The sequence below is a fragment of the Misgurnus anguillicaudatus genome, chromosome 21 (assembly GCF_027580225.2).
Source record: "Misgurnus anguillicaudatus chromosome 21, ASM2758022v2, whole genome shotgun sequence".
Taxonomy (NCBI): domain Eukaryota; kingdom Metazoa; phylum Chordata; class Actinopteri; order Cypriniformes; family Cobitidae; genus Misgurnus; species Misgurnus anguillicaudatus.
In genome coordinates, this window is record NC_073357.2 from 9539964 (window position 1) to 9684142 (window position 144179).

Sequence of the window (144179 nt, forward strand, 5' to 3'; positions counted from 1 at the left end):
ATGAGGGCCCTTGTGTCTACTACAAAGGACTTAAAATAAAAATCTTGTTTCGAAAAGTTCAGAATTATTGGACATTTCTGAAATACTGCTAAATGTTATGCGAATGCTGGAAAAAACAATGATTATCAAGACGACATATAATCTGCAAAAAAAGTATTACTTACTCCCCTTGTTGCCATAAAATGTGGAAATTGCAATTGTCGTTATTATAAAAAAGTTTTGGGGTTCTGTACAAATATATATCCACACAAATAATATGGTATTACTAGAAAGTCCAGGGTGTCCTCTACACAAGACAGTTGGATTCAAATAGGTTGAATAAATTGTGCTTGGCTTAGAGGTCTGAAACCCATGTCCACTACATAGGACAAAAATGAATTGCTGGGTCTCAGAGGGCTTTTTTGTTTTTGTTTTGTTCTTTTACAAGATACCTACATGAGAAAGTATACAGTATCAGGGGATTCTTCCCAAATCAATGTGAGTCCGCATAAACCTACTTTCCCAGCAGAATGTGACCTGAACTGATTTTATCTTGGCCCTGGGGATCAATGCCATAACATTTATTCAAAACCAAAAAGAGAATTAAAGAGACAAAGATGTAACCATTCTGTTGTTGGGCCTTTTCATGAAACAGAACAATACATGTCACACAACAACATGACAGGAACTTTAATAGCTAAGCTAATGGAAACAGGAGAGGATTTGGCAAAACAGTGCGAAATGGTCCGGCTCTTATTACTTATCCATTACTGAACAACAGGCGGTCGGTCTCCTCTGGTGCAAGCCATATCCGTATCACTTTCAGTTGGCCCTCTGCGCATTAGTAAGCGTATTACGAAACACTGCAATCAACAGATGTTCGGGTGACTTGCTCTGCGGTGACCTGACGACAGAGCTCAGTAACCAAAATTTCCACAGAGTCGAACCTCTTGCTTCAGGTAATGTTATGTAAAGATGTTGAAAAATGTAACCGTACTTTTTAACTGACACTGGCTCTTTAATAAGGGTATTGTAAGTCACATTTAGCATCATCCTCAAATTATAATATGCCTATACAAAATGATCTAATTTGAAATTCCATAGATTTTATCCATTTTATGTTAAAAGAACTAAACTCTTAAAGGTAGAAAATGTTTCACATATAACTTAAATGGGTCAAAACACAATATGAGTATCACAGACGGTACAGCAGAGGCATCATTTATAAAATCCTGCATAGTAAATGTCCTAAATTTTATCTTACGATAATTTCTCAAAAATGCGTACGTGTGATTCATAAAACGAACGCGTGCACAAAAACGCAGGTATAGATGCACTGCAAAAAATGATTTTTAAGAAAAGAAATTCTTGGTATTTCTGTCTTGTTTTCAGTAAAAATTTCTAAAAAAATTTAAATTGGGATGCTTTTTCTTGATAAGCAAAACAACCCAAGAAAATAAGTCTAGTTTCCAGACAAAAAATATCAAATTTAAGTTATTTTGTGCATAAAACATGCCAATGGGGTAAGCAAAGTGTTCTTTAATTTTCCTTGAATTTAGTGTTTAGGAAAAATATTCAAGATTTTTTCTTACCCCATTGGCAGATTTTTGTTGTTTTATGCACAAAATCACTTACATTTGATATTTTTGGTCTAGACAATAGACTTATTTTCTTGGGTCGTTTTGCTCATCAAGAAAAAGCATCTTAATTTAAAGGGATAGTTCACTTTAAAATGAAAATTCTGTCATCATTTACTCATCTTCTTTTGTGTTCATCAGAAAAAAAGAAATTCATACAGGTTTAGAACAACGTGAAGATATTTTAAGACATTATGGTAAACACACAGCAGTAAGTGGCCATAGACTTCCATAGTAGGAATAAAAAAATATGATGGAATTTAATGGGTACCGTCAACTGTGTGCGTATCAAAATATTTTCTTAGTCATTTATCACAATACTTCGAAAATATTTTTTTCCTACTATGGAAGTCAATTGTCACTTACTGCTGTGTGTTTACCATCATCCATCATTTCTCAAAATATCTTCTTTTGTGTTCATTAGAAAAAAGAAATTCATGCAGGTTTAGAACAACATGAGGATGAGTAAATGATGACAGAATTTTCATTTTAAAGTGAACTACCTCTTTAAGACAAACAAGACAAAAATACTCAGAAATGTTTTTCTTGAAAATAATTTTTTGCAGTGTGTAAAATCTATAACTCGCAAATGATCTTGAAATAAATAGTTTCAAATCTCTCAATCTAAACTGTGCCTAATTCATTAATGTCATTGACATAAAAAGCAGCTGTCAATATTATATCATTTTTGAGCATTACAAATTGATTATATTTTCAAAAACCTGTAGCAATCGGACAAGCAAAAGTGCTTACGTCTGCTCAGACCCTGACGTAAAGCAGTAGGGGACCCTGGCGCTAAGCACTTTTTCACGTCAAAGATAGTTTTTATATTATGGACTTTGCGTACGCACACTTTACGATCAAATCTGTGCGTACGCACACTTTATAAATGAGTCCCCATTACTATCTGAAAGTTAAACTTTTTTTATTTCTAAAGTTTTAATATGACAGTTTACTCCAATTGAGTGTTGCCAGATAAACATGTATCGTACCAGAACCTCAAAATTGTGGTACAGTATTTGGAAGAAAATTAATATAAGTCAAATGTGCAGAATACAGATATTATCTAGACAAACAACTTTCGATAGTCATTTATCTACTGGAACAATCTACAGGTGTACCTTAGTCGGAGAGTCAAAACAATTGGAAAAAGAAAAAGAGTCATTCTCAATGATGATTGGCCGAAAATACATAACGTAAGAAGAGATAGAGTTATGGTAAGAAGGGAAACAGCAACTGCCGAAACCACATGAAATCTCGCTGAATGAGCGCTGCTTCCTTTATGTAAAGCTACTGTATACTACAGGGCTGTTGAATGCTTTATTCTGATTGGCTGAGAAATGTTTCATGGGTGTTGATTATTTTCTGTAAAACGCACACCTAACTTCTCAAATGCCTTAAAAATAGACACCAGAGCAATGTTTTTGGTGACCGTGGTATAATCGGAATAATTAACTCTGGTCCTTTGAATTATTCAAAAATAATGCACACGTCAAATAATGTGTGCATTATTTTCTTATAATTCAACGGCCGTCCTCAATTATTCCTTACTTAAAAAACAATGCATCATTGATAAAAAGTGTTATATAAATGAATTTAAATCAAACTGAAATATGCAAGGATTATGCACAATCAGCCAGTTCTTTACAAACAAGGATGAATAAATTTTTTGTGTAAAGACACATTGAACAATAAATCAATGGCTTAGACATATCGTATGTTCACATTTAGGATGGTTATATGCATGTCATTATAATGAAGGCCCCAGACTTTTAACTACTTGGCAGCATCAGCTAAAAACAGCAGGGTCAATATGCTTTTGCTGAGCGTTATGAATGCACTTAGCCAAGAGGACCAGCCATGCATGTTCTCAGACAGCTACTTCTGCAACGTCTGCCAGCAAAAAGCCAGAAAAAATATGGCTGGTCATTAGATTTTTTTTGGTCTTTATGAAAGCCAGATGACAGTGCAGCACTATTTTACATAAAATCCAATTGAACAGTGCTCAACCATGACCATTATGAGAGCCAGCCTTTATTATGAATTTGTTTTTGTGCTAGTTTACCTCCCCTGGCTAGTCAAATATGGACCAAAACACATTGAATCAGAACAGTCTTTTTTTACTGGTCAGCAGATCAATACCGGAACAGATCCAGTGGCGTGTGGGGTTTTGAAATGAAGAGGTGGTGAAGTCCCCTGTTGGCGCTTGGATTTGAGTAATCCAATAAAAAAATTTACCGTCCTGTTCTTATCTCCTGTTTAGAGGAATGTGCTGGAATTCGAGGACGTGCTTTTCTATCTCCTAAATAAGATTGAAACAAAAGAAGTCTTTCGGTGCTGTTCTTCTGATTTGTGCTGTCCCCCAAGGTTAAATTCTTGCTCCAATTTTATTTTCTTTATGCGTGCTTCCTCCAGGTTCTGTGTTTTAAGAAATGTGGTCTGTCGTTTCACTGTCATGCAGACGACAATTTATCTGCTCCTGAGACTGAACAAGAGCAGCCAAGATTCACTGTTGGATTGTCTCTTAAAATGTGAAGGCTTGGACGTCCATTAATTTTTCTACATTTATGGCAGCAAAACTAAGATGATAATATTTGAAGCATATAAATCCACAACATAAACTTTGATCACTTTGTCCTTATTTAATGAAACCACATGTTTGAAACATCTGGTTGTTGTATTTGATAAAGCTGTTTAAGGGCACTGTTGTCACCTCCATGTTCTGGCCAAAAGAAAAATCTTTTCCCACTTATAATAAAATAAAATGCATCTGTCACCCTTTTAAAGCTTAGATAATCATGCTAGGCTTTTGACCGGTGTTTAAAAACGTGAGCACAACAGCACATTTCGATTCACTTGTTATGTATTTGCAATAGAATTTATTTTAAAGTCTTAGACCTTTACTAAAACCTTTAAAATGAATTGGAGTTCAGACCATATGTCAGAGAGATTGGCCAGTGAGATTTCTTGGGACCTCCAGTCAGAGACTGTGCACAGCCTAGGATGAAACAAAAAGGTGACCGAGCTTTGGCCAACACTGGACCTAGACTGCAAAACATAACTTTCAAGAAAAATTTTACTTAGAATTTTTGTCTTGTTTTCAATAGAAGACTAAAAATTCTTAAATTAAGATGCTTTTTCTTGATGAGCAAAACGATCCAGGAAAATAAGTCTAGTTTTTAGACCAAAAAAATCAAATGTAAGTGATTTTGTGCATAAAACAAGCAAATCTGCCAATTGTGTAAGAAAAAAAAACATTTTTCTTAAACACTAAAGTCTAAAAACTAGACTTACAATTTCTACAGTGTCCCAACTTTTTCTCATTTGGGGTTGTGAGAAAAAAAATAATGGAATAATTTACAAATCTCATAAACATATTTTATTCACAATAGAATATAGATAACATATCAAATGTAGAAAGTAAGACATTTTGAAATGTCATGCCAAATATTGTCTCATTTTGGATTTCATGAGAGCTACACATTCCAAAAGAAGTTGGGACAGGTAGCAATAAGAGGCCAGCAAATTTAAATTACTTCATTTTAAGATTTTGTACAAAAAGACTCCATATCTCCTAAAAAGTTTTATATTTATCTTTTACACTGCAAAAAAAGACTTTCTTACTTATTTTTCTAAAAACAAAAAAAATACTATCTAAAAATTCTTAAATTAAGATGTATTTTCTTGATGAGCAAAATTACCTAGGAAAATATGTCAAATTTTTTGACAAAAAAATATAAACTTTAAGTAAATTAGTGCTTAAAACAAGCAAAAAAATCTGCCAATAGAATAAGAAAAAAATCTTGAAATAAGTTACATTTTTTCATAAACATACACAACTAAAAAATATTTGTATTTTTGTCTTGTTTTCAGTAAAAATATCTAAAAACTCTTAAATTGAGATGTGTTTTCTTGATGAGCAAAATTACCTAGGAAAATAAGTCTAGTTTTTAGACCAAAAAAATCAAATGTAAGTGATTTTGTGCATAAAACAAGCAAATCTGCCAATTGTGTAAGAAAAAAAAACATTTTTCTTAAACACTAAAGTCTAAAAACTAGACTTACAATTTCTACAGTGTCCCAACTTTTTCTCATTTGGGGTTGTGAGAAAAAAAATAATGGAATAATTTACAAATCTCATAAACATATTTTATTCACAATAGAATATAGATAACATATCAAATGTAGAAAGTAAGACATTTTGAAATGTCATGCCAAATATTGTCTCATTTTGGATTTCATGAGAGCTACACATTCCAAAAGAAGTTGGGACAGGTAGCAATAAGAGGCCAGCAAATTTAAATTACTTCATTTTAAGATTTTGTACAAAAAGACTCCATATCTCCTAAAAAGTTTTATATTTATCTTTTACACTGCAAAAAAAGACTTTCTTACTTATTTTTCTAAAAACAAAAAAAATACTATCTAAAAATTCTTAAATTAAGATGTATTTTCTTGATGAGCAAAATTACCTAGGAAAATATGTCAAATTTTTTGACAAAAAAATATAAACTTTAAGTAAATTAGTGCTTAAAACAAGCAAAAAAATCTGCCAATAGAATAAGAAAAAAATCTTGAAATAAGTTACATTTTTTCATAAACATACACAACTAAAAAATATTTGTATTTTTGTCATGTTTTTAGTAAAAATATCTAAAAACTCTTAAATTGGGATGTGTTTTCTTGAGGAGCAAAATAACCTAGCAAAATAAGTCTAGTTTTTAGACCAAAAAAATCAAATGTAAGTGATTTTGTGCATAAAACAAGCAAATCTGCCAATTGTGTAAGAAAAAAAAACATTTTTCTTAAACACTAAAGTCTAAAAACTAGACTTACAATTTCTACAGTGTCCCAACTTTTTCTCATTTGGGGTTGTGAGAAAAAAAATAATGGAATAATTTACAAATCTCATAAACATATTTTATTCACAATAGAATATAGATAACATATCAAATGTAGAAAGTAAGACATTTTGAAATGTCATGCCAAATATTGTCTCATTTTGGATTTCATGAGAGCTACACATTCCAAAAGAAGTTGGGACAGGTAGCAATAAGAGGCCAGCAAATTTAAATTACTTCATTTTAAGATTTTGTACAAAAAGACTCCATATCTCCTAAAAAGTTTTATATTTATCTTTTACACTGCAAAAAAAGACTTTCTTACTTATTTTTCTAAAAACAAAAAAAATACTATCTAAAAATTCTTAAATTAAGATGTATTTTCTTGATGAGCAAAATTACCTAGGAAAATATGTCAAATTTTTTGACAAAAAAATATAAACTTTAAGTAAATTAGTGCTTAAAACAAGCAAAAAAATCTGCCAATAGAATAAGAAAAAAATCTTGAAATAAGTTACATTTTTTCATAAACATACACAACTAAAAAATATTTGTATTTTTGTCTTGTTTTCAGTAAAAATATCTAAAAACTCTTAAATTAAGATGCTTTTTCTTGATGAGCAAAATTACCTAGGAAAATGTGTCAAATTTTTTGACAAAAAAATATAAACTTTAAGTAAATTAGTGCTTAAAACAAGCAAAAAAATCTGCCAATAGAATAAGAAAAAAATCTTGAAATAAGTTACATTTTTTCATAAACATACACAACTAAAAAATATTTGTATTTTTGTCTTGTTTTCAGTAAAAATATCTAAAAACTCTTAAATTAAGATGCTTTTTCTTGATGAGCAAAACAAACCAAGAAAATACATCTAGTTTTTTGACCAAAAATATCAAATTTAAGTGATTTTGTGCATAAAACAAGCAAAAAAATCTGGCAATGGGGTAAGCAAAAAAAAAAACTCTTGAACATTTTTCTTAAACACTAAATTCAAGAAAAATTCAAGAAAAATTTTGCTTACCCCATTGGCAGATTTTTTTTGCTTGTTTTATGCACAAAATCACTTAAATTTGATATTTTTGGTCTAAAAACTTGACTTATCGTTTTGGGTCGTTTTGCTCATCAAGAAAAAGCATCTTAATTTAAGACAAGACAAAAATACTAAGAATTTTTTTCTTGAAAATCATTTTTTGCAGTGTAATTTAATCATTTTTACATATATTTAGAGAAAACAAGACAAAAATACTAAGTAAGAAAGTCATTTTTTACATAGTTTCCATTGACATGTGTCCAGTCTCCTTCATAACATTAAGCTTTGCCTTTGTTATCATTTTAAAAATGTGATCTCTTGTGGTATTATTCTACATATTGTGCCTTTAATTAATATATTGTTTAACTCTAGCTAAAATTCTGTTTCACGCTGTAACGCTTTTATATAGAGATTTTCTAATGCTTTTTAAACCTATACTGGAAAAAAATGCAGCATGAAGGTTTACAAGAAAAGTTGACATAAAGTAAAAAAAATCAACTTTAATTTAAGATTACTTAAAAACAAGTAACAGAGCATTTTTGTCAAATAAACATATATTTTTTATTATTTTTTACATCGTAACATTAAAAACTAAATGGTAACAAAACAGTACTTAGTCACTTAAAGTAATTAATACCATATGAATATTCCTCTTCATGAGACACTGTTAGTACTATTAATATGGTATTAATGTGTTAGGATAAGTCAAATGTCACAAATAAAAGTAAAAGTGGTACAGTTGACTCTGTTTGAAAACCACAGAAATTTCAAGTACAGACAAGAACTCCTGTCAGTTCTCTGACAAACTCTCTAAACCTGTTCGTTTCCTGCACACACCTTTAAAATAACATTCCCTGCGTGCGTAAGCAGGGCACCAGAGGAACAATATCAAGTGCGGTGGGTCAATTGAAATGAAACATTGCGAGATTATGTGCTGAATCACATGCAACTCTATAGAAATTACCCAATCACACAGAACCATTGCGTAAACATGACTCAGATTTCAGTAAAAGATTGAAAACCTCAAAGTAGATAAGAAACCATTCCCATAATACTTGAGAAAAAGGGTTGAGATACAGGGTTGTGTGCCAAAACCTGAGATGCCTAGTTGTCTGGATAGGCAACTGCCTTCTGAGGCAGCATATTGAAATAACCTTTTATAGTTAATAAGATGTGTAACGTCTTACGTGTATTTATATAAAACCCACATTTTTGGGTAATGCATTATACTATTGGTTAAAAATGTGATGTAAGCCATTATTTCTTTGGTATAGTACACGTATATTGTCCAGATATACCTGAAATGTCTCATGCCTACTGTAGGGTCTTTGATGAGGGAGGGCGTTTATTTATTTTTATTTTTTCACCTCGCTAAGATATCAAAATCTTCAAAATACTACCTCTAAAAGATATGTGTTCATTTTAAAATGTAGTTCTCAAGAGCCCCTTTGTTTTTACTAGGTTTTTTTTACCGTCCATTAAATTGTTTCATAATTCTAATGGTTTAGTAAACTTCCAAGTTGTTGCAAGGAATTAGTGTAGAGACGGGAAAAAATGGAGTACCGGCTAACATTCCAGAAAATTAAGGAAGGCCCCATAGCTGCAGCTGGCAACAAGCATTACCTTCATGAAGTCTTCTTAAATTTTCTCCATCAGCTGACACGTGTGGTTGTAAGGCTACGTGTGTAAACATTAGAAATTGGAGAACTCCCATGTAAAAGGTAAAGCCTTTTTCTTTGGCTGAGACCCATGCCTGTTGATTATTTCAAACAAATAAGCTGCCTTTTATTAGCCTAGATATCTAAGTTAATAAAGTTAACTGGGACATGCTGTGGATTACCTCTAAAAAGGATCTTGACTCACCTGTTAGGGCTGCTTGATTATGGACGAAACCAAAATTATGATTATTTTTGTAAAAATCATTATTGCAATTATTTAAAGGAACAGTATGTAGGATTGGGGCTAAAACTGGTACTGCAATCACACAACTGGTGACCAATACACAACATGACAACATAAACATCAGTTGAGGGCTGCAACTCAATTTTTAAAATGACAATATCCTGGCCAGGCCACTGTTGTCAATGATATAAGTATTTGAAATGAAAATGATTTCTTAATGTCTAGTAACATATCAGGGCCATTTTATGATTGATATAAATTTCTTACATACTTTTCCTTTAACACGATTACTTATTGACTTAAAAAACATGCATTTATTTAACATTTTAATTAACGCGGGATTAAATGTAACGCAGCTACTTGACATATTTATACAGGCCAAGCAATGTGTTTTTGGTCTTTTTCTCTTACTGTCAGAAGATGATGATCTGTGAATTCGTGAAAAGTTTTGATCCGTTTTGGTTAAGATATTGAGCATTGGAGAGGCATGGAAGTACATTTCTTCATCTTATGTTTTTTTTTCCGATTTCTTAGTTGGGTGTGTTATTGTAATCACTGTCTTGTTACCTAAAACATAACACCATTTTGAAACATGTCAGCAACTCCTAGTAACTGATAGCTGGGATTGAAATAACTTTTACACAGCGGGGTTAATTGTAACACAGTGTTACAACTAAGCCTCCATTGTATTATGATAATAAAAACAATGCAAATACTATTAATCAAAATGATAACTGTTAATACAATATCAGGGGAAATATACTAGTTTAAGTGGATCAAAAAGGTTTATCAAAGTTGTTTTAAGACAAGAACTTGTATTGGGTATTGGTTTTAAGACAATTTTTTGGAAAGGTTTTGATCCACTTCAAATGTTGACTAGTGTTATTCACAATTATGGATTTTTTTGTCTTTATTGTGCAGCCCTTTTCAAAAAAATCTATTTATATGCAATGATGCATAATACAATAATGGTTAGATGAAGGATCATAGATGGATGAATGTGTGGATATCTATCTATTATAGGCAGATATACAAACAATATCCAGCTTTAGTATATAGACAGAACTTTATTGAATTACTTATGTTAAAACTACATTTTCTAGCAGGCAATATATGAAACCTTCTGTTTGTTACAATTTACCCCACTTTTGGGGTAAGTTGTAACGTGTGCACTCCTTTCACTTTCGGTGTAATTGTACGATACTGGTAGGTCCCACAAACAAACTTTAAGTGTTAATTTGTAGCAGAGATGTGTGTTGATTGCGTAAAAAATATTAATCTGACCTAAATATTTTTTGAATGATAGAGCCAAAGTCAAAAAGCTACACGTGTCAAAGCAGTGGTGCCTTCGAAGTGCCTTATAAATTGCATACTGCTGGACCAAGGTGTGTGTGTATTTTAATTGCACAATAATTGTTATAGCTCTATTATCTTGTTTTTGTAATCGTTTGACTCAAAAATTGAAAATAAAAAACCGATAAATTGCACAGCCCTATCATCTATCAGTTTGTAAAAAGCAAAGTTTGCCTTTAGGGTGATGCACTTTCAATGGGAGTCTATACTATACATTGCACCATTAAAATGATGTAATATTTGAAGAGTTTCGTTACAAAACGAGATAACCACCGTTTTTTTAATTGTTCAGAAATCGTGTTTTTTGGTTGTGCATTCCAATTAATTTCAATGCAACTGCAGTTGGTTTGTTTTGATTTAAACCTTCATAACTTAAAAAATACTGCTAAGTAGCACCATAAAACAAAATAATAACATGATAACATAATATTAAACATGTTTTGACAAAAATGTGAAAAAATGGATTTATCTCGTTTTGCAACGAAACTCTTCATTTGTTAACATACGTTAACATGACAATTCTTTTGAACTAATCTGACTTAAGACTAATGTGATAGAACTGCAGAAGTCATAATAAAACATACCTTAAATGCACTGCTGTAAATAAAAGCAGCTAGATAAATAGGTAAAATATTTCAATGAAGCTAGAAAAATTGTCCCAGCACACATGTAACTGAAGAAATAATACAAGTGCTTTATCAAAAATACGATGTGCACATATTTATATTATAAATATATTATTTTGTAATCAGAAGCTTTTAGATTTCAAAAATAAAGCATAACACGTTTTCAAAACGTATGATCATTTTAAAGTGTTGGTTTCATGGCAGTTGGATATTAAATAAGCATCAAACAAACTAGAATAAAATCGAAATGTTTTAACTAAATGTAGTGGAATATAGCATCACACAACACATTTTGATAAACATTTTTTATTTTATTAAATATAAAACTTTTTCCCAGTTGTATTGAAGCTAACAGAGAACAGATGTATGAAAACGGCACAAAAACCCAAAACAAATAAAAAGTACTGTGGGAGATCGGTCTTTATATCAGAAGGTAAAGAAGCAGATTAGGCTGATCAACCTCATGGAGTGCATGGCTCAATCCCAGGTGAACGGCCTGTACGTATCCTTACAAAAATTCAATAACAAACAGGATCAAACGACTTTGATCAAATTACATGAGAAAATAATTGTCTTCATTTTGTCGTGGATTGTTGCTTATATACTTTAACAGAGCTTTGTAGTATAGAAATCTGATCATAGGTACCTCTATCCTACAGTAAAATGTATGTCCTGCTCGACCGCTTTAGGTTCAGACACACACACACAACATACAGTAAATCCATACACACGCACTTTCAAACAAATATCACCTACAGCAACTGTGCAAAAAGTCTTTGGTAATTAAAGTAACTTGAAATAGAAAGAGGAGACCAAACAGGAACAAAAACACTACCCTTGACTGAGATGGTTATACAATCTCTAATATACATAACCTCAGTCTGATATCGTACATGACTTAATGTTCAATAAATTAGACAGTGGGAATGAGTTGGAAAGATCTACATCCAGCAGTTTAATTCACAGAGATCAATAATAAAAACAAAAACTTGATGAAAACAAAACAGTGTTATCTTAAAAAAAAACTAACGAATAAAAAACAAAACAACGCAACCCCCAGAAAATCTACTGGAAATAAACTAAATAAACAAAAGATGAACATTTTGATCAATGGCCCTTAATTGTCACAATTAAGATTGTTACGTAGATCACCTTTCCAGAGTTCAAACCGCTTGTTCATAGCTTTCTGTAAACATTCACAAATAAACATTAACCATTTTGCCAGAGACCACATCCTCGCATCTTAATCGAAACTCTTGTGATGCATTGACAGGTGCGCTGATCAGCGAGGTACACAGCAGTCTTTACATGAGGTGCCATAAATATAATGCTCATTTTGGATTTGTAAAATAGATCTCTTCAAATGTTACGCCATACTTCGAAGTTCATTACTTTTACAATTTGCAACATTGCTAAAAAACGTCGAGTCTGAATTTTCAGGGTTTTTTTCTGCTCCTGTGTACTTTACAAAACGAGTTATTTCAAAATATATCCACAGTCTTTTCTGTAAAAAATAAATAAGGTAGTTAAAAAACATCATAAAGAGGAAGACAGACAGATCTGCACTTGTTGGGTCTATTCTGTCCTCGTTGATCCGTTATTAGAGTTCGAGATCCTTCGGAAACCGTGGTCGTTCTTCTCCAACCACAGTTCTGCCAGTTGCTGCGTCGAGCCATGCGAGGACGCTTTGGAACCTAGGCACATTTTGTACTGTTTGGGATCTAGGTTGGGGTCGCAAACAACGGGGTGATGGACGTGCACGATACCAGTGTCCGTGCTACGGAACAGCTTAATCCCAGACTGGACAAATTTGTTGAAGAGGTCCACATCCTCTAGTCCCCAACCTTGGATCGAGGTATCAAAGCCACCGGCTTTGATCAAGTCTCCTTTGTATACACAGACGATACCAAAACCATAGTGTCTCCACAAGCCTGTTTTGGATGTGAACACGTAGTGGTTGTCACTGGGAACCTTACCCGCGTAGACAACCTTTGGGTCATACTGGCTAAAGATGATGGGAAAGTATGTCTGTTCCCCAAGTATGGTGTTTCCACGACATCTGTTCAAGAAGTCAGGAGTAAACAGTAAGTCCACATCACAGTAGAAGAGTAAGGAATCATTGGTGAAGTGGGCCGAGCCGACCTCCAGGGCCAGAGCACGAGAGAAAGGGCCAGATACTGGCTTGATCTCCATATCGGTTTTTGGATACTTCATGTGATACTCCCTCATAAGCTCGATCTGCTTGATACGCTCCGTGTTGTTGTCCGTGCTAAAAAGCAGAATCAAAAGCTTGACGTTCTGGTTGGGGATGAGGCAGATCTTCTCGAAGTTGGCCATAAAGCGAACAAAGATCTCGTAGCGTCCCGCCAGCGGTACAAGAATGTTGATCTTCTTCTCTTTGGGTTCGTGCTGTTCTACACCTGGACCGCTAAGCTTGAATGGAACAAGCATCTTGAGAGAGTTTGACAGGAAAGAGAGCGAGTCCGAGTCCTGGTTGATCCTGGCAGCCAGCACTCTAGCGTCCATTTCCTCCTCCTCTAAAAACTGAATCTTGCTGAAGGTCTGCTGCAGATAGGCATGTCTCCTAACTGGCACAGTCATGGTCTTGCCCTTATGCTTTTTGTAAAGCAGAAGCAGATCAAGTACGTACTCTGCCCCGTACATTGGGTTCACTCTTCGATATCCGTACTGGATTTCTTTGAAGTCAATGACTCTACCTCGCGTCTTGGCATTGGCGTTAATCATCTCCATAACCTGCATGATGATGTCGTCCAGCGCCATCTTTTGCGAAGAGTCAATTCCACGACGTGGAGGTTGTCCGTCTGAGGACGAGAAAATGTACTTCCCTGTGAGGAACTCCCATTCTAGGACCTCCTCTCGTTGATGGGGATGGAAACGCATGAAAGAAGGAGGCATCCCCAGCTCAAGGTCTTCCTTGTGCACCTCCGTGTTGCTGTATCGACTCATCTGAACAATCTCACGATGGAGCTGGATGGTGCGGTGGCGTAGTTCAGCGATCTTGCGGCTCAACATGTAGCTATGTAGGCGATACTGGTATGGTGGGTTCTTGTTGGGATGAAGAGTTATGGCCCTGTGTATTTTACTGTTGTGGAGATCACGGATGTAACCCTTCTTGTTTGGCTCGTAGTTTTCATAAAACAGTTGCTGCATCTGGAAAAATAGAGGAGGACAAAAAGAGTATTAATTAGTACATTCTTTACTTTCTATGATAAATCAGCCAATAGATAACGAATCACACAATATTTGGCAATTTTGATAATGGCCACTTTATGAAAATATAGTTATTAATGTGTGTGCTTAATATTTTTAGCTTATTGTTTTATCAAAGTGCCAAACAGGATGCAAAAAGCAAGTCTGCCCTAAGACAAAGAAGGTTGGAAAGTGGCCACAAGGCCAATCATTGAATCAAATGTGATACAGTGATATGTGTAGAATTGCAGACCTGTCTGAGAACTTTGGAAGGTGATACACTCACTAACAAATAGTCACAGGACCTGACTAACCCATTTCTATGCTGATTTAGTGGTTCAAGCACACACAGGCGAAAGACCAAAAGCTATAACAAAGTTCACTTAAGAAGAAAAAGAACAGCAAGAAAGTCTCAATGATTTATTAAGTCCCTACAATGATTTATAACAGAATTAAAATGATTTATTCAACAGTTGCGTGTTTGGCATACCTATTGGTTGAACAATATGGATTGTTTGATTGCCAATGCCAGAAATTATAACAATAGTGGCTGATGCCCAATTACCGATACCAACACCTAAATATAGGTTATATGCTAATTCAATGTAATAATAGTAACAAAACTGTCAACAGATAAAAAAAACTATGCATAACAGAAAATGTTTTGAGTAACTTTTACAAAGCGTCAATAGTAGAACTTCAGCCTAAATGCTAGTATATAGCATTAACTAACATATAATGCTAACTCAGTCACAATTTTGTTTTTAGCATTGTAATATAACATTGTAATTAATTTAATGTGTAATTTAATGTTGGGGCGTACATCTTGACGGTAAAGTCACAGTCGGTATTATGCCTTTTTTCCATTGGTCATTGTATGCATGATGTTTACATAAGGAAGAAACAATAGTGTTTGAGGCTCAAGATCATGTCTTTACTATGTGCACAACTCCTTTTATTCATTTATTCCTAGGTAAATACGGGTTTACATTTTACCAAACCTTTAATGTCTTTCAGGGCTGCCTATTAATTGCTCAACCAAGTAATAACTTGTAATCACCGAAGGCACAAAAAAAATGTGTTTCCAATTCCAACCCATGCTCTATTAGCTTTAGTTGAAGACAATAGGGGTGTGTGGGACACACATTGCCAACGATCAAGGTTAGGCTGATCTGGGAAAGCCTCGCTCCAGCTGAGATCTCTGTAGTAGTCACTACATTATTAACAACCCCTAATTAACCAAACCCCAGGTCTCCTCTTTATTCTTAAGCCACTTTATGACTCATCATAAAAATTCCATCACAGCCATTGATGTGATCAGGCCATTCATTAAAATTGCAAGTTAAATGGCAAGTCATTAAATGGCTTTTAAACAGAGACAGAAGTAGTAGAGGTGTAGCCAAACAGAGAAGTCGATCTAAGAGCTTTGAAACGGGAGCTAATAGTTTCAACTCAAAATTGGGTTTCACATGCCATGACAAGTCGCATTACTGCTATTATCAGAATTACAGGAGCTTCTTCGTGCCCCAAAGCCACTACTTACAACCAGCATTTCAGCAGATGCTTTTATCAAATGTGACAATCTACAGTGTACATTGACTTCCACAGTAGGAAAACAAATACTATGGAAGTCTTTGGGTATCGTCAACTGTGTGCACACCATTATTTATTCAATATCTTCTTTTGTGTTCAACAGGAGGTTAAGAAACAACATGGGGGTGAGTAAATGGTGACAGAATTTTCATTTCTGTGTGAACGATCACTTTAAGTACTGTACCACATGAGTAGCTCTCAAAATACATTAAAACTGAAGACTTATGCATTTGGGGTCAAAACGTTGAACCCTTTCAACCAGTGCAGAATGACATATATGCCTTTGGGACAAGGCATTGCCAAACAAGGACAAGGTTCCCAGCAATTCGACTGCAGTCCTGAAGGACCATTTTCCCACAGTTTAGTTCCAACTCTAAACAAACACACCCCGTCTGTAAATTTCAAGTAATCCTGAACTTCAATTAGCTTTTTTTGACTAAGGATGGGCCTTATTTTACAGAACACTAGATCTCGAGATGTTGACTATACCCTGTAGCCAAAGAAGGTTGGAACCTACAAACCTACTGTTACCAACTCAGATATTTTCCCAACACAGCGAATCGCCTATTAGGCCATGAGATGGATTAACAGTCATACTTAATTTCTTTAGTATGCTATAGAATGACTTTCGCAACTAAAGCGCAGCATCCTGCAGTTGACACTAATGAAAACATTTAGACTACGCTGACATTCGGATACCAGACTTGTCTCTGTAATAAAGATGCCAAAGAAATGAACTCAAGCTGGCCATGAATTACCAGCGCGTCATGGAGCAAATGTGCTGCCGCTGTGATAGCAATGCCATCCGACAGCCCTGAGCTTAAACAAATGCATTACAACAAGACACAATCACTTTGTAACAGATAAGACAGTATAAATTCCCACGGGTGTGCGACAACATCGGTCTGCTTTTTGTCAGGGGAAGGCAGTTTTCCATTAGGGTTTCACTTCGGTAAGTTTAAAGTCAGAAAGTATGTATATATCGCGTTTATATCGTAATGGCTTATTTATTTTGTTAGTAATAATGTTAATGCTCGTGAAGTTGAAGATTAAAATGAGTTTATTAATCTGTGGCAAAATTTTCTCACCTGCAAATCCCTGAAGAATCAATTCGTTTTGTAATTTTTTTGCTATTTAAAAGCTGCACAAACTTTTTTATTTAAGGCTTAAAATATCAAAATCAAAAAGATTATATTAGTAAAACACTGTGGTAGTGTGTGGTTTTTGCACTTTTAAAAATAAACTTGTACATGTGAATACCCCAATTTGGTGCCTTATCTAGCTATAATAGGTGTAAAAATCGAATTGAGTAATATTTATGTTTTTAGTCGATTAATAAAAAATAATCACCCGATTAATCGATTATGAAAATAATTGTTATTGCAGCCCTAACGTCCATGCCTTCCTAAATCGCCTCATTCAAACACACCCCCATCTATATTCATCATGGTGTGTGAAGATTTGCAAAACACCACCCAAATGTATACACGGAGGTGGCAAGCATAACTTTTATTCTCGCTGTAGTATTGTTCCCAGCGTTGCCATGTTGTGGAGACACTATGCTTTGGGGTTTTTTTTTTGGTTCATGGTCACATATTTGAAATATAAGCTCCCAGTCATAAGTAGCGAGGGTATATTTGTAGCAATAGCCAACAATATATTGTATGGGTCAAAATTATACATTTTACTTTATGCCTTAAATCAATAGGATATTAAATAAAGATCATGTTCCAAAAGGATATTTTGTACATTTCCTACTGTAAATATAATAAACCTTTATTTATCATTAGTTATATGTTGCTAAGGAATTCATTTGGACAACTTCACAGTTCATTTCACTTTTCTTAATATTTACATTTTTTGCACCCACAGAGATTCCAGATTTTCAAATAGTTGTATCTCGGCCAATATTCTCTTATCTTAACAAACCATACACCAGTGGAAAGTTTTTAAATTTAGATGATGTATAAATGTACCCCTATGGTTTTGTGGTCCAGGGTCACATACGATGTGGGGTGTAACATTTCCGTCACATGCACTGGATAGCTAGCCAATCAGATCACAGCACGCTTTTCAGAATAAAGAGCTTTGAAAAATCAAATACGTTTCAGAAAGATAAGCATAGAGGAGCAACGATAATGTATGGTATATGGAAAATAATGTGTTTTTTGAGCCTTACAGGATATAAACACACTGCACAACACCAAATACACAAAATTATGTTTGTTTTAGCAACATCATATGACAGCGTGGTGGCGCTGGGAACGGTGCTGCGGCGAGAATCAAAGTTATGCGTGCCTTATGCTTGCGGTGTTGTGCAAATCTTACAACACCATGATGTATATAGATGGGGGCGTGTTTGAATGAAGAGATTTAGGAAGGCATGGACATTTGGGCTGCAACTAACAATTATTTTCATAATCGATTTATTAGGTGATTATTTTTTTATTAATCGACTAAAAACATAAATATTACTCAATTCGATTTTTCTTTTTAAGTCAGAACATTTTAAGTACAGACTGAAATTGAAACTGTTATTCAGTAAATATCATTTCATATCACAATATGGCTGATCAAACCTGGTCATACAAGTTTTGTTGATTTCAATGACAGAGAAAAAAATATTTGACATACAGTGCGTCATACAGTATACATTTACTTTATTCTGCATGGGTGTTCCTGGGTTCAAACCAATGACCTTTTGCGCTGCTTATGCAATGCTCTACCACTGGGCTATACAGTATTGTACTGTAATACTGTTTACTGTGGCAGCATTCATACATCAAAAGGGAGAGTCCTTGCCATGAGATGCATGTAATGCATTCATTTTTATGCATTAAAGTTTGTTGACATAAATAAATAAATATATCAGAAAAACTGTTGCGTTGTCAGATTAGGTCACGCTCTATTTTTGTGAACAATGTCGCGACAATGTCTGGCGGCAACATTCTCACCGAATCGGAGTTAATCAGCTCAGACGTGCTGTATCTAAAGGGGAAACATGTATTGCTTTTCCTGGGAAAGGCCGGTACACTCAGTTACCCTTTAAATCCGCACTGAGGGGATTTGCTCTGAATGGTAGCAGCATAAAAGAAACTATGCTAAAATCAATTCAAAGCAAGTCAAATTTATTTCTACAGCAAAAAACAGATCCTTTTCATCTACTTAATACATATTTAACCTCTTGTCTCCGACAACCTGTCTTCATTCTGCCACTGTACTACTACTGTACACAACACCCACTTTTCATTATTAATTAATTAGTGATGCATAAAAACAATTACTTTAAATTATTATCGTCTTTTCTAGTCTAGATTACGGAAGTGCAATGAGCAATAAATGGCCTTTCATGTAACATACAAAATTAACATGGCATTGATTGCTTTTGCGTGAAATTGATTCTCACTAGCCTGCCTTGCTAGGATGGTATCCAAAGGCTCCACAGGAACCATGGAAGATGTGTTATGACAGACCACCACTCGGCAATGTTGGGTAATTAGTGTGGGAATCAACGGCAAGTGAAATCTGACATGGAGAAGTACATCCTGCAACTCAGGCATGTGATGCAAGATTACACCTCTGATTCAATTCATCCGAACTGAGCTCAGATAACTGTAACCTGAGAGCGTTAAGGCCGACAGTAACAGTAGTTACTGGTTTTAACTTGCGGCAGATAAGATTCAATAATTCGTTAAAAATTGCTTTCTAAATAACTCTTTATATAGGTCTAAAAGCTACAATATACAAATACATTTATTTGAAAATACATACAACCACATTATTTTTTTCCCCGTTTTGTTTGTTTGTTTGAAAGCAGAGGGTCTGTTCTTTGATTTGATATATTTGTGTTTATATATTTATAGAAAAGGGCATTCCTGGAAGGCATTTTGTGAAACTTTTGTGAAAATTACAAAAAATTATGAAAGAAAAGGCTGGCGGGGAATGAGTTAATTTTGAATGGACTAGTGTTTGAAGTAAAGGACATTACATAAAATGAAATACAGTGATGTATTATCATCACTATACAGATATTTTCATAGAATTTTTCTTTTACATCTGAACACATGTTTGTGTCATGTTAGCTATAAACTGACTTTTAGGCTGCAGTGCTCCTGGCACGTATATACTATATACATATATACATACACAAAATATAATAACATTAAAAAATTACATACAAATAGTATCATCTACATTTATGTACTTAAAATAAGATCTGATTATGCGTTTATGTTTAAAAAGTAAACAAGCAAATCATATATGGTGATATTACAATGTTAATATTAATGTTTTTAATTAAAGGAAACATAAACAAGCACTTTTTATACTGAATGTCTACCACCATGTTGCATTATAATTATTTTAATGACATACAGTATATTATTTTAAATAAATACAGTATGTTGTCAACCATATCAGTGCCTTGAAGAATTAAAAGCATTAGTACTGATGAATACAGACAGAATGGTGTACATGATGATCAGAACCTCAAATTATAGCAATTCTTTTATAGATAGATAGATAGATGGGTTTAATTGTTCCTACACATATATACAAAATAGCACTAGGGCTAAAAAAAATTAACGATTCCACAAACTACATATTTGTTAAATTGTGCAGTTATTACTTTGATTTGTTTGGAGAACAGAATTTTTCCCTGAGCAACTCTTATACTATTATCCACTCCAGTTTTACATCAACTTGAAAGGTGAAAACACTTTAAGAGCAAACAATGAAGCATCATTCAATCAACTTTATTGAAACGTTCAGATTTAAACAACCCCTTCAGAATCATTATATTTAAAAAAGTGTTAATCGGTTTGTCTTTGTATTTCTCCTTGTGAATGTTAATAGAGTTTAACAAAGTCTGTCTTATCGCAAGTCAAATGCTGGGTGCTCATATTAATCACTGGTCTCGCAACAGTGCTGTAATGCAATTTATTAGCAAATGTGCGTTTGACTGGGTAGGGTCTTAAAAATGCCAGAGCAAATGAAACTACACAAGGATTTATCTGCTGATGAATAAGCAACATCACAGCACAGCCGTCTATGTATAATACAGAAGCAACAAAAGTCAAATATATTTCTGATAAAACAACATCCCTGACAGAGAATTCAAAACGTCCAAACAAGCAGGATCATTTGCAAAGGGTGTTAACTCAAAGGATTGTGTAGTGAACCAATAGTAAATATTTCCACTCTTTAACTGGAAGCCATTACTTCTGATGTTAAACATATGTCATAAATGATTTGATGACTTACAACTTTACACTTCTGATAAACAGATGTTTCTTTCAAATACCTGATGCATGATGACTAGGGTTGGGTATCGAGAACCGGTTCCAAAAAACAACAACCGATGAATCGATATGACGCACGCATTTCGATACTGTATATAGTACAATGCTTAGTTTTCTTAATTGGATCACAATAATATCGTTGCCAGCTATTCTGCGTCATCCTGTTTTTAGCTGTTCTGCCTGTCCTGTTTGTTAAATTTGGTTCGGTTTAATTTTTAGCTAGAGGCAACAGAAAGTATAAATGTCGACCTTTTTGAAAGTAAAATAATATTGTATTTTATAAACTGCTATAACAATTTTTTCTTTTTAATATTTTCACCTCAGACACTTCCGTAAAAAACTTTAAAGTGTCTTATTTAAAACAAGATCAAAATTAGACCAAAAAAATTTGAAAGGGTGCATTACCTTTTTACCCCTCCCTTAAAAAGGGCTGTGCCAGGTAAAAGTTTAAACATTTAAAATAATCTTTATTAGTATGTTTTTTGAGAGATGTACCGTACTATATGCTTAATATAATACAAAGTATTAAATCAATACTTAAAATAGCTATAAAGAGAGATAAAGTTCGGGACCTGATTGATGTTAAAATAGTTATTAAGAACGTTAAGACAAGAAAACGGTCTTCCTCACGCTGACTGACAGATCCAAAACTTCCACATGGACGAACGAGTAATAAAAGAAAGAAAAAAGTTGAAAAGATATATCTCCTAGTATTGTTTTTGACTGTGTGTGTGCTAAATCTATTCGTTTTACCAGTGATTATACGGTATGGGTGGGGTGACTTTGAACCCTCAAAAATCTTTAATCACTTTTTGTCAGATTCCAACAAATCATACATTGCTTTGAAGTTTTTTTTAATAGAGAATGTCAAATAACTCATTTTTGAAAATGTGCTCATTCTGACGGATTTTGCCAGCACGGGTCACAAATTCAAATGATCTCATAGCTCCTGTCATTGTGTGATCAATGACTTTGGTGGAGAATGTTTGACATGCTTTTTCTTGCGCTCTGAAACGTCTCGTGAAAACATGTCGGCGTGCCACATTCAAAGCCAACATTATGCAACATCTGTAATGATGCAAACATATTACACATAAATCAGCTTTCCCTGCAAAAAAGATTTGTTGATTGGAAACAAAACATGTCCTTCCTTATCCAAAACGAGCAAAAACGAGAGAAAGGTTTGTTTATATGGACAATTTTATTAAATGTTAAAATACTTACAAAAAACTAACTTGAATAGTCATTGTCTTTTTACTAATTTTGTGACTCTAACTCCATTTTAAAGCCATGTTGGGTAAATATTGGACAGAACACACTGTTGGGTTCAAATTGACCCAATGCTGGGTTGTTTTAACTCAACTGCTGGGTTATTATAACCCAACATTGGGTAATTTGTAACCCAGCATGTGCTCTGTCCATGAGATAAAAATAAGCCAGTCATTTTTAGAGTGCAAGTGGCACAGAAATAACACACTTAACCTTTACTGTCAAATGTCAGCAAAAATCCCTCTACGACCGGGTTACATAAAGAAAAACGCTTATGGACCACAAAACTTGAAATTCTTCTGTCAATGATCTCAAATGTCCCTCATGTGATGTTACTGTATCAACAACACAGATTGACTTTTAGCAAAAGCCAACAATTTGTCCATCAGTGCATATGGATTGGATCATTCCGGCCAATAATTGGCCATATATTGACAAGGTCTACGTCTCTTCACAAAGGACAGTCTCAGAACATAATGAATGGTGATGAAGAAATGCCCAGCAGAGGTGGACGAATCTGTCACTGCCCTCTTTATTGAATCAATTCATGGGCACTGTCAAAGATATGCTCGTCTGACAATTGATAGCCTCATCCAACACCTGTCAACTAAACGGCCCCATACGGTGAGGAAAGAGCAGTGGCGTGTGACGGTAATAGGTATAGATTCTTGGAGGGTAGATTGGCAGTCAAGGTCTTACCGTTAACATCTGCTATAGCACTCGGACACAAATCAAATGTGGCTACTGCCGAGATTTCATTTATGGGCGTATTGGTGTGACCTTCCTTGACTTGTGTGTTTAAGTGGGGATAAACTAGGGCAAAATAAATAAATACTGTAATCAAACTCCCGAGCTTTAGAAAAAAACCTGTTGTATATACAAGACTTCCTAAATCTTAGCAACAAAGTGATTACATAACACACGATGCAGTCCAATCCGTCAAACTGCAGCACCAATGTCATTAAAATGCGCAATCAAAGCAACGCAATATGGGAGTACGTGTGTGAATGCAATATGGGAATCATTCCTGAAACAATGATTTATAACCAGTGCAACATCTTGGTATCTGGTGGCTGCAAACCAGAAAACATGGATGCAAGAAATAGTTCAAAACTTCCTGACACAAATTAATGTATAGCAATTTTAATCTTTATTAATACAATTATTTTTATATGAATGGGGTTCCAGTTACAATACAAATCTAAATTGTGTAATAAGAGGAAAGCAAGAAGTACCACTTCTTTCCATTTTGCAATGTGATCAAAATTATTAATAAAGCACTTCTCCAAATTATGTGCATTGATCTAAGACGACATGCAAAACAGAGCAGTATTTTATCCATTTAAACAACACAAGCAACGTTTATTGGAAGTTTGCCTAATTGCTGATTTTCACTCTGCATTTCTGAGGTCATTTTCAACTCTCTTACAATCTGTTAAAATCTATACTAAAACTGAAGGTAAAGACCAGAACAAAAACAGCAGATGCCATACTAAACACAGACACAGAAGCTGTCTGTTGTACGCTACGGCCAGACGTGGGTTTGACAGATAGGAAAATAAATTAAATCCGACTTCTATCTTTAGAGATAGCTGGAGTATTTCACTCATTGTAAACTTTCGATAAGCTCAAAAGAACAAGATAAACAGCCAATGAGAAGAGGCACCTGGCTCCACTGAAGAGCTCTGGTCTTCAGATACTAATTTCCTTCATACTGCACACATACGCAGTTACGCACCATTCACGAACCACTTGGCCAAGTGCAGCCTATGGGATCTTCTAACCACTTGGCCCAAGTGTCCTGTTGGCTAACTGCACTGATAACCATGGGCACGACTGAACTCGTTCAGATAGGAAATCTAAACAGGGAACCATGACGTCCAAACAAAACACACAATCACAAAAGCCTGCTATTCTGAATTGTGAAGAGGGCCCAGCCATATCATTAGTGGTAGTGGTGGTCAGCCCATGCTTTAGACAAGGGCTATCTTGATATCCAGTAGTAACATATGACCAGTAGGGAAGAGAGCTACTGTGGTATGTGGCAAAAATGTATAAATTATGCCAATGTTTAAACCTCTGTAGATAAATCCAGTGGCAAATAAATCAGTGGGCAACTACACATTTATAGTCATGTGAAAGATAAAAATATGATGTTTAAAAAGTCCATAGCTCTCCCATCCCTTTTGAAACGCACAGAGAAGCTACGGTAGCTGTCATAGGACAAACACGTCATCATCTGAGACAATGTAGTGACAAAGCATGCTCTGTAGAGCAGTTTGTCCATTTAGGAACATGCGGCGCAAAATGTAAGACGACCCGCGTGAATGTAGATAAAATGGCTCATGCTGAGATCATAAAAACATAACATAACATAGTTCATTATAGACCACAGAAAAAAATAGTTGTGTATATATGAAGAGTTTGGTTCAAAAACACAATTAACGACATTCTTTTTAAACGAGTTACCGCCAAAATCAGTTTTTTAAGTAAATTCTTAATTTTACGCAAAATCCAATATTCGCCCCGCTGTATTATTATGTCAGCTTTTCTCCCTTATTTCCCCAAACGCAACAAATGCCAATCCTCCTTCTCTGCAGAATGCAATAAATCCACTCAACAAATCACAGCGCACCATTCCACACACTGTAAACAACAATGGTGGTGCGTTGAATATACACTGAATCTTAGTTTTCCTCATATACTTTGTACTTCGTGATCAACAAACAAACAAAAACAAAATAATACTTTGATGGCATTGCTAAACCTGTGGTGGTTTTCTGTGATGAAAGAAACGTAAGCCATCAAAATCTAATAATTTACGTAAGAGGCACTCGGAAGACGGAAAAATTACGGCTGTTGCTTGTTCTCCCGACAGCATCAAACTTCTGTCATGTTAACACATTGACCCCAGGGGATCTTATGAAAAACTTTCCATTATTTTACTCAAAGATAACCAAAATCGAGCAGGACCAAAATATTAATCACTGTCAAAAAAGTTCAGCTACGACGTCCCAAGGATGACAGCAGCCGTGAAAGTGTTCTTAATATAACAAAGTATTTTTTGTTTCATTTTTTATCAGTGTATACCACTAGTCAACTAACTGAAAATAACATGGCAAAGATGAATGCACATTTATATATTGATTCAATAGATTTATAGCATTTTGTGGAAAATCTTTACCGAAATTAGTCAAAATGGATTTATTGTATTTTGGAACCAAACTCTTCATATTACATTGCATTTCTGTCAAGAGATCCTCCTAAAAGTAACACATTGCACCTTTAAACTCAAGTCCTTTATTCAGTCACTCAGCTTTGTTTTATTTTACTCTGCATTACTCGGTATGATGAAAGCTTTTCATTTTCTGCTAAGTGATAGTGTATCTGCGCCACGTACCATTACAATCCAAAACAAAACTGTGTCATCTGAAAGAAGGTATATTCAACCTGGTTCTGCTTTTTGTTTTTGTCATGATAACCAAGTTGCAAACCTATTTAATTTGCAATGAGCATCTCTTTATTTGAAGGGGTATGATAAAATGCACCATCCCACCAAGGAACAAAGTCAGACTGTTATACCCCTGGCAGTCACAGCCTTTGCAGAAGTAACACTAAATCTAACAGACTGAGGGAGTAAAGTAAGAAGAGATTAAAAAACAATAAAAAGCACAACTTTGGAAAATCTGACTTTTGAAGAGAGAAGAGAGGAAATTCCATATCAACACAAGGCTGGGATCAAACCGCAAGAAGGCCAGGAAGTGAAAGAGCTACCTGCTTCGTGGTGACCGAAAGCGTCCAAAACAGTCAGGAGTCGGAAAGTGAATAAAGAAAATAAACTCGTGCCTGGTGTGGATTTCAAAGCACCAACCAAATTAATCATCTGAGCCATATCAAAACAAAGAAAAGCAGTACGTTTGAACAGCAGAGCTGCCAAGATCAGTGATTTATGATGACTGCAATGCGGAAAAAGGCACTTTGTTTAATCTGATGTATTTCCATAAAAGAGGAAAGTCATTTCAGAGATGGAATAAGTTCATACATTTGATCAAATATTATAAAGAATTACTTTTCTTTTATTTGGAACATGTACAGATAAACTGTGCAGAAAGTGGTCAATTTTGATCTCATAGTGACTTATAGACTGCAACTTGAATAATTTGATGCATGGCACATTTCAATGATGTCTTTATAGTCTATCTTGCTACAATGAAATGGCAAGGAACGTGCAAGTCTTGTGTGAAGCGCTCTCTGAAAATACCAGTTCACCTTAAAGCATGAAGCAGTACCTACACAAAAGAGTTAAAGCATCCAAATCCTCAAAGGACTTGAGAAAACAGCTTCTGCAGAGGTGCACCTGCTCAATCTTGGTGGACATGCATCAAAAGCTCTCATCTTTCATCTCTATTCAAAGTGACTTCCATCCAAAGTCAGTGATGTTAAAAAAACACATCCTAGCAACAGCTGTTGTACCAGCGAATCAGCATAAAACCAAGAAAAATCTAATATACGTGAAAATAATTGAAACCAATTGAAACGCTCAGATGCAAAACCTTCCAAGTGCGTCTGACATGTTTTCTTGTAAATGAGCTTTTTTAATAAGCCTCTTAATGGATTCTGCAAACAAAACAGTATTTGTAAATGTGATTAAGTGAATTTGAAGCAAAAGTATTTGATAAATGTATAATACATGCTGAAAGAATTCGGTCAATATCATCATCTTATTTTTTCCGAGGTGGCGTTTAATTGTTATTCTTTGTAACAGCAACTTGATGTTATAGCTGCTATCAGTATTTTGAAGAAATCAGTGATTTGACGAACATTTGGAACGAACCATTTTTTTAAAAGAATAAAAATTGAAACTAATATAATATAAATATACAAATAAACGTTCACCTTTCCGCTGCATCCAAATAAACGCCTTTGTTGCCATCTCGGTTTACTACATAAACAATTAGTATATAATTTAATAACACATTTTTCTAGTTCCTGTGATTTTTTCATGTAAAGCTGCTTTGAAACAATGTAACATTGTAAAAAAAAAACACTATATTATTACATTTAAATAAAATTGCTAAAATCTAATGCAAACCTGTGACCATACAAATGAACTTTGATTTTTTTAAATAAATAAAAATAAAGTCACATTATTTTTTATTAAATATCTGTTTTACTCAGAAATACAGTTATCTGGTAACTATGCACAGCATAATATTAATTAAATATAGGCTGAAGGGTTAGTTCACAGCTAAATTAAAATTTTATCATAAATCGTAATTGACATAGTTGCCAGCATACAGACACAGAATAGGCTGGCAAGAAATGTTTGCATTTATACGGGCTGTTTAAGTATCGTTTACAATGTCTGTGTAATGTCTTAATAAAAAAACAAATAAAACAAAACAAAAAACGTTGGCAACAGCGTCAGCAGGTCACGTCAGCGCCGTAGTCTGCTCGTGAACGAGGACTGAAGGACCAAGAAGAACAATTTTTTTAAAAATAAAATCGTTTGTTTCTTTGCGCACAAAAAAAGTGTTCTTGTTGCTTCATAATATCATTTTTTGACTACTGATGGAACATGGACATTTTCATTCTTTTCCTGTTGTTGATTGGGAAAATATGGGACAGTAACAAGCCTCACTGTTTGCATCAAAAATATCTAAAAATGTGTTCTGAAAACAATCGAAGGACTTTGTGGTTTAGAACGACACGGGTTAATGAAAAAATATATAATTTTGGGGTGAACTAACCCTTTAAGTGTTTGTTATAAATAATATTTGTTTACCAAATATTGGTGTATTTTATGATACTGTTGTTCCTGTTGAAAAAATAAGCAATAAACCACAGGAGAAGCTCCTAAAATTTTACCGCCTAACCCCCTAGCGGTGTTCAGACTACTGCAACTGTAGGCCTCGTGTAGCTTATTGCTTTAATAGATATCAATGCTTTATGTATGAGAACAAGTGCAGCATTAGGTTTATGTTTGGAGATAATATACCAGCTGCCAAGCTTAGTGCAATAAAAATTACAAGCAAAAACAATTGTACATGTTGTAAAACGTGGTTGATTGTCCACTGTCTTCTTTTATGTGTGCTGGTATCGTGACTGAAAATTTAACACCAAACTGCATTTGGTGTGACTGACAATGGCATAAAATCAGGAATGACAAGTAAAATCTCTAATTTTTTACTGAACGCACAAATGACATCTGAAAGACTTTTAAAATTTTGATAATTACATCTCACAAAAACATCACACATTAGCCTTTTTTATACGTTTTTATACTTTTATATATTTTATTAGTATAAATTCAATCCATCTTTGTATGAAACCGGAAGCTTGGATGGTGTAACATCTCTAACGTCTCTAAAATTTCTATTTCTGAATGAGCTATTCCTTAAAATCTAAAAGAAAACGGCTGTTCAGATAAAATCAAGACATCAGTTTGGGGAACAGAAAGAACACAAGCTTGTTAGTCACGGAGGTTTGGAATGCAAAGAGGCTTGTAACTCAAACATGTGAAATCTGACAGGAAATGATGTATGAATGAGTGTATCTGACCATGAGAAGAGAAAATAAGGATGAAAATTGCATGAAGCAAGCGACCCTTAAGCTATAAGAATGAAATAGCCTATCATTTATGATTCAGTGCAATATACACACATTAAACCACACAGAAAGCTGGCTTAGAAAATGAGATAACGGTGCACAATGGAAGATTACATTCTTCATTTCATGGTGGGGTGAAGCGATGCGCAATAAACACCACAGATCAAATAAAATGTATGGGACTGTTCGGTAACAACTTCCTCCCTTTTTTAAATCATACACATGAAGTTCCTGTAAAGCTGGATCTGTATTTTTCATTAAGCCTGAAGCGTGTTAATGTATGCAATGACGCGTCTGCTCCAAGATGAACAAATAAAAAAAACGTTCTGCACTGGCCCTCATGCAGGAGAGTCCTGAAGTTTCCCTTCATGAAGGCTTATAGGGCGTACACACCAGTCCACATTCAACACTTTGCGCGAGTAGATTACATACAAAGTCAATAGAAAAATGCGAACAGATGCAAACTCTAATCTTTCGCTAGCGTTAAATATTTTCAACATGCGAATAGGCGTAAACTTATGCGGGGCGAGTTTGCATCTATTCGCATCTTGAAAATATTTAACTCAAGTGAAAAATTTGCATGACACAAAGTTAAATTCCACTAAGCGAGGAACGCAATGCTTTGTGCTTGGTGTTTACTCATCACAAACAAGAAAAAAAATTATTTGCAAACCATGCGAGATGAGGAAGGGAAACGTTTATATTCAGAATTTAAGTGTATACAGGAACTCAAACTTTTGCTAATTCTAAAAATTCTTGTTAAAGATGCTGTCACCGAATACATCCGTCATTCACAAAACTGTACACATCACCACTCCTCATTTGTTCATTTTGAATCTAAGCTTGAACAAGATTTTTATTTCAAGCAAAAGAAAAATGAACAAAACATGTTGGACTGCAAATGAAACCATCACGGTTGCTGAAGAGCTCCCAAAGTCACCATTTTCTCTTAACTTGAGATCTGTTGTTCAGGGCTACTTCCTTCCTGAACTTGAATTACAATAAGCATTGCAATAAAACTAAACCACATTTGAGTCTTCAGAGGTATACGTTCTGAACTCCATTACAAGCTAGCGAATGCCTGCTTAAAATTTTTAAAACCCCTACGCCCGATGTACAAAGACAGGTTATTCAATAACTAGAAAATCCCTTTTGTCCTCTATAGATCTTAAATGCTTTAGACAAACCCATAAACCCACAGACCACACCTGAGTGTAATATATGATGCATTAACCTTTTGTTGTGGCTCCAATGAAATGTTTGAGCAAGATTTGTATTATCAATCGGAATCTCTGTGAGACCAATCGTACAGTGTTGGGTGAAGGATGCCACAAAAGCAATAAAGCAATATCAGGTTTTGTTTCTTTGGAAATAATTCACAAACTTTCCTACTATTAATAACTTACACGAGGCTCTGATCACTCAAAAATGAGGAAATAAGGTGCGATAGGTCTTGCTATGCTGAATGCGTGAGAATGTGAATACGTTACAATGTGAATCTAGACTGTGTAGTTTACTATCACTTTTCATTAGGAGTTGCCTCCAAATGGAGAATTTTAAAGGGACACTCCACTTTTTTGAAAATATGGTAACTCCCCTAGAGTTAAAGATTTGATTTTCACCGGTTTGAAATCCATTCAGCCAATCAGTCTACGGGTCTTGCGGTACCACTTTTAGCATATAGCTTAGCAAAATCAATTGAATCTGGTTAGACCATTAGCATCGCGCTAAAAATAACCAAAGAGTTTCAATATTCTTCCTATATATGATATTATGCAGTGCCGGAAAATAGTCCCCTTGGTAACTTTCATTAGCAGTGGACTATTTTCGGGCACTGCATAACATCATAGTGCCTCCTACAGCCATATTACACCAGCAAAGTCCTTGATTATTACGGCAGAATAAGAGTATAAATCCTAGCCATATCTGCCTAGATAATTGCAAACATCTGATTGTCCCTTTAAGGCTTCTAATATGTAGTCTAAAGATAGACAGTAAAAATCCTGTTATTACGTATTTTATTTAGGGCTCCAACAACTTATCAATGATTCGATAAAAATTGATGGAAATTGATGGAATTCGTTGTTCGAATTTCATTATCGATTAGTTGGTCTGTGACGTCACATGCTCACGCATCACCATTGGTACGCTTATAATTAAAGTCAGACGCTGTAAATAAGGCACCAGCCTTGTATTTTGCCTTTCGGCAGAGTTCTGAATTGGCCTGTTTTAAACGGTTTCTACTCTTAAACTAGTTAATGTTTTTCTGCAAGTTAGAGATTGAAGAATTTGGTTAATTAGTTGTTGGTATTTGGGCTGTAAATAGTCATTAAGATGCTTTTGGACTAATTTTTAAATGGCTATTGGGCTAGTTTTGTTACACGTATCTGGCGACCCTGACAGGACAATGAAGAAAGCAAAAGCGCAAACAAACGTTGGTTAAAAAAGGTTTAATTTCATCCTTTAATATAAGTGAGTTTGTATTTGTTTAATTGTTGTAGGGTTTTCATAAAATAGTATTGAACCACAAACTAAACATCTGTTTTAAACTACACATGAATACCTACATGTAATTTAGTGCCTTATTTAGCTATGATAAGTGAAAAATCGAATTGAGTAACATTTATGTTTTTATCGAATTAGTCGATTATAAAAATAATCGTTAGTTGCAGCCCTATAGTCACTAAAAACTGTCCGATTCTTGCCACACCTCCTCTTTGGTGACGTTTACATCTATTTTGTTGAAAATTCCAAATTTTTTAATTACGCAAATTCAGATTTCGTTACAATATATTAATTTTATTACAGAATTTTAAGATGCAATTTGTGTAGTCCATGCCACTAGAGGGCGCACAATCAAAACAATAACAATAAAGTAGATTAATGAAGCTCTAAAGCATTGTGGAAGATGGGATTTGTTTTCTTTAACTCAATCGATAATGGCCATTAATCAGACGGGAACGAAAAATAATGTATTGGATAAGGTAAAGTAGTGAAGTTTTATTAACATTGCTTTTGAGAACATAATTTTATTTCATTATGTAAGGTTTCATGTTACGTTCAAAATACAATTGTTATGGTGCATTCCCACCAGCAGCGGTAGAGGCGACAAAAACTCGCTATTTGTACATAGTTGGACGCTTGAACATTTGAGTTTACTCACTTCATTCGCGCATGAAAGCCGCACATGAAATTCTAGTCATTCGAGAAATTAACACGGAAATGTGCGTCATAGGACGGGCTTCTGTGACTCCGCGCCGCATCTTCTGCGTGTTCCGCGCCATTCACGCCGCGCTTACCGCGTCGCAGGATGCCTAATCGCATCTTTGCATTGACTTAACATGTAAATCACTCACGCTTGCTGCGTCTGGTGTAAACCCTGCATTAGTCATAGATGTTACAGTATTAGTCCAATACGATGGTCTGTTAACAAAGCACAGAATTTAGTGTTCAGATTAACAAACTTACCATAAACAAGTGAGTGGCCCGACACTGTTGTCATTTACAAGTAGTGAAAACATTAGATATATTGTTAGTAATCAGCTGGACAAGATATATAACTCTGGATTAGTGTTTTTTTGGACATTTTACTGCAAATATCTTACAACTTGTACCTTCAACATACATACTGTTGTGCACTGTTGTACAGACAAATCTGTTGTATTAAACAATCACCATTCAGGACTAAAACCTCAGAGTATGAGAAACCCAAAAAGTTTATATGTATATTTCGTCTGCTTTTATAGTTGGGGCGTTATAAAACCCAAATCAAACCTTGATTCAAAAAAGACCAGGATTTAAAAGCCGCCCTCAAACATCTAAATGTTCAAGTTAGCTGATACTGTCTGTCCTTTTTTACTAAAAGTAGTAATTACAGTCTATGGGAAAGCTGTGGTGAGCTGGTGGCACACTGGTGCTCTGTTTGGCTAAGTTTGAGAGGTGCCGCCCATGGGAAAGGAGGGGCAGGAGAGGGACAGAAACTGCTGCAGGGAGACCTAAAATGATTAAAGTGAAACAAAGAGGGAAATTAAGTTTAAAAAAGAGCCCCAATTGCATATAATCTCTTTAAGAGCGTCTTTGACATAAACTACTCCCGCAATCATGCAGCTTTATTTTTTCTTGGAAAGCCCTTAGCACTAAGTTTATAAAGTCTAAATGTAAACCAAGGGAGGACCACCACAAATGGAAACTTTTTGTAGCTGCAAGCAGAACAAAGCTGGATGATTACAGCTTTGTCACTTACAGACCTGCGTCTGTTCAAGCGTGAAAAAGTGGCAAAAACGTGGTTGTCAAAAATGCAGCCTTAATTTTAGCACCACCCTCGGGGGCTAAGTTTCATCAAGCTTGTGGTGTATGCTCCCTTCAACAAACTGTAAATCCTTTATTAAAAAGAAAATGGGAGTGCAAATGTAATTGTTTCTCTCGCAAACAGGTTTCATACTTTTCCTGGAAAATAACTGTTTTGGGAAAGCATACACAAAGGATGAATGCTGCGTTCTCACTATACATCATATCTTTGGCTGTATTGTATCTCACATCATGTGCATTGCATTTTAAAATTTAAGTTAGAAACAGTTCAGATTAAAGATGTTATAAATGGTTTATAATTTAAATTAAATTAATTAGTAATGGTTTGCCTATCAACTAGCTGTTTTGGAATGTTTTCCTCAAACAAAAAAAAATATTTCTTCTTGTCTGAACAAAGAAAGACATAAACATCTTGGATGACAAATTATCAGAATTTTTTAATAATAGTTAAGTCCTTTAAGCGACTAAACCAATAAATGGCACATTATGGGTAAACAAGTAACAACTACTGTCGTCTTCCATACAGCGCCCCATAGTGCACAACTATTCTGAGATTAAAAAAATGTCTGTAACAAAAGTTTATTTTATGCAAGCAACCCTCCGGCAAGATCAATAATAATAATACAAACTTTATATAAGAAGACCTTTATTATTCGACCCACATTCATAGGGGCACTAGGGATTATGCTCCAGCTTTTCGGTTTTAAATGACAAGAAAGATTAACATTCAATTCCATAAAGCCTGCATACATACTAGGTCTGTGGCTAATAAAAAAAGGTTTAATTGAAACCATGAATATGCGCTCGTGTAATTCAGCAAACAAACACAAATACCAGCAGATGTCACACATTCTGAAGAGTAAGGTCTGTATAACACATCCTGCATCTGCAAAGTGTACATAGGCCAAGTGTACATGCAGCAGGCTTGTGTTATGCTTTCACACGGGCAGCTTTTGTACTGCTTAACACAGCTGACACTCTATAAAGACAATCAGGTCATTACTGGGTTGCCACATTGAGTTTTTCCTTTGATAATAACCTATAAATTCATGAGAATTGGCTATTGGGAATTATTATAGACCTGGAGACCACATTTACCCCTAAATTGCAATTAATTGACTTAAACCCCAAAGCAGTGTTGTGGATTCAATCAGGCTTACTAAACAGAAAATGCTGCGTTTGCACTTGTTTCTCATTTAAGTCTGACAGATGGCTCTTCTCAAACAATGGCTGAGTAGTTTAACACATTATTTTGTTTTGTTTCTTAAAAGCCTAGACTTTATTGCAAAATATTATGTTTATGTATTTTTTGCTGAGTTCAGCATGCTATACGAAAACAATAGAGACTACTCAGAAGCCGAAACTTGCAATGTGAATGCAGTACACTACTAATACAGAAAAAAGTATGCACACTTCACAGTATGTGCCACAGATGTAGCATACGGCATGTAAAACAGGCCTAACTTTTCTCAACAAAGGAACAGTTTTCTTCAAAACCATCAGCCCGGCATATGTTGTACACTTAGGGCTGCAACTAATGATTAATGATAAATGGTAAATGGACTGCTTTATATAGCACTTTTATAGACAAATGGCCATCCAAAGCGCTTTACAATTTGCCTCGCATTCACCCATTCACTCACTCTTTCATACACCGACGCCGGTGTCAGCCATGCAAGGCGCCATCCAGCTTGTCAGAAGCAGCTGGGTTAGGTGTCTTGCTCAAGGACACCTCGACACTTGGTCAGGTGGAGCCGGGGATTGAACCACCAACCTTCCGGTTTGTAGACCACCTACATGAACCACTGAGCCACTGCCGCCCTTGATTTAAATCTCATAATCGATTAATATGCGTTTATTTTTTTGACTAAACGGATAAAAACATAAATATTACTTAATTCGGTTTTTCACTTATAGTTAAATTAAGGCACTAAATTTGTGTATTTACGTGTAGAAGTGTACAATTAAAAGGTCAAAAGCGACACACTACCGTACTTTCCGGACTATAAGCCGCACCAGAGAATAAGCACATCATTCAAAAATACGTCATTAAGACAAAATAACAAATAAGTCGCAGTGGACTATACGTTGCTTTTATTTACAAAATTATTTCACAAAATCCAAGCCGAAGAACAGACATTTAATTTGGAAAGGCAAGTTATTCAACTAAATAATAGCAGACAGAACAGCAGGCTGAATAGGTGTCTGTACGTTAAAGTAATATTATCAGTTATTTAAACGATAAACCATAGCATACACAACTTATCTGGAAGTTTAAATAGGCTAAAAAGCCAACTAGCGTGAAGTTCGCATAATCGTCATTCCACATTACTGAATCCATCCAATTACATAAATACAGATGCAGCATATAGCGGACTCTTGCGGCTGTAGACGGTAATGTTGTCTCTTGCCTTATAAATGTCAAAATTAATTCATACTGACTTACAAGGCGCACCTGACTATAAGACGCAGCACCAGCCAATATATGAAGAAAAACGTGGCTTATAGACCGAAAAATTCGGTACTATAGAGTTTTACAAATATAATCTTTTTAATATTTGAACCCTTAAATAAAAAATGTGTGTAGCTTTGAAATAGTAAAACATCTTTAACTGTCAAAACATAAACAAACTGAGTCTTCAGGGATGGGCTGGTGAGAAAAATTTGCCACAGGTTAATTAACTTATTTTAATCTTCAACTTTACACCTTGATGAGAATTAATATTATTTGATAAATAGGCCATTATGATATTAAAGTGATAAACATGAGTTGTTACAGTAATAAAACCCTGGATTGAGTTTGTGGTTCACTATTTTTTTCTCTCTAAAGGGAGAAATTATTTATTATAGCATTCGTTTGCGCTTTTGCTTCCGTCATTGCCCTGTCAGGGTTGCCAGATCCGCATAACAAAACCAGCCCAATGGCCAATCAAGATTAGTCCAAAAGCATCCAAATGACTATTCACAGCCCAAATACCAACAACAAAATCCTTTCATTTCCAACCCGCATCAACCTGCAGAAAATAGCCCAATTCAGAACTGGAAGAGGACCAGGCAACTCTGTGGTCCGGGCAACCCTGCCTTGCCTTTAAACAAGTTGGTTTGCGCAGTTGACAAATGAATTTCATTATTGATTATACCGATTAGTTATTGCAGCCCTAAGTACAACTAGCCTGGGTTTCCCCATGTTGCCTTGCGCGAAAATTTATTCCATCTGCAAGTCTAGCATGGAAACTATGGACCTATTTTGCCCCTGAAATAGGGAACCAATCACAGAATGGTAAGAGGAGAGCAAGACGATGACGAGCTACATACAGACGCATTTGATAGACATTTGTAGTACCCATTAAACAGCATAGGTAACCAATCACAGAACAGGGAGGGGGCAGCAAGACGATGACGACGTCTATGCGACACACCGATTGGTTATGAGTGTAGCAGATGCATTTGATAGACATTCGTAGCGCCCAATAAATGACTCTGACTCATTCGTAAACCACGCCTTAAATACGAGAAATTTGAACATGTGGTTCCCAGGCCACATCTCATTCTCTATGAGACTGATCTGGTGTTAGCAAGGCTATGTACAACTATGGAACCAGGATAATGCACAGGTGAGAGGGCAGTAAGATAAACCACCAACGAGAAAGGCAGGTGGCTGCTGGGATGTCAAAGGTTTTGCTTTTTAATCACTGGAGACACAGGACTGTTGGCAATGGAACAACCAACCCTGTTGTCATCCTCCCCGAGTCCCTGCGGCTGAAACAGGCCAGGCGGAAGAAAGGAAGGCAAACAGCTGCTGAATAGATAAACAGCTGTCCAGGTGTCACTGACATCTCTGTAAGAAGTGTTTGTTAGCCTCATCAGTCTGTTCCTCATTAATCAACATAAAAGATTCAGTAAAATGAAGACCAACAAAAAAGTTAGATGATTCAATGTAGATGTTGATTTCACGGAAAGAGAAAGACATTTTTGGGAAAGTCTACAGATGGTGGCAGCTGTTATAACTGGTGACGGTAATAGTGGTAGATGAGGACATGGAGAACTAGCCATCAGGGGTGGATTTATATGATGTTCCACACACAAATGGCATTCTGTCACTGTCTCACCAAAATGTTATAGTCAACGCAATATGCAAAACTGTGGCCAATATGCAAAACTACTGCATGCATGCAACTACTAGTAACAAACAGGCAGACTTTTCTCCACTGCTGCAGCAAAATATATTATTAAAATGACAAAATAAGCTGATTTCGTTCTGTATGATGGACTGAAACAGAAAGACAACAGGCTTTCACCACCGAATCACTACAAAGCTTGCAGCACCACAGTTTGGGCCCAATTCCAATGCCAAAAGATGCAAACCACCACTGTGTAATGAGCATGTTTGGAAAGCAATATTTGAAAGTCTGTTATTTTTAGATGCTAGAAAATACAGACATAAAAAGGTCTACATGGTTCCTGCAAAAGTAATAATTCCCATAGCAAACATGAATGCATTTATTTTAAAAGATGAAAAGGAACACGAACGACTGACGGTGCGCCACAGGTGCTTGTGGTGGAACAGCAAATCCTAATTAATCTCGTTTATCTGCGTTCACGTGAACCTCGGGCACAATGCGCCCCTGGCTGCGTCTGATGAACCAGCAGCAATGGTCTTGGCACAAGGTGCGATAAGCTGCTTTCCTCCCGCCTGCCTTTGTCTCACCTCCCGAGAAGGTTAATTGCAAATTTAATTCGTTGTAACAGAGGCCGGTAAATTTTAAGAGCTGATCACAGCGGCATAGTTGGACAGCGTAACACTGGAATTTTGGGGACAGCTGTGTGCTATCATCAGACACAGCCAGATGCAAGCGTTCTCATATTTTAAACAGTTCCCAAACCATTTCCAAAAGGGTTTCCAAAAAGGGTACTCCGAGTCCCAGACCACGAGAAAGGAAAGGAATCGTTAGCGAGTGGGAAGTCAGACATGCTTAAGTAACCAAGTGTAATGGAAACTGGGTTGAATTATCTTGAAGCGTCTGACAGACCAAATAAAGATGTGCCGTAGAAAATACTTTATTACGTACGGAAAGAAATTAGGGGCTGATATACTGACAGATTTATCCAACATACTGCAATCAAACCATATTTTTAGCTTCTCACAAAGCTGAATAAATATGCTGATAATTATGTATTATTATTTAATGCACAAAACTTTAATAGTATGCACAAAAAAAAGAGATCAATGGATTACGCATAACAGCAGGAAAATTGGTCACAGCAGGCAATCTGGAGGCCGACAGCAAGTCTAAAATTTATACCCAGAGCTTTCATGGCAATAGTGGGGATGTTTTGAAGAATAATTTAAAGACGTAACTTATCCTAGATAGTACTGTGCTGAAAATCGAAGGGCCGATAAGCATAATACACACTCAGCACGCATAATTCCTCCTTGAGAAGTTGCGTTGCTTAATTTATCAACTAAACAAGCAGATGGTTGGTGGACGTCCTTACCCATCCCTAACAGAAGGCAAACTTCGAGTGCCTGCTGCCCTTGGAAACCTCTTATACATACTTGTCTTATTTGGAGAGATGTCAACCTGGCGTGAATGAAAAAATAACAGTTATTAGGAGGTGGGCTGACCTTTAAATAAAAAATTCAGAACCTAGACGTAGGCGAATATCATCTTGTGCCAAAGCAGTTACTAGTTTTAATATGATATCAAGGCTCAAGTTAAAAACATCATAAACATCCTTCTCGTGTCCTCAGAGATACACTAGAGGAATCTACTTGGCTCACACTAATCTTAGTAAACGGTTTGCCAAAAAGCTCAAGCAATTCAAAACTGGTACTGGCTCACTAGAAGCATGCCATGAATTAGCCGAGGGACCCGCTGTACCTCTTTCAATCTGTCTGGGTTACCGCTCTCTAACTGAGCAAAAACCCATTTGGATGCAGCCCAGGAGAGGTGGATGAGCATCAGACATCCATCTTGCTGTCAGGACACAGACACCATGAGCAGGTGAAATCAAATAACGTGACTAGTCTCAAAAACAGAGGGGGGTACCTGTACTTACCTTTAACTTGTTATGCTGTACCATTATTTTATATTTCGGCTGCTGAAAGAACGGCCTTTTCTTCATACACGATCTTCAAATTCTAACATTGTGTACTGACACTTTAATCACATAATAACTTTCTCTTTAAAATTGCTCAGTCAGAGGATAGAAAGTGATGAAAACGGGAGGGAGTTAAGGAAATGTCACAAGCTGGATCCAAACTCAACAAATCAAAATGTCAAAGCACATGTGCTAACCAGTAGTCCAAGGGTAAAACAACCTGGACCACGGTTTTATCGCACAGTCTGTCATTGCCGCATTTTGACACTCCATGTGCTACTGATTCAACAGACAGTGCAAACCTAAACTCACAGCACAGATTCAAGATGAAATGTATGTATTGCTTTAAAAAAACATGTTACAGTAACAATTGTTGTATGCATGTTAAACTAGGGCTTTTAACAAATGGCACAATTCACTTTTAACAGTAAAACTAATTACTTCATATACTCTTTGGTGATCTTTCCCTGTCTGTATTTTCTCATCACAGCCCAGAACATTCCACACCATCTAAGTTTTATCCCAGAGCCTGAGATAAACCAAATCTGTTAGTCTAGAAAAAGATAAGGGTCTTTACACTGATAGCAAATTACACTTCCTTAAGCCACAAGAAACTATCTGTAAGCCTGCCTTTACACGACAACTATCTAGAAAAAAACAAAAAATGGTTTTCCTTTGAGTTCACGTACACATGACAGCCAAAAAACATCCACTTTTAGAAGGGCCCGCAAAACGACTAAACACTGTATTATATGGGCCAGGCCAGTAGATGGCGATGTAACTTGGCAAAGAAACACTACACATACGCATTCTTCTTTGGAGCAAAAAACAAACAAACAACCAAACGGCAAAAGCATCAAGCAGCTTTGTTTAGACAGTCGATGAAGAAGGATTTTATTACAAGTTACACTGGCCTATAAAGCGACAAAATGTGTTAACTTTGTTGGAGATGAATCAATAAATTCAGTACACTGAGCAGTACAAACACAGTCCTGTAGGCCACCATTGTTGTTTTGATTATACTTGAGTATGCCTATAGACTGAATTAACAAATGCACATTAGGGATGCAATGAAAGGAAAATTCTTGGACAAAGCCAAATAGGAATGGCACGAGTACTCGAATGCTTGGGTACTCGAACGTGGCATCGATGATCGATCACGAAAACAATTATCATGTGGGTTTATTTATTTATTTGTGGTTATGGCGGAATTTGGATGTCTGGTTAGCATTACAAGCGGCTGTGGTAGTAAAGACTGGGTGCGCGTGTTTGACGTTGTGTTGAGCTTCACAGACCGGCGTATGACATCACATCAGTAACGTGACCATGCATGATTCAAAAACAAACAGATAAAGTCCGCGCACCCTGCTGTGGAGCCGAACACACCTCACATCACTGAGGCACTATGGTTTAAGGATGCCGTGATTTTGGGATTTTTCAAACCTATGAATTAATCAAAATGAAAAAATTACACTCAGCCGAAGGTCGAATACCAAACATGTTTTCATTTTCCTATTTATTTTGCCAAATTTCTCACCATTGCACAAGTTACACTTTCAGAATGTCCTTTTTCCTATATTTATTTCACATTATTTAACAAAAAACATTTTTTAACATTCCAGCAGTCATCATAGGGCCCTTTTACACCCTGGTCACTTCTCAGATCAGATAGCTATCTGACATCTAAGACATGAGATAAAGTCTCGTGGTCTCCGTGCTTGTGAATTCAGCAGACAAATACCCAGGATCATCGCCGCTGCCGTGTCTTTCTCATATGCTGCATGGTGTTCAGGATGTCTTTATTTTAATTGATAAATGAAACTTGTAGTGCTGTATGTTTTCACGTCTTTCTCGGACACTTTAAAATGTTTTCACCATGCTGCATTTGCGTGCCTCTCACTCTGTGCTGGTTGCTATTCAATCATGTCAAAGACTTCATTGTTTGGTAAAATTTATTCTGTCATTTTTTTTTGCCATTTTCGGACACATTATTTTGGTTGCCGAACATTCTGTGCATCCCTAATGTGCATGACATCCCCTTTACTACAGAGACACTTTTACATAGTTTACACAGAGACAACAAGATGGCGTTTTCAAAAATGCGCACTTTGAACGCGTCTTTAAAAGTCTGCATTTATAGGACCCCAAAACACAGTTGTCCTGTAAAGGAACAGCAAAAAACGCTTACAATTTTACAGACTTTGGTTAAAAACATTGCTGTGTAAATTAACCTTTACTTAATCATAGAAAAACACAAAACTAGATGTAAAAAGATCTAAAAATATTGATAGAGTAGAGGTTTGAAAACATGACTAATCTAATACATACAAAATTAAGTATTCATACTGCTGCACATAATACGGATGACATTTATGAATAAAAACCCTGCCATTTCTTACATTTCAGAGGGCATTCACAGGGATTATGGTGATTCCCATATTCAAAACCTACAATATAAAATTGTAAATGTTACACGCTTAATTTTTTCTTTTTAGCAGAGGTGTGCACCCTATATTTTGTACTGCCACCTACTATTTGCATTAACAATCAACACTATAACAACTTACGACTAACATATATCAATTACAGTTATAAGCACTCAGTTTTAAGCTAGCACTACTTCTGCGCATCGTTCCCGTTCCCTGTGGAAACATGTATATAATTCAAGCCGGGTCGTCAGTAATGTAATTCATAACTCAAAGATATAAAGGGTTAAAGCAATTTATTGTGCTGCAGTCAAATTATTTTAAACTGTTTAATGTGGCACTCACACACTAGACATTAAAACACATGTGGTGAGAGAAGGCCAAAGATTTTGTAAATAGAAAAACAAAAATTTATAGTAGTAATAATAATAATAATAATAATAAAAAATAATAGCACAAGAACACATCCTTTATAAAAAGGTTTTTAGGTTGGAGCCAGCATGATTCATGTCACATCTTCCAAAACACAGTCTCAGACAGTGCTGGAATATACTTTGAATTTGCCAAATGCGTTAGATTTTTAAAATAAAGTCACAGAATGCATCATGAATAGTGCCGTGAATGGGTTAGCAGTCATTTTGCCCTACTTCTAGGCATTTTCAACAGTGATTCAAAAAGAGAAAAGAAAACCAATGTCTCCACAGTCCACATGACACATCATGTGTCAACCACAAACTGGACAATTAAGAAAAGGGTGGCTCGACATAAAATACAGGGGGGGGGGGTTGTGACTGCTATTCTATTTACTGATTTTACCTGAAAGCATAAAATTATATTCTGCTTAAAATAAAAAGCAAAGCATGAAGAAATAAATATTTAGAATGCATCATTATCAATCAATACTACTCTGTCAGTAAGCAGTTAAATTTAAAGTTCACTGAAAAAGACGTACAGATCACAACGTCTCCAAATCGCAAAATGTTAGACTATCAAAATGCCACAGTAAACAGATTCTGCTGGTGAACTTCAAGATTACAGGGAACCCAAAAAAGTTGCTGCTTTTGATGTCGAAGCAGATGCACATTACGATGCATATGGTTTTTTTAAATGCTTTGATAACCTTATAAAAAAGAAAGGAAAAACGTTCCTACATATAGGAGAGGAATGAATTTAGCATATGATGAGTCATGGATTTGTGGTGGTACCCGTTGAAAGGATGCAATCACTATAGCTTGTGATACAGTCATAAATACATACTTTCCATAGCATCTTATTTTTGTTCTTAAAAACAAAACCACATAAAATTTTGCCCAAACTTTAACCTTAAAGTATAATCAAAATAAAGCTGTACGTGCCCAAAAGTATAAATAGGTTTTAACTCTTACAGAACTTTACCAGTGGGTGGTACGTCTAGGCCTGGCATGACTCGGCTCGCTTTACTTTGGCTCAGTTCGCGTTTCCACTGCAGTTTTGTACAGCCTTAAAGTCCATAAATGCAACACAAACAAACGCACAACAAAGGAACACTGGACCATATCAATGGAATTGTGTACTTCATTCTGGGCATGTTTTTTGGTAACTCGTACAAAACAAAGCACAGATAACATCACTTGGTTTGCACGAGGGAAAGCTAATATTGCATGTAGCAATGATGCTGGTTGGGACGATTCTCTCCGAACCAATAAGTGATCTGCATTGTTTAAACGTCACTTTTTAGCCTGGAACCTCAACCGAGGTACTAAAAAGAACCAAGTACTGTACAGAGTGGAAAGGTGAGCCATACCATGCAGTGGAAAAGTATCTTAAGGGGCCAATCACAACAAATGCGTTTTAAATGCTTGGAAACAAAAGGCACTTTAGAAAAGAGCAGTGCGGCACGGCTTTTTATATTGCTAGGCAACCACCAGGGCAGCTGTTCTGTCAATCAAATATTGAAGCGTGAGCACTCTTTTTGCTGTTAACTGACATATAAGCAGAAACTTTAATAAGAGGATGTTTGCTCTTGACCTTTACAGAGTGAGTAAATGGAGTCCGGTTGTTCCAAGCAACTGTAAACTTGCGTCACCACAACAGAAAGCCCGCCATTTCCCTCATTCGATAGGACAACGGACGCTTTTCGGCTCTCAGGGCTTCTTCAAAAACGCGTGCCGCGGCAGGTGGTAAAAAACGCAAGCGGTTTATGCGCGCATAACGGTCATTGCCCATAGAAGATCATTTAAAAAAGGTGCTTGCAACTGCCATAAATGCGTTTGGTGTAATCACACCCTTAGAGTAAAACATCAACAATGTTTCAATTATAATAACCATGTTTTACATCATTTTCTTTTTAAAGAGTAGCTTAAGATAGAGAATGACATCACAAAGTGCTATGGTACTTTTTTTACTCGTATTAAATGTTTCCATGCAATCCTGCCTCTTTAGTACCCCAGGATCAGAAGCTCTCCCAAAAGTATATCAAGGAAATGATAACATGGAATGATCTAAATTCTTAAAAGGTTTCGAGCATTGAGCGCCACATTACATCCAGTGGGATATGGTGAGACGGCACTTTCCGACAAGGCGGATGAGTAAAGGCTGGAAAAAGTGAGAAAGGGCTGAGGCTCTTCCCATTGCTCTTTCCAAATCCAGTGTGCAGCAGGTGCCATGCTGGCACTCCAGAAAACATGACACACCGGTTCCAGTGGCTCACAAGACCCTTTAATTATTTAAATATACACCCGCTCGGATGATGTTCATATTTCACCGCGTCTGAAGCTGCTAGACACGTAGATTTATTAACCTTGATGAACTGTGAGTGTATTTTACAGTCTGAAGGAAATTGCTTTTATTACACGGAAGGGTGTTTTCTTTTTTTTGCAGTAGCAGCAGACAAACCATGTGGCATACTGGGAAAGGCTTAAAGCCTGACAAAAGGCTGCCTTTTCTTTGTGTCACATTCTGAAATAAAGAATCTTTTGTTGAAAGTGACAGTAAGAAAGTTTGATGAATCTGCTCAATGCCATTAAAAGAAGGAGACTGACAACATAATGAACATCACTAGTACATCAATAAGAAGTTTGTCACGTAAAACGCAACTGCCTTTCATGAGCCCTTCAGTTTGGCTGGCAATAAAACACACAGCTGAGAATCTCGATCAGTGCAAGTTGATATCAAGTAAACAGATGTCGTACAACATCCTTCCAGATATCACTGACCACATTTGACGACTGTGACCCAGAAGAAACAGAAATACCCTTTTAATTTTCGCATTAGAGGAGCAACTCACTTTTTCAGGACGTACACTTACGTTTGACCTCGTTTGACTCCTAAAGTACGATTCGCTTGGCTAGTGTGATCGTTCTGTACAGTACCAGGGTGCGGTATGCTAAAGCTGTTCTCTGATATGGTTCACATCATAGTTTATGATATTAAATAACTGCGAGTGAGATTTTAAAGCCTATTAGGAGCAGGCTGCTCTCCAGTCACTCATGTTACTTCAATGGCATGCGCCAATCGATCTGCAGATTCTGCACAGCGTGCATGATTTCAAACAACGCACCTAATAAGCTATAAACCTATAATTACGATGAACTTCATCGCCCATATTTTCCAATTTTAACTACTTACGCTCTGCAATATAAATTAATTTTTTGCAGAATTGTGCATGCCTGAATTTAAAAGAGTCATCTACCCACATAATTTGGAGTAAATTGATAAATAGATTTTTTTATGATGCAGTTTTGTGTAGTGTGAGTGCAGACCACTGAGGAAGTGGGGAGGAGAGACAAGAGAAATGACGTTATTTCGGCTTGCAAAAACATCTCCCTGAAACGGATGAAATGCAGCATCTGTTTTCGAAATTAAATCTTCTCCTGCTGAATTTTTAAACTGTTTGTTTTGAAGTTGTAATTAACACATGCATGAACTCAGGTTCAGACAAATAACTGATTATTCCATTACCAAACCCATTAGCAACGATTCCAATTAAAATGGTTCGTCGTAAGAGGGTGACACCATGCTGTGTTACCACTCTGTCACTAACACACACACATATCTTTCTTTCCAGACAAGGTTATCCAAGCGCCAGCTCTGATAAAGCTGAAGGTAATCTAAAACAGGAATTAAGGGATAAACAGGGACTTTGAGAGTCTCTTCACAGCAGGGAATGCTACGGTCCAACTAATAGCAACGGGCAACTAATAGCTTCGGTAAACAATCAATGCTAGTGAAATCTAATCTTAAAATTTAGAAAGCAAGTCAATAAAATGATCTAAAACAATGAAAATATTACGTAACTAAACTATTATGATTTTTATAATTATCAACCCAAATTTCTTAACCTCTCATATTTACTCTCCCAGACTGTAGAAAATTCTTAAATAAGTAAAAAAAATGTTGAAGCCCCACATCTGCAGTTTACTTTGCATCAAACACACAAAACATCTACAGATATTCAGGGTTCCCACGGGTCCTTGAAAGTTTTTGAAAGGTCATTGAAAGTGCTTGAATATATTTTATGCAAGGAGTTTTCTTGAAAAAAATCCATATTATTCCCTGCGTGGTGTAGGATAATATCATAAACGTGCAAAACTGTTAGTTTTAAATGCTTATATCTTCCATATGCAAATGTTGATCTATACCAAAATGCTTTTTGCATAGTTGTGTTTGTGACACATAAAAACATCTCGGGTTATGTATTTAACTGTTGTTCACTGAGAAGGGAACGAGACACTGTGTCTTCCTTTCCATAATTCCAACGTCCCTGTAACGCCATCTTTGGCAATATTTCAGATAGCGATATACTTCCTGGCTCCCGCGTCACCCTGTCTTTGTTGTTAAGCCTCACCATTGATTGAATTTGATATACACATTCGGATGCACTTACCCCTGGAGGCGTTCCCAAAGTGTCACCGCAGTGATGTGATGCAGTGCAAGTTAACTTAACAATGTATCTTAAAAGGTAACACAATGTAACCTTGCTCTCACTTGAAATGTGTCCCAACAATTAGTCCTTGAAATTGAGGGTATTGGACCTGGAAAGTCCTTGAAAGGTCCTTGAATTTAAAGTTAACTAAGATGTGGGAACCCTGGATTTTGAAAGCCAGTGTTAACATATCTGATCAATGATGAAAAAAAAAGACTTAGTTTGTTTTTCAGATTTAGGCCTTAGACTGGCGACTGATTCAGTATTCCTAAGATTTATGTTTTCTTTGTCCATCTTTTTGAAACAAGCCGACTCCGACCAAGCCTTGTGCTGTTGTGTCTGAGAGTTCAGCGTAAAGAGCTATTAGGGGAAACTTGGGCATGTATTGTCCCTTCTGTGTTAGAAGTGTGAAGTTACAGATGGAACGAAGGGGTCAAAAGTTAAGACAACAAAGAAAACCCTGGGAAGGTACACAAACAGCACCAGGGCCTTTCCTTTACAAACCACCCACAGTGACAGCAGACCTACCACATCCTAATGGAGACATTACCTTTGAAGTGATACATTTACATTTATATCCTTGATTTGATCTGATCGATTCATAGATTTTATTTCTTGGTACTTTCGTGTGTGGCGAAGCTCAATTTGAATGTGTTAGGGACCTGCTTTTACATTTGGTGCAGATTGAATTGTGATTCAATTATGATATCATAATGTATTGTGAATTATGATGTATTGCGTGGATTATGACATGTATTGCAATGTCTATGGTATTGTAAAGTTGTTGCCGTTACCGAGGGACAGCCCTAAAATCACCCGACTTAATATCAAGACAACTAGGCTAATATTAAAAATATTTTATAATTTACGTTTCCAATGACTAAGGATTGTTTTTAGTAGCCTTGCTAAAAGAGTGCAAAATTTGTGCCAGACTTTTCCAGTAGCTCTCAGAGTGTATCGGAATGCTAAAGACCGAACAAAGCCACGTTTGCTTTTTCATGCTTGACTGCATGTTTGAAAACAAAGGATGCGTCCTTTTACACTTGGACGATCAACGGCCAACTGAACCAAAACGTCGATTGAAGCAAGGAGACCTTAATAGAGCTGTGTGCTTGGCACGGCAATAAGGCTAATGGGATGAAATTATTTTGACCGGTTCCTGCACTGTGGATTCAGCAGACACCTGGTCAACAGCCCCCTATGCTGTAAAACTCTTACGGCGTAATCCTGTTTAATAGGATAGAGCGTTTAATCGTTGCACAGTGATTGCCGCTGATGAATGTCATAGCTGAGCAAAATTTTAAATGGTGTTGGTAAATGAATGCTCTCAGTAATTGGTCGTACATTAAAAAGCCTTGTGGCAACACATGGTGGTAACACATATGGTCAAAATCTTGTTTGGTTGGTTTTATATCCTTATAACGATATGCATCACATTTTCTTTATCTTTCATAAGGCTTTTATGTTATTTAGTTTATAAATATTAATTGAATAAAAATTCATAAATCTTGTTACCAATATCAATATCACAAAAAAATGTACGCATGTTTGTATTTAAGGCCAATAAGGCGACAAAAATGCTAATGAGCTCAAGGAGCAGCAGATGCGCGACTTCCTCTTATGCTGTGTTTACACCAACCACGTTTGAAGCAAGCATTTGACGCGCGTCAGACGCGAAGTCCGCTTCTTGTGGCAGAGGCAAGTGCTATGTGGTTGTCTGTTTGCAAGATGGCTGATGTGCATTTATCGAGAGAGTTACTGGTTTGTATTTGGTCACCTTACTATAGGAGGAAAATAAACAGCACGGGTCGATAAACGTCACGTGAAAGCCAAAATAAACATCAAAGTTAAAATTTTTCAATTCGGGCGTCAGCGCCAAATTCGTGTCAAACGCAAAATGCACAAAAAGCACCATCCGCGCGCAAATAAGGCGGAATTACGTCTACCGCGCAGTGCTAAACGCCTCATACGCGCCGCGAGACCTCCAGACACGCGTCAACGCGTCTTCACATTGTCTTAACATTGAAATCACTTGCGTTTGACGCCTATACCGCGACTGGTGTAAACGCAGCATTACACAGAAACAGCGTGTACATATAGCTCTGTTGTTTGTGTTTCAATGGCTTAGAATAACTTAATTTAAAACTGTGGTGCTTAAATACATGTACCAACTGTACGTTTTCGTGGCCACGCATACAGCAACGTGACGTGACCGCGTAACCTCGATAGAAACAATAGTCAAAAATTTCTTCCATTTTATCATACCTACCGGTCTATCGCACACCCCATTACATATACACCCGAAACCAAGAAAAAAACACAAGGCCTAGATGACGTAGATGAGCGAAGTTCAAAATAATGTCCATCAAAGGGTCACTGTGACACTACATCTACTCGAACAGGCTTATGAGCTGGAAAAATCTGTGCTGTGAGGAATTGACTTTAGCTCATTAGGGAGGTAATTTACTGGTGACATTGATGTTCTCCCACCAAGCAAGTTAACCGTTTTTGCCTCTAATTCGATTACATTTAAACTGTAGCACTTAAGCGAGCATTTTAGCTACACTGCAAAAAAATAGAGAATAAAATGGCCTTTGTTCACTAAAAAAAGTCTCAGATGTTCATAGCTGAAAGAACTGGCACTTGGTTGAAGCATATTTTGCGGCAGGACATTGGAGTGCCTATCTGTCCCCATGCCAAATAAGGGAATGAGAAGTCGAAACACCTCCTCCTCCCCCAGACAAATGCTGCTGCAGGGTATGGGACATTCGGCAGAAAGGTGGAACAATGCTGCCACTGGCTTGTGTTTATCCTGCTATTGGGTTAATTACACTGTTGAGACTCACACAGCAGTGACAGGTGGAAGTAACATGCAGGTGGAGAGAGAGGCTCTGCGATTAAGCTGTCTGACGTCAAAGGACAGCCAAAAATTTACTTCGACAGTCTGACCGGCAAGGTTGACCTTGTCTTGTTCCCAAACCTATAGACAGATGTTAAGTATTAAAATGTTCTTACATCATTTGTGGTTGAGAATGTAATACATCTTGTAGCTTGTTAAAGGGAAGTGTGATATTACTCATGGATCAGCCTTGCAATTTTTATTTGGTGTTGTAGCCTTGCATGATATTATGGGAAATTGCATTTAGGTATTTAAGTTTTTTTTGCGGTTTATACTTTGATATGAGAAAATACTGTATGACATCACAGCATTACTCAGTTTGACAGAAATTAACTTCTGCCTTACATTTTTTGTATAGCTCTGGGATGCCAACTTGAGAAAAATTGTTGTGTGATGGTATAAGATACCTTGTGGCATCTTTTTTTTTTAAAGCTATGGAATATTAATTCATTGTTACCACCACTTCTTTCGCAAGTTGAAATGTTACTGAATCTGTGAGTAGGCAACGTCGGTCCTGGAGTGCCAATTAGGGCTGTGACGATGGCAGTATTTTACCACCGCGATGGTAATGCACCAACTCACTGCAGTGGTTCTAGAATGTGTGTGTGTGTGGGGGGGGGGTGTATGCACGCACGCATTGGTGCTTGTATATAATGCATACATATGGGTGATTCTGGCGAAATAGACTTATGAGGTGTCATGAAACATTTTGATAAAAAAAGTAAATGCAAAGTAAGAGTATCAAAATAAGAAGCATACAGTTACAAACATCTCTTCATGTACTATTTTGCACATGATTTCAAATGACATCATACAAACCAATCTTGTTGTTTTTTCCACATTTAAGGGCAAACTTTTCATTACCTCAACCTGTCCATGACTGGATTTGGGTTATTTGACATTGAAATATTTCTAAAAAAAATATATAAAAAATAAAAAGCTTCAGTGCATGTTATACTATAAACATTTACAGTAAAGAAACATGTGGTATTTGGTGATCATTGGTAAATGTAGAGACAATAATAAGGAATATAAATGTGTCCAAGAAAAATTATCTCATCCTCCGCAACAATTTTCAATCATTGTTTAAGCCCTCAAGGAACTAACATTTAAAAAAATTGTTGGAAGGGACATAATTGACACTCAGATGGCTACCAGGTAAGCAGTTCTTATTTTGTCTCTCCAGATAAAAGTTGAAATTTTGTTTGTCATAGTACCTAGAAAACTTTTTAATTCTCATTACCGAGACATGAGTTTGTAAATGCATATATTTAATGTAATATCATGTTGGGGTAATGATTATTTTTGATGTAAATAATTCTACAGGAAATATTTTTTTAATCCTCTAAAAATAATGGTTATAGTAAGTTTAGACCTTAATCTGATGTGCAAATAATTTTTTTTTTTAAATCTTATGCTGGACACCTTCCAAGTCTGGATTTCGTGACAACCACCTATATATTTTGAAATATAAAAATGTAAACAAGGATCAGATATACATTTCTAAACAAACGTGCATTTTCTTAGGTGGGAATTTCTTTTCCGCCGATCACAACGTCAAGCAATGCTTAGGTTACTTAGCAATGCCAGATGCTCTGGAGCGCTCAAATGCTTTGAAGAGGCGTGCTTTTAGATGCGAAATGTGAAGTAAATGTGAAACAATAGAGCATATGTGCATGGCCATTTTGGTGGGTGCTTGAGCCGTGCCCTGGAGCATCCACGAGATCGGCGCCTATGTGCTTGTTTATTGTAGCACTTCCATCCATGAAACATGTGATGAACCTTGGGTTATAATGTTTCCAGCCGCGCTGAAAACACATTCTGATGGTGTACTGGTAGCGCAGAGCTTGATTGGAGCTGGAGCTTAATCCTGCAAGAAATCGGCACTGCAGGACTGACCTTGCCTACCCCTGGTATAGTGCAACACTGGCAAAGGCAGCCAAAATAGTTTTTCTTTTGAAAAAACAATGCACTGCATGATCTGCGATTGACAGCACAATGTGCACATGTGCAATAGTCAAATGCTGAAATTATATTGTGCAGCCCTAATCTGGTGAATGATTAAAAAATCCCAATGACCACTCAGAACACAACCATACCCAAAGAGCAACCCCCCTGTCAACAATCCAGAATGCACATAACGACAGACGTGAGGTGACAATGATATCATGGGACCAAGAGACAAATGATAGAGAATTTCTAATATCAAAATGCATATGTTAGTTACTACAGGCCACACTTTCAAAAACAGTGAATCAGATGCAATTCTACAGTAGTGTAATTATAATTCACTACAAGCAAACCCTGTTGTAAAAATTTTGAAGTGGTAAAAATTCTCAAAAATCCCATAGCTGCCTTGAAGAACTGACATTTGTATTTGAGTAATTCAAGTTTTCTCAAAGCTTGTCTTCAAAATTCCATTTAAACACATCCTTGAGGAATGCACATTTTTCACATGCCATTTAGTAGGTATTTCAAGGAAGTCCCATAAAATATGGAGCGAAGATGCCACATTGTTCCTGCAGAACGCCCTTCAATTGCCACAACACCAAAATCAAGTTTAAATAATGTAAAGTAAGAAATAGTCAGCTGTACTCATGGGTGTTTGAAGTGAGGGTCAGAGTAGAGACTACACTGAATAAAATGTTCACAGATGCTACATACAATTTGTTTATATTGCTCAACCAGACTGGTCTACATAGCTATACAAGTCATCTGCTTAACTTCAGGCAGTTCTGACTGTGGGGTCGGTATTCCAATCTGCTTCTACCAAAGCTCGCCAATTCTTCAACCTTTTATGTGGGACTGTGAAAACCCCAAAGAGGCTGCTTTGGAATGAAAATGTTAAAACCAAATTGGTGTCCCTTAAATGTATTAATTACAGATTATAAAACATGGCTGCATTTTCCTAAAGATATCATCGGACTCTGTGAAAACCCTCCAAAGAGGCCGCTTTGGAATGAAAATGTTAAAACCAAATTGGTGTCCATTAGCTGTATTAATTACAGATTATAAAACCTGGCTGCATTTTTCTAAAGATATCATCAGAGTAAAGAGTAAAAACAGAAAATTTCACAGAGGATTAATGTGTTTCAAAGGCCAGAGATAAAATCAGTCACCTAGAATCACAATTTATTTAATGTTCTTCCTTTTCATAACTGAATTATGCACTCCCACAGAGACTGTAGACAAGCCTGCCTTTATATTCTGTATATAGCCACTTGGGATCATGTGAGTGATGGTACGAATGCAGGCCAGCAATGGAAGCAAAGACTCAACTGTTTATTATTAAAAGAAAATGTTGCAGTCTTCTAGGTTCCATGCAGTAATAAAACATTCATTTTAAGATTACGGGGACCCTTCATGGTCTCTTAATCTTATAACTGTCGATGCTAATAAGATTAGATGCAAAAAATGTTCCTGTTGGTTTTCTTAATCTCTTAATGCATAAATGGTTCTGTATGAATGTCTGCAAATATTCATTACAAGCAGAAATCAAGCAGAGTGTTTTTGTTCTCCATGAGCAGTGCACCAACCAAACGACTAAGACATAGATAGCTAAGAACCAATAGCAGCACAAAAACAAAAGTTAACTTTGAAGGTGTGAAAACCACACAAGGATATGCAATAATGAGTTACTTTGTTTTTGCAAAGGCTAGAATCACTATTAACATTTCTCATATTTGGGTTTAGACATTTGTACAAACCCCTAGGCATTAGATTTTGACATAAACTTTATATATTGTATATCTTCTTTACTGAATAATAAAATGTATAGATATTTTTTATAAATTGGTGAGAACATTAGATTATTTAAACATTAAAAATACATTAAGGGGAACTGTGATAGGGGGACAGTACAAAGAGCTTTCTTGGTTTTATTCTAATGAGCATCCGGTGTCTTTATCCACAAGAATTTATCTCTTTCTTGTTTGTCCAACAGCAACACATATGAGAGATGGAGACAAGAGAGGAATGAGGAGACTAAAACAGTGGGAAGAGAAAAAGAGAAATAAGATTTAGAAGAACAAAGGCTCTCAAGGCTTTGCTGGCGAAGCGTGAGTGCACTTTCTGAACATCATTACTCTTAAAAGACCCCCTGCCTGGTTTAGGGAGGAGCATCAGAGTCTTGCACATATACAAACTGCTGAAAGAAAACCTGACCAGGATGTCACCACTCTCTAATTCAATCTCCTCTGAGCGGTAGCTCGAATGCAGAGCCTGAAGAACCGACTTTGTTACCCTTCACCTGTGTGTATGTGTGTGCCCGTGTAGACACAGATGGCAACACACATACATACACACCACGACTGACAGCACATCCCCTCATCGGCATGTTTGTCTGCTGCCACCAGGTGCCAGATGTTGCCTGACTTGCAGAATTGTCCCACAGATGTACACATTGACCGAGCAGTCAGCCCCTTCCATCAATGCCACTGCTCGGCTAACGCTTGACCCGTCAACGACAGATTTAAACAGAACAATCTCTGCCTATTAGATCACGAAGCAGGTGGACACAGGCGTGTAATGCTCCCACCGGGAAATGGCACAGAATGCACCACATTTGCATTTTAGAGCTCTTGCTATTGATGATCTCAGTATGGGCCTGATTTGCAGTTAGTCACCAGACAGCAGGAGGAAAGCTTGCCTCTTTATGCATTTTGCAGTAAATTATTGTCCAATTATACAAGACGTTAATACATGCTTTATTAGAAGGGTTGCAAAGTTGGGATTTGGGAAATATTCCAAGTTGGAAACTTAAGGAAATTATCTGCAAATTTTGCATAACTTATACAAACTGAACCATATAAAAGCATTAGTTTTCCCAACATCATCATTAATCTTTATCTGTGTGCAACGGTTATCATATACTCCAGAGTAATTTCTGTGGAGAGTTTTATGACTCTATTTATAAGTACTAATAAACAGCCAATATGCTATTAATAGGCACGCAAATAGGCATTTAGTTAAAAGTGAGAATTGGTCCATATACTAAAGTGATACCCGAATTCTGCATACTATATAAAACTACTATACTACACACCTAAAGGTGGTGTGGAGGTTTCAAATCTTATGATAAAGGATTTCAATAACCAATGTTGATGCAGCATGCCCAAGGCTAACACAACACATCTATAAATACAATAATAGCAATAATGTAATATAATTTATTTAATAAAAATAATAATAGCAAATAACCCATACGCACAATTTATACAACCATCTTTCACTAGGCAGTCAGCTAAAACTTTGTGAATGAGTGGCGTTATAATTCAGCAGAAACCTGCTGAGCTAGCAAGAAATCACTCAATAAACAGGCAATTGTAACCATTGACTTCCATAGTAGGGAAACACATATTATGGAAGTAAAATGATGTCAAGCACACAGTTGATGGTACCCATTGAATTTCATTGTATTTGTTCCATGGTAAATTATAAAAGAATTTTCATTTTTGGTTGAATTATACCAATTATCAACAATATGCGCCAAAACATTAGGCTATATCATAATGCTGTCAATGCTGTCAAAATGACCAATCACTACACTATTGAGCTATAGTGAGTTATGACCTTTTGTATAGGTATACGTGCACAAGATGGAGACTGCAAAGGGTTGGAGCACAGCACTGCCCCAAAATAAAAATTATGGAGCCAAACTGATACTTAAAATTCTGGATGCACTTGGCTGGAAACCGAAAATTACTTACAATTTAAAAACTTAAAGGAACAGTATGTAAGAAATTTATATAAATTAATCATAAAATGGCCCTGATATGTCACTAGACATTAAGAAATCATTTTCATTTCAAATACTTATATCACTGACAACAGTGGTCTGGCCAGGATATTGTAATTCAAAAAGTGGAGTTGCAGCCCTCAACTGATGTTTATGTTGTCATGTTGTGTATTGGCCATCAGCTGTGTGATTGCAGTACCTGTTTTAGCCACAAGTTTTGTGATTGCAATACCAGTTTTGGCCACAATCCTACATACTGTTCCTTTAAAAACTATTTTTATTGAATTAAACTTTTTAGTGTCCTAAATTTATTTAATCCGAGTTGGGCCTCAAACCAATAACTTTAAAGGAGTAGTCCACTTTAAAGATGGGGCCCATTGACTTAGCATACGGCGCATTTCCATTGCATAGTAGCCCACGGTTTGGTTTATTTTGGGTCGGGTCAGCTTACTTTTGGGAGCTTTTCCACTGGGTGCAGTACGTAGTACCCAATACTTTTTCCGTACACCTCGGTTGTAAAAGATTACCTTAGTGCTAGCTTGCACTGTCTCGAGCAAATATGTTGTCATCTGTGCTCTGCTATAAGTTCCCAATCTCCCTTTTAGTGATGAAAAACATCCACAGGTTAAGAATCAGGGACACCATAACCGTTTTTCCAGACTTGCAGTTTGTGGCAAAACATTCGCGACAAGCACATCAGCATTAAATATGCTTAAATGCAACTTTAATGGGGCTTAGCGGAGCGCCGTCGACTGACGCCACGGGTGTTTGAACAGAAACTGTCATGTGAGACAGAGGTTACGTTAGTGATAAACGCGATTTGCAAACATTTATTTGTAGTGGTCAATTTTAATTTTGTGGCAGACTGAGAAAAAAATGAATGTATGGGAATGTACAAAGGCGCTCTCACTTGTATGATGTCACAGCAGTAGGCAGTGCAAATATACCGACGCTGACCCGACCCAAACTAAACTAAACCGTGGGATACAATGCAATGGAAAAGCGCCAATAGTATTTTTTTCCTACTATGAAAAGTCAATGGACCCTATCTTTAAAGTTGACTACTCCTTTAAACCAATCAAAGTACCACACTTAAATTGGATTAAAAAAAATCTTAATTTAGTATGCAACAGAATCAAATGTAACAGCTTTTTATCTAAATAATGTAAGGTTCTAGAAAGCTATTATATACAAAACAGTAATAAAGTAATGCAGAAACTCAGCAGCCTTAAAAACGTATAAAATGCATGATCTCCGCTGCTAGGGACACATTAAAGAGCTATTAAAAGCAGTGGAACAACACACCGAACTTGTGTATACTTTTAAGTATTTTCACACAGCTGTCGCGATCATGCTTTGCTGTGTAGCGCTGTGATAACGACTGCAGTGAGACTTACATCTGAGAAGCAGAGCGCCCATTATTTTTGGTTTATTTTTTTTTAATTAAATTTTGAACATTTTCATTATTTAATATAGCATGCTCACACTCAGCATGGCGTGTCTTAAAATATTTGAATGGCTGAAAACACAGTTGTGTTAAAAGTTTTCAGACATTTCCAGCCTCACATCAATTGAATGCAATCGTGAATAATTCCACTGTGCAAATAAAACTATTATATGGAGAAGTAGTGCATTTCTTGGGGCATTAAGGGCATTTCTTCATCATCTTTCTCCTGTGTGCAATAAAGTAAATTTCTGCCAGCTAAGCGAAGAAGAAAGGGCATACGCAATTGAGGACGAGAGAAATGAGGGAAGTGCCAGTAATATGCCCGTCTCAGAGACACAAAGAGGTGCCAAGACATGCTGCCTCTGCCAGCCAGTCATGGCCAAGCTTCTTGCAAGCATGGGTGCCAGGGAAGAAAAGCCACTGGTCCTTCTTCTGCAACTCCTACACATACTCCTAACAAGGCTGCCTAGGAATGAGAGGAGACCGTTACAGCTCAAGAAGAGATAACCAAGATGAGTAATTTGGAAAACCCATGACCTTAAAGACTGAGTCAGCTAGAATACATAACAGTCAGAGCTTTTGCCAGTGAAACTTTCAAAGATACAGGACGATGCATACTCACTGAGACTATTCATTCAAGGCATAATCATCCAAAGTGGTTTGACAACGCGACACATCTGATACATGTAGTTTTAAGGAAAAGATCATTTGAGAACCCAAAATAAGCGCTGAACAAATTTATCTTTATTATGTTAGAAAAATAACTTTTTGCACAGTCAGCCAGACAGCACTGGTAGGGACCGGCTCCACACCTAAGAATATTTAACCCCTAACAAATGGACATTTCACCTGCTCCAAATAAATTTTAACTGTAAATGTGCAGGTTTTGTAGAAAGTGGGACACTTAAGAGTTGAGCTGAGAAAAGGGCAGGCAGGGAAATTCTCTCGAGGGTCTTTGTCCAAATGTTTGTCATGCACAAAGAAAAAACATGCAAAAACAAACTCAGGTTTATCCCTGGCGTGGGAATGACCCCGACAGGGTAAAATTTAGAGCGAACTGGCAAAGTAGAGTTAATTTGATTAGTATAGCTGTACAGTTCTGTAATAGCAAAGCGAGCCAAGAGGAACATTAGATTTAGTTACTAATCCAACTTGGGCTCCTATTTCCTGAAGCTTTGTGGCCTTTAAAGCATATCTAAACCATGCCACTCCCCAACCCTACCATTGTGAAACATAACAGCACTTCTTCCATGCAGCAACAGAGAGACCATATTCAATTGAGATAAAGTATGAATGAATCTAAACCATCACCAAGCTTCCTTTTTACCCTTTATAAATTAATCCAATATCCCTTTTACCAGCTTAAACACTTCAAGGCAAGACGACACCCGTACAACCTTCAAATACAAATGGGCTGCAAATTTCCATTTTGCCAAACATGATAGCCATCAATTCGAGAATACGGGATGGCTAAATTTAAAAGCTTACACTGCTCTAACGTCCTCATTCATGGCTGGATGGATGGCATTATTCCATCCAATGGCAATAACATTCTTTCCAATTCCAATCAGGGATATTTTTCAATAAGTGTTAGAGGACTACTTGGAATACGGTGTGAATTTCAAAGCATCTGCAGCTTTTACTGAATCTGTGAAGCAGCAGGAAAGGTCTGACACATTGCTGATAGCCCGCACAAAAAGAGTCATATCAAACGCTGCTAATCTAATGAAAAGCTGAGAAATTTCAAAGCAGCTGTCCTTGCATGAATGCCAAACCAACAGTTTTGTTAAGGCAAAAGATTTTGTCAACAACCATCTACAAAAGACACAATGGAATTTAATCATAACTAATACCAATACCAATACTTTATTGGATGTTGTGTATTATTTACCTTATCGCTCTGATTCTCAAGTTACCAGCTTACTGTAGTGGAAGATAATCAGTTTGTATAATTTACAAATGAATGCATTTGACAGATGCTTTAATATAAAGTGACCTACCTCAAGCTAAACATTTAACAAGCATGCGTTGCTTGGAAATCGAACCTTCAAACTTAGGCAGCGTGCACACCAAAGCGTTGTTTTTAATCGTATCCAATGGAATCGTGACACTTTTCAAAAATGACAGCAGCTAATGTGTTTTGTGTTTTTTCCACGCTCAACACTTAGCACCAAGAGATGAACATTTTGAAATTTGGGTGAAACACTCAGCTCGTCAATGTCAGTGTTCACTCGGCCATCCAATCACAGGGTTGGAGAAGTGGAACAAATATTACAACAACCAACCAGTGTATCGGTCAATGATGGATAGACAAAGCTGAAAAATCAACCAAAACGCTCAGCTGAAAAAAGCTGGCAAATGCCTATAGTCGACGTTTCAGCCGCGTTAAACGCTTTGGCATACATGCACCCTTAGCCTTGACATCACAAGGCCCTTAAAGTTCCTAAAGTCCTTTTAGAAAAGTCTCCCCACTAGGCGGCCATGTTTGAAACACCTCCATCATGCAAGACTATAATATTTACCTAAATGGGGAAAAACGAATATCTCCAAAATCATCATTAAACAACATATATTTAAACAACATCAACTGAAACATAACTTAAAAACACAATTTGAGGTCATTTTAGCTACTGCACATGCGCACAGGCTGGCAATGTCATCATGCAATTCTGCATCGATTGAAGATGTGTTCTTTTAACTTGAAGGCGGGACACCCATGGCCAGAACGACCATATTGAGCATTGCATTGTTCACTATTCATAATACAGATTACAAAAGGAGTGCTCAATCTTCTTAAATCCAACAAGGTAGTATCTAGTAAAGACTTGCATTATAGTTGTTTGTCACGCTTTGCATATTTGTTATTTTAAAAGCTTGACAGATATTTAAGAAAAAAAATGTTATAAAAGAATAACAGCATACAATATTGCGAAAACATAATCACAGAAGTTATTTTGGGGTGAACTGTAAAACCAGAAAAGCAAGTTCAACACAGCACATTGGAAAGGTTAACAGTTAAGCACTAACAATTCCCATTTGCTCTTGCAACCACAGGCAGAGCAGAGCCAGATAAAAGAGAAGCGCTGGCATTCTGGTGGAGACGGAGCCGATTTCTAAAAGAGGAAAAGGGTGTGACCGGGAGCGTACTGCTCTCTAAACATGGTCAAAGCCGAGACGTGCTGACATCAGCATCTCTGCCGTGTCTTTCTCCCCTTTTCTGCTTTAAGATCCTTCAGCTTCTTTTTGATCTCCTCAAAATTACTCTGTGATTTCCTTTCTCACCTGTCCAGAGTGACAACACTCTTCATCTCATTTCTATTTCCTCTGCGTTTCTCTTCTTTTGAGTTTCTTTAAACTGCCTCGGTCTCCCTGATCTTCATTTTGTTCACATTCCTGTCTGACAGGGATGACAGATCCTGTCTGGTCCTTAACGGGACAGACGTGATCAAAATAGTCCAGTGCTGGGCCTCAGGACAGGAAGGTTTCACAAGCTCAGTAGAGCTCATTCACAAAAATCTAAACGTGTTGTATTTTCAATTAATTACATTTCTCTAAAATATATTAGTTAGCAAACTTCTATAAAGTATTTGAACATGTTTGTAGGTTGAAGTAAGGAAATGAGAAAAAAGTGAATGGAAAAGCACATAAAATGTGATAGCGTAGGGGAGAGCAGAGGCAAGTACCATTTTTTAAGAATACTTAATTTTAAGAGAAAATGTGGACAGATCTTGATGTGGCCAATAACTCACAAGTGTGTCTATCAATACCAGGTGGAATGTATACAAATTTAAAATGACTTCAGTATAATTTCCCTTTGAACATAAGTTGCACATTGTTACTTTCGACCCCGTCAGCTGTAACGCAAGAAAGACGCTTACAAGATGTTGAACATGCTGTCATTGTTTGAAATGCAAATCTAGTCATGGATCTGAGAAAATCGCTGTGATACTTTTGTCCTGCGTTACTTTCCCCCCGGATCTCCCCTACTACACACTTATTGGTAGCTTATCAATACCAGTGACACATCTTGTTTATATTATTAAATATCTTTGGCAAATAGTAGTACGGTAGTTGTAATGAATATGCAAGAGAGAGAAGGGGCATCATTTTGCAGTTTAGATCCCATTATAATAAAAAACGACCCTGCAAATGCTTATTGTGAGTTGTTAGTTGACTGAAATACCTATAAATAAATAAAAAATGTGCATTCTTTTAATCTAATTTCATTGGTAGTAATTCATGTCTTTGGTCAAACACTTAACATAAAAAACACAAAATAAAAAAATCTGCATCACATATTATGCATTAAAGGCTAAATGAGTTTAGTCTACATCTGACTGGACAAACCAAAGCAAAAAGTGAGTGAAAGCAACAAAGGGAAGAAAATATCCCAAACAGGAAAAGGCATCTCCTGGATTGCCTTTGGAGAGAGCAGCAGGGCTCTTAATAAGCCTGGTAGTGGAAATGAGGGGTTCAAATGGCACGTTAATGGACTTCCTCTAAACGAAAGTGTCAAACAGCGACAAATGCCTGCGAACGTGGCCAACAAGCCACCCACAGATATGAAGATGACAAACAGACTACTAATGAAGTTATCGCTTCCTGTTTATCCCTGACAACATGGTAATATGTAAGATGAGATGTTAATTTTACTTACCAAAGCAATTAGCACAAAGCACCAAAGCAGAGATGCAACTTTTTTGCATATATACGTTACTAAAAAAATAAATTGTATCACCATGAAATGAATGTGTTAACTACACCCAACAGGATAATGCAGTAATGTTTTAGTGATATAAGCATTACTGAAGTTTTCTCACTCAACAGCATTACTGATACTTCCTCTCAGACATGGTCTTCAAAGTGCAGGCTTCAAATTATTGCCTGTTCAAAACAAACATGTTCTTATCTACACAATGCCTACAAAACTACTCAATGCCCATTACACAATTTTCTTAATTAAAACCACCACACACCGTAAAAAGTAAAAGTTGGATCAACTTAAAAAATTACTTCAATTGGTAACACCTAAAAAATTAAGTTGTTTTAAATATGAAAAAATGTAAATAGAAAAATCTTAAATTTTTAAGGGTTACCAATTGATCCAACTTTTTACTTTTTACAGGGCATTTAATAAAAAAATGTGAATACATAAAAAGTGCAAATTTTAAAAATAGTGCCAGCACCCAGTGACTTTCATAGTCGGAAAAAACACTATGAAAGTCGATGGGTTCTGGCAACTGTGTGCTTATCATCATTTAGCCGAATATCTTCTTTTGTGTTCAACAGTATAAAGAAACTCATACTGGTTTAAAACAACATGAGAGTGAGTAAATGATGACAGATTTTTCATTTTTGGGCGAACTATCCCTATAAGTATCTTTGTGTAGTTTGCCCTTATCAGAGCAGTGTCAAACATGAGCGTATAATTGAGGAAGTATGGTTAGGGGATTTTAAACCATCAAGGGCAATCAGCCGGCAGCTAATAGCGATCCACTCACTTCCCCTCAGCATTCCTGAAGTGGCGCACATTTAACTCGCTGTGGGAGAGAAAATGGAGAAAAGGAGCCAAGGGACCACCAAAGAATGAGGAGAGGTCTAGTTTGAGGATTTTCGATTTGATGGGGCAAAACTCGTGACTTTACTAAATTACAGACGCAGCTCTGCAGTCGTAAGGTGCGGCGTTTAAACTGAATTAAAAAAATGCTCAGGCTCGCAATATGATGATCTATATGATGACGTCATAAAACACTAAAGCGAAATATATGTATTGTTTATATTGCGGTGTGTAAATATATGTGCAAAGCTTTCAGCAAGCATGACTGTTTGAAGTCTCTGACACAAGATCACAACAAAGAACCATGGATGAAAGAGAAAATACAGAGCAGGATACGCTTGTTATTGAAAGAGTTACTAGAAGTGCAACAAAGCCGCGAGGCAGAACTTACAGGCTGCTTTCAGACAGGTGTCTGGACGGCCAAATACATTTAAAAAACACCTTTCTTGACAAGTTTTAGTGTAAACACAGTTTGTCTATGAATGCAAACAATTTGGAAAAACAGACGTGCTATAGTATCCATTCATTAAATCCTAAAGTATACATGCTTACAGACATGTGGTTGTCTATAATGTCATATCAATATCAAACAACAAAAAAATAGAAAAAAGTACCTTATTTTTATTAACTTCATTAAGCAAGAACCATTTATATTTGATTTATAGAGTGACAATTATTCTGTGCTCTGAAGAGTGAACTTGACCTTCAGCCTCCATGTCCTGGTCACCATCTCAGTTCCCAGGCTCAAATACATATGGGTGGATTCCTATGACACATAGGAATTGTTTTTCCAATTGTTTTTTTTTTTTTTTTTTGGAGTACTGTGTATTATACTAAAAACATCAAATTACAAAAATGGTAGAAAATTCGGTTACATGTTCACTTTAAGCTACTTTAGCTCATGGGTCACAGTTGGATTAAACATACAACTTTAGGTTGTCAAGATATTTACATAAGCCACATCACTGGTCCAGAGTCTAAAGAAAGTTATATTTGTTCATGTATTTCTTTTTTTATTACAAAAATTTGGAATTGTTCTAATTTAACTGGATTGTAATAAAGTGATCATTCTACAAGAGGAGGAGCGGTTAAAAAGTTAAGCGTGATTTGTGATATAAACCGAAAGTAATTTCAGAAATTAAAGGGGCCATGGCACAAAACTTTTTTAATTTGTCAAATAAATATTTGGTGTCCCCAGAGCACATATGTGAAGTTTTAGCTCAAAATACCCCACAGATAATTTATTATATCATGTTAAAATTGACACTTTGTAGGTGTGTGCAAAAATGTGCCGTTTCGGGTGTGTCCTTTAAAATGCAAATTAACTGATGAAATTCAATTGAAACTCAATTGTGCTGTGAATTGTTTTCTCTGCACTAAATGGCAGTGTTGTGATTGGATAGTGCAGATTAAGGGGAGGTATTATTATAATAAGAGCTCCTTTTGACATCATAAGGAGAACCAAATTTCAACAACCTATTTTCTAATGTGCTTGTAGAGGATGGTTTACCAAAACTAAGTTACTGGGTTGATCTTTTTCACATTTTCTAGGTTGATAAAAGCACTGGGGACCCAATCATAGCACTTAAACATGGAAATAGTCAGATTTTCATGCCATGACCCCTTTTGAAGTTTACAAAGCCAAACATTTGTTTTTTTAATAACATGCACCAATAAATCATGCACAGTAAGAGTAGGATTGATAGGAGTCAGTTTTCATTTTCAGCGGAGTTAAAAACAAATATCATCAATCAGTAGTTTTATTGAACAAAAATAAAAAGTAAATCAACTAAAGATTTCACCAGAGAAAAATGTGGTGAGGAAAGATAACATGACATGAAAGAGCATCATCTTTAATGATAGATGGATGGACCTATACTGCACGACACAAGAAAATAAAGACAAAGAGAAAGCAGAAGGCAGCAAAGCTTGGGAAACACGTCAAAGACCCTTTAGTCGGATTCTCAAAGAAGATGATAATGTACTGAATGATAACCCCACAGGCGAGACCTCTGAGTGAAGACACAGCTTGAATCCATCAGTAAACCGAAAGCGTCCGGTGTACCCAGTGGGGGCAAGGACACACTGAGACTGTTTCCTGGTGTAAATGTCAAAACAAATACTCCTCAAACAGATGTGACTGAACATGTCAAGGTCATTACCGAAAGCTAAAAAATTACAAAAATGCCAACAGTGAAAAAAATATTTTACCAACTAAAAAAACCCTAATTTGGGCCAATGACAAATTCATTGTACTGCATGTATGTATAACTAATAAACTATTATGTGTTAGGACTATTAGTGGTGATCTTTTTAGGAATAAAACGTAGTCAAATAAGAAAAAGAGGAAATGGTTAGGTGGTATAAATATTAACCGCGAAGACAATATCAGTGAAATAATATTTAGTTCCATTTCAATTAACTTTTAGTTCTAGTTTCTTTAGCATTTTACCATTTAATATGCCATGCAGACCTAGAAGTCATTTAGGTTAATGAAAAAGACGCAACCGATAAACCTATAAAGCATTTTTCCAAACGCAAAATTTTAGAAAAGCAATTACTTGTGCAACCGTAAACAGCCGCGCTAGCAGCTGGAGATATATTTATTGTTATAACTTCTCCAACAGAAAAATGCATTTCAAGTGTTCTTATTTATATGCAGAAAAGTCTTTAACCTCTATTTGTATTTATTCTTGAAAAAGCTAGTAAACATTTATTTGCTCAGTGCGACTATAATTTTAGTATCTTACTAGGGAGCGCCGGGGAGAAACAGAATAACACATACAGGAGTCCAGCTGCCACAGGATGTCTGAAAATACATGAGGTTCGCCACATACATGGCAGTCTGCTGCTCTTCTACGAAGAATGTTAAAAAAAAGTGAAGGAAAAAGCTACCCTCAGTCCTCTCATTCTGAAAGTGAAGATCCTCTGGTGTCACATTTAGCTCCTCCTCATTAAACAAGCAAATTAAGTCGGGCAAAAACGCTGGAGGCTGCACAAACACATGCCTTGGTAAACCATCTGGAGAAAGATACCATCAAAACTTGTAAAGCCTAATTACAGAGTAAATAATCCAGGTCACGACTCTGTAGTTGCAAAAAAGCAGTCAGGACCTCTGCTGAACCCATTCAGTCTTTAAATAGAGCCAGGGAATGAGCTATGGTGGATTAGTCCACCTACTAAAAACTAATATGGAACCCGAAACAAGCTATGGATTGGTGACACTGTTACTTGAAAAGGCTACAGAGGCCAAATTAAAAACTACACACAAATCAGCAAATAATTGGGAAACATTGTGATATGCTTGGCTGCCAAGGGCAATTGTGAATCAATTCAACCATGTAAAACCTGTCAGAAAACCAAACTCTCACTCAATTGCTCAGTTTTAGACCCTGGTGAGCGGCTTTGCTGTCTACATGGGCAGCTAACTAAAGCTGCATGGGTCAGAAGTTACAGATTTGAAACACTCTAGACATCGACTTAATGTGTCACACAAATACACTGTTAGAAAAAAATGGTAAAGATACGTACCCCAGCTGTCACTGGGGCAGTACCCATTTAAAAGGTCCAAATATGTACCATTAGGTACAGGTATGTGTACATTTAGTAGCAATATGTACCCTTAAGATACTAATTTATATCTTTGAGGCACTTATATAAAGTCTATAGATATATTTTGATAATTTTTTCTTACAGTGTAGCACTGCTAACTTAAACCACATAAAAGATTTACAATTGATTCCAACTGAGCAGTTTAGCATGCTGCTAAGCAAACAACGCAATTATCGAACAAGCTGTTTCTTATTAGATCAGATTATTTTTATAAATAATTATAATTCAAATTTGGCCTATAGTGTCAATATTTTTCAATTGCCGTGCATTCTGGGATTGCCTCATGTGATGCTCATAATATGGGAAGGCAGCACAACTGTTTGGAACAGCTTTTACATCTGTCCTGCCATAAAATGCGGTAGCTTTGGGACAGAGATTATATAAAGGCAATATTAAAGGGAAAGTTCAGTGAAAAATGAAAATAATCCCATGATTTACTCACCCTCAAGCCATCCGAGATACATACGATAAATCCATCATCTTTCAGATTTAACACAGTTTGAGTTATTTTAGTGTATGTCCTGGCTCTTTCACAGTTTATAGGTATAAAATATAACGGTAGTAAACAGGGGCCAGGGAACAACTTATCACTTTAAAGCCCAAAAAAGTGCATCCATCCTTCACAGAAGTAATCAATGCGATTTAGAAAATCTTTACAAATGAAAAGAACTATGCTGCGTCCGAAACCGCCTACTTCATAGCACGCGAAAAGCAGTAGGCGAGGCGAGTAGTATGTCCGAATACATAGTATTCGAAAAACAGTATGCGAAAAGTACCCGGATGACCTACTACTTCCGGTTAGATTTTGCAGTGTGCATACGATGATGCCTATCCCACTTCACTATCCCATGATGCCCTGGCAGAGGAGTAATCCAACAAAGAAGAAGAGGCATGCGACTGTTTTCGCGCTGGAATGACATGAGGTGATGACGACGTATGTCACGTGATGTAGCAACATGGCGGATGTAGTACGTCCAAATCTCATTCATACTTCCAGGGTTCATACTATACAGTAACTACTGTTTTAATGGCAATTAAGTAGGTACTTTATCTTATTCAGTACCTACTGTACAGTATGCGGTTTCGGACGCAGCCCTAGCTTACGAAAATGACGCCATCTTTGACTCCTCTGCATTCACGAGAGAGTATATTTGTAAGATGCGTAGTAATGTAGTGGCGTAGTGACGAATGTGGGGGCGGAAGCACAGAAGAGAGAGTAAAACAAATGAACTCCAGTCACAAGTTAAATCGAGGATTTTAACTCTATCCCCACCATTGACCAGTTATCTCTTCAATTAAGAGAAAACCCATTCCTGCCAATGACGAGTTTTCCGGTATTATCCACTAGGTGGCGCTCTTACCTAACTTATGACACTGAAGCATCCACTGATTCAAAAACAGTAAGAACTCTTTGTATGTTTTAGGGCTGCACAATAAATTGCATGCGATATCACTCGCATCTCGTCAGTAATGCCGGTTCCTTTATTAGTAGTAAATCGCCATCAGCTGTTTACAGATAGAGCGGCATTTACCGTAGTTCCCTGACATGCTGTGCCGTATCGCATACATATCACAGGCGATACGTCTGCGATAATTAATGCAAAACTGCCCCGATTGTCAGTGAACTACGGCTCTGTGTAGTAAATGCTGAGGAAATGCGCGTGACAATCGCATGCGTTTTTTTGTGCAGCCCTAGTATGTTTTGATAATCACTCTGAATCTGATCTCTAACAAAAGTCCTTTCCAAAAATGCAATTATCCCAGCTTTTTGTTCAAAAGTTGGTATTTTTGAAGAAATCTACTCATATTTGAGAGGTGATAAAAACAGACAAATGAAGACAGGATGAAAATTTTTTACATTTGAAATACTGTATGTTTATATATTTAAAGACTAAAATGTTGGTGCTGGCTGGCAACTTAAAAAAGCGCTAGCAGGGAAAGAGTTAAAGAAAATAGATTTTGATATAAAACAAAATGATATTGAGCTATTCCTATATGTAGCTAAAAACAACTCACAACACAACGTGAGTCTATTCTCACCTGAACATACGCATGGTACACTACCCATAATGCGCATTAGCCTCTAACAGAAGCTAGTTAATGGTTTATAAAGTTTATATGTGGGCTTACAAAATCGCATCAGTTACCATCAGAAAGCCTTTATTTACCCCACCTGGAGCCGTGTGTATCACTTTAGTGAAGGATGGATGCACAGCTTGAAAGAACTAGGACATTTTCTAAAATAACCGAAATTGTGCTTGTCTAAAAGATGATGGACATGTGTATCACGGATGGCTTGAGGGCACGTAAATCATGGGGTAATTTTCATTTTTTAACAAACTTTTCTTTTAAACTATTCTTTTTCACTGTTACAATGCCACAACAACACATAAAAATGTACAATAATCTAAAATTTGTTTTACCATTATGTTGGATTAACATTGAAGCAAAATACAGAGCTGGCACAAACTATTTGTGGTTTTAAGAAACATTTTACATTTCCGAGTGTTTTGTCAAAACACTATAACAGAATCTATAACAGATAATGCATGAAGCTCCAAAAAGGTTTCAATAAAAATATCAACAAAACACAGGACTGCACTAGGGGTATAATTTCTGGCTTTTCTGTATGGCAATAAATAGACACAACTACAGGCTTTGTTTGTGAGGCTCGAAGAATCGAATAGGTGTGTGGGAGTTTGACTTCCTGTAGATGTCTGACTAGAAAAACAATGTAAATCCTATCTACACGTTGTCACAGAAGAGAAAGGATGAAAAACCTGATGCTGGTATCACAAATCAGGTTGAAGTGATTACTTTGGCCTAGGCATAAATTTGAAAGTGCAAATGTATTTTGCAAACATGGATTATTATTGCATAGGAAAACAAAAACAGAAAAAATACATCTTTTATGATGTGTGGAAGAAAGCCATCTAACAGAGTGTCAATTTTAACCTACATTTACCAGGATAAATTAGTTACCGGTAAGTTTTTTATCTACTGTATAAGAAACCACCAGGGTTGCATGATATAATAAAATTATCAAAATATCCGTCACAAAATGCATTTAACAATGATTTGCGATAAATAAGCAATTTAATCTTAATACTTCAAAAAATAACGTATCGTCAAAGTTTTAGGTTGATGTGGATAATATAGTATCTGTATCACGCAGATGTTAGTTGGAATATGTGCGTGTGCAACTGGGCATGATATCATTGATATTTATCTTATTGATTTTAATTTGTTTGTTTACATTATTTATTTTACTGTTGCCATTTTTAACAATGTATCTTATATCTAATGTAGCTTTATCTAGTATACTATCACATATTGCATTTCCCATTCAAAATCGCACAACCCTACAAGGCATTTGTAATTTTAATTTTAATTTACTTCCTGTTATTTATTAACCGTTGTACAAAAGCTACGTCATGGCTCAAAATCATGTAGTTGCGGCCGTATATCAGTACGCTCGCTGTGATGAATGCTGAAACAGACACAACAGATGTCTGTGGTACACAAAAACACACACTTGAAAAGACAGGTTTCACTTCTGCTGAGTAAGTGCAGAAAACTGAATCATATCTGACAGCATCCAGAACTGAGAACTGAGAGATAGGTGTAATTATTATACGACAACACTGAAACCATAGGCAAAAGAGACGTGGCATGACGCCAGTATGGAGACAGAACCCACAATGACCTGCGGCCTCGGCTGACTGCTAAACAGGCAATATCCTGTGAATACACATCACCACTCACCATCACGAACATGTATGCCATTTATATGATCAAGAATAGTGTGCATTATTTTAAAGGCAGAGACGTATGTTTGAAATTTAGGGCACCATCTTAAACCAGCTAACAACAGCAAACTACAAGGGTGGGCTAATACACAACAAATAAAAATGAACCAAATAACAACACTCTGACAGTTTAGTGACACGAACAAATGGCAGATGGGAAAAACTGGAACCCAATATTGACTTTGTGTTTCCATTCTTTGATTGTCATTTACGACTGTTTTCAGTGCAAACAGATTGATTGACAACTGAATAATGGGTGAACAACAGCTTGTCAAAGTCAATTAGAATGGGAACGTTCATCCGAGTCACATGACAGGTGACAAGACTTTTGACGTAAAACAGGGGGAGGATAATCTTGCTTTGTTCTTGCTTCTGAAGACAATTCTCCACTTTATCCAAACTACTACTTTATCACACACTTAATTGTCACATTTTTCAGAACTAAGACAGCTACTCTTGAAGTTGTTATTCCCACATGTCATTTAGACAGAACATCTGTGAGAATATAATCGCTGTAAAGAACCGCTTGTTCAAACAAAGTATGCTCTGTCACTATTTTTTGCAGAGCACTTCTGCATTAAACATGCCTGCATTCAATGGCATGCATCGAGGGATTTTAAGACCTTTAAGAACTTCCTCTTAAAGTAAGTTGCACCAGTGTTTTTAGTTTTACTAAAAAGGACAAGAAAGTCATCTCAAAAAATCACCACGTGTAAATGCCCTTCAAGCCTTTGAGACAAATAGTAATCCGATCATAAAACCAGCCAAACTGAAAAGAGATGTGCCCAAACACTTCAGCGATGGTTTTATTGTGCATGATTCTATGTGCAATGATCTTTGTCTAAAGCAGATGATCTTTAATAAAAAAATAAGAGCCGCACAGTTCAGACCAAATGGACTAAACACAAACATAAAAAGCTAGTACACAAGAGGATTTAAAAATTTTCTCAGTTAATTTAAAAGAAATTAAATAAAAAGAAGAAAGCCTATCATTTACTGATATTTTGTGTATGGATAGCACCATTACTGACACTGTTAGGAAGTAAAAACCAAAACTTATGTGTGAATTGCCTCAGGAATAGAAAAATATTTGGGCTAACAATGTGTTTATATCAGGCATTTACCATATATAGTAAGCACAATGGTTTTCATGGAAGGCTGATCAAAACATGAAATTGGACAAACTGTGAAAGGGCTTTAGAACTATGAAAACCACACAAAAAATTGCATTTATTCAGTGTAATAAGTAGGGCCCTATGATTTCCGCGATGTGGAAACTGTAAACGGAATACAGCATAAAAATGGAATTAACTGTACAACGCGGAATGTCACGGAATTTGGAAAATTTTGATAACTTGCTTTCAAATGCTACTTTTTGACGTGGTATCATTAATTGGCAAATAAAATTAACGTTCTTGTGTATACTTTCTTTCCGCGTCTGTTTTGCAAGTGTATAGTCCGCGCAGCTTTGAAAGTATATTAATAAGACATTCACAAATTCATAAAAGATGAAGAAAAGTAGTGGATCGACCATTGCAGTTTCTACCCTATTTTTGACATCTTTTTACCAGTGTGTATAGCTCGTACATGTTCCTCACACATGACGGCTCACAAAGCAAGCACACGGGAGCATCAGCACCGGCAGTCAACACGCGTGATCACTTAACGGAGTTTTCCTTCTTGTTATAGTGAAAATAAACAGCTGGATGTTTCTCAGTATATTGAAACAGTGCCGTCTGTTTTGGGTCTAAAGTGACAGGAGCTTGCTGCTTTCCATTTCAGGAATGTTCATTACACACCAAAAAATGAAAATCACTCACTACTCTTAACCTAACAACTTTTGCAGCTGCACATTTCATTCGTACAGTGAGGATTGTGCAATGTTTTATTTGCATTTACTGCTAATGTTAAATCATAGATATATTTACAAAATATATTTACATTTATGCCCGAAAAGTTAAACAAGATGAGTATAGTCTTATGATTAAAAACTAATTTGGTTGCTTGTCAGGAGCATTGTTGTAGTGACAGCAAAAACACATCGGCCTATACGTAATTTTAAATAGAACTTTCAATAAATAGTTGTTTTCATTTTTTTTTTCAGTTGATAAGATATGCTTTTAATTACTGAAATTTTATTTAACCATTAAACCAGAATCCAGAAAATAAAAATGAAAAACACGGAATTTGAAAATAAATAAAACGTAAAAAAATTAAATACATTTCATTAAATATTTTAAAACATAGAATTTTGCCCACCTCTACATCGAGCATGTTACTTGAAAATGTCGCTCTGACTGTTTAATAGGACTGTTTAATTGGTTTGCACTCAAACCATAAACAGAATTTGTACAGCACCACAGACACATACACTTCTCCAAATAGACAAAATTGTTTAACATCAGTATTTAAGAGAGTAACAGGCTGCCATTTTGAGACGTGAGGTCTTTAAGGTCACTTTACAAGGCTGAAGCCCTTACTGGACTTGTTCAGACTTGCAGTGCAGTAGGTCTTGGACGTTTCTATAAAGAAGCAAGAGGCAGAATGCAGCGACATTAATAGCAGGTTGCCCAGCTGTGCCGTATCTGGCTAATCCCACACGGCTGTAATTAAAGTACACATCAAATGCACATTAAAATCCCAGCAGCCTCAGTCATAGGGGGGAGTCATTAAAACTTAGTGGTTCCTATTTTGCCCCATTCCACAGGCCAAAAAAGATTTATTGAGCACCTCTGATAACTTTCCAACCTATGTAATTTTCCATTTTTGCACATCTCTAAAAAGCAATGTCAAATTTAAGGTGAAAAATTACACATGTGGCTCCTTCAAGTGGAGGGGATAGAAGTAATCTTGCCTTGATGGATGATCTTAATATACGAAATGATACACAAAATAATTATTTGAGACGTTAGAGAAAAAAAGTTTTTCAAAAGATCTTTAGCCACAAAATAAAAAAGCACAGATTTACTCCCACCAATCAAAAAAAAAAAAACACTACAGAAAGATCCAGATAAAACATCAATACTCTTCTATGGTTTCCGCTTCTTTTTCCATAAACAATACTAAAAGTAGAAAACACTGGGTCCCATTTCATCCAGAAATCTATCTTGAAAAATAAGGTAATGTTTTGAAAAAATGAAATGAACCCTATTCATCGGGCCATTAAGATTCGCAATTTGGCATTTATTGTAAGACATTTAAGCGCACCACCCAAATTTACATAAACGCAATGCGTCCAGATGTTTTACTCCAAGTTTATTTGTAATTCTTGTTATTCTCAATGAATCTCAACAGATTATTATTATCCAGTAAATATTACAAAATTATGACAAACCAACAATTTTTTTAAATCTACATAAATTATACGTAATACAACCATTATGTATAAACAATATATTTGATAAAATATCATTGCTTTTCAATAACGTAATCAGCACTGTCAGAGACATAAGGTAATGTGCAAATTACCATGCCACCATTACATTTCTTGTTTTTGCAATAGTATAATGACCATATAAAATGATTTCCGAAAATCCGAAAATACAGGAAGTTTGTCTCCAATACTGAAAACAGATTAGCTTTAAGTTTTTAGTATTTAGCGTAAGCTTAAGGCTAAATATTATTGGCCAAAAAATCATATCTCTGTGATTTTTCTTTACTTAATTGTGATATAATAAATATCAAAACTGAAATGATGTTTACATTCAAGTCAAACCCTTATGTGAGATGTCACCATCACCCAAATTCAAACTGATGAACAGAAAATTTAAAAAGGTTTTCCTCTCTTACTTCTGACCACAGTGTACATTTCTGGCAGAGCTTCTATTGCAAAGAAGGGTCATATAAGGGTCATATCAGACCAAACCACATATAGATGATATTGTCTCATCCGGTATCCCGCTGGGAAAAAATTCTGATATATTACCAAAACTCAATATACCACCCAGCTCTATGCGAGCTCCCTTTACCCTCGAGCAATAGCAAGAACCTTTCTTAAACCTAAATGAAAAGAAAGTGTAATATCTCATTTTAATCTAATGACTTTAGGATTTCAGTCTCCCCAAAAGAGTTCAAAATGTGCTTAGTGCCAAGGGAGGTCACAATAAATACTGATTTTGGCCTGAAGTAGAGATTTTGTTCTGAAAATGTGTGTTATCTATTTTATGTACATATTTCCTGTTTGCATCTTAAAGGAAAACACCACAGTTTTTCAATATTTTACAATGTTCTTACCTTAACTTTTTCAATGTGTGCACTTAATCTTTGAACAGCGCGTAGTGAATGTGTTAGCATTTAGCCTAGACCCATTCATTCTTTAGGATCCAAACAGTGATGAATTTAAAAGCCATCAAACACTTGAGTAGTTACACAAGTAAGTATGGTGGCACAAAATAAAACGTGGAGATTTTTTAAGTGGATAAAAAAATTAGAACTATATTGTATGGTGGAAGAGCACTTAGTTTGCAGCACTTCGACCTCAGGTGCAGTAAAATAGACTAAAGCTTGAAGTGCTCTTACGCCATACAATATAGTTCTAATTTTTGCCCCTTAAAAAAAGCCACATTTTCTTTTGTGCCACCATACTTACTTGTGTAGGGAAGACATGGAAGTGTTTGGTGACTTCTAAATTCATCCATGTTTGGATCCTAAGGAATAAATGGGGCTAGGCTAAATGCTAAACTAAGATTAAGTGCACGCATTGAAAAAGGTAGGTATTTATTAATTCATCTAAGTTAAGGTAAGAACATAGTAAAATATTGAAAAACAGTCATGTTTTCCTTTACAGGTATGGTATCTAATTTTGAAATATGCTACAGTAGCCGAATAGCAATGAAATCATGATCCCACCATCCATTCAAATCGCCATCCAAAGTCACCCCTCTTTCAAAACACATGAACACGCACAGATCAGACGTCAACATCTCATGTCTCATTCACCAGTGAGAAAACTTTGCAGTACAAAGTGAATACCATTACCTAGGGTGACCATACGTGCCATTCTTCCCGGACGCGTCCTGGCCAGGATTTCGGGTTCGCCTTCCGGAAGTGGTAATTTTCGACCGCATACGTCATAGATGATGATTATTATTATTATTATTACAGAAAACCAACCATTACATTTTAATGTAAGAATTAAACTACCATTGTATGTCTTATGTTTTTAACTGAATGGCGTAAGCTGTCAACAAATACGACTTCCGGAAGATGCACCGAAATCCTGGCCAGGACGCGTCCGGGAAGAATGTCACGTATGGTCACCCTACATTACCAAAATAACCAACATAAACAACTAGTTTACATCAGAATTGGTTAAAGCACACTTTTGGTTGTGTAGACGTGGTAACTATATCGTTACGCTAATCCTTAAACGAACACAAATTTCTTAAGCAACACAATGTTTCATCAAAGTATAATATCTGAATCCATCTCAATACAAAACATATCGCGTCCCTACCTTACCAAAATAAACAGTGCAACGACCCTTTCAGACCCTTTGCCTCCTGCAGCTGTATGCATCTCGTGGTAAAGCAGTAAAGTTACCAATGTTAATTTGGGTTTTTGCTCTTTGCTGATCTAGACAGTTTTTGCTGTTGTTGTTATAAAAGATGTCTTTCGTTTTGTGGCTCCTGTGCAAGTTGTCAATTCAGCAGGAAAGTTTGCCATTCCCCCTCTGTTTACAGACGGGAGGTGAGGGCACGTGAACGTGCCGATGATGCGCAGTGACATTCACATTACGCTTACAGATGAGGGACAAACAAGGCAACGTCCATTCGGACCGAGATTTATGATTGGTTGAACATTTTTTCGTCCTACATCTTTCACAGATGACAAATTTTTACAAATACATTTAAACAACTTACCATAGTGATTGCTATCAGGAAGTGAGGAGACTTTTAAACAACATAACTAAAAATGTTTCTGGATCAAATCAGATACCCTGCCTTTAATAAAAAGACATAAAAAATAAATATGGATGTTATTAAAACTAGTTTTAAAACAACAGAGCTGGTGGTGGCCTAGAACTTTTGCACAGTACTGTATGTGCCTAAATTACTGCCAAAATTAAGTTAATGCTGATTTATACAGACTTCTTATTAAATTACAGTCATTGTATCATCAAATTGTATTACTGCACTAAAGTAATGAAAATCATGAAGATGTAAATTATACAAAAGTTCAAAAGTTAAATTTCCACACACACTATAGTAATGAAAATTTGTGCTATACTGTAATAAAAAAATATGTCACAATGGTCATAAAACAGGCCTAATGTTCATCAAGCAAAACATCTTTCTCTTATCATCTTACTTTCCATGTCCTTGACAGTTTTTCAAGATATTTAGTCAGATGCAAATGGTTCTTGTGTAAAAGCAGTTCTCAGCTACGTGTTTACAATAACATATGAGGAGGAGGTAAGAGACCATCAGTACTATGATGAACTTCATCTGCTGGAGAGGGTGGTGACTCATCTCTCTAAGGTCAGAGGTCACCTTTTCCAAAAAGTCAGCGTGCAAAGCTTAATTTCCTTTGAGTCACCCCAACATAGCTTTCATAAAGAGCTGATCTAGAAAAAAGGTCCCTGTACAGCTGACACAGACTCCATGCTTATTTGACAGCACTCAATCGCACAATATTATTACACTATTGTCCAGCTCCAGTGCCTCATCAGGTAACGCTGAAGTCTTTTTATGGATCAAAGCCATTTTCTGCTTACGTCCAACCTATAATTTTCTAAATACCTGAAAATTGCAGCTCTTAGAGAGGTCGTTGAAGACTCTTTTACAATGTGAATTATAAACCTAAAATCTGGGCTGCAGGCACTGTCGAACACTTGTAATTATGCAAAAGTTCACTGCTCTCTCTTGATCATGTGATCAGCATAGTTTACATCATAATTACCTATGATAAAGTGTGAAAAATCGGCTCTAAACAGTATATGACATGCCTATTTCATTGTATATGTTTATAAACAGTTATAACAGGGCAACAGCTGTGTAGTTTACACATTATGGATGCAAATTTAAAAACGTCCGCCTTACCTCATAGGACCAGACACACTGCACACCGGCAAAACGGCGCACGCAGCGGCCCACCTCCACATCTTCATGGGTTGTGTACATCTCCTGCAGGCACTGACGGATGTGGGGCACCATCCTACGCAGCACCTCCCTGCTCATGATCACGCCTGGGCCGCCCATGCAGAAGTTTTCCCCAGGTTCCAAAGCCAGCTTGCCCAGTTCATCGCGGGCACCCATGCCTGTCTGGCCTAGAAAGATGGCCTCGCTGCTGTTTAGACTCCTCAGAAAGCTCTCCAGCTTTTCGCTTTTGATGTAGACGTCGTCGTCAGCTCGCATGAACCACTCGAACTGGTCCAGGTAGTGGTCATGCATGTACTTGAGCATCATGAAGGACTTTTTCTGCGGAGGGTATGAGTCGTCCACGTTCTGCAGAGCTACAATGGGAATTGGGATCGACTTGTCAGAACCCTCGCTGGAAAAAAACTCTACTTTGCCAGGAATTGACTTGGCCCAGGTCCTATGAAAAAAAAACATGTGTGAATGCATTTATGTGTACGTCCTTCAAATGGCGATTGTTTTATAGATTACACGTTCACATTTTATGCTGAATTAACAAGTGTGTTAGACCTTTCTACACTGTCATTTTCAATCTTCCGACAACCTTGTGACTTCATTTGATTCGGTTGTTTTGTATAAATCTCATATAACATAATACTAATAAATTCTTATTCCGGTATACATCTGCACTGGTATACTGACAAGCCTGCTGTTTAGATTTTAGCATGAACCATTAAAAAAAACTACTATTGACAATAAATTATGACTTTGAATTAGAACAATGCCCTCGGCCACTACAAGGCAAGGTATAACTTGTTTTGTGAAAGTGTTTCTTATGGTTTAAAACAAAGTCAAAAGCTAATTCACTACAAACATCTGAAATATATTCAATTACCTAAATGTAGCTGATACAAATATAAAAATATAAAATGTCACGCATGCTGCCATGGTTCTTTCTCAGCACAACATCTAAAGAATAAGACATAATAAATCTATTCCAGGCAGCGACACAAATAGAGATGCATTTGATTTAAAGGTGCCATAGAATGTAAAACTGTACTTAGGCATAGATGAATAATAAGAGTTCTGTACATGGTAATGACATTGTGAGCCTCAAACACGATTGTTTCCTCCTTCTTATGTAAACCTTGTCCATGCAAAAGACCGCTGGAAAACAAACCAATCTTAACATAACGCCAACTGTGACGTTACAGTCGAGATGTATACCCCAACAAATTGTGACTGATATGCTAGTTACTGCTATAGCTAGGGATGCTCCGATCGATCGGCCGATAATGCTTGCTATGCTTCTCAATGAATTACGGTGAAAAGCCGCTACATCCAAAAGCCAGGGGGCGCTCTCCTGCGGAAACTCAAAATGCGCTGTAGACAAAGAACAATACACACGCAGCTGTGATGACACTCAGCTCCAGGAAATGGCTTAAGAATATATTTATAGTGCTGTTCTTCAAACCATTTCAGGTATTTTCATGATAATAAAGAATATGTATAATGATTATTTTTGTGTTGCTTTTTCAAATGCATGTTATAAACAATTCAAACTAACAGCGATTTCAGATCGATAAGGACTGACTGATCAAAAGCCGTAGTACATGAAATAGCTGTGAATAACATCAGCTGTCCGATTCAGAATAGTGATCGGCCACATATTTTTTGAGGCTGTTTACACTTGGCATTATCACAAGTGGACGACGTTAATCCCAAGTGTAAACGATGTTCAAAACGTTTTGAGCTCGTCCACTTTTGACCACTTTCACCCACATCCAGAGGTAGTCGAAACCACTTTCGATCTGATCGCTTTGGAGTTGCGTAACGCACATGTAATTGAATGTGTTCGAACAGCCACACGCGACCGCCTTCTCTCCGCCGATTTATCTAATCTGAGGTATTAAACAAGTTTTACGTCTTTTTTTTACTTTTGGCGTGAACTTACGGCGAACAGCGCTTTTTTTAGCCTTTCATTGATAAAACTAAAGCGGCTGATCTCCGTAGTTTTGTTTTGAAAGCGTGTGAAAGTTGCGCGATTATATTTCATCAATTGCGCTGAAAATTCAGAGAAAGCTCTTACATACACACATACAAAACTCTGTGCAGCATGTTTACTTGCTAAACAAGCAGTGGACTCATAATATTAGTTTGCGTCCATATAAACTCATAATTACTCCCGCGGGTTTGAATGACAGCAGAGAGACTCGCCCACCGTCTCACAGACCACCCCCTCACAGTATTCAGGACAAAAGCGGTCGAAAGTGGACAAAAGAGACGGATTTATTTAAATACCAGGTCTAAACGTAATGTGTCTCTCTCGTCCACTTGTGATCCGAACAATGAAAACACATCTTAATACCAAGTGTAAACAGCCCCTTAGTGGAGATCGGCATTGATCGGAGCATCCCTAGCTATAGGCTAACGTTTAGGCTGAATTTCTACTGTTGTCATTACAGTTACGTTTTGTAGGTCCATACTGAAAAAACGTACCACTCAGAAACGTCCATTAACAATCTCCAAACAATTTATTATTCCTCAAATTTTGTTTCTTCATCTGTTACAGGTTCAAACAGAAGGTCTAATTGCACACACAAAGCTACTGAAGGAGCTGCTCTGGGAAACGGCCAATCAGAGCAGAAGAGCTTAACATTATTATTATTCATGACCCTTTCAAATAAGGTAATAATAGACCACTTCATTCTAAAGGCAAATCCTAGGGTTGTAAATTGACTTCTATATAGATATCAGAGAACAATTTAACATTATTTCAATGCACTTTTTGGCACCTTTAATGCAACATTCCTGTCCAGACAACATGTAAAAAAAGCAGCATTGCTTGTTCCGATAATGTCTGTTCTTTATTTCCAACATCTCATATAACCAAAATCCTGTTTCCTGCTCTCTGCAACTATAAAGGTATCCAATGATATCCATGTTAACCTTTTGCACACTTCTGCTGTTAAGACATGGTGTCAACCTGACATTGACAGACTCGCAGAGGCATATCCAAGCTCTGGGGAGAGAGAGACAACACCATTCAATCTCTGCAAGTCAAAGACTTGGAGACAATCTCCATTCAGCATTTCTTAGTCACCCGTGCAATTTAATTAGTGCACTTTAATGGGACAGATTCTGGCACTGCAAACCAGGGTGAGTAATACTGCTGTAATTCTTTGTTAAAGGTGAAGTGTGCAATTTCTGCACCACTAGCATCAATAAATGAAATTGCAAAAGTAACGACTGCCTTGAAAAAGGTTGACTAACCCCGGTCTTCCATGGGTTGGACAAAAGATGCCACTCCCCAATGTAATGCTGTTCGTTCAGCCAATGTACTTAATTTGAGATGATTGAGAAAGCACCACAGTGTTTACACTTCAAAAATGAATGGCTTAGTTGTCTTTACATACTGTATTGTTAAGCTGGGACAGTATAAAACTTGTTATTATAACCATATTTTACATAACCCACATGCATTTCCAGTTTATGTGACCAAAGGATGTTGAAGGTTAAACACGTATAACTTTTGGAAATACAACTGTTATACATAACACCAGAACATCTCTGATATTTTTTATTATCTGAAATATTGTTTGTCACATATGTAAAAGGCACAGCTAAACTTAACTCAGCTTTGCAATTTGTAAACCTTTGGGAAATCATCTAGGAGTGCTTAACCAAACAGGGTTTAGTTTAAACCAAGGCTTGGCCTTAGTTATATTAGGACAAATATGTAGTTTTAACAAACATACAGGAAAAACATTACTTGAGACAAAACAATGGCACTGATATTTTAGGATCTAGCTTTTTTTAGTCAAGACAGCTCAAACATGCATTATCCACGTGCGTAAAGCTAAGATATGTTACTTACGGTACTGGTTTTACATGAGTGACAAGTTATTTGCTTTACATATCATTTGACAAACACAATATTTCAGATCCATATAGGGGTTATTTTTATGCGTTTCTAGTATGTTTAACATGTCTGTCAAACTCAAATCTAAATCCAGGATGCTTCTGCAAACTGCTTCTGGGCTACATTATAAGAAATACATGAACAAAGTGTATCCTACAACAAAAACACTTCTGTGAAAATCTGGCTTTTCCAGCTGGCAGTTCACCAAAAAATAAAGTCTCTGGCAAGGAACTACTATCGAAATAAAACGCATGGCTCAGCAGAACCCTGCCCTCACTCCATCCTTACAAAAATTTGCCATGACAACCAAAGCTTCCGCCAAAGTGCCAAAAATGGATTTAGGTACGTAATCTAGGTATTAGCCACCACTGCCTTGAAAAATGACTTTTAGATGCTTATGTGTCTTAGTCTGTTCAAATAAGATAACGTTACCGTATTTATTTATCATGACATCAGACAAGTAACACAGTGAAGTAAATGTGTGAGATTTGGGCCGACGCTACAGTTACCATGGTAATATTAAACTGTTAAATAAATTACCTATAAGCGGCAACGGCGCGGTTATTCAGGTACTTCTGAGCGGTCATAACGCCCACGAACAGGAAACTGCTGGACTGGGGCACCGCCGGCTTCTCCGTGCTGGGAACGTGCAGCCCTCCGCCGAACTCCTTTCTCATCATCATCATCCCTCCTCCGCCTCCGCAGCCACCCGTGCCGCCGCTCGCCCGCCGCTTGTGTCCCGCTTTCTTCAGCTCGTTGGCCCGAGGCAAGATGAGCCTGGACGCCAGGGTGAACCCGACCACCAGACCCAGCAGCACACTAAACCACGATCTCCGACTTCTTCCTGCCATGTTCACACCTCTACACCCAAGAAAACCGAGTCCTGGGTAATTATTAGTCTTTCTTCAAGCCTCTTTTAAACGCCAGCAGCAGCAGCAGTCCCGTCCAGAACACTGGGTTTGGGTCCGAGCATGGTCACCGCTGCCAATCGCCGTTTACTGCCGCTGTCTGTATACGTTGCACCACTCCAGTCCCCATATATCACCACCCACTGCCATCTAAACACCATTTATCCGCTTCTCGTGAATCATGGCTGGATTTATCAAGGTCCCTCCGTCGCTTTCAAGCCTAAATCACTTGTAAATCACGAGAAATAAACAGTCTGATGTGTACGCGACCGCGACTGCATCCTCATTCTCGCCGACTATCTCGCCATTGTAACTGTGAACGAAATGCTCGAATCGAGTCTGGCTTAACTGTGAGAAGTTTTTTGACCCACTGGAAGCGCCGTAGCTTTTTTCTGATTGGCTGAGTACCGTTAGTTGGTGACGTTTCATGCATGAAACAAAGTGTGGCGTTTTTCTTCACGATAAAAACGAACATAGTGTTATTAACTTTAAACATGTTAACTAATAAAACAAAATCTAAATATATTTTTTCGTTAAATGGTTGGGTTTTATTTATTACAGCGAAGGGATGCTAAAATCAATGTATTTGTCTTTAGTACTAGGCATGCCTTATGGGTATGCAAGTAGGAAACAATGTCATTTTATATGAAAGAATAAACATCGTGTGTTCGATAATAGTTGATTTTTCTGTGCATGCAAGATTTTGACTTCATATTTTATAGTGGAAAAAATATATATATTTTTAACAAATCTTAATTTCTATTAATATCAAGATACTATTTCAATAAAATAAATGTGAAAAACAGACGTAACGAAAAAAATAAATAGCTAATCAGGTAGAAAGGTGGATTTTAAAGACACTATTTGAATACTGCACGTTACAGTAAATCTCCTTTAAAACAACTTTCTATCTCAAAAGACCCCTCCCCTGGTAAACTGTAATACGTGCCAAATCACGTTCTAATCTCGCCATCTAGTGGCTTTTCATAAGACTACAAGTTTAAAATTCAGTCGGGTTTTTCTCAAATATTTCATGAGCCATTATCTTAATGTAAAGGATTAAATATTGCTCCGCTTTTACAGATAGAAATCATATTACTGTCCTTTTAATGACAATTGAATGAACATGGGCTGAGCTGTTACTCATGACTTAATAAGAAAGGTCCATAAAGTATCACATTAGAATGATTGAAGTTTATGTTGTAACATTGCCATTACAGGTAAAAAAATATACTTTTTTTAAATACATGTTGTTGTAAAGTAGAAAATTATAATTTGCAGCATTATATTTTAAGCATATAATTGACTATTATCAAATAAATCTTCACAAATGTCCAAGTTAATGGAGATCAGAGTACAAATATGTTTAAAAGTTTGATGCATAACATATGTCTGGAAATAACTGATAAATTGACGCTTATTACTGTAATAAGGACAAAACTAAGCAAGAATTATTTTTTATTCAAGAGAAACCAAGACATAAAACATAGATTGAAGTCCTTAACTTTATTTTCTACACAAATTATTCAGAAAACATCAAATAGCTCTTGCCATGTACAATATTACTTTTAAGTGCATGATTTGATTAGTTGTAAAACTGACTTGTAACAGAATACAAACACTTTAAATTATATAAATGTAGCACTTTGTATTTTTTACTATACACACTCTAAAAACGGCTGGGTTATGTTTGACCCACAATGGGTAAATATTGGACAGAACACACCGCTGGGCCAAAACTGACCCAATGCTGGGTTGTTTTAACCCAACAACTGGGTTATTATACCCCATGGTATCATAAAAATAACCCAGCATGTGTTCTGTCCAATATTTACCCACCATGGGTCAATAACAACCCAGCAATTTTTAGACTGCATGTCTATATAGCACAGCATTTAAAAAGTTAAGGGTTAAACACATGAACATGTTTCATAACTGAAAGTCATCAGCCTTCCCCACAAGTATTAATACCTTTGATGAGGAGGCATCATTAGAAGCTGTCAATCATATATAGACAAATTCTTAAAGCATATAGAAAAGAAATATTAAAAGAAAAACAGTTTGACTTTTCCTCAAGATAATTCATAATCCTGATCTATTATGGTTACATGAAAAATATTTTGACAGAAAAATGAAAAACTATTTCTCTATTAACCCATGTTGTTGCAAAAGCCACCCAGGCTGTTTATAATTCTTCTGTCTCATCAAGTACATGGGGTACCTCAGTAAACCCTGTCTAAATAACCACCAAAATAAATTTAGATTGAAATGCAGTCATATAGTCTACTTGTTTGGTGTTTCTATTTCTCCCCACAAGTTCTCAACAGAAAATATAACAGCACATGGTTTTATAACAAATTGTGTGTATTGGGTGCCAGCCAAGCCATTGAGCTCCCAGCCTACTATGAGAAAATAAAAACAATAACCATATGTTCTATAATGACTGCAGACAGCTTCATTCAGTTACTATTTGTGTGTTCCTATGTCAAAGGGTCAGAGGATAAGTCTGACCCTCCTTTAACCTCATCCACCAGCGGAAGGCCCTCTCCTGCCTGGTCTCCAGGAGCAAGTTCCTCCTCCATCTCCTGCAAGAGGATTGTATCCTGAAAAAATAAATAGGTTTCATTCAACAGGCAGTAATGCATGTATAACCAACACTAATAAGCACAACGCTGCCCAACTAAAGCCTAAGACAGTTTTCTATTCGGGTCACGGTTGAATAGAGATATCAAACTCAATTTAGCAACTGGGACACGAACCTTCCCCTGTGAAATGTTGGACTATTCTGAAAGAGAAACACAGGCCTGCTAATCTGGTATTGAAATGGTTAAAATACATACATTTTCTTGGCTATCAGCAGGCACAAGCTCTTGCTGTTTACATCAACTATTTTACAACAGCTTCATCCTGTTGTCAACTCGTGTGTTACCATTTACATTTATGCATTTGGTAGATGCTTTTATGCAAAGTGACTTACATTGCATTACACTGGGTATACAAGGTATAGATTTTATCAGTATGCGTTCTCTGGATTCGAACCAATGAACTTTGACACTGCTAATACAATGCTCTACTACTAAGCTATATTTTATTTATTCTTCACACCATTTCAGCATCTACGGCTATATTCAACATCTCCAATTCACCTAACTTGCATGTTTTTGGCATGTGGGAGGAAACCAGAGTACCCGGAGTAAACCCACGCTGACACAGGAAGAACATGCAAACTCCACACAGAAAGGCCACCCAACCTTGCCAGGGCTCGAACCGGGGACCTCAGAGGCAACGGTGCTACCCACTGAGCCAATGTACCCCCGCTAAGCTATACAGAAATTGAAACATAGTCATATGAGTGATTAGAAGGTTGTGGAAAGGCATACCACCGCTACGGAGCTTTTTATCTGTCTTTGGTTTCAAAACGGTGGAGGAAGTGGCTTCTTCAGTGTTCTGCAGGAAATAAGAAAAATATGTAAATACCACTTGACTTCTGAGGCATGAAGATTTCGGTCTCCAAACACTGCCAAAGTTCCAGAGGTCTTACTTGTGCAACTTTTGCTTTTCCTTTGTAAAGCATTTTCTGTTTTCTTTTCTCCTCCTCAATCTATAGATCAAATGAAGCAACATGAATACAGCTAACAAGATCTCAGCCAAACAGATAATCTGTAATGTGCCACCAGGAGCAGCTCAATCATTTTTTGCCTCTCTTTAAATTCTTCAGCTTTGGCATTGAGTTCTTCCTGCATTCTCTGCCTTGATGCCTCAAGGGCTTCCTGACGTCTCACCACAGATACAGGGTCTGCAAATGTAACACACACTATTTCGTATCTGAAATACTTTTGCATTTTGATTTTACAATGCATTTTAATTTTCAAACATTGCTTATTCTGACCTTGGTTCACCACTGTGACAGATTGGCTCTGATTCTGAATGTATCGCTTCTTATTGAGATGTTGGATAAGGAGATAGACTCCCACACAGAGAAACAAAAGATACCAGCCATAGTCAGACAGAATCTGAGTAACTGTTGGGAGAAAAATAATATTACAAAATTTCTGTACCAATGCCGATATTTAAATATTTAGAATGACATCTACAGATACCTTTGCTTTTTTATTATTATGTCAGGAAATCATAGAAATGTAAGTCATACAAAATGCAGTCATTATGACCCAATTTTTAAAAAAAAAAATGAGCTCTGATGCATTTTTCCGCCCATTTTGACGCAAGGATATAATCTTACCTGATCATCGGCTGCTTTTAAACAATCGTCCAATGTTAGAAAAAAATAAGTTTATCTGCCAATACTGATTATAGACAGATGTATCAGTGGTTGCATCTTTAAAAAATATGCACAGTAAAGTGCAGTACATCCATTTTATATTCAATCTATAAATATTTTACATGCATGTGTGTGTGTATTGATATATACATAATTATTATACAGAGTACCCACACATATATGATGTAAACAAAAACATTTATTTTGCAAGCGACTAGTAACGTTACACAAACAATCCAGATACCAATAAAAATTAACAACAAGATACCAATAAAAATTAACAACATAATAGAAATATACCTATCTTCCAATTCATTTATGAAACTAATTTTTTTTATTAAACAAATAAACCTATAGACTCGATTGTGAAGGTTAAGCACCCAACAAGTGCCTTGTAAACAGTACATAGGAACTATGTAGATATATAGAATGATAGAGACTGATAGAGATAGAAAGAAAGGCAGAATTTCTATTTAACGTTATCATAAATTGTTATAAAACGCCGTACAATGAATTTGAACACCTAACGTTATGCACTTACATTAAAGTAAGAAATACACGAAAAACTTTATTACGAACGTATTAAAGACATAATAATCTGTTACCAGTATCTTTGCGGAAGTAATGCCCTGTTAATTTTGATCACTGTACCAAAGTGTTGTTTATGTCAACATTTTAAAGCGGAGCATTTTAATGACTCGTACGCATAGCGATAATATCAAACTAAATGACAACATTACCTTATTTTTAACAAATGATAAAAATCATACCCAGCTGAAAGCTCTGGCTAATGTTTACATACCTGGCGTCACCACAACATTCAGATCTTGGTTTTGAGGAAGTACACCTTCATTTCTCACATTGGCAGCATCATCTGCTTCCATTTTGAAAACGCTGTAGACGTTTTCAATTGCTTTATTGTGTTGCTAGCCTATGAAATATGCAAAAATCACCACATGTTTACAGCATATCCATGAGCACTAACATAGCAGCCAAACGCAGCACACCGAGTTCCGAAGTCAAGACGCCGACCAATCAGCTTTAAGATGACGTGGAGGCACGCGCTCCAGATTTACGAATGCCTTGCAGTACGAAACGTCAAATATATGAAGCTACAGAAGCCTGCAGCTACAGTCCCCCACCCAGAGACCCGCATTCTCAGACCCCTTGTTTTTCGAGACAGCGCCTCCTACCAAATTGGATCGATACACCAACTGAATAGTACATTTAATGTTAATTATAAAGATAGATTGTAACAAAAATTTGATCCGTTAATGTATGTTTTTTCGCCTTTTTCCCCCAGAAAAATATGTATAGCTAAATAATATAGCTAGCTAACGTTAGCTTTTAACCTTGGACTTTTTGTAGACAAGCCATTGTAAAAATTCGGTTAAAATTAGTTGACATTAAAGTAGACCAATTGAATTAAGAGGCGGTTTCCCGGACAGGGATTAGACTAGTCCTAGACTAAAATATATATGAGAGCTCCCCAAACTGAAAACAACTTGCACTGACATGTCTTAAAATACATCAATGTACAGAAGTAATGTTTTTAATAAGGAATGTTTGATCAAACTAGTTATATTTTCTAATCAAACTAAGGCCATAGGCTTAAACTAATCCCTGTTTGGGAAACCACCCCAAAGTGTGTTAATATCAAAGAATGTCATCATTAATTATTTAATCAGATTTACCATTTGCTCTTTTTTTTTTAATTATCGGACCTTTTCTATACCCTTACGAAAGGAAAATATATTTACCAATATATTACTTGAAATATATTGTAATATATTGCAATATATTATTTTACTTTCCATTTTCCAATATATTATACATTGGCAATACATGGAATAATATATTGATGGTACATATATTCTATATATGTGTAATATATTGCAGTATATTGCAAAATATACAAATTATTGCCACTTTCAATATATTGTACATGGATATAATATATGTGTTTATATATTTAAAAATATATGCAATATTATATTTATAAATATCTGCAATATTGTATTTTGATTTATATGCGAAAATGTATTAACAATATATGTAGAGATATAGTTTCACATATATGTTTACTATATGGTAGAATATATTTCAAATATATGTAAAATTATATGGAAATATACCTGAAATATATGTAGATATGTGTTCGATATATTGTGGAATACATTTTAAATATATGTAAAATAAGATGGAAAATATGTGAAATATATGTGCATATATGGGAACATGTATTAACAATATATGTACAGATATAGTGTCACATGTATGTTTACTATATGGTAGAATATATTTCAAATATATGTACAACTATATGGAAATATATATGTAGATATGTGTTTGATATATTGTGGAATACATTTTGCATATATTTAAAATTAGATGGAAATATATGTACATATTTATTGTAAATGTATGCACAATATGTGTACATATATGAGAACATGCACATACAATGTATGAATATATTTGGGATATATACAGTATATGTACATGAAACATCTAAAATATATGAATACTTAATAAATATGCAACATGCAATATATGCACAAACATTTATATCACATATTAACACAGACTAATGGGTAATCTATCAAAAGCCACCTTTATTTTCTTTTAATCAGGTACAGATACTAAACCCAGTTTGAGGTAGAGAGCTCTATAGGCCTATTAAAACCACAAGAGGTTTTGCATATGGTCAGTCAAAGGAAATGTGATTGGCTTTACATTACATTACATAAATGTGTTGCATTGCATTTACATAAATTACATTTTAAAAGAGTGCCATTACACAAAAAATATACAAAATATAAATTAAAGCAACTTAAATTAACAATGTCCATTTCAAAATTTCAGCAGTGCCATTATACAATATAAAGACAATATCAATAAAGACAATATCAATAAACAAAATGCACAGACAATAATGAACAAATAAATAATAAACAAACTTTCAAGAAGTTTTGGGAACCGTGACAAAGCAAAAAAAAAAAAAAATTGCCAAAAGAACAGTCCATTATCCTGGTTAGGAGTCCACCTTGGTTCTTCACTGATGTAAACCACTTACATACCCATGCTTTTGCTCTTCACCTGGTGTCTTAATGCCATTAGCTCGCAGATTTTACTGTTGATAGATTTTCTAACATCAGCTTCCTTGGCCTTATAGGAAACAGCATCTGTGGAGCAGAACAACAAGTTGTTCACAAAAATCTCTCAGAGATGCAATAAAAACTGAAGAGTACCAGCTCTGAAAACTTATATACCTTTTAAAACTTGAAGTTTCGTTGGAGCCTGCTGACATCAGCCTTCTTCTTCTTCTTCTTCTTGAGTTTTACTGGCAGTTGGCAAACAACTTTTAGTGGCATTACCGCCACCTACTGATTAGGAGTGTGGGTCAGGATCATAGGTCAGGACCTATCTATCAGCCTCCTTGTTGCTGGTGTCTGTCCTCTCTTCGCGCCTGAATCTCAGCTTCCTACTCGAGCATTTTATATATATATATATATATATATATATATATATATATATATATATATATATATATATATATATATATATATATATATAGTGCCCTTTCTGTTCTTGATTGCAATATATTTTGTATCATATATAAATGTATGTTTCATGCATATATTGCAATATATCAAAGCATATAAAGACAAACTATTACATGTAAAAAATATAGTGCCCTTTTTGTTCTTGATTGCAATATATTTTGTCTCATATATACATGTATGGTCTATGCATATATAGCAATATATTAAAGCATATAAAGACAAACTATTACATGTAAAAAATATAGTGCCCTTTTTGTTCTTGAATGCAATATATTCTGTCTCATATATACATGTATGGTCTATGCATATATTGCAATATATCAAAGCATATAAAGACAAACTATTACATGTAAAAAAATATAGTGCCTTTTTTGTTCTTGAATGCAATATATTTTGTCTCATATATACATGTATGTTTCATGCATATATTTCAATATATTGGAAAATATAAATATAAAAATCCCATATATGGGAATATGTTGCCTAATATATTACATGATATTTTCCAATATACTGCAATATATTTTTGTTTCATAAGGGTACTAAAACTATACATTTATTAATTAATGCAGTAGTAATTATTTTACTTTATATAATTTATGTAGACTACTTAAATGAGTTCTTAAAAAAGTAAGTATTAAAATTAATCAATATAAATTTAACTGTGATATTAAGTTGTTGCCAGCCATTTACAACTCATACAATTGAATAATAATCAAATTTACTATGCCGTCACTATTTATTAACCAACCTATGGTATTAACATCAGCTAGAATGTGTCATTTGGCCCAGAGCCATAGAGAGAGAGAGTTACGCCAACGGAAGTCCAAAATGCTCAACCGTCACGTGATCCATGTAGACCACTAATAGTTCCTTGAAGCGCTTGGCGGGCAATTCAAATACATTGAGATTGAGGGATAAACCTGACATTTCTCGTAAAAAGTAGGTAATAAATGCATTAAATTACAATATTTGTGTAATATACCGATATGTCAATGTAATATGTTTACGTAATTAGTTCAAATATTTTTTTTTTAATTTTAAAATCCACTAATATTTAGGAAATAGTGTGGTCATCTATTATACTTGTTAAAGACAGTTCTTTTACGTTATTTAATGGCAAACATGTTAAAGAGCCAGTAAGATGACAATTTTAAGCATCCTATCACTGTTTATAAGTCCCGGACAACAGGTTTAAATGCATGCAAGGTCAAAAAACACTTTAATTTTCTCAAAATATACATTTAAAATTAACCAATTTCTCAGAGATCCCCAAACGATTTGTGTGAAGCCGTTCAATGACTCAGTCTGCCTAAACCCCATCTTTCAGAAGCCTACTCTGCTCTGATTGGTAAACTGACAATAGTCTTCACACAGATCAGTGGCACAGACCAACAATAGTGCAACATGTCTATTGACCTAGTGCTAACATGATTTACTGAGAAGACATTATCGACATCAATACATATCATTCATCATTAATCCAAGCAATAAAAACGACGATAGAAACTAACAATGTTACACTTATTTAAGCATTTATGCAAACTAACCGGGTCATAGCAAACCCGTAAGTGCAGCATAAGCCGCTTGCTATCGTGACTCTGACAGTATATAGAGTTTAAACAACTACATCATTCATCATTAATCCAAGCAATAAAAACATTTTAAAGTCATTTAAGCAAGTATGTAGCTATAATCAAGGAAATAAGTTATGTCTGGAAATAATTTTAACCACTGATTCTTCACAGCCAGACACGTTTAGTATATCCCTTCTTGAAAAAGTCTCATTTGGTATTGAAAACAACACAAACTGAAAACACAGCGTGAGCTGTGGGCGGGTCATAGTTTTCGTTTCTCCCGCGGGCAAGAGATTAGTGACGTGGAAGCATTTGTGTGACATGGACAAAGTCAGGCAGGAGATCCAATCCATATAACGACTCGTTTCAGCGATTCAGAGTCGACTCCCTACTCTAGAAGCCAATAACTTTATTAATCGTGCACTTTTTGGTTCAACTACTTTGCACATTGTTTACATTGATGACACACTGCAATACAGGTCAGTTTCGATTTTGGATCTGTGTGGCTCTTAAACATTCATTGTGTTTTTTATATGGTAGCTGAGTAATCTTAATGACCAATGTCATTCTTAATGTCATATTTTATTCTTGTGCTTCCCTTGCTTAACTTATTAAAATAAACATAATACATAATGGGGCAGTTTTCAGGACAGGGTTTAGATTAATCCAGGACTAGACCTTATAAGGACATTAAGGTAGTTTTTACAAGTATACCTTACAAAAAAAATACTGATGTGCATATTGAGACAAAACAATGGCAATGATATATGTAAGATATGTCAGTACAAGGTGTTTTGAAATGAAGGCAGCTCAAGCATGCCTTTTTTAATTTGGGACTAGCATAAGTAGTATCTGGGAAACCGCCCTAAAATATTATAAAGAAAACAAGTTAAAACATTGTATATGCAATCATACAATTTTTATATTTTAATTTCATACTTCTCTCATGCTCTCATTTAAAGCAATGGATTTATAAATAAATTTCAATAAACATTAGCATTTAAAACATTTTGTCTGTGTCCTTTTCTTCATGTTGTCCTTCTATAGTCTTCACAATGGTTTGCTGTACTGCATGGGGATGCTCCAACCGTTCTGAGAAAGGAGTAGTTATGTATGGTTTCCCCACTGATACTGAGAGGAGGAAAAAATGGTTGGCTCAGATCAGGAGGAGCAACCTAAATGTAACTCAATGTTACAACAACAAAAAAATCTGTAAGGTAATCATACTCAAGTGTTTTCTCTTTTCCACAGATGTTAACACAAAGCCACAAAATTGGGGTAGATGTCAAGATTTACACAAGACTGCCTTGAAAATACATTCAGCTGTATAAGGTCTAAAAATCCTGTACCAACTCCAGTGGAATTCCATCATGCACTGAGAATCATTTCTGTGGGACAGTTCCTCACCAACGTCCAATCTGGGAGCTACCAGGAAGATGACAGCAGTTTTTTGGCAGATTTCCTAGACACAGTGAAGCAAAATGTCACTCCGTCAGTCAGAGTGGAACAATTGATGGCAGTAAATAGAACACCACCTTACCCATCTTGCAGGATACATTGTCAACAGAATCATCAAGTTTGCCAGCATCTGTGAAAAATGCAAAACTGCAACACAACACAATGATGACAGTCCTGCTGGAGAAAACAGCATTTTATTAAACTTAAAAGAGTTTAAGGCAGGTGCTCTTTGTCGTCCGTCCCAGGAAGCCTATGACTTCATACAACAAACTGAACAACTATTTAGGACCATCGACGCAGTGGATGTCTTGGAGAAAGAAGCTCAGTCACTTTCCAGCAGGCTTCCATCATGCTGTGGAGTACAAGAAAAAATTATAAAAAGATTAATGAGACTGAGATTAAGAATTGAGGCAAAAAAAAGAAACGACAGGAAAAAACAACATCTAAAAGATGGCCATCTTGGAAGCAAGAACCAAAACAAAAAGATTAAAAGGACCAGTATCCAAACCTTAACATCCAGCAACCAGCTAACAGGTCCAACGGTGCCCATTAATTGTTGCACTGGAAACACTTGGACTAAGCATTGGCCCAGCAACTACTCTAGCAGCCAGCCAAACCCACTGCTCCTCCATCTACCAGCAGTCACACATCTTCACTAATCCTGAATTTACCAGCAGCCAACATCATTGCTCCTAAACCAGCCAAGTTCACTACCAACAGCCAGCCAACCTCACTGCTCCTACACCTATCAACAGCCAGCCAACCTCACTGCTCCACGTTAATGCTTAAAATACACAAAGTTTAAACTCATAAACTATATTCATCCATCTTGCATTTAATATCGTTTATCTGTAACTACACAACAACGGATTAAGACGCAAGGCATTAAGAGAATGACATTTCTAAATATATGCTGCTTATGGTTTGTTGTGGAATACTAATTTTATCCATCCTAAACTTTTATAGAGTAATATCCCTTAAATCTACTAATTTAATAAGCAATAATCCTCTAGAACACTTCGATGCACAAGTTAATCTGATTCTGATGCGCTAATAATATACAATATTATTATTTTAAAAGTCTTACCACTTAAAAAACTCATCATTGTCGGTCTGTTCTGCTGTAATTTAACTTCAGGAACTTCCGGGAACTTGTTTTGAGCTGCTCCAGGATCCACCATTGCGGTAAAAAAAACTGTTCCATTGGAGTGAACGGAGTTGACGTAACTATCTATGGCTCTGATTTGTCCGTTTATTTGGGTTCCTTGTATGGACTCTGTGGGGTGGTCTTAAAATGTGAGTTTGATTCTCTCTCTCTTTTTAAAGGCGGATATAACAATTCAAAGGGGGAATTCACTTCCATAAATTCCAAAATGTCACACATGCTGCAGTGATTTTCACTACCATTAAAGTGGTTACCCCTAAAGGCACGTGTGCCTGTCTACATGGACAGTGAGCAGCAGTGTGCTATTTTTTTCAATACCTCAAAGCTCTGCTTTATAAATCTGAAACTCATCTTCAAGAATGAAGTGGAGTTTATTCGTAGTTTTCTTTTTTCTGAGGTAGGCCCAAACATGTTTGTCAATTGGATTGTTTCTATTATTGTCATATATGCAATGTTTTTATATTCATTCATTAATTGATTGTTTTCTATTTATTTATATGGACAGGCCATCATTTATGGCCTATGTGAATGGCCTATGTGAAATGCAGGCATTATCCGAGTCTGCATAATATTGGGCCTGCCACTGGCAGCAAAGTAGTAATAAGTATAGAAGTACCAAAAGGCGAAACTCTGTTGCCGTTTTGACAACAACAGCTAGATGACGCCACTGTCGCTATTTTAGACTGAACCAATGGCTTTATCGTTAGCACAACTATACTAACATTATGTCTGGAAATAATTGGAAACAAATAAAACAGTGTTCTGCCATCAACTGCAACAGCTAGTGTTCAATAAGGTGACCAGACGTCCCCGTTTACCGTGGACAGTCCCGTTTTTTGGTGTTCTGTCTCCGACTGGAGCTGTCCCCAGAAATGTTCCTGTTTTACAGCAAATACACTGAAAAACCCGATCATTAGCCTTTGGAGTACCAGACCGGAGCAATCATGTAATGATTATTTTCACCAGCAGAGGGGGTCGCAAGCTACACCTGAATTTACTACGAGACATGAGAAAGCTTCATCAAGTTATCATCAATCAAGTTATCATAAGATATGAAAACAGTTAAAGTTATCAGGGTTAAGGTACTAAAGTAACTACTCATGTTAAATTAAAGTAATAAAACCAATGAAGTGAACTGATGGTACAGCATGGTACTGAGCATTTGTCCCTAAGCTCTGGAATGATTTACCAACCGTTGTCCGAGAATCAGACACAATAGATACCTTTAAATCTAAGACTTAAAACTTTTCTCTTTAACAAGGCATTTACATAATTGTTTTAGTAATGGTACTCATCTCACAATAGATAGCTTGTACAACCTAATAAATAAATAAACTAAATCCTCATTTTCGTCAACACTTCAAAGCCTGGTAAATGCTATTAATATTCTTAAGAAAAATGTTTAATCTCTCCTTACTCGTTTACATATGTGCAGCAAACCATGAGCCGGGCATAAACTTTCAAAAACAAATGTCATGTATAAAATAGAAAAGGCTACATATAAGGAAAAGAAACGCTACTCTGTGCACATACAAACCACAATACAAGGCCAAAACTTCAAAACTAGACCAATAAAACCCCGAATCGGGCCATTAACTCATTCACCGCCAGCCTTTTTGATAAAAGTTGCCCACCTGCATTTTTGTGATTTTAACAAAATTTTCACAAAATTCCTTGCAGGAAAAATAATTTCCTATAAATATATAAACATACAAATTATATCAAATTAAAGAACACACCCTCTGCTTTCAAACACCCAATAAACAAACAAACAAACAAACAAACAAACAAAATGGGGAAAAAACGTTTCATTATATATTTACTTTTTCTACTTAATTTAACCACTGAAATATGGATATTTCTCTTCAAAAATACAACATTTTGAGCAAAAAGCTTAAAAAATTGCGTTTTTGTAAAGGAATTTATGTTAGAGATCAGACTCAGAATGACTATCAAACATAGAGGCAGTTAAAAAAAATCATTAACTCTTTTTAACTTCCGTTTTTGATAAATTCGATTTGGCGGATCTGGTGGATAAAAGCGGTATTACACTTTCACTTTGAAATTCGTCCAAAAAGGCATATTTATTAGTTAAATATGAACTCCTAAATGACGAGATAACTCGTCAATGGCGGTGAATGAGTTAATTGCCAAGCGCAGAGGAGTGATTTAAAGTTATGTATGGCATTATGTTATCACTTGCTCGGCCCTCCTCCTGAGGTTTCTGAGTCGAGTAGGGGAGTACTGTGAAGCCCAGACAGGCATCAGGGAGATGGCTGGCACAGTCACGTCCCCGTCTCCCCCTTTACTCCCTTGCTCGTCCGGATTTCAATAAAGCTCGGTGGGTATAGATTTGTAGTGTTATGCCCACTAGTCGGGGGCGGGACTTCAGTCCTTAAAAGGGTGTCACTGCATCCATTTCCAAGAGGCATTCGCCGTCCCGTGCGTTTTTCTCGTTCTCCCTGGGCCGGGCTGTGCGGAGTCTGTCGCTGGGGTGGCGTTGTATCTTCGATACGTGTGTGTGCATGTGTGTGTGTGTGTGTGTGTGTGTGTGTGTGTATATATATATATATATATATATATATATATATATATATATATATATATATATTAGGGCTGTCAAAAGATTAATCGCGATTAATCGCATCCAAAATAAAAGTTTGTGTTTACATAACATATGTGTGTGTACTGTGTGTACACATTATGTATATATAAATACACACACATTCATGTATATATTTAAGAAACATTTGCATTTATATACTGTATATACATTTATATAATTTATATTATATATAAATATAAATATTTTATATATAAATATATAAAAAAATTCTTAAATATATACATGATTGGGTGTGTTTTTATATATAAATAATAATTATACATGGTACACACACATATGTTATGTAAACACAAACTTTTATTTTGGATGCGATTAATCGTGATTAATCTTTTGACAGCCCTAATATATATATATATATATATATATATATATATATATATATATATATATATATATATATATATATATATATATATATATATGTTTGTGTATATGTACATGTGTATACATATGAATGGCCCCTACGCTAATTGGGTTTTGTTTTTCTTTCTTCATGTCTCGTCCTTGTCTCCGAGGACAATGAGACAAACAGACCCAGTTCCGGTAAATGTGAAAGTCGGCACACCTCTGACCCACCGGCAGACCTTCAACGTGATGCCCAGCTGATGCATGACCAACGACCACCGGCAGAACCCGCTTAACCTCCGCCTAATCTCCTTAATCGTTTCAATGTATATATAAATATATATAAATAAAGGCTTGAAGGAATGAACAATTACAATTATGATTGTAATTGACGTTATTTACTTTCACAACAACGTTCCGAGCTTCAAGAAATAACTTTATAAATATAATTATTTTGACCCGTGATACGCGATGCTAAACGGCTAACATTCCAATGCCGACCGGCAGCATGGGCATGTTGTCAGATTGATAATACTATATTTATGTAACACCTCACACAATCTTTGTAAATATAATTATTTTGACCCGTGATACGCGATGCTAAACGGCTAACATTCCGATGCCGACCGACAGCATGTTGTCAGACTCATAAAAAGATATTTATGTAACACCTCACACAATAAAATTATAAATAAATGCGTACTACCTGTTCAACAAAAGTCTGCCGTGTTGGCGTTGGTTTTCAGCCCCAAATCTCCCTGAAGTTTCCTCCAACAGTCAATGGCGGACCATATATTGATTCTACTTAGAGTCCGGCGTTTTTCAAATTTTTTTAACCTCTGCTCTTTCTTCAACAGACTTCCTTTTTCTTCCAACCTTTACTGTAGGGACAAGCAGGGGCTGCTTGCTGCTGTCGTTTAGTTTTTTTTCCATTAGTGAGATGTTGCTGCTTCGCTAGCTACCATACACTGACACAAATTTCATGTCGCAGGCAGGAGAGGGGCGGGGTGGTGTGCGATGGGGTGGAGACGCGAGCACAAGGTGGATTTTCAAATGTAGCAGGGATTGAATGAGAGCAGTTAACCAATGTAAGCTGTCCGGCCGGACAGTTTACATTGGTCAACTTATCTGCTACCATACACCCAATAGACTGAATGGATTTTTTAAATTCTTTTTTCTCTTTATATTGTTAGGATGTTACTGTAGAACCATAACCAGCATATAAACAAGGTTATTAATAATGAACAATCTTTGAAATCGTAGACACTAGCTTTAATTTAAGAATTTTTAGATATTTGTACTGAAAACAAGACAAAAATATTAAGTAAGAAAGTAATTTTTTGCATTAAACCCACAACAATAAAAAGACAAATATATTCAAAAAGGTTTTGTCCCCATTTTTAATGCATAGAAAACAACAAATTAGATTTTATTCATATTTTAACAAATTGAACTAAATGTCCCCGGTTTTCATTTAAAAAATCTGGTCACCATAGTGTACAACCAATCAACTAGCATTTCATAGATTCCCTAAAGATCCAGAGAGGTAAAGTAGAATAGGTTTTTATTAACACTGGTTAAAGTGAGCTAACATCAACGATAACAGGTGCTGTAACGTTAATGTAAGCTATCCCATAACCGCAGTAACAGTTTGCTAACGTTATGTATTTGGTCGAAATTGAGTCAAGATTAGAAATGGGCTTTTAAATCGCATATTTTCAGACATATATAAACACCTGAAAATCACTATCCAAACCTAAATGGTTGTAATTCAAGAATGCTTTGGAATACACTGCAAAAATGATTTTCAAGAAAAAAAATGCTTTGTATTTTTGTCTTGTTTTGAGTAAAAATATCTAAAAATTCTTAAATTAAGATGCTTTTTCTTGATGTGCAAAACGACCCAAAGAAAATAATTCTAGTTTTTAGACCAAAAATATTTGTGCATAAAACAAGCAAAAACAATTGCCAATGGGGTAAGCAATTTGTTCTTGAATTTATTGTATAAGGAAAATGTTCAAGATTTTTTTTGCTTGTTTTATTTTCTTGGGTTATTTTGCTCACAGAAAAAGCATCTTTATTTATGAATTTTTAGATATTTTTGCTCAAAACAAGACAAAAATACCAAGAAAATTTGTTCTTGAAAATCATTTTTTTGCAGTGTATAGACCTATGTCTGGTCTTGTTTTAAAGAAGACATTTGCCAGATTATTTTTTGAAATTTAAACAGAAAAACAGTTATATAAGTTTAAGTTTATTAAAATTTACAAATTTAAAAATAATTATTTTTCTAATAAAATTGATTGGTGTTATCTTTTGAACTATAGGCATGAAAACAAACTGATGTTTCTACCAATCTTTCATGATTTTTCATGTTTATTGCTATTTGAATGTTAGGCACTAGCAAACATTTAAGCCTACCTGCTCCCTTGAAGGCATTATACATTTTGACAACATTTTTGACAATGATAATCGTATTTATGATCCCGTTGAAGTTTCTTCAGCTCCAGTAAAGTTAAAGTTAACGTTACCAACAGTTAGGTGCACCTTCAAAAAATGAAATGAATTAAATTATGTACATTTTGAAGGTGTGCCAGATGGGTGCAGAATCTGAGGAATGCTACCTTGACAGGGATAAGCTCCCAGCTGCTCCATCAGAGCTACAGGGTGTGCAGTGCACATTTCCACCCCAGACAGTTTAAAAGGCCATCAGATGTGTATGTATAATTGAGAATATATAGTATATAATCATAGAATACTGATAATGAAATGTATTTTATAAACCTCAAAGATTTTATTATAAAAACAGCCATGCAGGATTAAACTGGAATGCAGTTCCCACTATGGTTAATCCCACTAACCCACCGCCACCACTAGACATAGAGCACAAGAGAAAACCACCAAAGACCTGCCAGGAGTTGCCACCAAAGAAACGTTAGAGTCTATATTATGTTACAGGTTGACATTCTCAGTCTTTATGCCTATCAAATAGTATCAACATCTTCTGCTGTTGAATGAAATATTGTGTCTTTTTTACAGGGGAAACAGAGTCACACGACTGGTCCATTTTTTGAGGAACATAGCTTGCCTGATGATGATGCTGTCGCAGGTCCTTCATCGCCACCATCATCACCAAATAATAATGCTGTTGCAGGACCTTTATGACCACCACCAATGCAACCAGACCTGACAGGCGCTGCTAAAACTGTTCTATTTCTAACTGTTCTGGCATCCGAGCCATCACTTCTTCAATCGTCCTCATGGGGTAGTGTTCCCTTTCAATTGCGGCATTCAAGTCCTTGGGGTCCATGCATATCCTGATCTTCTGTTTTTCTGGTTTCCATACCGTGACCATGCTGCTTACCCACTGCCAGTGTTGGGCAAGTTCCTGATAATTAGTAATTAGTTACAGTTACTAGTTACTTTTTTAAAAGTAACTGAATTACTCTACCAGTTACTGTATAACAAAAGTATTTAGTTACTTAGAAAAGTAACTTTTAAGTTACTTTTATGTCTGCTTTTTAAAGTAAATATGAACAGTACTGAACAGTCAAACAGTAAAATGATATGGATCGGCTATTTTACACGTAAGACTCTACACTGTAAAAAATGTATATTTCAAAAAATTGTGGAAACTGACAAATAAATGTTGGCTCAACATATTGCTTTCAAATAATTATCTCCAAAAAAAATTCAAACTTACGGTATGGGGATAAAACCAAAAATATATATCCACAGAACATATTAAACTGTGCTCAGCCAATTTATCGTGTCAAATGAAAAAATTTGTGTTGACTGAACATAGTTTGCAGCCAGAAAAGCGTATTGCGCATGCGCCAGAAAATACGGTTTCCTCAGTGGATTGAAAGGCTGGTGCGCGTTAAACAACCTTCGAAATTTTCATCAATAAACTTATGGTAAGTACTTAAATATTTACATTTAAGTCATTTTAATTATTAATTATGTCATTTTTAAGTTAAACTGAGTGCACGTACTAAATAATTACAACATAGAACCGAATATCATATTGCCAAGACAGAGTAACTATAAACGAGACAGATTCTCAGATTGTTTTAATGTTTTTAACCGAGTGTTTAACTTTATTGTGATTGTTTGAGACACTAGGTATACGATTTTGTTATAAAACATATATGTTTCTCCTCAGAGTTACGCACAGCTGTTGGAACCGAGCTAACAACGCCCTCAGCAGGCTACGCCCGCAGTCACTCTCTGTTTTCGCAGTCACTCTCGCGTTTCATTGATGTCAACTGCCATTTGCGCCGCGCAAACTGCAGTCAAAAAGACAAGAGCAGACGGCTGCAGTAAGGGGAGTAGTGAAAAAACTGGTTTAAAGTCCCCCACTTTACCAATCTCCCAGTTCAGTCGACCACAAACGTCAACAGAAGCAGAGATCGCGTTCGTGTATTTTATCGCAGATTAAAGAGATGCAACTGAAATACCAATAAATGCATTTACATAAAAATGTTTATAAGGAGAATCAACGAAGGTGAACAATTCATTACTGGAAAAGGCTACTTAGTAAATGTTGGAATGTATAAATCTAAGTCTAGTGGTAATACAAATCTTTTCTGCTGTATGAAATATAAAAAGCTCACAGTACAAATAATTCAGCACTAATACAAAAGTTATTATAATATAAATGTCATAAGTCAAGAACAAGTTAAAAATATAAAAAGTTTATAGATGTAAAAAGTCATCAGCTGACATTCACAAGCCAATGAGCATTAAGCTGTGTCGTCAGCAAGTCTTTTCCCATTGTGCTTTTTGTCAACACAGTCGATGGAGAGCTGCGGCCAGCTGCAGAATCCAATGAGCCCGCCTCTCAATTGCAAGAGTTTTTTGGCACACGATATTGTGACATCAGAGGAAGTCGTACGTAACTCTGACACTTTTCCAACCGGCATGCATCTCTGCACAGAATTTCCTCATCTCAAACAAGGCTATTCACATCTTACATCAGGCAATTCAAAAGGGGTAGATAAGACGAGTATGCCATATCCGAAAAAACCTCCGCACAGCACTCCTGCTTGGCTTTCTTGTACTGTTAAACCAAAGTGAACGAGACGAGGAGATAGGGTGGCCATTCATGCCAGTTCCGCAGGACATGTCCCGAACATGTTTTCTCTGAAAGTCGCGTTGCTCGACCGCATACGTCATCGAGGTTCTCACATTTCAGTTAAAATACATTAGAAAATTAAGATTTATTTCTTTTAAGACATACAATCATTGTAGTTTCATTCTTACCTTGAAATGTAACGTTGCTTTTCTGAAATTAAATTCGAAATATTAAACCTTGATGATGTATGCGGTCGACCAACGCGACTCCCTGAGAACAAACCCGAAAACATGTTCGGGATGTGTCCGGCGGAACTGGCACGAATGGCCACCCTACAAGGAGAGGAGGCAGGGCACTGCATTCACGTGCACTGTGTGTGCACACACGTTGTTTGAAAGAAAAAGAGAGAGCGAGAATGTGCAGCTGGTGTCCACAGAGTTACAAAAAAGAATGTGCAACTTGTCTCGGAGTATTCATACAGCGTGACACAAGTATTGGATTCTTTCAATTTTTCAGTATCGCTGTAGGCTTTTAAAGTGCCAGCTTATGTAAATCAAAAAACAGTCCACCTATCTAACTTCTGTGTAATAGAATCAAATTGTAGTTCGGGGTTCCTCTGATGACTGTGTTACAGCCACCATCAACAACATATCCCGGGCATATTGTAATTGTGTTGTGAACCTCCTAGGATCTTCCTCGAGTAGTTGTGACTGCTGTGACTATACTAAACCAGGGTGTGCAGCTGTGACCAGACACCAAAATGTCGGCGACAAAACACAGTGATGTGACATGGTACAGATGAATAGGAACCGGAAATTATTAAGGGTGGGAATCGGTTGGACCCTCATGAATCGATTCAGAATTGATTCTTAGGGTCCTGATTCGATTCAGAATCGATTCTTGTCGTACTAATTTGCATATCTGTGACGTCATTACGTCACATTTGCTCTCAATGCCAGGTTAATGTTTGCGCTTTTGCTACTAGTCTCTGAACTGTCATATACTGTACTTTAATGCAACTAAGGGATAAATAATGTCATTCTTATATACATATATGTCCTGTTTCTGTTGTAAGACATTAAAACCAGTAAAAATAGTAAATAAACATGACATATTAATTCTATATGTTAACCGGCATTAACTTCCACTAACTGACTAACGTTAAGTGTCTAATCATCATCATTATACACAGTGATTGGGAGTATTACTGTATTTATATAATGCAGTGCACCCAGCGACTGAATAACAAACTATGTGCATATTTTTACAGAAGTATATTCATGTTATATCTAAACAGTCAGCAGATGGTTTAGGGCAGGGGTGTCCAATACGTCGATCGCAAAGGCAATGCCGGTAGATCGCACATAAGTTAACTGCTGCTCCACGCGCAAAATTGTCATTATGGTCTTTTAGAGTAATTGTGAAACACGCAGGTCTTTTTGAGTTGCTGGGCCTTTCTTCTCAAATGTGTTTTTATAAATCTTATGCCAGGCCGCTGCAGCTCAGTCATCTTTAACTTCCAAAATTCATAAGGATCCGCATTCTTGCCTCACGCAGGAGCTGATCCACGCGCACGGTGTGTGTGTGTGTGTGAGTGTGAGCAAGCAAACGAGAGAGAGAGAGGCAGCGTAGGGCTGATTTGTATGCTTCTGATACTGTTGTAATTTTCTAGTTTGTTTCACTAAACCGTTATTTTAAGGAGTACTCGACATGTACTCAAGGATTTTTTTAAAAACTCCTCAAAAAGAATAGAGTAATGGCGACAGCCCTAAATTCAATGTAGAGATATATGCAGTATAGTCCTACAAGCATTTAAAGTGTTCTTTCTCTTCTGCTCTTGTAAGCTCCGCTATGCGCTCATGCAGTGCACGCTCTCTTAAGTTGTCTGTGTGCATCACCGCTCCCCCAGTTGAGTTCTGCCTTTTGGTTCTAAAAACGTCACGTTATTATTTTGTAAACTAACATTTAAGAATTGATTTTTGACATTTGTGAATCGATTCAGAATCGGCCCATGTTCGAATCACGATTCATCTAAGAATCAATTTTTTGTCCCACCCCTAGAAATGATAAGCTGTGTCGTTGCAATAAAATGTAACCTGTGCCCATCCCTTTTAAAATTGGAAGTGGTGTTTGGGTTAATGTGTTAACTTTAATTTAGAGCTTATTTTAACATACATGTAATTTACTATTGTGACATAAAATAACTGTACTATTGTCATTCATTTATTTTGCAGGTTCACTCATAAGATTTCCATGCAGTGTCGCCTCTGCAAGTTTTCATCCTCTCACCAAGACATTCTTTTCAAGCATTACAGAACTTGCCACTGGTCAGTTAATGCAACTTTCTATCAATGTTTACATCCAGAATGTGTCTGTGTTTTCAAAACAGTAGGGGCTTTAAAAACACATCTTTGGAGGGTACATCCGAAGACTGGACATACGGAGAGTGCCACATTTTCTTGTGAAAACTGTGACTTTAAGAACATCTGCTCTCAGTCAACATTTCTTCACCATTTAAGAGGACATCTTAAAAACCACGAGAGGGTTCATTGTCCATTTTCAAATTGCAGTTTTTTATGCAACAGTAATCACACATTCAAAGCTCATAAGAACAGGAAGCACAAATCGCACAAGTTAAGTGACTTTAAAGGGATAGTTCGGCCAAAAACGATATTAAACCCATGATTTACTCACCTCCAAGCTGTCCGAGTTGCATATGTCCATCGTTTTTCAGACAAACACATTTTCGGATATTTTAGAAAATATTTTAGATCTTTCGTTTGATTAAATGTAATGTTACGGGGTCCAGCAATAGTCCACGACCTTCAAGTCCAAAAAAAGTGCGTCCATCCTTCACAAATTAAATCCAAACGGCTCCAGGATGATAAACAAAGGTCTTCTGTGGGTAATCCGTGCGGTGTTGTTGTAGAAATATCCATATTTAAAATGTTATTAACGTTATAAACTACCTTCCGGTAGCGTCGCCATCTTAGAGTGATGCGCATTCAGGATGAGAGCTTACGCAGCGTACAGAGTTTCTCTGCTGCTGCTCTGTGCCCCCGCCCTCCGAATTTGTCATACGTCACTAAGAAAAGTGCGTACACTACGCAAATACTCTCTCCTGAGTCTAAGATGGCAGGTAGTTTATAACGTTAACAACACTTTAAACATGGACACCTCCACAACAACACCGCACGGACCACCCCCAGAAGACCTTTGTTTATCATCCTGGAGCCGTTTGGATTTAATTTGTGAAGGATGGACGCACTTTTTTTGGACTTGAAGGTCGTGGACTATTGCTGGACCCCGTAACATTACATTTAATGAACAGAAATATCTAAAATATTTTCTAAAATATCCGAAAATGTGTTTGTCTGAAAAACGATGGACATATGCAACTCGGACAGCTTGGGGGTGAGTAAATCATGGGTTTAATATCGTTTTTGGCCGAACTATCCCTTTAAGACATCAGTTTGTGCTAACAGCACATGCAATGATGTGAGTCCAGTTTCTTCATTTGAATGTGAGCAAAATTTAGATGAAGTAGAAGAGGATACTCCTGATGAACTCTTGAACTCTGTAGAAACTAAGCATGCACCTGAACACAAACTTGCAGCCTTGTTTTTGTGTATACAGACACAATTACATGTGTCCAAAAGGGCCTCTCAGCATATCATCAATGCTTTAACTGATATTTTAACTCTCTCCAAGTCAGACACGTTTTCTGCAATCAAAGAAATTCTGCAGTCAAATAATTGTGATGTGGATCGGTCAGTTTTGACTGAAATTTCACATGCTTTACACAAAACTGACCCAGTTTTGATTGCATGCTCTGACAAAGGCTTGCTTTCTACTGATCACAAAAGAACCAGCTATTTTAAGCAAGAATTTCAAGTAATTGAACCTATTGAGCATGTCTTTAGCAAGGCAAATAAACAATCATTTTTTTATGTTCCCCTTCTGAAAGTTCTGCAGACCCTGTTTAATCAGCCTGAGATATTTGAGAAGACATTTGCCCCCCAAGAACGTTTACAAGGAGTCTACCAGTCTTGCTTTCAACCTGATCTCACGAATTTCCGTGGCATAGTCACGGAATTTTGTGCTCATTTTTCCGTGACATTCTCACGGATCTCCGCATATTTCCGTGGCCCTGCCACGGACTTTCTTTTCCGTGGCATTCTCACGGATTGGTTACTCAACTGTTTTGTCCTATTTTCTTACCATTTTCGCTTCGGTTTAGGGTTAGATTTACATAAAATGACATCCCTACCCAAACCCAACTCTAACCCCAATGCCAGGTGACAATTGATTAAAGTTTAGAAAATATAAAAGAATACATCAGAAAAAATTGTTTAAACCAATACTTACAGTGACAAAGTAATGCAAGCATCAAATCTAACCCTAAACCGAAGCGACAATGGTTTGAAAATAGGAAAAAGCAGTTGAGTAACCAATCCGTGAGAATGCCACGGAAAAGAAAGTCCGTGGCAGGGCCACAGAAATATGCGGAGATCCGTGAGAATGTCACGGAAAAATGAGCACAAAATTCCGTGACTATGCCACGGAACTTTGTGAGATCATGTTGCTTGCTTTGATGGACAATATTTCAAAGACAATCATTTTTTCAATAGTCAGGATTGTTCACTAGCCCTTGTATTTTATATTGACGATTTTTAAGTTGTGAACCCCTTAGGCACATCACGCAAAAAGCACAAACTTACCGCAGTCTATTGGGTAGTTTTGAACTGGCCATCTTGGAACCGATCAAGTCTCAATGCAGTCCAGCTGGCTCTGCTTGGGAAAAGTTTAGAAGTAAAGGCTAATGGATATGAAGCTTTTTTGAACCTTTAACAAGAGATTTAAAGTGCCTTGAGCAGGATGGCATCTTTGTTCAACAGCTTGGAAAGAATGTTAGTGGAAAGATCTTAACTGTGTCTGCCGATAATTTAGGAGCCCATGGACTTGCAGGGTTTCAAGAGAGTTTCCGGGTAGATAAGTTTTGTCGATTTTGTTTGGCATCTTTGCAAGATATTCAAGACACAGAGGTGAGACAAGGCATTTTTCAACTGAGAAGTCCAGAACAGCACAATCTCTGCATAACAGAGTTGAACTGCAGTGAGACTTTATTGCAGGGGAGGATTTTTATTATGCTTTTATTTTCATATTATTATGTTTTATATTTCATCCTATTTTTCATTTTTTAATTACAATCATAAGCTCATAAATTGTGATTCATATGGAGATCATGTTTTTCTGCTAACGTACAGAATTATGCTCTTTCTGTCTTTTCAGCAAGTACAATGTCCAAGGACTTAAACATCATGTACCATCATGTGCTGTCCTATATGATGTTTAACTGTTTATGTTCTTAATTACTGACAAACTGAAGGTTATCTTCTAGATGACATAGAAACGGATGATTGTACGTGTTTCAGCATCTTACTATAAATGTGTGTTCAACCTTGTAATCGGGGCTCTTGGGTTTAGACTTCTAGCACCAGGGGGTGAGAGCCTATTCTGCAGAATATACTAAATTCAGACAAAGAAAATTCTGTCGACAGTGTGTCTGTGTGATCCTTGACTTTCACTCTTAGTGAGTATTATTTGATGCGGCTAAAATTCCACGACAATAATGGCGACGAGGATGCGGATTCCACAGCTGAAGACTCCAGAAGGTTTGGGAGAGACTGACTGATCACCCCTGAGACAAGAGGTCTCGGGCTCCGTACCCCAGGCCTAAGGGAAGGGAGAGTCTCAACCATTTCTGAAGTCAAAGCTGACGGAATCTGGAAAAGAACCATTGTGGTGGCATCTGAATAGATAATACGGTAAACGTTTTTCGTTCGTGACCATGGGTCAGGGTAATTCGAAAGAGAGTACAAAGTCAATGGATCTGGAAAATGGTGTGTATGCTCGAGTGATCAAATCAAAGGGCACGGGGGCGTTGGAAAGCGTAAAATCTGGGAGAAAAGTTATGATTTTCCTCCTAAAGGAACACTGAGTGTAAAAGCACTCACTTTATTAAGGGAAAAAATCATTGCGGATGGCAGAGAAATGAGAGCACAGAGTAAGATAAAGACCAAGGACGAACTGACTCAGACTAAGTCAGAGCTAAACATTAAGCATAATGTTTTCCTACATCAGATTCATTACATGATGAACCTAACTTTCTGTTTTTTCCTCCTCCATATGCACCTGCACGTACCCCACCTGGGGTACATTTCTCTTATACAAAGGTACCTCTTCTAGACAATGATCTCCAACCCCCTCCAAGAAGACTCCCACAACCACTCACACAAGAAGCATTACCAAGAATACAAACTGCACCCCCGCCAGCACAAGAACTACCACCTGAGCTAAACTCACCAATCCTCCTCGACAGCACTTTGGAAGAGGAAAAGGAGGAAGTCCAGATAAAAACATCAACACAGGAGAGGTAACATCCTGGGAATCCTACCTAAAGCAAATGTTCCTCGGGGGACTTCAACCTGAAATTGAAGTAAACCTGCATCGGATGGGAATCAGGAAAGCTGAGTGAGGTCATTACATATTCTCTACATGCTGAATGCCTGCATGACGAAGAAAAACGAAAGAAGCAGAGAAAGGCTGATCAACAACTATCTTCAGCTTTTGTCAAGATAGGCAAATGGGGCCAGCAACGGCGTAATCAGCACAGTTTCCCTTCACAAGGACAACGTTTCCAGGAGAACTGGCAGCAGAAAGAACGAGAGAAGAGGATTGCAAAGCAGTGGCCGGAAAATACAAAAGAAAAAGTTTGCTGGTATTGCGGACAGAAAGGACACTTGAAAAACCAATGTTTCCAATTCCTGAAATCTCAAGAGACACCGGAATCCCAAGCGGGCGCGGGAAACTTTGCGGGGTGTAAAGAAAAAGGGGACTGAAGCCAGGAGGGGGAAAGAGAGAATCAGACGGAAGGGGGTAAGTACAATCTTGTTTTTTCTGCGGTTCAAATGCCATATTATCTGCTTGCTAATTCTGTTTTTTCTGATGTGTGTGATAGGGAAAGAAATGCTCTATGCAATGAAGGACTTGCTTTGCTTGATATTGATCGAGAGGCATACTCTAAACTGCCTCTCGGAGAAATAATGGTTGAGGGACAGGTATTGTTGTTTATGGTAGACTCTGGATGCAACTCACTCTGTCATACGCAAAGATGAATTCTCATTTGTCACCTTGAGTGGGCAGTTTAACTCATCTATGAGTGCTACGGGGCATATAGTGAGGGAAGAATTTACTGCTCCACTCTGTTGTATGCATGATGGTAATGAGTTTATGCATATGTTCCTTTTGTCTGACGCGTGTCCGGTAAACCTCATGGGGAGGGATTTGATGTGTAAAATGAATGCTAGCATCTTATGTAACAACAAGGCCTGAGTATTTCTTGTTGGGATCCCAGAATGTTGTCTATGTGTGTGTCTCTGTTATATGTGTATGAATGGGCCTTTCAGAGTGAAGAATTGTGTGCTGAAGGGAAGATAAGATTGCCACAAGCCAGCGAGGTCATTCCAGCTGATAACATACATTGTACAGCTCATGTTGTTGAAACAACAGAGAGAGAGTGGGAAGAGAAATGGTTCTCTGTAAAAACAGAAGGTTTGACAATAACCCATATATGCTGGAATGACTCATGGTGTGTGGCACTCGTTAAATTGACAGAAAAGCAAGAACAAATGTTTGATGTTGAAAATTCGGTACCCCATGTTTCCATTTCAAAAAATCCAGTCAGCCATGGGAAAAAGCAGGTGAATTTGCAAAGGCCTGTAGCGAGGCTGTTGATTGGGAAATGTTGTCAGAAAACGTGCAGTTCTCAGAGCAGATAACAGCACACAGGAGAAGTTGTGTTTCTTTTTTCATTGCTGAGAGAGAGAGAGAGAGTTGTAATACAGAAAGCTGTTTCTGCAGATTCAAATTTACAAAACATTTTGCCAGCACACATGACGTGTGCTAGTATTGATTTACCGCAACAAGTTCTTGACAAAGTACCTGATTACCTGTGGGCTAAAGATAAATATGATGTGGGTTTGATTAAAGGGTGTGAACCAGTAGTTATCACCCCAAAAAGTGATTACAGACCATGTAAACCTCAATACCCTCTGAAAAGGGAGGCGCGTGAGGGAATAAGGCCAGTATTTGAGGCCTTATTGGAGAAAGGGATAATTGTTCCCTGCCCACACTCACCTGTAAAGAACACCCATTTTTTCCTGTACAAAAGGTCAGAGAAGCAGGTCAGCCCACAGAGTGGAGGTTTGTTCAAGATCTCCAAGCAGTAAATGCTGCAGTACAAGCAAGGGCACCTAAGGTGCCAAACCCTTACACAATTGTCTCACAGATACCAGCTGACAGCCAGTGGTTTTCTGGAGTGAGGAGTGTAGCGGATATTTCGAATGCATGTTTCAGTGTTCCTGTCCATCCTGATAGCCAGCTTTGGTTTGCTTTTACATTTGAGGGGTATAGCGAGAGCCCCACGATTTACAACCCAGAATTGCATTGTTCATTACAGAAACTTGTGTTGGATGATGATGTTGCTTTATTGCAGTACGTGGATGACCTCTAGCTGAGGAGGGCCACAAGGCCAACCCCAAGAAGGTACAGTGCTTTGTCCAGAAAGTAACCTTTCTAGGACATGAAATTACACCAATGTGTAAGTCTCTCTCTCCAAAGAGAATAGAGGCGATAGCTAACATACCAAAACCCATTACAAAGAAACAAGTGATGTCATTTTTGGGAATGACATCTTATTGCAGGACTTTTATTGCTAACTATTCTGAGATGCAACAACCATTGCATGACATGATTTATGAGAAACCTTTAGCACCATCAGAGAAGGTAGAATGGACAGAGAAGGCTGAAAGGGCATTTGTGGAACTAAAACAGACATTACAGCAGGCACCCACTTTGGGGCTGCCATATCCAAAAAAGCCTTTTATTCAAATGGTGGATGAAAGAAATGGCTGTATGACATCTGTTTTGTTGCAAGAACATGGTGACAAGTTGAGACCAGTTGCATATTTTTCAGGTCGCCTTGATGCGGTGGCCAGGGGCCTACCAGGATGTCTCAGGGCAGTGGCACCTGCAGAGAAAGCAGTACAAGCCAGCAGTGAGTTTGTGGGTTACGCACAGCTGCGACTGCTGGTCCCTCACTCTGTGTCTCACATACTGCTTGAACAGCGCACATCTCACTTGTCTGCAGCAAGGTGGCTGCATTATTCCTGTGCATTGTTACAAATGTCTAATGTCACAGTTGAAAGATGTACAGTTCTGAACCCGGCGATATTGTTACCTACACCTGATGAAGGTACACCACATGGTTGTTTGTCTGCCCTGCGGGAAGTATGTACACCGAGGCCTGACCTGGCTGACACACCCATACCTAATTGCACCCTCACATATTTTGTGGATGGTTCCTCTTCCAGAGATGACAGAGGCATGAATAGGATGGGGTGGGCAGTCGTGTCTGACTTTGAAGTAGTGAAATCCGGATGCTTACCACCTCACAAATCTGCAAAGGTGGCTGAATTGCATGCACTAACACAAGCTTGTCAACTTGCTACTAATCAATCTATAACCATTTACATTGACTACTGGTTTAACTGACAGCTGCTTTACTCCTTTCTCAAATAGCTGTGTGTAAATGCAAAGCACACACCAAGGAACAGGACGTGGTATCCAGAGGCAATGCACGCGCGGACTCTCATGACTACTAACGTAGATTTTTCTCTTACACAGATTTTCCCAGGAAAAGGAAGCCGAACAGCACAGGAGTCACTAATATGCATGCAAACATTTTCTCTCCCAACAGAAATAGCTCTATGGAAATCGTGTGGGGCTACCAAAACGCCTGAAGGGATTTGGATGGGTCCAAATCAAAAACCCTGCTTACCTAAACACTTTTATTCCCATTTTGCTAGGTTGACACATGGCTTAGACCACGTGTCCAAAGGAGGAATGCTGACAGCCATGGCACAAAATTGTTTCACAAAGGGTTTTTCTCCTGTAGCACAGAGACATTGTGAAAATTGTCATATATGTCTGGGTAATAATGTTGCAAGAGGGGTAAAAACTGCACCTGTGGGGCATCCCATTCCTAAGGGACCATTCACACATGTAATGATGGATTACATTGAATTGACACCAGCAGAGGGCAAACGTTACTGTTTGGTGATGACAGACATGTTTTCGAAGTGGACTGAAGCCACGCCCACCAAACATGCAGACAGTGCTGGGGTGACAAAAATGTTGTTGAAAGACATTATTCCCAGATGGGGAATCCCAAACAAAATTTCCAATGATAATGGAGCAAACTTCACTGCTCAGGTGGTGAAAGATGTGGGTACATTTTTGCAAATCAATTTGACCAATCACTGCGCTTACCACCCACAAAGTGGAGGTGCAGTGGAAAAAGAGAATGGCACCATCTAGGCAAAACTAAGCAAAATGTGTGAAGAAACTAAATTGAATTGGGTTCAGTGCTTACCACTGGTACTCATGTACATGAGAATGAGGGTCAGAGACGAACAAAATTGTCCCCTTTTGAAATACTTTTTGGAAGACCCCCACATATGGGGTGGGAACCACACAAGGCGACAGGTGATACCCTTCAAAATGAAAATGACATGTTGCAGTATTGTATTTCTAAGTCCTCTATCTTTCAAAATATCTCAAAACAGGTTAAAGCAGCACTACCACGCCACGCAGAGGGACCTTTGCACAACATCAAACATGGAGAGTTCGTGTTGGTGAAAAACCTGAGGAGGAAATCCTGGAAGGCGAGACGGTGGGAGGGGCCATTTCAGGTTCTGCTGACGATCCACCCCGTGAAGGTCGCGGAGCATACCACCTGGGTGCACTCTGCCCATTGCCGGAGGGTTGGTCCAGGACTGCAAGTAACCAAAGGGAGGACGACTAGTCGACTGCTACGGACCACTTTTCCACATTGGAGGGAGCCACAGACCCCTGTATCTTGCAAGTTTGTACGAAGAACGACACGAGAGAACGGCAACAGCTCACAAAGTATTGGAGGAGGACTCCAGTATTCTGGGTTTGGTTTGGACACACGCACACGAAATTTTTTATGTGGGTGACCGGAATGACGCATGCACCTTAATAACTGTAATTACAACACCAGCTTTGAGACCAGAAATTAATTTAGACACTAAGGTAATTTCATTCACACAACAAAGCAGAATAGCTTGGCACGAATGCACCGTGTGGTCCTACCAAACCCGAACCCACAAAGGAAATTAATCAACAAGGGCTCACGACCCCAACTCTAACTGTGCTCAGGGCTCACGACCCCAACTCTAACTGTGCTCAGGGCTCACAACCCCAACTCTGACTGTGCTCAATCCGAAACCATCAAGGGCTCACGACCCCAACTCTAACTGTGCTAAATTTCTCCAAGAAAACGAACTATTTTTCTTCTTTCAAAAATGAGGTTCATGATCATATTATGTGTGTGCATTTTTGCTTTTGCAACTGCACAGAACTCTATGTACACTATGGTTAAGGGTAATAACCAGAGCTACGTAACGATGACAGTAAATGAAGTTATGAATAAATCATAAAAAGGGAGGAGTGTAGTGGAGGATTTTTATTATGCTTTTATTTTCATATTTTTATGTTTTATATTTCATCCTATTTTTCATTTTTAATTATAATCATAAGCTCATAAATTGTGATTCATATGGAGATCATGTTTTTCTGCTAACGTACAGAATTATGCTCTTTCTGTCTTTTCAGCAAGTACAATGTCCAAGGACTTAAACATCATGTACCATCATGTGCTGTCCTATATGATGTTTAACTGTTTATGTTCTTAATCACTGACAAACTGAAGGTTATCTTCTAGATGACGTAGAAACGGATGATTGTACGTGTTTCAGCATCTTACTATAAATGTGTGTTCAACTTTGTAATCGGGGCTATTGGGTTTAGACTTCTAGCACCAGGGGGTGAGAGCCTATTCTGCAGAATATACTAAATTCAGACAAAGAAAATTCTGTCCACAGTGTGTCTGTGTGATCCTTGACTTTCACTCTTAGTGAGTATTATTTGATGCGGCTAAAATTCCACGACAATAATGGCGACGAGGATGCGGATTCCACAGCTGAAGACTCCAGAAGGTTTGGGAGAGACTGACTGATCACCCCTGAGACAAGAGGTCTCGGGCTCCGTACCCCAGGCCTAAGGGAAGGGAGAGTCTCAACCATTTCTGAAGTCAAAGCTGACAGAATCTGGAAAAGAACCGTTGTGGTGGCATCTGAATAGATAATACGGTAAGCATTTTTTGTTCGTGACCATGGGTCATGGTAATTCGAAAGAGAGTACAAAGTCAATGGATCTGGAAAATGGTGTGTATGCTCGAGTGATCAAATCAAAGGGCACGGGGGCGTTGGAAAGCGTAAAATCTGGGAGAAAAGGTATGATTTTCCTCCTAAAGGAACACTGAGTGTAAAAGCACTCACTTTATTAAGGGAAAAAATCATTGTGGATGGCAGAGAAATGAGAGCACAGAGTAAGATAAAGACCAAGGACGAACTGACTCAGACTAAGTCAGAGCTAAACATTAAGCATAATGTTTTCCCTCATCAGATTCATTACATGATGAACCTAACTTTCTGTTTTTTCCTCCTCCATATGCACCTGCACATACCCCACCTGGGGTACATTTCTCTTATACAAAAGTACCTCTTCTAGACGATGATCTCCAACCCCCTCCAAGAAGACTCCCACAACCACCTGCACAAGAAGCATTACCAAGAATTATGCTCTTTCTGTCTTTTCAGCAAGTACAATGTCCAAGGACTTAAACATCATGTACCATCATGTGCTGTCCTATATGATGTTTAACTGTTTATGTTCTTAATCACTGACAAACTGAAGGTTATCTTCTAGATGACGTAGAAACGGATGATTGTACGTGTTTCAGCATCTTACTATAAATGTGTGTTCAACCTTGTAATCGGGGCTCTTGGGTTTAGACTTCTAGCACCAGGGGGTGAGAGCCTATTCTGCAGAATATACTAAATTCAGACAAAGAAAATTCTGTCGACAGTGTGTCTGTGTGATCCTTGACTTTCACTCTTTCACTCAAAATTCCATGACATTATCATCTGTGAATGGTGTAAAATCTGAATGTTTTTTCCAGAAACATCTTAATTTCTTTCACACCACTACTGGCTTCCCTCCAGATCTAATGCACAACCTTTTTGAAGGAATAGTGCCTTTTGAATTATCTCTATGTCTGCAGAAATGGATTGAGGTGAAATATTTTACTCTAGAAGAGCTAAACAACATTATTCACTCATTCCCATACTGCTTTTCTGATCAAGTCAACAGACCTCAAAAAATCTCAAAAACGTTTTCTTCAAAGAAAACAATTGGAGGAAATGGTCACGAAAAACTGGGCCTTACTAAGACTGATATCTTTGATGATTGGTGGTCTGGTGCCCGAGAATGACAAGGCATGGGAACTGGTCATGGATTTAAAAGCCATTGTTGAGCTTGTGGTAAGCCAAAAACTAACAGAAGAGGCAGTCTGGTATCTGGAAAGCAAGATTATCTGCCATCGTGAGTTGTTTAAAGAGGTCTTTCCTCATCAAAACTTGCGTCCAAAACATCATTATCTTGAACATTATCCTTACCTGATCCGTTGCTTTGGTCCTCTAGTGGATCTCTGGACAATGCGTTTTGAAGCAAAACACAGCTTTTTCCAGAAGGTTGTTCATGATGCACATAATTTCAAAAACCTGCTCAAGACATTATCTAGTAAGCACCAACTTATGAGAGCATGTGCCATTGATTCACAAAGCTTTTTTAAAGCACCTCTGCATGTTGAAAATGTTAAGGTACCAGTTTTTACTTGGTTAAGTCTGTTGTTTTCTGTTCTGGTCCTGGGGACTCATCAATCAGCACAATTTGTATGTTTTTTACCTGACAAATTAGCAGTCTTTAACCCTGCTCCTCGAGGCCCCCTGTCTACAGATTTTAGCTCCAGCCCTCATCAATTACACCTGCCTGGTATTTTGTTCAGGTGTGTAATTTAGGGTTGTAGCTGAACTTGCAGGACAGGGGGACTCCAAAAGCAGGGTTAAAGACTCCTGGTTTAGATTCTTCAAAGTATGCAGACTTGGCACAAGTCTGAGGCCTATATCCTCTTAATTGTGATGATCTAAGGTTGAGTCAGGTGTTTTAAATAAGAAAGACATACAGAATGTGTTTTGTGACCAGGATCGAATTGATGACCACTTTTTTTAAGCTTACAAACGTTACTTTCATTGTCCCCTGTCCCTCAGGTTAAAATGTTGCTGCGAGTCATTCTTTCACATGACAATGTCAGAAAGATATCTGTCCCTACACCATCTTCAGTAGAAGATCTATCTAACTTTCTCTGTGAGAAACTACAAATAGAAAGAGGCTTTACCATTCAATATGAAGATCCAGATTTCAATAATCAACTTGTAATTTGCACAACATCTCTGAGCTTCCACCAGAAAAAGCTACTTTTAAGACTTCATTGGGAAATATTTTTGAGTCCAGTTTCAGTGCAGTTTGAAATGACAGATGTCCCTGCAGCTGCAGAAGATCCATTATCCGTCCAACCATCTTCATCCGAAACTTTTTACAAACTGCTCAAATTTAGCACAGGGCTCATTTTCTCTGTTGAGGTCAGAACAGTGGCCAAGTAACTTCCCAATACCCTCCTTCTCCTATGATGTGGAACTAAAGCTTCAAAAAGGCAACGAGGAATACCAGAACAATGGCACGTCCCTGTCGGTCTCAAGAGACATCTTGATGGAAATATTGGGCAAGTTGGCAGAAGCTATACTCATATAAGGCATACCCCAAGGACAGTGATTTAATGAAGGTTGCATCTGCATTGATCAAGAAACATCCCTGCCTTAAGCCACCTGGATCTGTAACTGATGTGAAGGCTGGATAATGAGTTTGAAGAACAAAATGCAAAATTATCGTCAAAAACTTCGTGTGCATCGAAATGCATCCAAACAAACATTGAAAAGGCCACGAAGATGTGAGTTGAACTTTCTTCCTGATCTCCCAACTGGTTTTGATGAATACCCTTTGGAGAATGAACGCAAATGGATAGAAGAAGAGGTGAAGAAGAAAGAAATAAAAATGCATACATTAAACACAAAGATGGATTTCACCTTCTCCCTTAGAAGACGAGAGATTATTGAAGATCAGCCTCTAGTATCTACTCTCAAACAACGATGGCCGTCACTCTTTATTGAGGAACAGGTAAGTTTCCGTGTCCTATGGTGTGACGTGGAAAAAAATAATACAGTGTTTCCGCTATATACATTCTACCGTGGCGGGCCGCCGCGCATAAAACATCCCCGCCACGCCTGCGGTTGTGGATAGAAGGGATACAGTTCACTCATTTATAAATTAATCTCCTAAAATATCATAATTTCCTCCCTGGGTTTAGTTTCATGCACAAATATATTTACATCAACAGATGATGATTAGGCTACATCTCTGTTTTGAGAAATAATAATAAAATAAATAAGCCTACACGAAATATGTTACACTTAAATAATTATTAAATTGACAAAACGAATAAAAAAGTATTTGAGTTTGTTATTTTTTTGTGACGCTCTAAAACCAAAGCAGCAGATCGAAGGTACGTCATGTTTTTAATGATTTTAAATAAGCACAAGGTTTTCTCCTTATTGTGAGTTTACACAAATAAAAATACATAATTTGAAGTTTCGAATGTTGTTTTATCTTTATGACTATAACTTTAGGGTAATTTAAGGTGCAAGGTCATCACGCATTTGATGTTCACCGGCGCATCTACACGGACGCAGCGCAGGGCTGCGAGAAAAGACATGATTAAACTTTCGATTTAACATATTAGGAGTTTTTTGGACATTCATTTGTAATCACTGTACTCATCAACTTATCAGGCCATTAGTTATTCAGAATATAGACCAGGGACGTACTGGGACTGAAATTCAATTCTACATATGCATGAGAAGAACATCAGTAATAAATATGACTAAGAATAATTCCTTTTTTTAATTCAATCTGTGCTTTAGTCAGGTTATAATCTAGTAAGTGGAACTATTGCATTTTATCCTGTATGTAAATATGTAATATTGTGCTGTATTTTTCTATTTGTGTATCCTTAATAAAGCTTTGATTGATTGATTGATTGATATGCCTACCCTGCTGAAAAAAACAGCATCAAACCAGCATGGGAATTATGCTGGTCTATGCTGGTTTGATGCTGGTGGTCACCAGCATACCAGCACCAAAACACAACATATGCTGGTCTTGCTGGTTTTTCCAGCAGGGTAATATGATTGCCTACCCAGCCCTGCACACTGCCTGGTCAGGCATTAAAAAAAAAAACTTTTTGACCTCCGGCCGGTTCGGCCTGAAATGGACCGGCCGTTCGGGATTGCTCCCGGAACTCCCGATGGCCAGTCCGCCCCTGATATAGACTATAAGCGCAGCGCGCTGCTGACCGCTCAGCTGTCAATCTTCCGTTCTTCTACACTCACATTAAGTTTCATATTAAATGATAAGATATTTGTCCAAAAACAAAAGGCTAAATACTGAATACTACTCATATGCGCCTGCAAGACATTAATAGTCGAATCTGTTTGTAAGGAAACTTACATTATTCCCGTGGGAAGAGAAGAACGTTGGTAATAAAAACTTGAGGCAGACTGTCAATCTGTTTTATCTGTTTTCAGACGAAACGGCAGGGTCGGGGTACCCGTGGGTGAACCGCATAATATTGGATTTAACGGGTGTAATAATAGGCTATTCACGTGTAATTTGCGTTGTAGATGCAGGTCGGGACTCAATAGACAAGAGTAAAATTCGGGTCTAACATCCAAGACCAAAATTCGACTCGTTTTTAAATGGCCCGTGCTTATTTGTGTTTAAGCTCTGTCTGAAGACCATTAAAGGTTTCTATTTAACTGCGCGATTTGCAGTGTGACCTGGTCGGGGTCTTTATGTCAAACGGGTCGGGTGTGAAATAAAATTGCTGCTCATGTCGGATAACTGGTCGGGTGTTCGGTCAATCACAGCGGTGCGGATTATCAAACAGGAGGACTGTGCATAACTTTGCAACAGCTATGTAACGCTAAACACGAGCATGAACTTGCAATGCACACTACAAAACTACAATGAAATATCCCAACTACGTAGCTATATAACGTATTTTTAAGAAAATATGGTTTAGATCAAACATAGAAAAGCAATATGCTATAAATATAAGGAAAAGTAAATGACAGCATGAAAATGATAAAAAAAATACATGTTAGTTTACTGTAACCTATATTCTACATAAAAAAATGTACATTTATAATCATCATGGGCGCCCCCTGCCGCCACAGCTGGAAAAAATCCTAGAGGAAACACTGTAATAATTAAGGTAAAAGTCTCTAATGCAATTTGTAACTAATACAAATTAATATTGAGCACACACATGCTCTCTCACACACGCACACACATGCTCTCTCTCTCTCTGTCTCTAACACACACGCACACACACACACACACATGCTCTCTCTCACACACACACACGCACGCACACCCATGTTCTCTCACACACGCACGTTCTCTCTCTCTTTCACACACACGTATGCACACACATGCTCTCTCACACACGCACACACATGCTCTCTCTCTCTTTCACACACACGCACGCACGCACATGCTCTCTCTCTCACACACACACGCACGCACACACATGCTCTCTCTCTCCCTCTCTCGCATGCATGCACACACATGCTTTCTCTCTTACACACGCATACACACACATGCTCTCTCTTACACACGCACACATGCTGTCTCTCTGTCTCACGCACGCACACACATGCTCTCTCTCTCACACACACATGCTCTCTCTCTCTCTCACACACACACACACACACACACACACACACACACACACACACACACATGCTTTTTCTCTCACACACGCACACACACACATGCTTTTTTTCTCACACATGCACACACACACATGCTCTCTTTCTCACACACAAGCACGCACGCACACATGCACGCGCACACACACACTTACATTCAGTCGAATTTCTGTGGCATTTTGTAAAAACTTTGGCAATATACAACTTTTGCTTTTTTAATAAGGTCTGCTTGTTTATAAATTTTAAAGATGGTTTTATTGATTATATTAGATTTTAATTTTTTGCCAAGTTTCTTTTTTTAATAATTTTATTTTTATTGAGAATAATGAACACACAAATAAAAGGAAAGGAAATGAAAGAAAAGGAATAAAATAAATAAATCATCATAGGTATATTTTTACAATGTTTAAAGTACTGTATCACACTCAATGGTACATGTGCATAGTCGTACATGTGCATAGTTCTTTTATCCCAATATTTTATACATTTTATCAACTCAAGTCTTACAGTGAAAGACTTTCCATACGGTACACTTCGTTTACAATTCCCAACCACTGTTTTTTGTAGGAGGATCAGCCTGCATCCATTTGCGTGTTATGGCTTCACGTTTTTGCCAAGTTTTTAATTACCTTTCCTTTCTCTTAAAGGTGGCAGACCTGACTGTGCAAAAAAGGGCTACTGCTATTTGGGGTCTTCCCTTGTATTTCAAAGAACATGGAATCATTTGCAAGCCTGTTCTGGTAATTTTATATTCTTTACTCTTCTTTGAAAATGACAAAAATTATTTTGTTTCTGAATTGTTTGGCTCTGGCATTGTTAAAGTGATATCTATCACACAAAAAAAACTTCTCCATCTTTTGGTCACCTTCAAGATAGGGTTGCGGCGGTGACATAATTTTCCGACCGGTTAATCAGCGCATGACAAACCGGTATCACAGTGTGGGAGGGGCTTATACAGTAAATGCGCATGCAGACCTGCAAATTTTACTTTCACTTTTGAATTATACAACTGTTTGAATGCAGCGCTTGTGTAAGCTGCTTTAAATCGCGTATGAATTTGCATGCAATGTGAGTACAGCTGGTGCGCAGGTAATTCTGACAGAACCCGCCAGCAGAGCAACCGGCTACTTCTCCATAAAGCGCTGCTTGAATGATGGGTTTATTGTTTTTCTTAATGAAAAACACAACAACAAAACGATTTTGCTTATATTAATCATATATGTATATTATAACAAATACGAGTAAGCACGCGGCTCTGCCATCGTCTGGTCAGTCAGCTCGTCTTGCACACTCTGATAAAAATAAATGAAATTTGACACCTGCTGCTCTGTGACGTCACGCGCGTTCAGCTCCGCTGAATTCAGGCAGCAGACACATTCAGTTGTTAATGAAACTAAATGATTTAATTACAAGAAAATATTAAAACGACGACGAAAGACGGTGTCGCGGTGGGCAAGTGATCTAACCGGTGAGAGGCTGAAGCACCGGTAATTACTGTTTCACCGACTATCGCAACAAGCCTACTTCAAGACTAAAATTTTTTAATGCAACTGAGCAGTACCCAGGATTTTGAAGCTCCAAAAAGTGCATTAATCTGCCATAAAACTAATCCGTATGGCTCCGGGTGGTTAACACTTCTTCTACAGCAGAATGATTGATTTATGTAACAAAATATTTATATTTGTGAGGTGGAATTAAATTTTGTTCCTGTGTGTGTTGCATTTTTTCCTATTGTGACATTTCTGTTGTAAAAACAAAAACACTTTTTGTGTTGATGTATTATGCTACACTAATAGCAACCACCTTCATTTTATACTTTTGGATATTTTAGATATTTAGTTCCAATGTTATTCTAGTAAGTAGTAGTACTGCTGAAATAAAATATTTAAATACTTTATGTAACAGTCATTGATTAAACTTAAGTACAATGCGCTGTCACCAATATTCTTATTAGCATGTGACACTCCCAGCGTCACAGATACCGTTTGTCCACATCACGTAAAGTGTAATGCTTTTTTTATTTTTTTATTTTTTTTTATTATAAGTGCAGACATACAACAGATAGTTAAGTAGTAAACAACGAAAACATAACAGACAACAAAAACAACAATTGTGACAATGATTTGTTCTGCTCAATGATATAGTAAATAAATGAATAATAAATTAAACGGAAATATAGTTGATAATATTGTTATGAAGCAATGATAATAAGCAAAATAATAATAATAAGACAAAAAAAATAGTAATAATAATTCAAACAGATAATAATACATATTTGGGTAGTATTAATAATAATAATAATAAATATAATATCATGTATATTATGTCATAATAGTATTTACAATAATAATGGTATACCATTATTATGGTTTTAGGATAGTTTTTTTTTTTCCCTTTCCTTTCTTTCCTTTCTCCTTTCCTCCTTTCCTTTCCCAATCCCATTATAATAATTTAATAATAATAAATAATAAACAATGATTATTATTAATGATTATTATTAACAGTAATGATCATCATCAATAGCAATAACAGTAACAATACTGAAAACAATCAATATAATATTATATAAAATGATGGTGATGATATTAACATTTTGTACAAAATGTTAAAGTGTAATGCTTTAGTGAATGTTCCACAGCAATATAGCCAAGAGCAACAGTCTTTCTGTGTTAATAAGTGGAAACTATGAGGATGTTCTGTATTGTTTTGGTTTTATTTATTGAATGGTATTATTTGTTACATGCATGATCGATAGTGATACTTTTTCACTTCTTACAGAGTACCGAGGCTTTGGAGCTTCACCTAAGGGACATGAAAATGGGAATCCTTAAAACAGTGAGCAGTAGCTGTTCAACATCAAGATCCCTTTCCAGTGTGGTGAATGTTGCAGTTGTCCTGGAAGAGCAGATTGTGCTGGAACATTTGGGAGACTTTGTACATGCATTTGTGACACCCTAAAGTATGTACACATTATGGGTATTGTGATGTTGAAAGAAAAAGTTTATTTTCTATACCATGTTTTTCGTTGTATATATATATTATATGTTAAATTTCATGGAAAGCTGAAAACTGCAACGTTTAAAATGTTTTCTATTGCTGAGAAAGAACGGGACTTTTATTTTGAAAATGAACTGAGGATTCGCGTGAAGGGGCACTGTCGCGCAGGCACTCTCACAATTGCTGGGGATTATGCGCGACACAGACACGTTTGCTCCTGTCTCCTCATTTCTTCCTGTTTTTACAGGTATGACTTTCACAACAACAAAACATAAATGCACACAAGTCATTTAGTTCGTATGTGTATGTTAATGTTACATATGTATTGTGTGTAAATGCACTGCTATGAATGTTTTGGTTTCTGAAGATAGTGTATATATGTAAATCGTCCGCCATTTTGTGGACGCTCGTCACGTGCTTGTGAAATGCGGTTAATTTGAGTAATACAGGCTCCAGTTACCAGGTTAGGATGTTTAATATATTTTTTGTTATTCATAGATCTGTATTTAGTTAATCAGAGTTGCTGTGTGTGTCCATATATCAATGCATTTCTCCAGACAATGTGTTAAACAGACATTTCAGTGCAAGAGAGTGTAATGCACTTTAATTCCCTGCCAGTAAAAAAAAAGGGAAAACTAATGTTTATGTAACATGATGGAAAATCTGATCATAGTATCAGTAACTAGAGTGTAAAATGTGTTTGGTTTACATATATTTCTCAGGTTCTTATGCCTTACATGTTCAGTCATGTTTGATGATTTTATGCTCATCTAATAACATGTGAATCGTATGAGTAGAGTTAAAGGTGTAGTGTGAAAAATTCACATGTATGTTTTTTGTGGAAAAAAAGGTGAAATGTTCATTGTTTTGTCAATACAGAAAAAGAATGGCATTTGTGCATTAACAAAGACAAAGAAATATATATTTTTTTGATAATGCTTTATTGAATTACAATGAAAAAAAACATTGAATAAACGATTGCTGGGGATTATGCGCGACACAGACACGTTTGCTCCTGTCTCCTCATTTCTTCCTGTTTTTACAGGGACTTTCTAATCTGCTTACACAGCCTCCTGCACGGGGCCTGTAACAGATTTTTGGGGGCTCGTCCGGGATCGACTCCTGAAGCCCTGGGAGGTCGATCCACCAAACCTGATCCTGAGGACCAAACGAGCGCGGACGCTGAGTAAGATGGTGATCCAATAAGCGAGGACATCGTTGAGAAGGGGGCTGGTGATTGTGCGAGTGGCTCGAGGGACTGTGGAAAAGAGTTCATCATGGCTGATCGAGTACGCAAGGGCCTGGTGTGGGACATCAGGAAAAGTCTACTCAACCTGTCTTCTGTTGAACTGTTCCAAGTTGCCAAAAGCATCGGTCCAATACCAGGGAAAGACTTCTCCGAACTTGACGTTGAGGATCAGGAGGGCTGTCTTGAATACATAAATGCCTTCATGTACAGCACTCACCTGTTAGAATCAGAGGACAGAGGTATGACTGAACTTTTGGTTCTACAAGGGACTGTAGAGGCTGTTATATTAGAGCATGGTGCAGCAGCGCCTGATCATGGTGAATTTGAGAGTAATACTAATGTCTTACCTGTACCCACTTCACATGTACACGCCTCCACAGGTCACATGATCACTTCAGACACTGTGCATGTAGAATCGCTCAAAACTGCATCTGACTTAGAGAAAGTTAGAGAGTTAGATACCAACCCTACTGTCACGCACGCAGATTTCGAAGAGCTGAGTAGGAAACTCATTCAGTATCTTACACCACATACACAGCACTCCACTCATAGCCCACCTGTAAAACACAATAGTGACATGCTGATAAATAAGAATCTCGAAAGCACCTCACAGGGGATCTCTGAAAAAGTAGTCTCGTTACGAGACCTCTCCTGCCTGCAACGTCGTGAATTTAAGATACAAGGGGGGCAAATTGGTGACTATGCATCTGACATTACATATGCCAGTGTGTGTCGACAGATTGATGATGGAGTTAAAGAGAATTTCAGTGAAGCTGATCTCGTCAGGGGAATACTACGTGCAATTAAACCAGGTAACTTCAAAGAAATGATTATGAATAAGGAAGATATGACAGTGGAAGAACTTAAGAGGTTCCTTCAGTCACACCTAGGGGACAAGAGCAGCACAGAGTTATTTCAGGAATTGATGTGCGCAAAACAGATGGAGACCGAAACACCCCAACAGTTCTTGTACAGGGTAATAGGTCTTAAGCAGAAAATACTCTTTGCTATCAAGCAGTCAAACACGGATGTGAGGTACAGCCCAGCCACAATTCAGGATGTGTTCCTTCACACTGTGTATCAGGGCCTGGGCCACAAGTATAAGGATGTCAGGAGTGAGCTCAAACCTCTGTTGGCTGACCACAGTATCACAGATGAGGCAATTGTGAGAAATGTAATGAAAATCACCAATGATGAAAACGAGCGAGCACGAAGATTGGGTCCAATAACCCGTCCCAAGCATAGTAACGCAAGCTCTGCCCAACTTGAAAACGAACCTGACAAAGGAGTAAAAGAGCTGCCTGTTCAGAAAATCAAAAACGATCCAATCATACAACTTACTGCTCGTATTGAGGCGCTTACCAGTATGGTAGATGCCATGCGCCAGTCAACACTGAGGCCACAACCTGAACATACCTGTCAATGCTTTGCAAGAGATCACACCCCACAGCGAGGAGCAAAACTTCGAGGTTGCCCCAGGTGTGTCGAAGCTGGACAACAGAACTGCACTCATTGTTTTCTCTGCGGCGAAGAGGGTCACCGGGCTCGAGGATGTCTCCGGAAGCAGAAACCGCAGGGAAACGGGAGACGGCCACTGCCAGGGGACAACCAGTGACCGAGCCATGTATGTCCCAAAACCCAGAGGACTCCATTTTGGGGATCAAACCTGACTCTGTAAAATGTAAACACTCGACAGTATCTCCCTGCTCTAAAGATCAAACCCTCTGTGAGAAAGGAAAGCAAATTGACAGTCCATCGCCACCTGGAACTAAGAAGGAAATTCTAGTTAAATTGATAGGAAAAAAAGCCCTGGCTCAGTGTAACTTCAATGGCCTCGCGGTAACTGCTCTGCTTGATACCGGGGCTCAAGTAAGCATGATCGACCGAATCTGGAAAGACAAATACTTACCTACTGTAGACGTGAGGCCTCTGGTGGAGCTAATAGGAATGACAGAGCAGTTAGAAGTGTATGCCATCAATGGAGATCAAATACCCTTCGTTGGGTGGGCTGTTATTACAGTCAACTTGCAAGGAAACAATAATCCAGACCTCTCAATTAACGTCCCTTTTCTGGTAAGCCAGATCCCAATTGAGAGGCCGTTGCTTGGCTTTAATGTAGTAGAGGAGCTAATTCAGGGCCAGCCAGAGCGTTTAGTTCCTACCTTAGTTTCATTACTTTCCAGTACAATCGCAGTATCCAGTGAGGAAGCCAAGAATCTGGTTAGTTTTGTACAAACCCCTGAACAAAGCGCACAGTGGGGGCGACTGAGAGTAAACAGAGATAGCGTGTTGATACCGGCAGGTCAGGTAGCATGGGTAAAGTGCAGAGTATCACCCAAAATTGATCAGTCTGGCACTATAGCCCTTTTTGAGCCAGATGTAGACAATGTGCAGTTGGAGCAGTTGGATATGGGTGAAGGGCTTTTGGAGATCCAGAGTTCATGCGTTGAAGTCCCTATCGGCAACCCCTCTACACGCGACATTACCCTGCCTCGAAACAGAATCCTAGGGTATGTCCACCCCATTGAGACAGTGTTGGAAACAGACATGCCCAATGAAACAAAGACTACTGGAAAGGTTCATGGTGCATCTGTGACAGCGGTGGATGGAAACTTGCCCCTTTGGCATCCACCTGTCGATCTCAGTCATCTAAATAAGGATCAGCAAACAGTGGTTAAGCAGATGTTGTATGAGGAGTCTGCATCCTTTGCCCGAGATGGAAGTGAGGTTGGCTGCATCCCGAGTCTCCAAATGTCCATCAACCTTAAAGACGACATACCAGTGCAACGTGCCTATTCCTCAATACCCAAACCCTTGTTCAAAGAAGTAAAGGATTACATCCAAGATCTCCTAGCAAAAGGGTGGATTGTGAAATCTAAGTCCCCCTATTCGGCACCAGTAGTCTGTGTTCGGAAGAAGGATGGTTCACTGCGTTTGTGTGTGGATTACCGCCTTCTTAATAAGAAGACCATACCAGACAGACACCCTTTGCCGAGGATCCAAGACCTGATCGACACCCTGGGAGGATATTCTTGGTTTAGCATCCTCGACCAGGGAAAGGCTTACCACCAGGGCTTCATAGCCGAGGGTTCGAGACACATGACTGCCTTCATCACTCCGTGGGGCCTATATGAGTGGGTAAGGATCCCTTTTGGCCTGTCCAATGCACCAGCGGCATTTCAGCGCAGTATGGAGGGGATGCTGGATGATCTCAGGGATGAGTGCTGTGCTCCATACCTTGATGATGTGTTGTGTTACGCCAGGTCATTTGAGGAACATGTAGGAGTAATCAGGAAAGTCCTTCAGACTCTTAGGCACCACGGAGTAAAATTAAGGCCTGAGAAGTGCGAACTCTTTCGCCAGGAAGTCCGGTATGTGGGTCGCCTGGTGTCGGCCAACGGAGTAAGGATTGACCCTCACGACCTTGAAGCGGTGATAGCACTGAAGAGTCACAGACCCCAGACAGTTGGAGAGGTGCGGAGACTCCTTGGATTCCTTGGATATTATCGCCCATTCATACAAGACTTTTCACGTGTGGCCAAGCCAATCTACGGACTACTCCAGACTCAGCCAGGGGCAACAGAGAAACAGCACAGTCAAAGAAAGAGAAAGGGTCCTCAGATGCCTTCGAGAACGGCAGTGGAATGGACCAGTGAACACCAGGAAACCCTCGACCTGCTAATCGACATGCTGGTAAACCCCCCAGTCTTGGCGTACCCAGACTTCAATCTTCCATTCGTGCTACACACTGATGCATCAGAAAGGGGCCTCGGGGCCATCCTATATCAGCAACAGGATGGGAGGTTGCGGGTCATCGCATACGGCTCCAGGACTCTCTCTCCAGCTGAAAAGGGTTACCGACTGCATAGTGGAAAGCTGGAATTTCTTGCTTTAAAATGGGCGGTGTGCGAGAAGTTTAGGGATTATTTGTTTTACGCCCCTCACTTTACAATCTACACGGACAATAATCCCTTGACCTACATCATGAGCACGGCAAAATTGAATGCAGTAGGCCATCGATGGGTGGGAGAACTGGCGGATTTTCGCTTCGATATCAAGCACCGACCTGGCAAAGCCAACATTGATGCTGACACCCTGTCACGCCTTCCTCTTGATATGGAGAAATATGTTGCAGAGTGCACAGAGGATCTCTCACTAGAGGTGATACGAGCAATCTGGGATGGAACTCATGCAGCTAGAAAGAAGGATGTGGCTTGGATTGCAGCACTGAATATGGCTAATGCAAACTTGGACCTACCTTCCTCCGCCCCCTTGTTGCCGCCTGTAAGCAAGGATGAACTCGCCAAAGCTCAAAGAGATGACCCCCTGATCTTTAGGATAATGGAGATGAAAGAAACAGATAAGGTGCCGGATGAAGAAAGTAGGAGAAGTGTGAGGGGTCCAGCCAGGAAACTCTTAAGAGAGTGGAGCAAGCTGTCCTTGGAAGATGGGTGTCTGTATCGGCACGTAGCCGGGAGAAAACAGCTTGTTCTTCCAACAAAGTACAGACAACTGGCTTTAGAACACTTGCATGACAGGATGGGACATGTAGGCCAAGAAAGAGTAATCCACTTAATGAGGGAGAGGTTCTACTGGCCACACATGAAGAAAGAAGTAGAGGAGTACATTACCAAAAAGTGTCCGTGCATCAAAGCAAAAAAACCAGTGACACATGTCCGAGCACCTATGGGGAGTTTAACTTCCAGCTCGCCAATGGAACTTGTCTGCATCGATTTTCTGCACCTGGAACAGAGTCAGGGAGGGTATGAATATATCTTAGTTGTTGTAGACCACTTTACACGATTCGCTCAAGCTTACCCTACGAGAAATAAGTCCGGACGGACAGCGGCTGAGCGATTGTTCAGTGACTACATCCCTCGCTTTGGCTACCCTGGAAAGTTACATCATGATCAGGGCAGAGAGTTCGAGAATGCACTGTTCCGGAATCTTCGACAGTTGGCTGGAGTGCGTCACTCGAGAACATCTCCATATCACCCTCAAGGGAACCCAGCTGAGAGATTCAACCGCACTCTCCTCCAGATGCTCCGAACAATGGCTGATAATGAAAAAACAAAGTGGAAAGATCACCTGCCCCAGATTGTACATGCCTACAATTGCACTCGTCATGAGTCAACTGGGTATTCTCCATTCTACCTGCTTTACGGAAGACACCCTCGCCTCCCAATTGATTTGATATTCGGGCTGGTTGAAGAAAATGAGGAGCAAACACCCAGAGGTTTTGCTGACCAGTGGGCTAAAAGAATGGGCGAGGCATACCAAATAGCAAGTGAAAACAGCAAACAGGCAAGTGCACGAGGCAAAGCCCAGTACGACCTTAAAGTCAGAGGTGTAGTGCTAAAACCTGGAGATAGGGTATTAGTCAGAAATCTCAGTGAGCGAGGAGGCCCGGGAAAACTCAGACCATACTGGGAAAAAAACATCTATGTGGTCAAAGAGCAAGTATCTGACAACCCAGTGTATAAGGTGAGCCCTGAAAATGGAAGCAAAAAGGGAACACGCACTCTACATCGAAACTTGCTGTTATTGGTAAATGACCTACCTGTGGAATCCCCCTTGGATCCCGGGAAACCTGTGAAGCGAAAGCAAGACAGTCAAACGGACAGAGAGAGACAAGGCAAGGAGCTCGCTTACCATGCAGGAGAAGAGACTGATTCAGATGAGGATGATACTAGAGAGTGTTGGCTGAGGATTCCTGCTAGTTGGACAGAACCTAGAATAGAGAATACTTACCTGCCAAGTTCACAACCTAGAAGAGAAAATACTTACCTTCCAAATCCAGGACCAAATCAGGAAAATCTTGAGGTAGAAATGTTGTCACCAGTACCTGCCTGTGGAGAACAAGATCAAATGTCAGTGTCACTACAAGGGGAAGATAATCAAAGCAGTAGTCAGCAAATGGATGAAGTAGTTCACTGTTCCATGTCCTCACCAAGGAGTGAAGCCAGTGAAGTGGAAAGTCCACAGATGAATGATGCAAGAGACTATCCAGCCGAAGAAGATCCAATATTCATCAGACGATCTGCACGAGAACGAAAACCCAAGTTCATGTTCACATATGAGACACTAGGTCAACCCTCAGTACAACCCCAGAACACACTCAATCATGTAGCAGCTTATACCGTCCCATACTTACCTGTGTGGACAACACCTTATCCTTTGACACACTCCTTTCAAATCTCACCTTACACTGACATGAACACATTCAGACCATTCACATATACAATGCCAGTGTATTGAAACAAATACAAGCAATTTGTTGAAGAGTATTAAATTGTGTTAGTTTTTGTAACTGGAGCCTATTTCATTTTGTTGGGGAGGATGTGACACCCTAAAGTATGTACACATTATGGGTATTGTGATGTTGAAAGAAAAAGTTTATTTTCTATACCATGTTTTTCGTTGTATATATATATTATATGTTAAATTTCATGGAAAGCTGAAAACTGCAACGTTTAAAATGTTTTCTATTGCTGAGAAAGAACGGGACTTTTATTTTGAAAATGAACTGAGGATTCGCGTGAAGGGGCACTGTCGCGCAGGCGCTCTCACGATTGCTGGGGATTATGCGCGACACAGACACGTTTGCTCCTGTCTCCTCATTTCTTCCTGTTTTTACAGGTATGACTTTCACAACAACAAAACATAAATGCACACAAGTCATTTAGTTCGTATGTGTATGTTAATGTTACATATGTATTGTGTGTAAATGCACTGCTATGAATGTTTTGGTTTCTGAAGATAGTGTATATATGTAAATCGTCCGCCATTTTGTGGACGCTCGTCACGTGCTTGTGAAATGCGGTTAATTTGAGTAATACAGGCTCCAGTTACCAGGTTAGGATGTTTAATATATTTTTTGTTATTCATAGATCTGTATTTAGTTAATCAGAGTTGCTGTGTGTGTCCATATATCAATGCATTTCTCCCGACAATGTGTTAAACAGACATTTCAGTGCAAGAGAGTGTAATGCACTTTAATTCCCTGCCAGTATAAATAGTGAAAACTTATGTTTATGTAACATGATGGAAAATCTGATCATTGTATCAGTAACTAGAGTGTAAAATGTGTTTGGTTTACATATATTTCTCAGGTTCTTATGCCTTACATGTTCAGTCATGTTTGATGATTTTATGCTCATCTAATAACATGTGAATCGTATGAGTAGAGTTAAAGGTGTAGTGTGAAAAATTCACATGTATGTTTTTTTGTGGAAAAAAAGGTGAAATGTTCATTGTTTTGTCAATACAGAAAAAGAATGGCATTTGTGCATTAACAAAGACAAAGAAATATATATTTTTTTGATAATGCTTTATTGAATTACAATGAAAAAAAACATTGAATAAACAATTGCTGGGGATTATGCGCGACACAGACACGTTTGCTCCTGTCTCCTCATTTCTACCTGTTTTTACAGGGACTTTCTAATCTGCTTACACAGCCTCCTGCACGGGGCCTGTAACACATTCATTGTCCTTTTTGGCTTGCTCTATGCTCTTAACATGGAGTATGACAAGGACTTAAAATTCACACTTGAATTTGTTCAGAAAGGCCTTCTGAACCTGGGAACAGAGTGCAGCAAGAAAGTTCAGACTCTGCGGAGCAAATTGATGGAGAACTAAGTGCAATTTTACTTGCCTTTTTACAGAAAAATTGGTGAGAGGCACTCCCCGATTTTGAATGGTGTTTTTGCAGTTTTGCAAGAATATGTAACATTTTTCAGTTGTTCATTGTTTAAACTGTTAAGAAGCAGTTTCATAAGATTTATGCAAGATTGCTGAAAGTCTAGTGACATTTTGTGGACACAGGGTGAGGAACCCTACCCTAAGCTACTTGGATTTAATAGTGTTTTTGACGGTTTTGCAATTTTGCAAATATTTGTGTTTTAGATATTTAATGTCTTAACTGTTAAAGGAATATTCAATTTTCTTAAAAGAAAAATCCAGATAATTTACCACCATGTCATTCAAAATATTGATGTCTTTCTTTGTTCAGTCCAGAGGAAATTGTGTTTTTTGGGGAAAGCATTGCAGAATTTTTCTAGTTTTGGTGGACTTTAGTGGAGCCCAGGATGTAGTACTTGACTCAACACGTGGCGGTTTTTTTCAACGGAGTTTCAAAGGACCACAAACAATCCCAAACGAGGCATAAGGGTCTTATCTAGCGAAACGATTGTCATTTTTGACAAGAAAAATAAAAAATATATACTTTTAAACCACAACTTTTCGTCAAGGTCCGGTCCAGCCCGATCTAACGTAAATGCGTAGTGACGTAGGGAGGTCACGTGTTACATATATAAAACGCACATTTGCGGACCATTTTAAACAATAAACTGCCACAAAGATATTAATTAGTATCAGTTGACATACAACAACGTAGGAATGGTCCTCTTTCTCAACACATGTAAACACTGGGGCGGAGTTTCGCGTTCGTCCTCTGTGACCTCTTGACGTGATGACGTATTGCGGTGACGTAGTGGGGTCAGCTGGCGCATCACGACCGGATCTACACGACGAGAAGTTGTGGTTTAAAAGTGTATATTTGTTATTTTTATTGTCAAAAATGACAATCGTTTCGCTAGATAAGACCCTTATGCCTCGTTTGGGATTGTTTATAGTCCTTTGAAACTCCGATGTAAAAAACTGTTAAGTATTGAATTAAGTATTAAATGCTGGGTTCCACCAAAGTCCACCAAAATTAGAAAAATTCTGCAATGTTTTCTTCAAAAAACATAATTTCTTCTCGACTGAACAAAGAAAGACATCAACATCCTGGATGACATGGTGGTGAGCAAACCATCTGGATTTTTCTTTTAAGAAAATGGACTAATCCTTTAAGAAGCAGTTTCATGAGCTTTTACTTACAGTGGTGTGAGAATGTGAAATCTACTGTAAGTGAATTTGTGATGAACATTTGGTGAGGAACTTTTCCCACTTTTACATTGGTGTGTTTTAGAATACTTATTAAAATGTTTTGGATATTTAATGTTTGAACTGTTGAGGGGTAGTTTCATGAGCTTTTACTTGTACTTGTGAGGATGAAAAAATGCAACTGAAGCTTTACTGAACACTTGGTAAGGTACAATTCTGTTACTTAAATTCTATATTGCTTTAACACTTTTGTGATTTTTCGAATGTGTTATGGTATAAGGTGCAAGGATCTTCATTATTATTCAAAAATAATTATATAGGGTATTGCAAATACAAATAAACTAATGCATAAATGAATAAAATGTCTTGAGTGATTTTAATGTAAATTCATTTTACATTTTCTATTAGGACAACAGGGAATAAACAATTCAGTATGGTTCCTTACAAACATAATTTTAACAATATATATTTTCGGCTTGGGAGAATTAAAAAAAGAATGCTACCACAATTTAATAAAGTTAATTGGGCAAAAAACATGGTTTCTTAATTTCAATTGGCTCAACCTGTTATTTTCCATTGAGCTAATGTTTGCAGTTTGTTGCCACAATTGATAAAATTCAATTCACAGAAAACCTATTGGCCCAAGTGAAAAATTTCAATGTTACCAGTCACTAGAAAATGTTGAGTTAGGGAGGCAAATTTTTTTTTACAGTGTAATATATCACATACTGTAGGAGCCTATTTTGCTTTAGATTCAACCTTTGAATATTTTTGTTAGAAATGATCTTAATATGTAAACTTAGTTTATTTATGTGTATCATTTAGACAAATATTCTGCATGTTTACAAAAATATATAATGTGTTAAAATTGTGTAGTGTCTCTTTAAAAATTTGGAGACAATTGTGTCAACATGTCATATTTTCTAAAATAAATTATAATTTTTCTGATTTCATATTTATTTTAACAAGTTAGAAACGTCTCCGCTGTGTCCTGCTGACAGGCGCGATGCGCGTGCAGCAGATGAGGCAAATTATGGGTCCTCCGAAGGTTAGACCGTCTCATTTCAGTTCTCTTCGCGAACTTCTGAGCGCCTTGAAAGGCCGAGTGCTCACCTTTTATCGCATGCTTAGTAGGGTGCAGCCCTTGAATTGGAACACAGCTTGTGAAGCTTGCGGCAGGGACTGATTCATATATTGAATCAGAAAACGGAGTAGGTGTTGTGGTTTTCCTTTTCCTCATATGAAACAATCTTCCGTCTTAGGTTTTGATTTCAAGAGATAGACTTTTATTTTCCAGACAAAATAAGAAGCCGAGGCCACCCTGGTGAACCAGTCTGCAGTCCTGGGAGGATCCCCCAAATCAGACTGACCCTCTGAGCCCGGCCTTGGTAAATATATGGGTCTTTTGTTCCCTCCCCTCATGGTTCAAACAATATGTTTCTGTTCAGGCTTGTAACCTGAAGAATCACATGACAGTCCTCAGACCAGTGTCTTCTTCCCATGACCTATTTGACCCTTGGCTATTTGCTAATACTAAAACCCTTTGTGCCCTGAAACATGAATACACACAGCTGTTCTTAAATCCACACAGATGGCTTTTAATCTCCTACCACATAAGGCATATGTTTTTAAACTCCTGACCCACACCCAGCATAACACATGACATAATGCATAACTTCATGGTAAACAAATTGCATGTGATTATAATGGTAAACTCATTCATGTAGATTGGGATTAAAATAAACTTCTTCATAATCTACGTGGATTGTTTTGTCGGACGGACACAGAGCGAGTGGATTGTTTTGTCAGACGGACACAGAGCGAGTGGATTGTTTGTTCGGATACGGAGAGACTGAAACTAAAACTAAAAGCGAGCTCACACATACTATGGAGTTTTAACACGGGTGTACAGCGCAGTGTGAATATTTTAGTGGAAACAACAATCGCGGATCGTTCTCTTCCATGAAGACGATGTAGACATCTAAGAATATATGAACATTTCTTAGATTTATTACCTTTGTGGACTACAAATGCAAGTTGATGTCATACTGCGATTGCTTGGTGAAGATAATTTACAAACAGGAGAGAGGATTATGACTTGCGCGCAATTTTTAAACAAAGGTATGTTGTCCCGTTTAGATTTTTCATGTTCATTCTATATGCACTGTCAGCTATGATGAAGTGTAATGAATCATTGCGCCGCCAACTACGCTCCTGCGACGTCAGATATGTCTTGTCTATTTTTTACAAAATAGAGTAACGTGAGTAACGAACTCATTTAAATTTCAGTAATTGTAATTGTGTTACTTGATTTAAAAAAATACTTCGTTACATGCTCGTTACTGCTAAAAGTAGTGGAGTTACAGTACTTTGTAACGCGTTACTCCCATCACTGCCCACTGCCTGGGTTCTGTTACTTTTTCAATGACATCCAGGTTTTCCATTCTTCTCAGTTCTGCCTTTACTTTGTCTCGCCACGGGAACCTTCCTTGGTGCATGGATGATGGGTTGTGTGTTCGCTCTGATTTTGATGTGCTGTTCTCTTTCAAAACAGCCCAGTCCATCGAACACGTCTGCATACTTCTCCTGTATATCTTGACTTGATGCGTTTTATGAGACCAAGGCGTACGCAGGTTGTTAGTCCTAGTAGTGGTGTTGCATTCTGATGTAAAACTTGGAATTCGATGTGATGGAATCTTCTTTTGTATTCTGTCAGCAACAGGCATTTTCTTATTGGCTTTAAGCATTGCCCTCCATAAGTCACTAACTTTGCTTTAGACTTCACAAGTTGTGCACAAGTCTGTCTGTGGATTGATTCTGGTATGATTTACATTGAGCCCCTGTGTCTATTTTAAATCTTATTTTCCTGTCATTTATTATAAGGTCTACTTCCCAGTCTTCATTATTTGATTTTACCATGTCTATCAACATTTCTTCTGAATCTGAGTCAGACTGTTGTTCTACCATGTGTACTGGCTTTTTTGTTGCATATGACAATGCTTTGGACATGCGCTTAAAAAGTGATTAATTTTTCCGCATTTTTTGCATTTTCACCATAGGCGGGACATTTCCCCCTCTAATGGTCTCTGCCACACTATTTACAGTCTTGTATCATGTTTTGCCTGCGTGACGAGACAAATGACGTTTGAGATTTTTCCGTGTGCTCCCTTTTGACTTCGTTGACAACGCACTCGGCTTGTGCAGTTTGCAATTTGTCCATTTGCATGCGGCTCGCCTCCACAGCGCGACATATAGATACAGCCTTAGGTAGATCTAAATCCATTGTTCTCAACAACTTTTTTAGTTGATCATCCCTTATTCCCACGACTATTCGGTCTTTTATTAGACTGTCAGATAAATGTCTGTACTCACATGACCTTGCCTTTATTCTTAAGTCAGTAACGAACTGGTCTATGTTCTCACCGGGGGCTGAACATGAGTGTTGAACACATGTCTCTCAAACGTAACATTCCTGTGAGGGGTAAAATGTTGCTCAAATTTCTCCAGTAGTACCTTAAGCTTTATTTTGTCCTCCTGCTGTGTGAATTCAAAGGTGTTAATTCCAAATGTGTAAATTTCGAGAGCCTCATCCCCAATGACGTGCAGTAACGTGCTGCTTTGTACTTTTTGAGATTTTCCTTCGATGCCTGTAGCGATCATGTAAAGTTCAAATTTTTGTTTCCATTTCTTCCAATTGTCTGCGATATTTCCTTCCAATCTCAGAGGGTCTGGTGCTTTTAGTGCTTCCATATTGGCGAAGATTTGTCTGTTCTGACACCATGTAATGAGACTGCGACTTACTCCATTGAGTGCTATACCATAATGCTTTAATCAAAACAATAACATCACATGAAGCAACTACTGGTCTAGAACATTCATTATACAACAGCGCCCTCTTGTGCCCTGGAGATCTTATCATATCATTACAAAAGGCAATATAAATACAAAATAATTTTGCAATTGTTCAAAAATGTATTCATGTGATTTTATACATCAATGTTTTAAAATAAATGAATCTGTAATAACCATACAACCATGATTATTTATCAGACTATAACTGTACCATCAAAATCTGTAATCGTTGCATCCCTAGGTAACTCACCAAGGGTGCACCTCTGAAGAATCTGATGGTCCCAGACACGGCGCCAAGTCTATGTTGTATTCCAATTTTCCTTATCAAATAAACAGCAACTATCCTCTCAACAACATCCATGTCCGCCATTTTGCAGTGCGACTGGAGTCGCCCGGCTGGCAGTCGCAGAAGCTCCTCCCATAACAGGGATTTACGCGTGGATATGCTTGTTTGAGATGAGCAAATTCTGTGCGGACTCGATCACGGTGATCAGCGCAAGATGCATGCCGGTTAGAAAAATGTCCGGCTGAGTCCCAATTCGCATACTATCCGTCCTAAATAGTATGCGCAACTAGAATTAGTACGTCCCAAATTGTAGTATGTTGAAATGAGTATTGCAAAGACACCCGGATGGTCTACTATTTCCGGTTAGAATTCGAAGTGCAGATCAATGCACACTCTAACGGCTAATTTTGCCCACAACCCATTGTGTGCGGGAGGGAGGAGCTTTGTGGTGATGTAAACATGGCAGCCGGATGCAGCAGCGGAGATGGGCCCTCAGCTTTTAAGTGTAAGAATTTAAATGTTTAACCCTAATTAAAGTTATATTTTATTGTCTCGTAATATTCAGTTGATGTTCTGCCAAAAACATACCGTGTTTATCTTGTAGGGTCCGATGAAGATACTGTGTAAGTAATTGTGAGTCTTTTTCCCACAAATGTTATAGGATCTTAAGTGTCCACGGTCAGGGGTCAGCATAGAGGGAGGGGAACTGACAGCCGCATCCTGGAAGTGAGATGGGGTGATGGATGCTGCATTAGGCTGAAAGCCATTCATCACCCCACCAGTATTAATACAGTCCGGTGACCAAGATGAGGCTGTTCCTCCCTCTGTCCCTTCTAACATTGGATGAACAAAAAGTAAGAGAGGGTCAGGAGAGAGTGAGCTTTTTTCCTATTTGAAAGAGCTGGAGGAAAGGGGGGCTAAGGAAGAGGCACACCTGCGAGAGGAAAGAAGAGGAAGATATTTGGAAGAGAGAAAAAAAAGAAGAGAGAGAAGAAGCAGCCAAGAGGAGAGAAGAAGAATTTAGAATGAGAATGGAGATGAGAAGAGAGGTAGCAGCTAGGGAAGAGAGTCTCCTTAATTTGATGGAGGTCCTGACCAAATCTTTAATTAATAAATAATTGTAATTAATTAATCAATCAGTTTGTATAAAGAGTTAATCAGTTATTATAATAAATTAATGAAATTGTAAATTAAGACCATCTCTGGTATGATTTTTCATTCTGTTTGAGTGATTATCGTATTAATTCGTTCTGTCTTAAATTATATTCCAGGAACAAAAATATGACCATTCTTTAATTCTACAGTAAATGTAAAATCCATTGATAATGTACATTTTATATATACTAGTGCAAAATGCCTGTGCAAAATCAGTTTTTGTGTGTGTTTTTAGTAATTGTTGGTTTGGTGTGTTTGAGTGCTCATTGTTACATTAATACAGCAAAAGTTCCGAGACATTTTTATTTGTCTATGGTAGAAAGCAAATACTGATCCTGACTTAATGACATAAAATAAATGTGGAAAAATTGAGTAAAACTCTAATATTCAGAAACAGTATAGCTGACGTAATGTTAAGCTGACAGAGTCTTAATGTCAGAATGTTTAATTTTAAACCACAACTTTTCTTTGTGCTTCTTTTACAGATACAACCCTCTAATGAATGATATAAAATATAACTTCTATAGAACTTTAAAACAATACAATATAAACTTTATAACAAATGAGAGTAAAGATGGATGACTCTAAACATAGTCATGTTCCATTAGTGCAGGAACGTGGACGTCGGGTGCGGAAACTGCTGCTGCCAGGCGGTTCCTCATAAAATCACCGCACACAACTTCTCTGTTAGTGTCAACGTTGTCCTCGTTGTTGACATCATCATTGCCCACACCTGCTTCCATGATGTCACCTGTGGCAAAGCACATGTTGTCTAAAATGACACAGCATGTAACAAAGATGGGGGTGAAGTCTGGGCTCACCTCAAGGGCTTTAAAAAAGATGAACCTCCAGCGGGACTTCAGCATGCCAAAGGCCCTCTCGATCTCGATCATCCTGGGCCTGGAATGATGCCTGTTGCAGCGGGCCTCAACTGGAGAGGCAACAGGCTCACGGTAGGCGGTCATGATGATGATGGGTGATGTCAGGCAGGGGTACCCTCCATCTCCCAGGATGCACCGGCCTTCAGGTGGGTATAACTGCCTGCTGTAAATGGCACTGTTCTTTAGGGGACAGATCCAGGAAAGCCGACACAGATGTCCAGGAACTTTCCTCTGTGGTCACATACAGCCTGAAGCTGGACTGAATGGAATAATTTCCTGTTAAAATAACAAGCTGCATTGACTGCTGGGAGCTTTATACGCATGTGGCAACCGTCAATAGCTCCAACTGCCATCCAAAAAGCAGGAGAGCCTGCAAGCCTGGCAAACCCTGCACCAACCTCCTCCAACTGAGGGAGATGCACCACCATTTTTAGCAGGCCAAGGATAGCCCTAATGACCTTGTGCACAACCCTGTACACAGTCAATTTATAATGAATGCAGATATTGAATGCTGAGGACACAACCTTATAGGATGCAGCATGGGCCAGCCAGTACAGAAACATCACCACCTCTATGTCTTTTGAACATCCATGATCAACCTGATTAGGCAGTGCCTCTATGGCTATGTCCACACGAAGCAGGTGCATTCCCTATCTGATAATTTTTTTCCTTGCTCTAAAAAAATTATCCGTAAACACGAAACCACTGAAACCGACTGAAAGCGGTGTAGTATATATCCCGGACCAGTATGGGGCGCTGTAATTCTGCCACAGATATTCACTATACACGGAGAAGACGACTTTGAGCATGCGCATAACCAACGTATGGTGTTGTCCATTATCGCTTGTTGGTCACCACAATTGCATAGAAGCAATAGATTTTGCTGTAATAAAGCTAGTAGGCTTTAGTAGCACGAACAAAATCACTTAGTCCGCTGTTATTGTTGTTGCTGTTACATGTGACGCTTCCGACACGTGATGTGATGACGTTTTCGCTTCACAAAATATATGGATTGGCTGTACAGACGAAACCGCTAGGGTGTCGGTTTCAGATTTATCCACTTTAGGACCCGGTTTCAAAAAATAGCGGATTCAGTCTCCCAAAACGCCAGATCCGTGTGGATGAAACGCCAATACGATAACAAATGTATACGTATACAGTGATACGCGTCTCCGTGTGGACAGCCCCTGAGGTTGATTATGGATTGTCTGGTCAGGCGCAGATAGGGGCGGAGGTCAGACTCCCTGTCCAAAAACATCCTCAGGATGGGGGCCGTTGCATTCAGCTGACAGTATGGTGTGGGGTTATCAGGCTACAAAACAATAAATAAAAAGGCTTTAGTACAGTGTCATGCAGGTGTCTTTTTTTATGTATTTCTTTTTATGTTTCTGTCTTAGATTTATACCTTACTATTAACCCTTATGAAAATAAACACCTTTAACCATAGTTTAACCACACTGACTTATTTGTAGTAATACTGTGGCTGTACAAATGTTAACTTTATTAGTCCTACCAAAGAAACATTTTTACTATACATTTTTACTATAGTAAAAGCATGGTTCATTTTCATCGGGGTATTTTTGAGTTATATACGTAAGTATAAAATTAAGTATAAAATACATTAAACAATAGTTATACTTTAAACTTTAAATATTTTGACTTTAAAATAAGTAGCTTTCGTTACACACATTGCACATGAACATCAGCACCAGCCGCCTCACAAACGACCTGCTTTTGGTTCTACGACGACGCCCTGCTTCACTCCTCAACTTGGTAGAACACATAAAATTATATTGGACATAAGTTATAAGAATGAATGAAATATTGTTAACAGTTGTGGTGTGTGTAACTAGGCAACCACGTTTTTGCTCACGTTGGATGAGGTCATCGAAGTATTTCCCAGAACGTGCATACTCTTTTGCTAAACACTCAAAAGTATGTACTTATTCCTCACAAAAACAGTACATACTTTTAGGTCGTAGTATAAGTAGGCGAATTGGGACTCTGCTCTGATGTCACGCTGACGTGTGCAAAATAACTCTCGCGATGGAGAGGCGGGCTTATCGCAAGCCGTTTTAGCATTTAATGCCCCTAGCTCTACTAGTTGTAATTAAGTTTTGAATGGTCAAAATTACAATTTCAGATATCTATTATATAAATTAGACTCACCGTAACTGGGATTAAAGATATCCACAGCATAATTATGACAAGTATCACTAAATATTGAAGATATCTTCAATTTTATTTTACCTAGTCATAATGTGCACTCAAACTCTAATTTGATTAGTCATAAAGTTCTATTGATTTCTATTAGAAAGTATTTTTTGATATCTATAAATGAGTTTTGACAAGCAGAAACTGTAATTAAAGATATCTATAATTACTTTTTAACTATACATAATTTTAATTAGAGATATCTTTTTAGTATAGAAATATAATTTTACTAGTTATAATCCATTTTAGAGATATCTCAAATTGTTTTGTCGCTAGTTAAAATGTATTTAAAGATATTGCTAATGGGATTTTTACCAGTCATAACCTACATTTAAGATATCTTTAATTGTTCATAATTAAATATATCCATAAATATATTTTAGATATCTGAAACTAACATATAACTTTTCAAAGCACAATTGTAGATATCTTGAATTGAGGTCTAGTGAATATTTAATTAAAGATATCTTGATTATAAATTATTACTAGAGTAATCTTATTTATAGAAGTCTATAATGTGATTATAGATATCTTAAATGGGTTTCTGACTAGGACAATCTTTAATTTTAGAGATCTGTAAATGTAATTTTAACTAGGACAAATCTCAATCGAGATATCTTAAATTAATAATTTGACTAGGCGAAATTCCTTTATAGATATCTGAATTGTGTGTCCCGCCCACCCTTTTTTAATAAATCCTTATGGTCCATTTCGAAACGTTTTTCTTCTTCAGGAGCTTTACAAATGACGCTTTGACTTTGGATCGAGTCTGGTATGATGTCAAACTTCAATAATTTGATGTTTTAAGAAAGATCTGCGAAAATTTAAAGTTAATAGACTTTAGGTGAAGCGGAATCACTTGCAATCATACTCGGAAATAACTGTCGTGGGCGGCGGGAATGCCATCAAGAAAACCAAATGCATTCATGCTACTGTTGCAATTATAATAAAATTCTAAGTAAAGTAGAACATTTAGCTCTTTATATGGTGCGTTATATCACTTGTTTGTTTGCAATCACAGACATGAGAACCAGTCACAGACGGCCATCTTGAGTTTATGAATGTAATTGCCAGTCAGAGGCGTGAAAAGTAGTTCATATTCAGAAAACGCGTGCTTACCTGACCACTGATCAGTGTTACTGACCCAATAAACAACAGCTTGAAGAGGTGTAAGTAAATGTTTTTGCAGACAGATTTATTAATTATAACGGGTGTTTTATTCATTCCTTATAAGATCAAACTGAAGTTATTGACTGTTAACAGTAATTGGAAACGTTCTTTGCTTGTTTAAATATTATTTCACGTTTGCAAATATTCCACCATTTTGTTTTAATGCCACTACTAAAATCAATTTAAAGTCTTGATTTACTTATGGGGTAGCCTCTTATGGAACGGCTGAAATTCCACCAGGGGGCGCATTTGTTCCTCAGACGTTGCACAATAAACGTGACATCCGAATAGATTCATTATAAATCGTGAATGAAAAGTGAGATTTGAACGAATGTCTGTTAGTGAACTAATTGTATACACTATTTATATCGGAATTCGGTCAGAAACGTCAAAATTGTGAGATGAACAAGTCACTTTGGATTAAAAGGCTTGGATATTCCATTTCTTTGGACTTTTGCGTATTTATGAAAACATTTTTTGGACAATTTCACCGAAGCGGATAAAGGGAAGATTGTGAAGGTAAGTAAATATCCTAAATCGGCGCCGGCCGGTTCAGGTAACTAACAACTAGATTACAGTTTTATGACTGCTAAAAATCAAATTATGCTTTGTGTGTGCGCTTAATGGAATCCCGAAAGTCTAAGCTTTACAACGATGTGCTGCTTGACTGTATATTTTGAAGATTTAATGCTTCAAAGTTACAATGACGTAATGCAGCCTCACTTGCAAGGGAGGGGGTGTACCGTGTACGGCACAGTGTTCCTTATAAAATTCTTAATCACGCTTAGCGACCTTTTTCTTCCGTGTAGTTTATAAGAAAATTACATGCATTAATGTTCAATTGGGTGGTTAGGAGATTTATTTAGAGTAAAATAAATGTTAAAGCTGTTCAAACTGAAAAAAACTTGCACTGACATATTTTAAAATACATCAGTTCCCTTTGTTTTGCCTCAAAATGCACACAAGTAATGTTTTTAGTATGGCATGTTTACTAAAACTAGTTATATTTCCTAATTAAACTGAGGCCTAGTCCTGTCTTAAACTAATCCCTGTCCGGTAAACCACCCATATGTGTTCTATTAATTGACAGAAATAATCATGATTACCATCAGGGACAATGAACAATAAAGACTGTTGTAATCTTGCGTCCTATTCAACATTAAGCTGCTGTGATATGCTGCTCTGGCTCACCTTAAAGACACTTCTGTTATTGCTTTTTTGTGTAGATGAAAAAATTTATATTATATACAACAGCTTCTCAAAATAAACTTTTTTTTTAGAAGCCAATATGGTAAACAATAAAACACCTCTTTTCAGCATATTTCCTTATATTCCTGTCCTGTCTCTAGCGGTCCAGCCTCCAGCGGCTCCGCCTCCAGTCGCTCCGCCTTTTGAACCTTCCCT

At 37.4% G+C, this 144179-nt stretch overlaps 2 protein-coding genes across 2 annotated transcripts; both read right to left on the reverse strand.

Annotated features, from left to right (window-relative positions):
- Positions 1-11659: 11659 nt before the first annotated feature.
- chsy1 (chondroitin sulfate synthase 1) lies at positions 11660-82416 on the reverse strand. The gene is made up of 3 exons (XM_055188013.2): positions 81689-82416; positions 77191-77686; positions 11660-14540 (listed from the first exon to the last, which is right to left on the reverse strand). Exons 1-3 carry the CDS (start codon positions 81997-81999, stop codon positions 12945-12947), a joined length of 2403 nt encoding a protein of 800 aa, XP_055043988.1. The 5' UTR covers positions 82000-82416; the 3' UTR covers positions 11660-12944.
- A 1127-nt stretch (positions 82417-83543) lies between these two features.
- Positions 83544-87404, reverse strand: selenos (selenoprotein S). The gene is made up of 6 exons (XM_073859046.1): positions 87138-87404; positions 85946-86077; positions 85740-85852; positions 85598-85651; positions 85437-85503; positions 83544-84659 (listed from the first exon to the last, which is right to left on the reverse strand). Exons 1-6 carry the CDS (start codon positions 87217-87219, stop codon positions 84580-84582), a joined length of 528 nt encoding a protein of 175 aa, XP_073715147.1. The 5' UTR covers positions 87220-87404; the 3' UTR covers positions 83544-84579.
- Between the last annotated feature and the right edge of the window lie 56775 nt (positions 87405-144179).

Coding starts and splice junctions, on each gene's coding strand:
- chsy1 (XM_055188013.2), bottom strand. CDS start 81,999: ATGGCAGGAAGAAGTCGGAGATCGTGGTTTAGTGTGCTGCTGGGTCTG. Junction 77,687..81,688: donor CGCGCCGTTGCCGCTTATAG/GTAATTTATTTA, acceptor TTTTTTTCATAG/GACCTGGGCCAAGTCAATTC. Junction 14,541..77,190: donor AGTGTGTCTGGTCCTATGAG/GTAAGGCGGACG, acceptor CTATTTTTCCAG/ATGCAGCAACTGTTTTATGA.
- selenos (XM_073859046.1), bottom strand. CDS start 87,219: ATGGAAGCAGATGATGCTGCCAATGTGAGAAATGAAGGTGTACTTCCT. Junction 85,853..85,945: donor TGTCACAGTGGTGAACCAAG/GTCAGAATAAGC, acceptor TTACATTTGCAG/ACCCTGTATCTGTGGTGAGA. Junction 84,660..85,436: donor TAAAAAGCTCCGTAGCGGTG/GTATGCCTTTCC, acceptor TTATTTTTTCAG/GATACAATCCTCTTGCAGGA.